At 38.8% G+C, this 104,996-nt stretch overlaps 1 protein-coding gene across 8 annotated transcripts; it reads right to left on the reverse strand.

The window, feature by feature from the left end:
• Positions 1–37,161: 37,161 nt before the first annotated feature.
• LOC131932481 (transmembrane and coiled-coil domains protein 2) lies at positions 37,162–90,709 on the reverse strand. Of its 8 annotated transcripts, none has more exons than XM_059289397.1 (12): positions 90,566–90,709; positions 67,566–67,692; positions 54,220–54,415; positions 53,697–53,838; positions 52,522–52,741; positions 48,619–48,651; positions 45,917–46,011; positions 44,485–44,551; positions 43,754–43,964; positions 40,067–40,288; positions 39,097–39,275; positions 37,162–38,357 (listed from the first exon to the last, which is right to left on the reverse strand). In XM_059289397.1, coding segments are annotated over exons 2-12 (1,488 nt in total). In that variant the 5' UTR covers positions 67,568–67,692; positions 90,566–90,709; the 3' UTR covers positions 37,162–38,236. The 8 variants fall into 8 exon arrangements, with proteins under 8 accessions (XP_059145380.1, XP_059145375.1, XP_059145373.1 ...); XM_059289392.1 differs by lacking the exon at positions 90,566–90,709 and adding an exon at positions 74,890–74,973 and having other exon boundaries at positions 45,932–46,011; XM_059289390.1 differs by lacking the exon at positions 90,566–90,709 and adding an exon at positions 74,890–74,973.
• Positions 90,710–104,996: the final 14,287 nt, after the last annotated feature.

Here is a 104,996-nt window from a genome sequence, read left to right on the forward strand (position 1 = left end):
AGATAGTTCGTCGTGGATGCCGAAATAGATCGCTACTCTTTTATAGTTATTAATTATTAGGTACTTTTTGATAATAGCGATTAACCATTGTTCGTCCCCCACCCAAGGGATGGCGCCCTAGGCAACCGCCGGTAGCGCTAGCCCTGAAGGCGCGTATGTGCGCGCGTAATATACACACATACATACTTAAGATGCTGTCTCAGACTTATACAGAAATCTGAATGGTAGCCAATTTTAAGTAATAAAATAGTTTTATAATAACCGTCCTCTACCCCCCCCCCCGCTACTCCCCCACCCCCCCCCCCCCCTCCATCCCCAGACACCCGCCACCAACATGGGAATTTATTTAATATCTCCCCCGTAGTTGCTGGTCTATCGACGCCCGCCGCTGACCTCCGTCCTATTTATAAGCGGACGGACGAGGGGGAGACAATTCTGTGTTTCATTCCCGCCTCGCCAGCTAGTCACTGCCCTCAACCCACGGTGATAAACGACAGACAATAGTTACTTCCCCTGAATTTTCGGACGTCGGTTTCGTAGGTTGGACACTGATTCCTACTTTTTAAACAAATTCAACTAATTAGAGATAAACTTTAGCAACACAATATAGAAATAAAGACAGCTTTAACTACACAACAGAGAAAAAGAAATTCTCACACCAATTTTCGCACACAACTGGACCAGATTTGAAGTAAGTATTTTTGTTTCAATAGAAAATTTGTGTTACAAATTATCGGTTTTAAATATCTAAGTATTAAAAATTTCCTAAAATAGTATATGGAACCTAATATCTTTAAAATTTAAAAATAAAATGTATTTTTAGAAAGAAACTTTTGTCAAATTATGTAGTTCCGGGCAAAAAAAAAAAAAAAAAAAAAAAAAAAAAAAAAAAAAAAAAATTGAGGGGAAAAAAATTCTCTGCCTTCTGTCAAATTTTGAGTAATTTCCGTTGACCGGGAGTAGTACTTCACTCTATTTCCGAATTCTCAAAAAACGCAAATGAATTAATAGAGTACAAATATTCCGCACTATTATACCAACATTTTTTGCTGTGCACTTTATGCGCAGTTCTTTATTCGACCACATTCTATTCTATTTTAAAAGATTAAGTAATTAAAAATTGATTACAAATCACGTCTATATCTCGAGTTGCCAATGCTCGTAGTTTTATCTATATAATAAGTACGAGCCGACCCGCGGCATATTATACGCCGCTATTTAGTTGTTTTATTTTCTACTTTTCAGTAATTCATAATTTGTGAATTCGACAGTACCAATGCTGCCACTGAAAATATTTGCTTTAAAACACTATCAGTTGGTCGTTAAGGACGATACTACCCCCACCCTCCTTTCCCCCCACTCTACACCCCCCCCCCCCCCCCGTGAAAGCAGCCTCCTCTTAGTTACCTCCCCTAAGTTTAAAACTGTTTCAAACTAAATTATCTGCCCCTAATAGCCGTCACTTAACCCGGCTCTACGATTGTAAACATTTAGCGTGAACTAAAGCTCACCAGACCTTGTAGGGGTGGGGTGGTAGGGAGCGCGCTTACAGCTTGTTTTCTAGCGTCTCCAAGAAGAGAATTATTTATATAGATGTTTGAGAAAGTTTAGGGGAGATCACTCCCGCTTTATTGTTAAACGAGTTCTTAACATTACTTGTACACATTGTAGAGCAACTAAAATTGGTATTTTAACGGAAAAAATGAACAATATATACATCTTTTTAGTTCATTCACCGTAGACAATTGTTTATTTTATTTTTAGAGGAAGTAAATTACCTGTACACCCCTTCCCCCCAAAAAATATTAAAAAAAATTAACAAATGACTTACTGTATATTGTTATTTGTAATGCATTTAAACATTTGACCTGAAGTAGTTTTTTTTTTTGTGGTTTAGTAAACATAAAGAAGTGGTCGCTCGTGACATTTCTCTAAAACAATTTAGCGAGCAATGACCATCGATAGACTCCCCCTTGTTCTCCCCACTGCCCCTCCCCCTCGCCCCTACAAGTGGGCGCTTTTTTTATTGCAACATAAATAACTTTTTAAAATGTTTAGAATAATGTACACTTTAATTTGTAATGTTATAAAACTGTATAAACTAGATCCAGTGGCGTAGCGAGGTCGGGTGTCACCCGGTGCGGCACTTAATGGTGTCACCCCCCCCCCAGAGGCATAGCGACCCTTCCCGGGGACACATTTTCGATTTGCACCCCTCCCCCCTCGAACTTTCGATTTGCACCCCCCCCCCCCCTCAAGTTTTTTCTCTCTATATATTTTTTTGCCTTGGTGTCACCCCCTAAATGGTGTCACCCGGTGCGGTCCGCACCCCCACCCCCCCCCCCCCCCCCCCCCTCGCTACGCCCTCTGACTAGATCTACAATTGAAACCCATTTACAGAATGCACAATGTGAAGTAGGCTACTGAACAAAATCTGACGTGATTTTTGTTTTGACGTCAGCTGAATTTTGTCATGTTTTCTCTCATAAAATGCGGCTCAGTACTCCTACTGTGAGGGGGGGGTGGGGGTGGGGGGTGGTGGAAGGGGGTGGGGGAGGGTTGCTAGATAAATATGAGGTACAAATCTTAAAGTCTAAAAGCATGACATTCTTCTGACAAATACTACTTACATAACAGTCAAATCGAGTTACGTTGCTCCGATATTTGGTCGACATTTCATTCGCTCTACATCTAAAAACATCAGCATCGCATCCCTCTATCTTTGTAACTTTGTCAGTGTTAGTAGTCAAAAAATAAAGTTCCCTTTTCAAACCTGTCGATCCATGGGGCAGGTGGAGTAGAGTCCACCTATTTCTGTGACCTCGGCATATGAATGGATACTGTGGTCAGCACTATGACCAGCTGTCTTTACATTCCGTAACGTGAGTTAGGTACTCACAAGTGCTGGATGGTTGCATGTATGATCTACCGACTTAAACCCGGGTTCGAACACGACACTTTCTTGTTAGCAGTCTAGCGCTCTACCGATAGTCCACGTTATCCCACTGTTATATATATATATATATATATATATATATATATATATATATATATATATATATATATATATATATATATATATATATGACCAGTAGCGTAGCGAGGGGGGGGGGGCGGGGGGGGGGACATATGTTGGAAAAATAAATTGAAAGGTTGAGGGGGGTGCAAATCGAAAGTTTGAGGGGGGGGGGGTGTGCAAATGGAAATCTCGAGGGGGGGTGCAAATCGAAAGTTTGAGGGGGGGGGGGGGTGCAAATCAAAATCTCGAGGAGGGAGGTGCAACTCGAAAAGTTTGTCCCCGGGCGCCGGGAAGGGTCGCTACGTGGGGGGGGGGTGGGGGGAAGAAGGGAGGGGGCACTTGAAACTTTCGGGGAGGAGGGGGGACGACGACACATTTTCCGGGAGTAGGGGCGGATACTGGTAAAAGTATATATTTTCTAAATAAATTCTCTGGAGTTGTGGTTCCCTGACGTGAGTCAGGTACCCATCAGAGCTGGGTGGACTCAGTGAGTCAGGTACCCATCAGAGCTGGGTGGACTCAGTGAGTCAGGTACTCATCAGAGCTGGGTGGACTCAGTGAGTCAGGTACCCATCAGAGCTGGGTGGACTCAGTGAGTCAGGTACTCATCAGAGCTGGGTGGACTCAGGGAGGTCCTATGTACACAAGTCCGCACGTAAAAAAAAGCTTGATAAATATTGTCTCTCAGATGCCTGAAAGAAACACTGGTTGTTTCATTATGTGTGGAAATCTTATAATAGAATCTTTGCTGTTGCCATGCTTTTTGGGAGCTGTTCCTGGCTCGTGTCTAACTATAACCGTTCTGTTCTCACAATTTCTGATTTTCTGTTCACACGTCAACTCGCTACACCACTGTACGCCAGTGGCGTAGCGAGGTCGGGTGTCACCCGGTGCGGCACCTAATGGTGTCACTCCCCCTCCCCCTCCGAAAAAAAAAATATATATATGTATTCATATGTGTATACGTATTCAATTTTTTTTTTCTTCTGGATGTATTTAATTTTTTTTATCCCCCCCCCCCCTCCCACCTCATACATGGATTAACATATAGGTTATTACGATTCTCAACCAAACCGTTTTCCTAAGGCATATATATTGCAACGTTGAGTTGTATGCCAATATAGTGTTAATTTTGTCTTAATATCGGCCGCTACCCATTTCATATTACAAAAAAAATTTCCTTTTAAAAAAAAATCGATTATTTAAATGTTAATTGAAACGAAACAGCTCAGTTGTCGCTCTTTATTGGTATAGTTTTCCTGACATTTGTGGTTCCTTAATATACAGCAGAATCTGACTCCACTCAGAAAATAAAAATATCGCTGCGTATTTCAACTCGCGTCTAAGTGTGAAAGTTTACACCATTGATTTTTTACGGTTCTGTCATTTATCTTGACTGTAGCGCTTTGTGCGGAGAAAAGTCAATTTGTTTTTGGTGAAGTTGGAACATTTATTTCGGGAGTCGAAAATTTTTTAGAAAGCCATAAAATACTTCTGGAATTGTGTTCTCGCTTAGAGTTTCTTCCAGGCAGAGCCCCCCACCCCTAAGAAAGTCTACCCCCCACCCCGAACGAAACGGAATTTATATATATATATATATATATATATATATATATATATATATATATATATATATATATATATATATATATATATATATATATATATATATATATGTATATATATATATATATATATATAGAGAGAGAGAGAGAGAGAGAGAGAGAGAATATATACTTTTACCAGTGTCCGCCCCCACCCCTGTAAAATTTAGCCCCCCCCCCCCCCACCCCTAAGAAAGTCTACCCCCCCCCCCCCACCCCGAACGAAACGGAATTTATATATATATATATATATAGAAAATATAAACTTTTACCAGTGTCCGCCCCCACCCCTGTAAAATTTAGCCCCCCCCCTCCTCCCCCCCCCCCCCCGAAGAAAAAAGTCTGGAAGAAACACTGATGTCGATAGGCCTATGTGCCTAGCCAGGGAAATCGACTTTTTTTAGCTTCACTAAAAGTTGCCTTTTAGCTAGAATTGAGGGAGATATATGACCTCGGCATATGAAGGAATAGTATAGTACACTATGCCCAGAACACTTTTACTTTCCCCAACGTGAGCCAGGTACCCATCAGAGCTGGGTGGACTCAGGAAAATCCTATGGACGCAAGTCCGCACGTCAAAAATAAGCTTGATAAATAGTGTCTCTCGCTTTATTCATTTTAAAGAAAAACGTTTAGCGATTATTTATAAAATTTATTAACACTTAAAAAATAATGGAACGTCATCTTTCTTAAAAATATGTCAACAACACATTAGAAATTAGAAATGGAAGCTTAGAATTTATGCTTCTAAACTTTCAATGGGAGACAACTTATGATAAACACTTCAAACAGGCGGACATTTGCCGACAAGATAGCGAAATAAAATGTTTTTGTCGAGTCTTCAGAAAATATTTGGACTGTAGCCAGTATATTGATGTGATGTATTGTGTGTGTGTGTCTGTGTGTCTGTGCATTTGTCTGTGTGTGTGTGTGCGTTTGTCTGTGTGTGCGCGCGTGTGTACGAGGACGACGCTGCTCCCTGGCATAGATACCTGCAAGGACCATCACTGTTCTATGGGCAGCTGTCATATTTTCTGTCATGAATATTTTCATATTTTCCGTCATGATTACGTTGGTTGGTCTTTTGAATGAAATTGTTCGAATACAAATGATTATCTTTTCTAGAGAGATCGGGGTATCGAAGCTCAACAACAAGCCCGAGTACCAGTTTCGGGGTATCAATAGTCGATAGTGAGTCTCACGTCTAAGACAGGGATATCGATACCCGAACAGATGTAAATTAGACCGAATTATCCAGATACTTCAGACGTCGGTATTAAAGAGAGGTGTAGGTGTCTGTCCGTTTGTCAATCCGTCCTTCTACCGCCCCCCTCCCATGTCATTCCACCCGTCCGTCTGTCACTACATCTATCTGTTCCTCTGTCTTTCTGTCTCTCGTCCGTCCGTCTGTCTATCTGTCTGTCTGTCTGTCTGTCTGTCTGTCTGTCTGTCTGCCTGCCCTGCCTGGTCTGTCTGGTCTGTCTGGTCTGTCTGGTCTGTGTGGTCTGTGTGGTCTGTGTGGTCTGTGTGGTCTGTCTGGTCTGTCTGGTTTGTCTGTCTGGTCTGTCTGTCTGTCTGTCTGTCTGTCTGTCTGTCTGTCTGTCTGTCTGTCCCCCCCCCCTTCCCTCTTCCGTCCGTCTACCCTTCCAACAATCCCTCCAGTCTCTCCGTCCACCAATTTGTCTGTCCGTACCCGTCTGTCTACCCGTCCCTCCCTCCCCTCTCCATCCGTGAGTCTGAACATCCGCCATGAACACCGTAGATATCATTTACCCCGAGGCTTCTCATTGTCTGACTGACCATTATGTAGGTGAGTACCATCTCTTAGGCACGTGCATGTGGGGAAAAAAACTGGATTTTACATTCTGCTAGTGACTCTACAAGTTCCGGCATCAGCCGGCTGTTTTCCGGTTAGTTCCGGCCAGTTTTGTGGCGGACCTTCATTCAGGTCAACATCCTAGTCGCGGCCTTGAACTTGGTCTACGTGCAAATTTGAATTCTTGCTGGAAGAGGATTGGGCCATCTAACCACGTGACGTGTTTGAAGGAGAAAACAGCTGTTGTATCTCGCTGTATCTCGCAATATCTCGCTGTACGGAGTGTTACGTTCTGGGTTCGTTTCAAATCAACAACAACACTTCGTGTATCACTTCACTACTTTTATTCGTCTCACTGCATTCAAGCGTACCATAACAGCCCTCGTCCTAACCGCTACTAACCCGCTGACTGCCCCCATACAATCGTTCACTCGCCCTTTTATACCCGCATTCGACCTTGGGATTACAATACATAAACATACCAGGGTAACTACACAGTAAGGTGAACTCCACTCACACACGCACTCTCCCCTAGTTCTAGACTATTCTAAACTATTCTAATCTAACCTACAACTGGCCCGTAACACGGAGGGTGCAGCGAGAGTTATCTGTTTGATAACAAATACTTCCCACTGTTACTGTTAACAGATCTCACCAATATTCAAGGTAACACATCTCACCAATATTCATGGTAACACATCATATCACAAGATTCAGGGTGACACATCTCACCAACATTAATGGTGACACATCTCACAAATATTCATGGTGACACATCTCACCAACATTAATGGTGACACATCTCACAAATATTCATGGTGACATATCTCACCAATATTCATGGTGACACATCTCACCAATATTCATGGTGACACATCTCACCAATATTCATGGTGACACATCTCACCAATATTCAGGGTGACACCTCTCACAGTTTCTTCTTTTCACATACGTTTCTAATCCTTTAATCGCAAATATTCTACTTATCATTTAATCCCAAAATTTAAACTAATCCTTTAATCCCAAAAAGTTGACTAATCCTATAACCCACACTAATTCTCCCAACTACCCCCGCAAGTTAAAGCTGGCAATTTATTAACTAACCAAACCATCCACCCACAAACACAGTTCTGAAGATACATGAGAGATCTTGAAGAGACGGCCGCGACAGTGAAATCAACTAATAGCAGTCCCGTGTACATGATTCGGAGTTCATGCCCTTTGCTGTCAAGAGATATTTTTAGCCCGTTCTCTCCGCCTTTGTGCGCATGTCATAAACTTGTATCCGGAGCAAAGGAGAAATCGCAATACAAATATTTTTCTTAATTAGAACTGCTGTAATCTTAACATTATCCAATAAAAATGGGCGGTATCGATTCTCGAGAGAGATATGAATGCAAAAATGCCGTCTCTGGTTGGAGAAGAAAGTTTGAAAATAAACACTGCTGTCCGGGGTTCGAACTCAGGACTTTTCGGTTTAGCAACAATGAGCTTAATCAGACCGACAGAACTGGTGAAACGGTATCGGAAAACGGTATCGGTGAAAGGTATCGGTGAAACGGTATCGGTGAAAGGTATCGGTGAAACGTTATCGGTAAACGGTATCGATGAAAGGTATCGGTGAAACGGTATCGGTGAAACGGTATAGTTGAAACGGTATCGGTGAAACGGTATCGGTGAAACGGTATCGATAAACGGTACCGATAAACGGTATCGATGGAAGATATCGGTGAAAGGCATCGGTAAAACGGTATCGGTGAAGCGGTATTAGCCAAACGGAATTGGAGAAATGCCATTGATGAAACGGTATCGGTGAAATGATATCGATTAAATGGTATCGGAAAAACGGTATCGATTAAATGTTTTCTGTTTATTTTCGAAGTCTCCAAGACTCGTTTTTAAAATATTGTTTGTGTTGTTATTTTCTTATTTTTAGCGTATAAGTTTATCTATGTGTGTAATATTGGTACTTTATTCTACGCGTTGACTATGGTTAATATAATAAAACAACGATAATGCTAGCTTGTGGTCTTTGAAATCTAGTGACTGCCACCCAATCAAAACGAGGCTACGCGGCAACACCTGACTTTCAGCCGACGACACTTCTGACTCGTGTCGTCTGTCACATCGGTGTGTGCGGTAAAATTTCTGCTCAGACGTGTGGGTAACAGACGCCTGAATTATACATGGCGCCGCCGGAAAACCCAGGGAGAACATCCGCATTTTGGGGGAAACAGAGACAGGAACAGATAAAAACCTTTACAAGTCGTAATATAGCTGCGGTGTTAAACTTCACGACTAGAGAAGGGTTAATGGTAGGGTATGATCGAGGTTTGGCAAAATAACTGGGGTAGAGGCAGTAGCGTCGGTAGGTCGGGTGTAACCCGGTGTGGCACCTCATGGGTCACTCCCTCCCCCCTCGGGATCTTAATTAAGTACTTAAAATAATTATTAATTCTAATTAACCATTCATTGAACTGACACAAAACATTTATTCTATATGTCTTGCATTTTTTTGTCTTGGTGTCACCCCCCCCCCCTAAATAGTATCACCCGGAGCGGTCCGCCCCCCCCCCGCCGCCCCCTCCTCGTGACGCCTTTTTTGTACCTAATTCAATGGGAAAACCATGAGTTAATTATTGTATTTTTTGCTCAAAGTTTTTATATCCTAATAAGAATTTAATTAGACTTACTTTTATGAAGTCAGATCTTTTTTTAAAGATCATTGTGATCATGCGTGTACAAAAAAGATCTTTGCGTCACCACATTAAAAGGTTGTACTTGTTTAGTACATTGCTTAGAGAAGAACATATTTTAAAGCATGTACATTATATTTCACCGGCTTTATCTGAATCAGCTTCTATTTTAAAAAAATCAAATATAGTTCCATATAACAATTACAAGAACAGAATTAAATTGTTAAGCTTGATGTATATTTGTTATTCACAAGAAAAAAATTGTATGATGACATAGTGTGATTTATAATGAGCAGCTTCTGTAATTATCTAAGCATGAAATCTAAAATAAATAAACGTCACATCCGCCATTTGTTTTAGGTACGAACCCCAATACCTAACTCTGAGGAATAAGCTCTAAAAGTAAAAATAGATTTAAGAAACTCTCTGCTGTTTATAGACATATGTTTTGTTTGGCATCACTTGGTTTGTTTTAAAAGACGTGTATGGCTAGTCTGAAGGCATATTTGTAATTCTAAACATTTTTAACTGAAGTTGAAATCAAACTTTTAAAAAATGTTTAATTAAAAATTCACGAGAACTCCCAATGTTTGTGTATCGATAGCCCACCACAGTAAAACCACTCGTAACGGTCTTAACGAACGTGCACTTAGAGTCTTGCTGTTCACCGATGTCTTGGAAATAACAGACAGTTCACCCCCATGACCTCCTCACCCCCATGACCTCCTCACCCCCATGACCTCCTCACCCCCATGACCTCCTCACCCCCATGACCTCCTCACCCCCATGACCTCCTCACCCCCGGGACCTTTCTGTGACGCCGCACCCCTGAAACGCCCCTGTCACGAAATAAGGCAATCCGTAAAAACTCATATTTCCATGAAAATAACCAAATATTGTAAGCACTGACAGGGAGGTAACTAAACATTATAAGCACTAACAGGGAGGTAATCAAACATTAAGGGTACTAGCAGAAAGATAAGCAAACATTAAGTGTAAGAACGAACAAGGAGATAACAGAACATTGCAAGAACAAACAGGGAAATAATAAAACATTGTAAGAATTAACAGGGAGATAATAAAACAATTGTAAACACTAACAGGAGATAACCTAACTTTATAAGCTTTAAACTAAAATGATCACACAATATGTTTCAATGTGCAGAAAAGGATAGAACGCCTACAAAGTTTTTGTATAAGAAAAAGTAGATATTTTTTTAGAAACATCCTAATTGAGATGATGGGGAAGGGGGAGGGAGGGTTCTCAAAATAAAAAATCCGCGAGATGTATTGCTACGTCATCCGTACTGGGCCGCCACCCCCTCCTCCCCCCCCCCCCGCCGAATCACCGCCCGTTGCACCCACACAATTAGATTAATTACAAATTTTGTTTCAACTCTATTCCCAAAAAAATCAGTTCTAAGTAGATAATAACTTTAATCATTGTGCAACCAAAATGGGGATAGCCATAGTAATATTTAAGCAGGTTCATTTTCTCTACTGGAGGGGGGGGGGGGAGATAAAGTCTAGCTGTGTTTGGTAGACGTCATAAAAGGCCGAACCCGAAAGTATTTTTATTGGACAGTTAAAGTGGACACAAATCAAACCCTCAACAATAACTCCATGCCCGCTGTGACGTCAGAACTAAGGGAATTAACTCCCCTTCTGACCATCTTACCACCAGTGGTCATATTCATTTACAGGCAACTAATGACGTGAATTATCTCCCTTCTTCCGATAGTCTCCCCCTGGCCGTGTACCGGTCGTGACGTAATTATACCAATCATAATAAAAATATTGGCACCGCTGTTTCTAGAAAATTCGAAGATTTCTTTTCTTGAACTCTACCTTGATTAAAATATTGTCATGAAATTTTGGACATCACAGGAACATCATTTTAGTTTTTATCCCCCACTCCCAAAAATTTTACCAATTTTTTTTAACCACCCCCCCCCCCCCCCCCCCATGTTTTACCCAAATTTTCTTCCACTTGACGAAATAAAAAAGGTAACTTTCTACAAGTAATCCTGAATAACCGTGGTTATCTCCCTGTAGAAAATAGATCCTCGCCCGTCTGAGATTTAAGGGGAAGCCACTCCAAGTCTCTACACTTAATATTTCAAAGACGGTGACAAAATGTCAGAACTGTGTGAATAACGTTTGATTTGTTTGTGTTTTAATTATTTATTTATTTTCGCTACACGCTACTGTCTGACGGTCTAGAATTTTTTAATGGTTTTTTGACAAACTGGTTTTTGAACGCTGGTAAACATCAGACGATTTTAGTTTTTACTTCTTAGTTATTTTCGACAAGGTATGATCAATATAACAGTTTCTTTCATGCACGTCTACCGCCCCCCCCCCCCCCCCCCACCAACGAAATTTAATTTATATAGAAATGATATACTTTAACCAGTGTCCGCCCATCCGACCCCTTGTACATTTTAGTCCGCCACTTTTTAGTTTCATCAGACCTTAAAGTTACCATTTCAGACCTAATAAAGTAGAATTCACGTGCTTCTTCATCTCGGCATTTGAAGGAATGGTGTGGTCAGCACAATGTCCAGACTTCTTAATTTTCCGTAACGTGAGTCGGGTACCCATTAGAGCTGGGTGTACTCAGAGACCTCCTGCAATTATGAGTCCGGACAGAGATCCGAACTACAGACCTTCGGGCTAACAGTCGAGCGCTCTTCCACTCGACCACGCCATTCCCCATTAAACCGTAACTAAGTACTAAAACTGCAACAGAGCCTTAACCTTGACTAAACCCTTACTATAACCCTTTCTTAGCTCAGACCGTAACCCAAAATCCAAATGTATGAAACAACACAAACCCCCACCCTTCAACACAACACAAACCCCCACCCTTCAACACAACACAAACCCCCACCCTTCAACACAACACAACCCCCCACCCTACGATATAACACAACCCCCCACCCTACGATATAACACAAGCCCCCACCCTACGATACAACACAAACCCCCCACCCTACGCAACAACCCCCCCCCCCTACGACACAAAACAAACCCCCCATCCCACCCTACGATACAACTCAACCCCCCCAACCCACCCTACGATACAACTCAAACCCCCCCCCCCCCCATCCCGCCCTACGATACAACACAAACCCCAACCCTACGACATTTAACCATAACCCAAATTCAAACAACAACAACAACAACAACAAAAATTAGACAAAAAATTTCAGCAAGCCCCTCGCTCAGTCTACAGTTCCCACATTCTATCTTCTTTTTTTTTTTTTACTATTCTAAAACGTTTGAACTGAATGCAAATCTGTGCGAGACCCAGGAGAGTGATCCATTGGATGAGGCCAATAATGGATTCTTTTCCATTTGATTCATTCATAATTCACGCTGGAGTATTTAAATACACAAGCTTTAAAGTCCAGTTTCAAAGGCAGGTTTTACAAAGGCTATGTTCGCTGGAATCGATGTTATGTGATAAGCAATGCGTTTATCAGCCAGCATGTATCTGCATGTTGGTATCAGTGTATCTGAGTATGGGTATATGTTTGTATCTGAGACTGGGTATTTGCGCCTATCTGAGTGTGCGTATCTGTGTTTCTTCGAGTGCAATCCACCCATTCTAAGCGGATAAAAAAAATAGCGGAACGTTTTTTTAAAGGCGTATATACTTAACAAAAGAATAATACCAAAATACAACGGGTCATCTATTGTAGCGAGTGGGAGGGGTTGAGTTCAAATAGTAAACTATAAAACAATATAATGTGTTGTTGATGTGGCTGTAGATATATGATGATGCTGTTGGTAAATCCTACTACCCCTCTCCCCTCCTCCCACACAAACATCATACGAACATAATTTTAAATTTTGTCAACGGAAATGTTTTATTTTTATCTTATTTAAAAAAACAATTGGTTAAACTCCAGAATTCTAGCCACCCCTCCGGTTATTGATCGAACCCCCCCCCCCCCCCCCCCCACCCCACTCAAGTGCTTGAAACAAAAGACTTGTTTGGAACCTAACGGCGGATTATCCACGACTTCCCCCACAAGTAGCAGACGTCACCGTCGTCTGCTGGCCGTGCCTACCGTTGAACCAAACAATAATTTCAGTTTTTGATTGATGCCTACAAAAATTGTCCTCTCTGTGTCCTGATGTCCTCATGTCCTGAAGTGTGCGTGTCTTATATCCACCGTGTCAGGCAATCAAATTTTTTTCTTCCTGTAATATCATGTCTGGGACTGACCCCCACCCCCCCTCCCCCACCCTACCCATAGATTGCTAAAGTGTCCCTGAAACCCCCAAGCTCTATCTCAATCACTAAATTTTGCCTTTCTTATTTGAAATTAGCCCCTCCCCCATTATCCCCCCCCCCCCACCCACGTTATCCCCCCCCCCCCTCGTCCAATCCACAGCGCGTATATTAGCTTGTATAAACAGAGTCCAAAAATAGAAACGGGTGGATTAGAAACGGATTTTCGGGAGGAGAGGCAATGGTAAAGCAATTTGTTGAAATAAATATCGTCTGCTGTCCAGAGATGGCCTCTACTTCATCTGCCTTCTGCTGTCTTTGTATCAACACCACCCCCGCGAATATTCTAGAGTAAACTTGAAGGCGCTATCAAATATTCTAGATTATTCTAGAGTAAACTTGGGTGCTATCAAATATTCCAGAGTAAACTTGAAGGTGCTATCAAATATTCTAGAGTAAACTTGAAGGTGCTATCAAATATTCTAGAGTAAACTTGAGTGCTATCAAATATTCTAGAGTAAACTTGAGTGCTATCAAATATTCTAGAGTAAACTTGAGTGCTATCAAATATTCTAGAGTAAACTTGAGTGCTATCAAATATTCTAGAGTAAACTTGAGTGCTATCAAATATTCTAGAGTAAACTTGAGTGCTATCAAATATTCTAGAGTAAACTTGAGTGCTATCAAATATTCTAGAGTAAACTTGAGTGCTATCAAATATTCTAGAGTAAACTTGAGTGCTATCAAATATTCTCGGCTTAAAATAACCGGGGTCAGCTCAAGGACATTGAGATCGGGTAAGCCAGCTAATATGTTTATGATAGTAAAATAATTCCTGAGTCTCCCGTACTTGGATGTATCAAACACCAGTTTAGACCAAATTAAGTCCAGCGCACTTTTACTTGGACCGGTCATCACTGACCAATCGTTGGTACGTTCTAGAAACATTTCCATAGCAACTAATGTGGCCAGACAACAGCTTCACCTTTCAGGGAGATGTGGTTATTGTAGAAATGGTCAATGTTTCAAATTTGACTTTCTAAATCTGACTCCGTTCTTTAAAAATCTTTCCCCATCTTTCCCCATCTTTACCCATGTTTTCCCATCTATTTATTATAATTAGAAACCCATTTCCCACCATTTCTCATTGTTCCAAGAGTTGCCTCCCCCCATTAAAAAATAATTCTATTTTGTTTGTCGGCTGTTCCTTGTTTGTATTTCTGTCTACATAAATGTCTTATCTGACGTAATATAGATTTTGTGTTGTCAATTTGAGTTGATGTTTTAGTTGTTGTGTCAATATTTCATGCATTTTTCTTTTGCTTTCATGTTTCAAATAAAAGTGGCGGTTGTTTCTCTGCGTTTAAAAATGAAAGTTATTGTTTTCTCATTTAATCTATAACTTTTGTTTACAAATTGTCCTTAAACACTGCGTCAAAAGAGTGGTCAATATAACATAGAAATTACTGTCTCAAAAGTGTGGAAAATATAACGTAGAAATAACTCTCAAAACAGTAGTTAATATAACGTAGAAATAATAGAGCCTCAAAGAGTGGTAAATACTACTCAGAATTCAACTGTCAAAAAGCCAGCGCTAAGAACACTAAATTTGAACATCCGGGCACCGCATGACCCCAGCTTGAAGGGTCTCTGTAAATTGCTAACCGGGTTTAAGTCTCTGAGGGGGAATCAAGGAGAAGCTCAGCTCACCAGCAGCTCAGAGCTTGGCCAACATAGGCGGGCCACATAGATCTTGGCCATCATATTCTGTCCAAATATAGCTTGCCTAATATAGGTTGGCTAAATATAGCTTGGCCATCATATTCTGTCCAAATATAGCTTGCCTAATACAGGTTGGCTAAATATAGCTCTCCTGACCACATATAGCTTGGCCATAACGTACTGGCCATTTATAGTTTAGCCATCATGTACTGGATACATTGAGATTGGCCATCGTGTACTGGCCACATATAGTTTGGCCATCATATACTGGCCACATACAGATTAGGCAACATAGAGACTAGATAACATACTGGCAACATACAGACTAGGCAACATACAGACTAGGCAACATACAGACTAGGCAACATACAGACTAGGCAACATACAGACTAGGCAACATACTGGCAACATACAGACTAGGCAACATACAGACTAGGCAACATACAGACTAGGCAACATACAGACTAGGCAACATACAGACTAGGAAACATACAGACTAGAAAACATACAGACTAGGCAACATACAGACTAGGCAACATAGAGACTAGGCAACATACAGACTAGGTAACATACAGACTAGGCTACATACAGACTAGGTAACATACAGACTAGGCAACATAGAGACTAGGCAACATACAGACTAGGCTACATACAGACTAGGTAACATACAGACTAGGCAACATACAGACTAGGCAACATACAGACTAGGCTACATACAGACTAGGCAACATACAGACAAGGAAACATACAGACTAGGAAACATACAGACTAGGCAACATACAGACTAGGCAACATACAGACTAGGCAACATACAGACTAGGCAACATAGACTGGACACATTAAATATGGGAAACAAACACTGGCCACGTATATCGTGGCCAACACACACAGGCCCCATAATTGGCCAATGCATGCTTGCCCTACACAGACTGGCCACTTGAATCTGGCCACCATCTGTATAAATCTGGCTAACAACCCCAGATCCGAGAGTGTTAAATTATTCACAGATAGACTCGGCTTTTGTTCCTGTGTGTACCACAAGTACCAGAGTCCCCGCGTCTTTTAGATCTTACTTAAAAAGTTGGATTTAAAAACGACGCGGAAAGTTGATGAAGTGTTTTATTGGGGATGACGGCCAGTAAAATCAGTATAAATTCTACCTAGTGTTTATAGAAAATGGTATAGATATTTACCAATACAATGTAATAGAAAAGCTGAAAATTATTTTTAAAACCTGTGTTTTTTTTAAAAATGTGATAATATTACTTCAAATAATAATAATTTTCATTTTTTAAATCGCGATATAAAATTTGAGTAGATGAGTTTCATCAATCAAGACATGATTTGCGGGGAGATTTTAGGACATGCACAGGACATTAGTGACGACATTAAGGAGGACATCGAGAGAACACCCGAAGTGCTAGGAGGACATTATTTTTATAATTTTTCTTTGGTAGGACAAATGATATTGAGTGAGTCTTAGCCATTTGAAAAACAAAACATTATAGGATACATCGATACACTTGATAGTCACTTCTGGGATACATCGATAGTCACTTGTTAGATACAGTGATAGTCATTTGTTTGATACGGTCACTTTTTTGATACATTGATAATTAGTTGCTTGATATAGTCACTTGTTTGATACATTGATAGTCATTTGTTTGATACGGTCACTTTTTTGATACATTGATAATTAGTTGCTTGATATAGTCACTTGTTTGATACATTGATAGTCACTTGTTTGAGACATTGATAGTCACTTGTTTGAGACATTGATAGTCACTTGTTTGATATATTGATCGTCAGTTGTTTATTACATTGATGGTTGTTTAAAAAAGGATTCAACAAAACTACTAGCAGAGTGTCTTTCAGGCAAAGCCCCCCCCCCCCTCCCCCGAAAAAAATTCTACCGCCGCCCCCTCCCACCAGAACAGAATTGAAATTTATATAATTTATATAGAAAATATATACTTTAAACAGTGTGCGCCCCCCCCCCCCCCGAAGAAAGTCTACCGCCCCCCCCCCCCACCGAAAATTTCAAGTGCCCCCCCCCCCCCCCCCGGAAAAAAAAGTCTGGAAGAAACACTGACTACTAGATCGAGAGAGAGAGATAGAGAGATAGAAAGATAGAGGGACATAGAGATATATATTCGTGAATGAACCGCACGCAGATAACAAAGTGCTGGCTACACAATCTGCCAATCATCTCCCTTGATCTGTTGTAATCGCAGTTGATTATTTCCCTTGTGCTCTAATAATTACGCTCCGGATCAAGTCCCTTGTATAGTGTCGGGTTTAGTTTTTGAATAACATTTTTTAATAGAATAGCCTTGAGAGGTAAAATCAAATGGCGGGTGTACTAGAGAAACGGGAGGGCGGAAATTGTGAACGCACTTTAAGCTTGGGATTAAATTATTGTAAAATTCCTGAAAAGTGTAATTTAATTGTGAATGGCCTTGAAAGTGTTATCTAATTGTAAATGGCCTTGAAAAGTGTAATATACGTGTAAAGGGCCTTGAAAAGTGTAATCAAAGTGTGAATGGCCTTGGAAAATGTAATCTGATTGTAAATGACATTGAAGAGCGTTATGACCTTGGGAAGTGTAATTTAAACTTCTTGTACTAAAGTTTACACCTACGCACCCACCCCCCCCTCACACACACACTGCTCGGTGTATTATTAAGTTTGCTCCTGAGTGCAAGTTTGAAACTCCTCCCCAAAGACCCCCCCCCACTCTAACCCCCACCCCCGGGTCAGTCAGTTGTCAGAAACCTAACACCATTTGTCCCTGTTCATGTTACTCCTTGACCTTCTCTCACATTAAAAGAAAACACTTGCAGAAACATGGCGTCAAAATCTGCTTAGGTTACAAGACATCACCCACATCCGCGAAGTAAATCTAATAATTTGGTGGGAACTGTGGGCGGTGACATATTTTTTTTAAAATTAACCTTTTTTCTTTACTTTTAAATAATAATCTAGCAGGGTGAGCAAAGGCAGATTTTTTTAAATTAAAAAAATGTAGTGGGTGGTTGACAAATTGGTCCTGTATTTAGAATAATTTAGATGAACAGAAAATGTTCTTTTTGTAAAGTTATTAATGGTGTTAATACTGATTATTGATTCCTTTCTTTCGCTGCAATGATCGGGAATTAATGTCGTAGTCAATGAAGTTAATAAAAAATTAATGAATCAACGACTGTCATATGTTACTCTCGAAATCACAGTTTTGCTTGTCTCGCGAATATTTGCCTGTGGGGCGCACTACTGCTATTGTCACGAATATTTGCGTGTTGCGCGCAGTTTGTACAGTTTCGCTTGATCGCAAACTTCACATTTCCCCTAAGAGTTCACAGAATTCTAGATCTAGATGTTTTAATTCCATTTCACATAGATTTGATTATATATTATTTGCTTTAGTTCTATGTAATGTGATTAACTTCCTACTTTAATGGTGTATTTACTTTCTACCACACCAATTTTAACAGCTCACTGTCAGCGGAGTTAAGAACAGTACTCACCTACAAACACTTACACGTGTAGCCAGGGTCACGCTGACCTTGACATTCGACCCTACCGTGATCAGGTTGTGGTATGGCTGGGACAGAAAAAAAGTTAATTAATGAGCAAAAAGCTTAGAAAATGGCACTTAAAAATTAGAAGGTTGAGTAATTTTATTACATTTTTTTTTGGAAGGAAAATGGAAAACTTAGATTTTGATGGGTCGTCTATGGGTCATTTCTTTGGGTCACCCTGTTTCTTCCATGGGTCACCTATTTGGGTCATTTTGTTTCATTCATGGGTCAAATCTTTGGGTCACTTGTTCTTTCCATTGGTCAAATCTTTGGGTCACTTGTTCTTTCCATTGGTCAAATCGTTGGGTCACTTGTTCATTCCATTGGTCAAATCTTTGGGTCGTTCTGTTCTGTCCATTGGTAAAATCTTTGGGTCACTTGTTCTTTCTATTGGTCAAATATTTGTGTCCTTTTGTTTCATTCATGGGTTATATCTGTGGGTCACCTTGATTCCATTTATGGGTCACCCTGATTTCATCTCCCCGATTCCCATCCTCATTCCATCTTTGTGTCACCCTGTTCTGTCTATGGGTCACCCTGTTACTTCAAGTGACGAACTTCCCACCTTCAAGACGTGCATTATTTTTTTTTCTGCTTGTATTGACGAGTCACACGGCAAAATATGCCTAGGGGTACGTTGTTCCAAGCCTTGTTTTGAAACCGCCACAACAAAAACATCTTGTTCCAAGGCTCAAAGTTTTGAAACCACCACAACAAAAACATCTTGCCTGAATTAAGACACAGACCATCTCTTGATTGATGGCGCGTGCAAAATTTTAGATTGCCGCCCATTATTCCACGGGAAAAATGGTTTAAGGGAAATAATCAACGCGGTGATTATGTCGTGAATAAATCAACCAATCGCAGGAGATATTACACCATCACGTGACAAAGGGAAACAACCTGGGATCTTATGTGAAAGGCTGGGCTTGTGGGGTAAATAAAAATAATCAACGCAAACTTCTCTATTTTGGCTACTTGAGATGTTCAGCTCAGGGTAGCTACATCAGGCTTGCAACTCCATAGTTTGCGATTTATTTATCACCAATCATTGATAGGTACGATTTAGAGCTGAGCAGGCTCAGTCGATACTGCGGCGTGGGCCTTTCACAGATTTGTTCTAAAAAAAGTGATTTAACACAAGTACGAGCTTTTGTTAAGTTCATTATAAGCACTCACTCGGGGGTGGGGTGGCGTCCGCTCCGCCCCCAGAACGAAATGGAATTTATATAGAAAATATATACTTTTGTCCGCCACCCGGAAATTTTAGTCCTCCCCCCCCCCCCGAAAATTTCAAGTACCTCCCCCCTCCCACGGAGAAAAAATCTGGAAGAAACACTGAATGAAGCAACTGCTGGTTAACACTAAATAGAGTTTAATACTGTCTACACTATCTACACAAACACAGGCTATTCTAAATATAAACACACACGATAGTACACAAACTAAGATACAGTGGCTATCTTATAGTACAGAACTAACTTACACTAACTTGAGGGAGAACTGGACTGAACTGAGACAATCACACACGTTCTCACACACCTTATAAACTCATACATAACAGGTAGAAACCGGACTGTAACAACTCACCGCACGAGGATTGAACAGGTACAGGGTATAAAGTACACAAAACATTCACACCCATTTATCCCCCTTCCCATGTTCACAACAAACATGTACACAGACACTCAAAGTATTTAAATTTACTTCGAAATATATCTGGCAACTTTCGTTTTCAAAGGCTGAAACTAATGAAGGAAAGTTGAATATCGCTGTTTTAGTCCAGAGTAGTATTAGTTTCTTTGGGTATGTGGTGTTGTGAAGGGGTGAGGGCTGGGTGGGTAGGTAGGCTGTCTGACCCACGTCTAGTGCTGTCCTTCATTGGCGCCATGCCAGACCAAAATGACGGGCAGACGAGAGGGACACAGCGAGGATTAGAGATAACGATGACTGACACGAATTAAACGGTCCACAAATATGCCATCACACCGGAAATGATTTTCTGTTCGGCTTTTTTCACCTCCAAGGGATCTGACGTCGACGTTTAAATTCGTTAGTTGACAAGAGTTATCCCTCAGAAATTTTCGCATCAGCGTTGTTCTCTCCCCTTGGCTAAATGGTGTCGTGTAATCTTTGCTCGTTGGCAGTCTCACACCCTTCCCATGGAACCAGAGGCGTGGCTAGGGGGGGGGGGAGGCTGGGTGTGGCGGCCGCCTCGTGCGCCGACAATAAATGGGCGCGAAACGGGGTTTAAAAAATTGAAAGCTCATTCTGAGCTACACTACTGGGATTAGCTTTATGAACCGTTTTTTACTTTAATTATGTGACATCAAATAAAAACTTTAGAGGGGGGGGGGTGGGGACCTTTTTTCGCCATCTTGAATAATTATAAACAAATAGGGAGGGCGCAAGATTCATCGTTCGAACTGGGCGTCACAATTGGTCGCTACGCCTCTGCATGGAACATCCCCCCCCCCCCATGTAACATCCTTCCCATGGAACACTTATCCAATGGACCACCCCCCCCCCATTAAACATCCCTCTCAAGGAACATCCCTCCCATGTACCATCCCTCCCATGGACACCAACCCCCATGTACCATCCCTCCCATGGAACCCCCCCCCCCCCATGTACCATCCCTCCCATGGACACCAACCCCCATGGAACCCCCCATGTACCATCCCTCACATGGACACCACCCCCATGGAACCCCCCATGGACCATCCCTCCCATGGACACCAACCCCCATGGAACCTCCCATGTACCATCCCTCCCATGGACACCACCCCCCATGGAACCCCCCATGGACCATCCCTCCCATGGACCATCCCTCCTATGGACACCACCCCCCATGGAACCCCCCATGTACCATCCCTCACATGAACACCACCCCCCCCCATGGAACCCCCCATGGACCATCCCTCCCATGTACCATCCCTCCCATGTACCATCCCTCCCATGGACACCACCCCCCCATGGAACCCCCCATGGACCATCCCTCCCATGGACCATCCCCCCATGGACCATCCCTCCCATGGAACCCCCCCCCCATTGACCATCCCTCCCTTGTAACACATCGACAGTGGCGTGGCTAGGGGGGGGGAGGCTGAAATTGCTGAAACTCCCAAAAATGTATAAAATTTTGACAAAAAAGTATGAAGTCTCACCTAAAATTTATAAATTTAACGAAAAACGTCAGAAAAACAAGTTCTTTCCGTCAATCATTTTAACTTCCACATTGACCCTTACTTTACCCTCTCATGACCTTAGTAGGACCTTCATAGTGACCTTATCTATGATCCTCACACTGACAATTATAATAAAGACCTTAACAATAATGACATGACCTCACATAAACTATTTGGAACTTATTTTGACACGAGTTCTAATTTTAGACTTGACCTACATTGTTCTCGTCAAACCACGTGGTTGTGTATCTTTTTATCAGATGTGACCAGTGTTTCTTCCAGACTTTTTTTCCGGGGGGGGGGGGGGACACTTGAAATTTTCGGGGGGAGGAGGGGGGGGGTGGCGGTAGACTTTCTTCGGGGGGCAGACACTGTTAAAAGTATATATTTTCTATATAAATTATATAAATTTCATTTCGTTGGGGGGGGGGGGGGGTAAAAAAATTTCGGGGGGGGGGGGGGGGGGGGTGGGCTTCGCCCCCTCGAAGAGATGCCTGGAAGAAACTCTGGATCTGACCACAGCGTTAGATGGACAATATGAAAAGGATTTTTAAAAACATGGCAAAATTAGACCATTTACAAAAAAAAATCATTATCGTCCAACCATTTTTTTAACAAACAAAAAAAAAAAAAAAATCGTCCGAAAAAAAAAGACGAAATGGACAAGAGGAGCTAACCCATCATCGAGGTAATTTGAGGAAATCGGAAGAAACCCATTCCGATTAAGCGCAATGTTTTAGCTTTTTTTTTTTTTTTAAATGAGAACCAGAAAAAATTCGGACAGGGTTTTAAAATTATTTCACAAAAAATAAAAAATAAAAAAAAAATAGAAAATAAAAGTTTAAAAGAATAAACATATTTTCAATTTACAAAGAACGAATTATGTCTGTATAGCTTTTATTATTATGATAATAATATAAAATGATGACTGTGATCGTTATTTTTAGCAGGACAATAGCACAGTGCCATATATACTTGATTTTTGTAATTAGTGGATTGTTAATTGTTAAAATTAGATTAAGACCATGCAAGGACTAATGATTCAGACGTCTTAGATGTTGAACTGTGGGTCGGTGATTGCAAATTGTGCGACATCGATTTGAAAACGTTCTTTATCGATGTCACACGTGCGTCATCAATGTCACAATGTGCGTCATTGATGTCACAACATGCGTCATTGGTGTCACGACATGCGTCATTGATGTCACAACATGCGTCATCGATGTCACAAAATACCTCATTGATGCCATAACATGCGTCATTGATGTCACAACATGTGTCATTGATGTCAAGCTCCATGTTATTATTGTCAAATTTGTCAACAGTGACATAAATTTATGCGTTAGTCAAGTCAAACTGTGAATCAGTCATATCAAGTTCTGCGTCATTCTCAAGTTGGGCGTCAGTGATGTTAAACTGCGTCAGTGATGTTAAACTACGTCAGTGATGTTAAACTACGACAGTGATTTTAAACTACGTCAGTGATTTTTAACTGTATCAGTGATGTTAAACTGTATCAGTGATGTTAATTGCATCAGTGATGTTAAACTACGTCAGTGATGTTAAACTACGTCAGTGATGTTAAACTACGACAGTGATTTTAAACTACGTCAGTGATGTTTAACTGTATCAGTGATGTTTAACTGTATCAGTGATGTTAATTGCATCAGTGATGTTAAACTACGTCAGTGATGTTAAACTACGACAGTGATTTTTAAACTACGTCAGTGATGTTTAACTGTATCAGTGATGTTAAACTGTATCAGTGATGTGAAACTACGTCATTGATAAACTTGTTTCCACAATCTTCCCTTCCTCATCCATTTACATAAAGAACACAACAATCACGTCAGCACTCTCCAAACCTCGTAAATCGGTAAACTCGTTTTCTCTAAACAGATAAAAGATACATCATTTAGGGCCAGAAGATAATGACGTACGAATCCTAAGCGCCAGAATTTTGAGGCATGATTTTAAATTTGAGGGAAAAAACTGTATGAAAATATTTTCAGACAAAAAAGCTGTCAAACTGGGTCTAAATAAAATAAAGTTCCTTTTTCATACCTAATTAGGGAAGGTGGAGTAGAGTTTATGTGCGTATAAGTATTATCAGTATTATGCCCCGCCGACTTTACTTTTTATAACTTGAGTCAGGTACCCATCAGTGGTGAGCTGGCATAGAGAAGTCCTGCAGACTCACGTCAGCACTGAGATCGGAACTCGAGGCTTTCAGGCAAACAGTCGAGTGCTCTACCACTCGACCACTCCGGCAACCTGGACCTGATTTGCAACCAGTTCCTGACTTAGACTAGAGGCTAGTGGAACACGGTGATATTGGACATTTAAAAAAACTTTGGAGAAACAGAAGGAGACACAACGGGCTCCCCACCATCCCCTCCCCTCACAAACACTCACACAACCCACTTTCCCACACACACACACTCACACATCCCAGGCCTCACACACACCCACACAGCCCACTCTCCCACACACACACTGACACAACCCACTCTCTCTCACACACACACTCACACAACCCACACCACACACACACTCACACAACCCAGGCCTCACACACACCCACACAGCCCACTCTCCCACACACACACTGACACAACCCACTCTCCCACATACACACACTCACACAACCCACTCTCCCACACACACACTCACACAACCCACGCCTCACACACAATCACACAACCCACACCTTACACACACTCGCACAACCCATACCTTACACCTCACACACACACTCATACAACCAACACCACACACACTCACACAACCCACACCTCACACATAGTCACACAAGCACATACATACACCAATATCAAATAAAACTTACCACAACAGAAAAACGGCAAAACTGAAGTGAAAAGTTGTGGAAATCAAATCCAGACGACAATCGACCTTCTCCTTGACCGCCATTGATCACGTGATTTTTTTTTTTGGTCCGAAAAAAACACAAAAAGGGCCGTAACTGTTCACTTTCTCGTGAGAGTTTTTTAAAATCTTTACATGGTTACATGGTGTCATCACACCAGCAATAACTGGGTAAACGATTCCAGCAACTTATTTAGAATCGATACCGCCTAAATAAAACTGTCATTCATAGCATGTTATGCCGAGGTACTCAATCACACCAAGTTCTATGTAACAGTTTATGTTGGGGCATCGATACCATATATACACAGAGTAGCGGTATCGATAGTGCCCGTATACACAAAATCAGAAATATTTTTTTCTAGGCTGGTGTCAATTACGTGTCAACAAAGAAACGGAATCGACGTCCATTTATCGAATTATGTCAGTAGTCGAATCCGGCAATCACTAATTTGGTATCGTGCTTTGTTCTTGTCATGATCCAAATAAATCCGATTACAACACCAAAGTCATCGTTTCCTAATGCCAATTATTGATTAATCCAATCAACGGATCTTTTAAAAACTATTTTCTCTTACTTTGATCTTATTGCGACTTATGTTAAAAATAAACGTCAATCGACACCTTGAGCTATTTATAGCATAGCGCCTGCATCACACAAAATAAATAAACATCGACCTTCGATTAATTTTCGGTTAAATTAATGAGCTTAAATAATTTAATTAATCAATCAATTAGACGGAGTAACATGATCTTGATGGAAATAAAATTGTTCTTGCAACACCTGACTAATTAATTCAACCTTAATTGGGTGAACGTCGTCACATTTGAAGTAAAAAACAAACCATTAGAGCTTGCAGACACTATCAGATGTCTTTGATGTAAATCTCGCCCAATCATTTTCTTTGATGTAAATCTCGCCCAATCATTTTCTTTGATGTAAATCTCGCCCAATCATTTTCTTTTACTTAAATCTAACCCAAACATTTTCTTTGATGTAATTCTAACCCAATCATTGCTAATGTAAATCTAATCCAAACATTTTCTTTGATGTAAATCTAACCCAAACATTTTGTTTGATGTAAATTTAACCCAGTCATTTTCTTTGATGTAAATCTAACCCAATCATTTTTTAATTTAAATCTAACTCAATCATTTTATTTAATGTAAATCAAACCCAAACATTTTCTCTAATGTAAATTTAACCCAATCATTTTTATGTAAATCTCACCCAACCATTTCTTTGATGTAAATCTAACCAAATAAACTACAGACCCGTTTTATCTACAGCTACAAAATCGTCCGTCCGTCTCCCCATTTTTAGAAACTTGCGAAACTAATTCTGGGTCGACAATTGTTTCGTACAATCGTCTACTCCGGACAAAACTGTTTTCTCGATAAAGTAATTTCTGTTAGAGACACGATCATTGGGAGCCGTATTTGATGTTACTCTAATAGATTTGTAAAGAATTTTGTTTGAAAAAGAAAGGAGGGTGAAGTTAAAGTTTGGAGTTAGGAACAATCTTTTTGGTACCGCTCAAATAGACTTTGGAATCAAGACAGTTGCAATTAAAGTAGGATTGGGGGGAGGGGGGTTATAACAATCGCAGCCCCCCCCCCCCCCTACCTTTTGTTATGGACTCATATTCCGGGTCGAAAAATTAACTTTTTACATTTGTTAATTTCGGGAAGGTGCACTTATTATATAAAACAACAATGTGCAAGTTTTGACCAACTACTGTAACCTATATAAATAACGTTATGTAGTATTTCCATAATTAAATTTCAAGTCAATTTCTTCAATAACGGTAACAACAGTAGACACGGAGGCCTTTCCAAACCACGACATTATTTGGTTCTTCAAAAACTGTGATTTTAATTAAAAATTACTCATCTAATCTTGTTAAAAAAGAAAATGACGTTTGTAGTTTCTTAATTTAACATTTTAAGCTTCAGCTGAGTGAAGCTCACAGTACCACTGGGCTCAAAACTGACCATAGTTGAGCCAAGCTTGATTTAAAAAAAAAAAAACTTACAATAAAAATGGAAAGTAAACTGTAGTAGTACATGTCACCCCCCCCCCCCCTCATCATTACCCAATTTCACTGACATCTATACAATGTTTTCATTCTTTAAAACTTTAATTTCTTACATGATGTAATTATATTTGATTCAACCGACAGCCAACTTTTTAATTTTAAAACTCTGGTGTAGACCGTCCACCTACAAATCAAGGTGAAACAAATATTTGATACCCCCACATGGTAGATGGGGGGGGGGGGGGGGTGCTGGAGGGGGGGGCGCCATATTGCCGATGGTACAGATTGTTGCGCATTTTCTCCACTCCCAGACTTGACATTACCCATCGACACGTGATGGCACCCCCGGGGGGGGGGGGGGGGGAGGGAGTCACGAAACGAAGGGTAGAGGATGTGATCTGTTGTGTGTCATGACAGGAGAGGAGTTTGATCTTCACGCCCGGAGAGTGGACTTTATTCAGTTCCCTAAACTGTTGACGTCATTTCCTGTCACCGTAAGCCCCCCCCCCCCACACACACCTCACAACCCCGCCCTTCTTTTTTTTTTTTCCACATGCTGAACCCAATTGAAATAAAATGAAAGAACATATCCTCAAGATTCGTGGTCAACTAACTTTCAATTTCCTGGGGACATCGGGAGGGGAAAAAAAGAGCAGCTAAAAATAAACGGTCGTCACATGATTGAAACAATCGAGAGAAATGGGAAAACAGGGCGAGACAAACAGGGGCGGTGTTTGTGGGGTGGGAGGGAAGAGTATGCAGAGACTACCGCCCCACCCCGAAATGGAATTTATATAGAAAACATATACTTTTACCAGTGTCCGCCCCTCCCCCCGAAAAATGATGTACGCCCCCCCCCCCCGGAGATAAAAGTCTGGAAGAAACACTGAGAGTATGAGGGGAGGTAAGTAGGGGAAAGTATGAGGTAGGGTAGGTATGTAGCAGAGGCTAAGCGAGGGACGGGGGCTGGGGGGACATATGTTTCCGGGCGCCGACCTTAAGGGGCGCCAAAATGGGTTTGAAAAAAGTTTGAGGGGGGTGCAAATCGAAAGTTTGTCCCCGGGCGCCGGGAAGGGTCGCTACGCCTCTGATATGTAGGGGAAAGTATGGGGGTGGGTGGGTATGGAGAGGAAATACGGGGGAGGGGGGGGAAACAAGGTGGTTTTTGATAGCTGTGACTTCCCTCGTTATATAGTCTGCCGTTTCTATTTGATCGTCTATCCTGTCACTTATTAATGACAATGTCAGTTATTAATGACAATGTCAGTTATTACTGACAGGGTGGAAAATATTGCCGGATATGACCGGCAAATTGGCTTCATTTGACAGCATATGTGGGTTAATGACAGACGTGTGAAACATATCGATACCAATGACGTCTGCTTAAAGTATCGATACCTATGACAGGCGTGCTTAACATTTCGATACCGTGGGTGACATCACACTTCGGTTAATGACAAATATGTTTAACATATCGATACCATTGACAAGCCGGATTAACATATCGATACTATTGACTGCCTGTTTAACATATCGATACCAATGACATGTCTGTTTAAAGTATCAATACCAATGACAGGCTTAACATTTCGATACTATTAACTGTTTAACGTATCGATACTAAAGTCAGGCCCGATTTACATTTCGATACCGAGACTTGGTGACATGACATGCCACTTTAACATATCGATACTAATTTAAAAATAGAATTTGAGTATACTGCACTTTTTGATAGTGCCTGCTAGAGAAGTGATTACTTACCTTATAATAAAGCATTAGCATTATAATATAGCACACGCCTCAGTCCTTGATTATCAAGTGAACAAAGCTGTGGATGAGTAATGGATTTTTTAACACGTTTAGATGGAACTTAGGGCGGTAACGATCTTCTACCCCCCCCCCCCCACCTACACATGTCAGTCTGATGTTGTTGGAATATTCTAGAGCAGCTTCTTGAACAAGGGTGCAAGCCGAGTCAAGTATGTGACGTCATTGTGATAGAAACGTGACGGTAAGGTGGCGGTGTGATACAATGTGGCAATGTGTGACTGAAAAATGTGACGAGTTGGTGACGTGTTATACATCGTGACGACGTGTGACGGTGTCATACAATGTGACAATATTTGACTAAAATGTGACTAGATGGTGACGTGTTATATAGCGTGACGGTGTCATACAATGTGACAATATTTGACTAAAAGGTGACTAGATAGTGACGTGTTATATAGCGTGACGGTGTGATACAATGTGACAATGTGTGACTGAAAAATGTGACGAGTTGGTGACATGATATACAGCGTGACGATGTGTGACGGCTCTGCGTGATACGATTCAACAAATTAACAGCAGTAACGATACTATTACCCCGAAATGACAGCAATATACTACTTTTAGATGACTATGTGAAAATATTGTGATGAAAACGTAGCAAAATTATGACGAAAACGTAACAAAATTATGACGAAAATGTATCAAAATTGTGACGAAAACGTAATAAAATGACTACAAAGTGTCTTTAGATTGCCCTCACTGAAACAGGCGAAAATTTCCTATTAAAATTGCAAGGAAGTTGGGAATTCCCTGCTAGAAATTTGAGTTGAAACAGCGGAAACAGACAAGACAAAAAAGCTAGACTATTTTCAATGAAACAGCCAGAAAGGCAACTAATTCCATACCTTCTCTCTACATCTCCTAATTGAGCAAAACGAGGTATGAAAGAGACTTAGACTCCTGAATGGCACTAGACTACATCAACAACCCTTAGACGCTCTTAAGCGCTCTGTTCGTTTTCTCACGAGCTTTGGCCGATTGGTCCATTATTGATCTGGCCAGTTTTTTTATTTTACTCCGGGGAAAAATGTATTTAAATATCCAACAAGTATAAAAAATACTTTATAGTAATAAGCTTTTAAATGAACGGGAAACGAGGAAATATGAAAAAAAGAAAAACCTCTTTTTTTGTGAAAGCCTTGGTCGCTCACGAAATCTCTTACACATTTTATCGACTGGTGCTTTTAAAATTCGACTTTTACCCCCACCCACTAATATCACGTGTAACAGATAGACGAAATCTCTATCTCCCTTCCGCACACAAAAATGATGACTAAATTATATTAGACTCCTCAAACAGTAACCATGATCAAATCAAATGATACACGCTTTTTACATTCTGTTTTAAAACATAACATACTTTTATGTCATTATTTTTTATTACCACCATCCCCACCAGGGGCGGAACTACAGTGCCGCCAGACCCCGCAATGCGGGGGGGGGGGGGCCAGGCCATTTAGGGGCCCAAAGCCGACCAGAATCAACTTTTTTATAGTTAAAAAATTTTTTTTTTCCAAAAAAACAAACAAACAGATCTACTACAGTAATGATGTTCTACAGTAACTAGCATCGCTGTTTCATAAAGGAAAAACACATATAGCTACATGAGTTGTAGTGTGAAAGATAGGCAAACGTTCACATCACTTCCATGACTTATTTCCCTTCTTTAAATAGTCAAATATGTGTGCTCTTAATTAAGAAACTTTTTTTTTGCACTAAACAAATTAAAGAGCAATTACTTCTCTCAATTATTATTTTTTTTTAAAATTACACAATAAAGAATGACATAGTATAAAAAGAAATGTATTAAAAACCTAATAATAAAAATACAAAAAAACTTAAAAATAAACATAAGGCGAGAAACCATTACACATACAAAGCTTTCATGCTTCATAATATTTTGACAGCCTTGTATATAATGTAGCACCGTGTCAGACATTGAAACAGAGAATTTCAAAACAGACTAATAGCACTCTCACAAATTATGTGTTTTGCAATATGTTTTAATTAAAAATAAAAACTAAGAATTTTATTTTTTTTAAAATTTCGAACAAGCCCGTATTGAGTATTCTATGTTGATATTTTCGTATTTAGTTTATATATATATATATATATATATATATATATATATATATATATATATATATATATATATATATATATATATGGGGCCAAAAAATTTTTTTTGCGGGGTGGCCCTTTTTTTCTAGTTCCGCCACTGATCCCCACCACTTCCTCTTATCGTCACTAAAGTCCAAAGTCCACTAACCTTGACCTTGATTACCGCGTAAATATTAAAATAAATAAAAAAAACAAATAAAAAATCTCTTCCGAACTCTTCGCGAGAAGGTACCGTGGTTGTGGAAACTGGCAACGATAACGTTAATGCCCAAACGATGTAAATATCCACAGGGCGTATCGAGTTACCTGCCCATATCTGTCACCTATAAATGTATTGTAAACGTGTGTCCCCTTATTTTTTTTTCAGGTATCGTAAAAGATGTCGTTGTAATATAAACTTGTGTCCAATTATTTTTTCAGGTATCGCAAAAGATGTCGTTGAAGTACGTCCTTGTGGCAGTCGCCCTTAGTTGCGTCATGTTTGCCGTCCATGGAGGTAAGATGTTGGTTGATGACGTCAACTGGCCTGCGTGCGACGTCAGCAGATTGTTAAAATAATTATTTTTTTTTAAATGCAGCAGTGATTAGTGAATAACATGTTAAGGACCTTGTCTCAAGACCTTGAGGACCTTGTCTAAAGACCTTGAGGACCTCATCTGAAGACCTTTGGGACCTTACTTGAAGACCTTTAGAATCTAGGATGAAGACCTTTAGGACCTTGTCTGAAGACTAGGGCATTGTCTAGCTAGGACCTAGTTTAAAGTCTTTAGGACGATCTATAAGACCCTGTTTGTAGGTCTAAAGGACCTTGTCTGTAGACCTCTAGGACCTTGTCTATATATCTATAGGACCTTTTCGCTACTTGTATAGATGCGATCTCTGACACCCAAAAATAGCAAGAGCGATAACTCATAAATTCAACAACACGCAAGAGGAGATCACCACCAATATCTAATTTAATTTATTGTGTGTGGTGTTAGGGAATAATTTTTTTCAGGTTGTTGACTGAATGACATATTGTTTTCAGCGTTTCTTTCAAATGTTTTTTTATCACGTGGGCACTTAAAATTTCGGTACACTGGGTAAAGTGGGCAATTTATAAGCGGCTTAACACTATGTAACTTGACTTTCTGGATTTTTAGAGTTAAAAACATCAGTAAAAAGGTTTAAGATAGCTTTTTAGTGGTGTCCTGAGATCTGCAATTAGGGGCCTAGCGGTAGAGAGCTAGACTACAAACCCGAGAGTCTCGAGTTTGTATCCGTGCTCTGATGGGTCCTAACTTACGTTAGGGAAACAAAGACGGATGGGCGTAATGCTGACCACACTATTCCATCTTATGCCGAGGTCAATGAATCAGATGAACTCTACTTTATCTGCCCCATGTGGGGCACGAACGGGATTAAGAAGAAGAAGAAGAACTGCGGTTACAAAGTTCTTCGTCTCTTACCAGTCTTATCTCCCTTAATTCTTATCCATTTCCTCATCTTATCTCCCTTTAATATTTATCTTAGCACTTACCTCATCTTATCTACCTATATTTATCTTAGCACTTACCTCATCTTATCTCCCTTTAATATTTATCTTAGCACTTACCTCATCTTATCTCCCTTTAATATTTATCTTAGCACTTACCTCATCTTATCTCCCTTTAATATTTATCTTAACACTTACCTCATCTTATCTCCCTTTTATTTTACCACTTTCATCCTCTTATCTCCCTTTAATATTTATCTTAGCACTTACCTCAACTTATCTCCCTTTTATCTTATCCATTTCCTCATCTTATCTCCCTTTTATCCCCAGCGCCACTGGACGATGACCAGGGCAACTACAACATGTTGAGTGCTCGCCCCTGCATCCAACTGTGCCAGGCCAAATGTGGCGGGATCTGTTACCTCAACATGATGGCCTTCAAGTACGTCTGCAGCTGTCCCAATCCCAGGTTCGGGAAGTGACGTCGCTGACATGCGCAGTTCGAGCCAGTTTAGAAATCGAAACGTTTTTTTTTTTAAATTTAACAATCAGTTTTGGCCGTGGTAGAAAATGTTTGGTCTGATTGTTGACCGAATAAAGTTAATCAAAACCCCCATCAAAGCTTTTGTTTACATTTGTCTTGGTGTATTGTGGACAACATCTTGTCTTCCTTCACCGTCAAACAAGAACACATGAGGCTTATGACTTCGAACAACAATTTTTCTAACGAAAGCACACCCCCCCCCCAGTTTGACACACGCAAGCACGCACACACACGTACTGTGGACAGAGGCGTAGCGAGGGGGGGGGGGGGGTGGCGGGACATATGTCCCCGGGCGCCGACCTTAGGAGGGGGGGGGGGGGGCGCCAAATTGAAAGCTTGACGGGGGGGGGGGTGCAAATGAAAAGTTCGAGGGGGGGGGGGTGCAAATCGAAAGTTTGGGGGGGGGGGTGTGCAAATCGAAAATTTGTCCCCGGGAGGGGTCGCTACGCCTCTGACTGTGGAGAAAAACTGGGCAAGCCCTATTATTGGCAAAGAAATACAAAAAGCGTAAATGGGGATGGATTGGACATACCATGTGTAAACCAACTAGCAAACGAATTTGGAAAAGTTAAGTTGTTTGTGAAACAGAAGTCTCAGAATGTCGTGGGCCCAACATGAAGTAAGCGCCCAAAATTGAGAACGATGGAGAGGTGTGGCTGCGTCCCTATGCTCCACAGGGATGCTTATATATATATATATATATATATATATATATATATATACACACACATACAGATATGATCCATTATTTATGTTATTACATACAGACACAGTAAATACATTTACAAAATTAAAAGAAATCGAAGACATATCAAGGCAGCTATGAATTGTAAAATTAATTTCTAAAGAATTTTTTTGGCTTCTTTAGTGGCTTGGCGAGTTGCGATATTCACTTCTGCTTTCGTTGGCTTCTCTGCCTCGTATGATGCAGTATAATTAGCACAACGATGTTGTCATCAACATAATACATTTCTATAACTTTTGAATACTAGTGGGGTTAGGTGTGGTAGCAAAGGCGTGTTTAAGGTGGGTGGTGGACGCACCGTGTGAGACGTGAAAAAGAAATCACATAGGGATAGAGATATGACAGTCCTCTACATGAGAAAAGACTGATGCTGTTATTGTTGTATCCATCTGTGAGTCGAACCATAGACCAGGGTACCTGGTTTTAGTAGGGATGAGGCAGATCAGGAACACACAATTCACTCATATTGCAAAATTAAAGAAACAGTTGAGTAAAACTCTACTTCATTTGTAAACAAACATACAAAAACAAAACTACAAACATCAACAGACATGAATAGTCTGAACTACAAGCAAATCCATTCTGTAGCTGATAAACAATATGGACCTCAAGTATTACTACAGGCTGTACACACACAAAAACACCACTCGTCTTAATTTTCATAAATTTATTCAGTCAAAATGACTAGGTTTTTAGAGTCATAATGAAAAAAAACTATAGGATAAAAACAGCATCAAAGTTTACAAAGGTCAAGATCATACACAAAGGTCAGGGCCATATTTAATCCTAATCCAACATGCCATATTTTTACATATTATGACCTCTGACATAAATAAGCAAAACAACTACAGCTGTAACTTTTATTATATAGACATATCCATTTACTTCTTAATATATATATACACATGTATATATATATGTTTGTAAATATATATATATATATATATATATATATATATATATGCAATATATGTATATATATGCCATATATATACATATATATAATACATATATATATATAAAATATATATATATATATATATATATATATATATATATATATATATATATATATATATATATATATATAAAATACATATATATACAATATATATATGCATACAATATATATATATATGGTATATATATATGGTATATATATATATGGTATATATATATATGGTATATATATATATATGGTGTATATATATATATATGGTATATATATATATGGTATATATATATATGGTATATATATATATATATATGGTATATATATATATATATATGGTATATATATATATATATATGGTATATATATATATGGTATATATATATATATATATGGTATATATATATTCCATGCATAAAACTACCAAATAAAGCTGTACACATAAAACCACTAGCTAGAACTACTAGCTATAATATCAATAGAATGGACACCGGGTGTTTTCACACAAATGGAATCTTGCCTCTAAAATCATCATTTCCCTAACACCACCAGCATAGATTGCTGGCAACACTCCACCAGATCTGACCACTGTGACCACCCCACTGCCCAAACCTGAGAGAGACCAGCGTACACTTTATACATGCCTAGAGTTGTTAACGCTGATATACTCACAGACAGATGGACTTGTCTTAAAAAAAACTATCAATGAAAATGTTGGCCTAAATAAGTATACTGCTGTTACCATTATAAGACCAAGTAGACAATTATTACAGATTAGTTGAGTCAATGATAAAACAATTCATGCTGTAGCCCAAATAACAAATGCTTTAAGCAAAGGCTCCTTGAAAATTATTTTACACTACTTCAGCAAACTTGAAAAAAAAATACAAGTCTGAACCAGTCCAACTAGTTAGAACCAGTCCAACCAGTTAAACCAGTCCAACCAGTCAGAACCAGTCCAACCAGTTAGAATCAGTCCAACCAGTCTGAACCAGTTAGAACCAGTCCAAAAAGTTAGAACCAGTCCAACCAGTTAGAACCAGTCCAACAAGTCCAAACCAGTCCAACCAGTTAGAACCAGTCTAACCAGTTAGAACCAGTCCATCAGTTAGAACCAGTCCAACCAGTTAGAACCAGTCCAACCAGTTAGAACCAGTCCAACCAGTTTGAACCATTCCTAACCAGTTAGAAACAGTCCAACCAGTCAGAACCAGTCCAACCAGTTAGAACCAGTCCAACCAGTTAGAACTAGTCCAACCAGTTAGAACCAGTCCAACCAGTTAGAACCAGTCTAACACAAAAAACAAATGAACAATTACAAGTGTGTCTGTTTTGTGACCTATAACCAATGAACACAGCATCAATGTGACCAGCCCACATGAAACTTGGTCCATTCTGGTGTGTCATTTAGTTAAACAATTGCTACAGATAGAAAAATACTGACCCATTCATTTAACAACTAAAAATTCTTTTAGACATTGTACTTAGTTGACCAACAGGTTTCTGCTGCTGGTCTAAGAAAAAAAATATAAGGGAACCTGACTGAAAACAACACCAGTGTAAACATGTTATAGTCATTAACAAGTAGTTGTCCAATGCTGGATAAACTATCAACCAGTGGACATCCACTAGTCAGTAAACTATCCACCAGAGGACATCTACTGGTCAGTAAACTATCCACCAGTAGTCATCTACTGGTCAGTAAACTATCCACCAGTGGTCATCTACTGGTCAGTAAACTATCCACCAGTGGACATCTACTGGTCAGTAAACTATCCACCAGTGGTCATCTACTGGTCAGTAAACTATCCACCAGTGGTCATCTACTGGTCAGTAAACTATCCACCAGTGGTCATCTACTGGTCAGTAAACTATCCACCAGTGGTCATCTACTGGTCAGTAAATTATCCACCAGTGGACAACTACTGGTCAGTATACTATACACCAGTGGACAACTTCTGGTCAGTAAACTATCCACAAGTGGTCAACTTCTAATCAGTGAACTATCCACAAGTGGTCAACTACTAATCAGTGAACTATCCACAAGTGGACATCTACTGGTCAGTAAACTATCCACCAGTGGACATCTACTGGTCAGTAAACTATCCACCGGTCAGTAAACTATCCACCAGTGGTCATCTACTGGTCAGTAAACTATCCACCAGTGAACAAGTACATGTCAGATTCTAAACCAAGGTTATAAATACTCAACAAGGAATAGTAAGAATTAGGCTAATATTTTTTGTGTGTATACATTGCTACCCTATCATGGTAATTCTATTTAGTATACAATAACATCCTCTATATATATCGCACTACATTTTTTTTGTTTTAAAATCTAAGGTTTGAAATGTTGAGAACAGACACAACACATGAAATATGGGATGAGGGGAGATAACTCACAGGCAAATATTGCCCAATTTCAGGAAGAAAATTGTGATAACAATGTACAAATAAAATATTTGTCATGGAAAGTAACAAAACATGTTGAGGAATTATAAAACGTCATTAGACAAACATTGTAGAACAACTAAAAAGAATTTAGGCCGAAGTAGCCTAAGGTCAGAAATAAATTCCTATAGTAGCTGGAGACAGGCCAACTAAATTTTGTGACATTATCACACCCTAAAAAAATGTTTTACGGTACTTTTATATATAGGTTTATAGAACAATGTCATGTAAATTTAGGGGGGCAATTTTTTTTCCTAAAGCGTTATTTCAAAGTGGTACATTTCAAATTTTAAAAAAGCTTTTTGAATGACTAATTATGGTTGCCACTGTAACCAGCTACTAACACATAGCCAGCCAGTTGACCGGTGACCAAAGCAGAACAATGGAAGGTGGTATACAGCAGGCATGGCACAACAAAACAGTGTTTATTTCATTTTACATCCACATTGTTGAAAGTAGAAGAAAAAAAAAACTTTACAAAAATCTCAGTTAATAATACAACATGGTCTATTCATGTACATGCAGTAAACTAATGTCTGTAGAGATCATCATCTAACATCAGGGTTGTGTCCCTTGTTACAGGGTGCTGTCCCTTGATACTGTACAGAAAAAAAATATGGACACTAAAAAATCTGGATCAGTTGAAATGTTTTCCACAGTGCTAGACACAGCCGGTGTTTTAGACATGCCCGACCCTGAGCTTTAGAGTCAGTAGCAACAGGAACCAGTTTTATGTGGTTTTATTTTTTTTTTTAAAGTTCAGTGTTAACCTGCTACATTGTTCCTGGCAGTTGTCAGTACTGCCATCACAGGTTGGCAGTTGTCAGTACTGCCATCACAGGTTGGCAGTTGTCAGCAATGTCAGCTTGGCAGTATTGCCATGACGAGTTGTCAGGTCTGGTCATACCAATACTACAGTACAAATTTGTGTTCTATCAAAGCATCAAGTGTCCAGCCCTCATCTGTCAGTAGTGTTCAGCCTTCATCTGTCAGTAGTGTCGTCACAGCCCTCGTGTCATTACAGCCCTTGTCTAGTAGTTCAGTGTTGACACATCGCATCCAGCTCACATCCGCCAGTAGTGACCAGGTCTGGTTGAAATTATGGCCAGTGTCCTTGAGTTGAATAGAGCAGGCACCTCTCCTTGAACTGGACAGAACATCATGAAATGTCCTTCACCTATACAGCTCCTCATGAAATGTCCTTCAACTAGCCAGGACCTTATGTCCTGTACAAGGACACCACGCCACCCAGAGGAAGAACTGAAAACACTATGTACAAGACATTTCTCATAAATACTGTTACGGTGGGGGTTCCTGTAAGTCTGTCATCAACTCCAGGGCCAGGAGAAAAAGTTCCATATAGAGCTGGTGGTGGACTCAATGGTGGAGAAGTTGCGGTAGATCAGCCAGGCTAGCACCGTGGCTACAACAGACAGCACCAGTCTGGACCTGTAACACACAATACAAAAATAAGGTAAAGAAAATAGTGGATATGGATTATAATAGCAGTTTTCTGATACTTAGGAGTCATTCATAAACAATGTCACATTCGTAGGGGGAGGGGAGCTCAGAATTTAGTGATGATGTGTGATACCAACACACTTAAGCTTTTTAAAAAGTAATGTTATTTATTGACTCAATTTCAAAAAGCAGTTTTTGTAAATCAGAAATTTATTTATTTACCAAGCACAAAGAATATTTTACAAAGAAATAGCTGGTTTAAAAAAAACAAAAAACTACAATTTTGAAGGAAGTAAGCTGATGTGTAATGTCATTTTTTAGGGTTTGAGGTCTGACAATGTAGAGGCAAGAGGTAAAATGTTCCCCCCAAAAAAAAACACAACCTGACACCATTTATAGATTAATATAATAAAACAAGACATAGCTAAGTCAATGGTACAGCACTAAACAGTCTAGTAAATTTAGTTGTCTTCATTAAGTAAATTAGACAGCTTGTAAATCAGCTTAAAAATGATAATAAAAAAAGTACACTGGGTTGTATTTTTTCAAATAAACTGAATATCGTGTTATTTTTCTTGTTATAAATTGTGTTATCCTTGGATTGCTATTTGACAATGTAATCATCAGTAACCCTGTCTATCTTGTGCTGTATTAAAAATTAATTCTAATTTACATAGAGATAAAATCAGAACCCCAAATGTATGTACCATACTAGGTCCCTACTTACGTGGAGTGAACAAAGGGAGATAAGAATCTTGCAGCAGTGCTGACAAAGACCAAGATGACCGCTAGGATGGCCAGCACCACATTGATCAGCTTGGAGATGATGGTCCTGAAGGTTGCATTCTCCACCATCTCCATAGACAGGATCTGTTGCTGCTGCTGTTGCTGCTCCAGCCTTGAGATCTGAAACAGTGGGAGAGAAGTTAGAACACAAGAGACAGCAAAGTTAATGGTAAACAGCACTAACATCAAATGGTTAACAGCAATAACAACAAATGGTAAACAGCACTAACAACAAATGGTAAACAGCATAATAAACAATGGTAAACAACAGCACTAACAACAAATGGTAAACAGCACTAACATCAAATGGTAAACAGCACCAACAACAAATGGTAAACAGCATAATAAACAATGGTAAACAACAGCACTAACAACAAATGGTAAACAGCACTAACATCAAATGGTAAACAGCACCAACAACAAATGGTAAACAGCACCAACAACAAATGGTAAACAGCACTAACAACAAATGGTAAACAGCATTAACAACAAATGGTAAATAGCATAGTAAACAATGGTAAACAGCACCAACAACAAATGGTAACAACAAAAAAATAGAACAGCATAACCAAAAAGGTACACATATTTTTTTTAACACCACAACAAAAGATTAACAATAAAACAAAAGATAAAGAGAGCAACAAATGGTACCAGTAAAACAAAAAATAAACAACAAAACAACTAATGGTAAACAACAACAAAAAATAACAGCAAAACAAATGGTAAATGGCACGTGAACACACCCCCCCCCAAAAAAAAAATTATTAAAATAAAAAACTACAGTAAATCTTCGGTTTGTCATTCTAAGGTTTTGATTAAGGATAGGCTTAGAAAGCTGTATACAGATGCCCTAAACCTTTTTTTTAAAAATAAGGTTGACTGAACCTGAGCCCACAATACCAAGTACTCACTCTAGTTGAGGCACTGTCCACCAAATCGGACAAATCAGTCGTCCTCTCATCAAGCCTGTACTCAATCTTCTCCTCCATGGATGTCAGGTCCTGCCGCAGGTTCAACACCTCGTGCTGGTGGAGTTCTGTCAGGTCATTCAGCTGCTCTTCTAACCTTTCAACTCTGAACTTTTCATCTTCCAGTTGTGAACGTAACATGCTGACTTCATTTTGCATTTGTACCTGGGGGAGTAGGGGATAGATTGGTCACGTAGGGGTAGAGATGTTCATATAAATAACAGGAAGGGGTGTTCACATAAAGGACATATTGATTACATAGGGGTAAGGGAGTTCTAACAACAGAAGAACAGATTGAGCACATATTTATACTTGTTATGATTTATAATATTTTTTAATTTAAAAAAAATATTGTAAAAAACATCAGAGTAGCTTCCCATGGGTTTAGTATTAGCTTTTAAATAATAAATCATCTATTGCTGAGGTTAGTATTTTGTAATTACTTTATAAAATAAGAGCCAATAATAATTAATTTAAGTTTATGATAGAAATCAATAATAATCAAGAAAGAGAATCAGTAAGGTTGGTAAGGAGATAGAAATATGAAGCCCATGGAAAACCAGAAAAATTTGTTATTCAGTTATAATCATTGTTTAGTGATAATTAGATAGTTGAAGTCCTAGTTACTGTTTAGTTGTCTATCTCCAGTAGAGTCAGGTTGTGAACATAATGTTAATGTCAAGCCAAGATATCAATGTACTATTTATAAAGAAATGAAGAGATGCTGAACTGCCTTCTTTAGTTTATTGAATTAGAGGTAACTAAACATCAATCAGCTCTTCAGACTAAAACCCAATACAACAGATTGTACTTGATAAGCACAAAAGCACTCATTTTAGCTTATTGCTCAGGAATAGTTAACAAGGAAATTTTGTTTTTATGTAAAATAATAATATTCTCAGCAAAATGTAAATGCAATTATTACATAATTTTTAAAAAAGAACTAATTACTTTTGAACTTAACAGCACTAATTAACCTCTGGCATTACAGAACTGATGATCTAATCGCACTAATTATCTTCCAGCCCAGGTGTGGGCCATTTTTTGAGTAAACAAATGTCTTAATAATTAATTCTGCTTAACGCTTTAGTGAGCTATGTTGAAAGTTATAGCTCTGAAGTTTTAAACTGCAGTTACAACATAAAAACAAATGTTAGATGTCTTCACTGATTCCTTAACATAGTTTTTGCACCTAATTAAAAGAGCATCACTTGTTTTTTTAGGAGCTGCATGCAAATTGGCAAATAAAAAGACCTTTTTCTGAACTTAATTACCTTCACGTTAACAGAACTAATTAATAATTAAGCCTTAAAACAACCTGCACTACAAACATCTTACATTACTGCACCTATTACTTCCTAATTGCATCCAACGCAACTGCATCAACCTTAATTGCAACTAATCTATTGCTTTTAATCTAACCTACCTATGCTAATTAACCAATTAATCTAACAGCACTAGAGTGGTCTAGCGGTAGAGAGCTGGACTGCTAATCTGTAAGTCTAGAGTTCCAATCCGGGTTCAAGTCAGTAGACCGTCGCTGAGTCCACCCAACTCTGATGGGTACCTAACTCACATTAGGGAAAGTAAAGGCGGCTGGGCATAGCGCTGACCACACTATGTCTTCATATGCCGAGGTCACAGAAACAAGTGAATTCTACTTCACTTGCCCCATAGACCGTCAGGTTTGAAAAGGAACTTTACACTGATTACCTTATAATCCTCAAACTCCTCAGTCCCTGAGTCCACCCATCTCTGATGGGTACCTAACTCACATTAGGGAAAGTAAAGGCGGCTGGGCATAGCGCTGACCACACTATGTCTTCATATGGCGAGGTCACAGAAACATGTGAACTCTACACTAGTTACCTTATAATCCTCAAACTCCTCAGTTAACCTCAGCAAGACATAGTTCACTTTATAGTTGGTGTCCTAATCTATTGCTTTAAATCTAACAGCACTAGCTACCTTATAATCCTCAAACTCCTCAGTTAACCTCAGCAAGACATCGTTCACTTTATAGTTGGTGTCCTAATCTATTGCTTTAAATCTAACAGCACTAGTTACCTTATAATCCTCAAACTCCTCAGTTAACCTCAGCAAGACATCATTCACTTTATAGTTGGTGTCCTAATCTATTGCTTTAAATCTAACAGCACTAGCTACCTTATAATCCTCAAACTCCTCAGTTAACCTCAGCAAGACATCGTTCACTTTATAGTTGGCGTCCTAATCTATTGCTTTTAATCTAACAGCACTAGTTACCTTATAATCCTCAAACTCCTCAGTTAACCTCAGCAAGACATCGTTGACTTTATAGTTGGCGTCCTAATCTATTGCTTTTAATCTAACAGCATTAGTTACCTTATAATCCTCAAACTCCTCAGTTAACCTCAGCAAGACATCGTTCACTTTATAGTTGGCGTCCTAATCTATTGCTTTTAATCTAACAGCACCAGTTACCTTATAATCCTCAAACTCCTCAGTTAACCTCAGCAAGACATCGTTCACTTTATAGTTGGCGTCCTAATCTATTGCTTTTAATCTAACCTACCTATAATAATTAATTAATTAACTTATTAATCTAACAGAACTAGTTACCTTATAATCCTCAAACTCCTCAGTTAACCTCAGCAAGACATCGTTCACTTTATAGTTGGCGTCCTAATCTATTGCTTTTAATCTAACAGCACCAGTTACCTTATAATCCTCAAACTCCTCAGTTAACCTCAGCAAGACATCGTTCACTTTATAGTTGGCGTCCTAATCTATTGCTTTTAATCTAACCTACCTATAATAATTAATTAATTAACTTATTAATCTAACAGAACTAGTTACCTTATAATCCTCAAACTCCTCGGTTAACCTCAGCAAGACATCGTTCACTTTATAGTTGGCGTCCTAATCTATTGCTTTTAATCTAACAGCACCAGTTACCTTATAATCCTCAAACTCCTCAGTTAACCTCAGCAAGACATCGTTCACTTTATAGTTGGCGTCCTAATCTATTGCTTTTAATTTAACAGCACTAGTTACCTTATAATCCTCAAACTCCTCAGTTAACCTCAGCAAGACATCGTTCACTTTATAGTTGGCGTCCTAATCTATTGCTTTTAATCTAACAGCACTAGTTACCTTATAATCCTCAAACTCCTCAGTTAACCTCAGCAAGACATCGTTCACTTTATAGTTGGCGTCCTAATCTATTGCTTTTAATCTAACAGCACTAGTTACCTTATAATCCTCAAACTCCTCAGTTAACCTCAGCAAGACATCGTTCACTTTATAGTTGGCGTCCTAATCTATTGCTTTTAATTTAACAGCACTAGTTACCTTATAATCCTCAAACTCCTCAGTTAACCTCAGCAAGACATCGTTCACTTTATAGTTGGCGTCCTAATCTATTGCTTTTAATCTAACAGCACTAGTTACCTTATAATCCTCAAACTCCTCAGTTAACCTCAGCAAGACATCGTTGACTTTATAGTTGGCGTCCTAATCTATTGCTTTTAATCTAACAGCACTAGTTACCTTATAATCCTCAAACTCCTCAGTTAACCTCAGCAAGACATCGTTCACTTTATAGTTGGCGTCCTAATCTATTGCTTTTAATCTAACAGCACTAGTTACCTTATAATCCTCAAACTCCTCAGTTAACCTCAGCAAGACATCGTTCACTTTATAGTTGGCGTCCTTGACCTCCAGGATCTCCTTCCTCAAGGGCTCCAGTAGAGCCGTGTTGACCTGGGGCTGTGCCTGGTGGCTGGGTGAGGCGTGTGTAGCATTCAGACCTGATCCTGAAGTCACACTAGAAGTCTCGTCATCACTCGTGTACTTGAAGCTGGGGACATTCAAAACATGGACCTGTCAACATGTCAACTCTGGGGTTCTTGCTAGATCCTTGACCCACGCTTCACAACCACAAGTTGTGCCACAGAATCTTCAGGTATTGGACTAGTAAATAGATTAGGGTCACTACTGCTGTGAGTACATGTCCAAGCTTTTAAAGGCCAATCCTGTCTATATGTCTATATGCACATTAACCTCAATGACCCACCACTGATGACCCATCACTGCCATGTCTAAATGCCCCTAGCCTCAATGACCCATCACTGTCTAAATGCCACCAGCCTCAATGACCCATCACTGCCCTGTCTAAATGCCCCTTGCCTAAATGCCCCATCACTGCCCTGTCTAAATGCCCCTCGCCTAAATGCCCCATCACTGCCATGTCTAAATGCCCACCAGCCTCAATGACCCACCACTGCCCTGTCTAAATGCCCATAGCCTCAATGACCCACCACTGCCTTGTATAAATGCCCCTCAAAGACTGAACCTGGTCTACAGGCCCAGATCCTCACCTTGCAGGTAAAGTTCCCCCAGACTTCCCCTCTATGTTGGTCTCTGTTGTGTTGGTGTCATCAAGTTCTAGTAATGAAATTAATTCAACATTTGTTTTTAAAAGACTATAGACAAATTTATGGGTATGAATTCAAATGACTTCAATAATGTAACAATACAATCTTAAAGTTCAACAGCATTTTAGTGAGCAAATGTAATGCGATATTTACATAATTATCTTAATTAATAATTTTCAACAATAAACAAAATTCAATAAAAGTCTGAGCTACACAATAATGACTGAGTTATAATTTTTAATTTAAAAACCTAAATATAGAACCTAAAAATAAAGTTAATATCCACTACTGGGATTCCCAATTAGGGGGGGAGGGGGGGAGAGATTCCAATTCTGACCAATGGTGAAATTGGTTTAAGAAAACCAGAGACTGTTAGTCATTTTTACCATACAAGTAATTAGAAACATGGTCAACAACATATAAAAAGTATAAATATGTTAGAACATCTTTTGCATATGTAAAAATAAAAGCATGTTTGTTTCTGATCATATTAATATGACAGATGGTGCATAGAAGAATGGTTAAAGCATATATTTTATAGGATTTAGAAAAAAAGTTGTTAAAATAAGCATTGAATAAATGAAACTAGAACTAGTTAAATGGTTTAATATCATCCTATAATGTGCAAATTCTTATAATTTGAAAATACAAACACCTCAGAACAAGGGATACCAAATAATAAATAAGTTATAACATCCCTAACAGGATGTATGTTTGCTTTTTAAAATTATAATTATGTTATGATTATTGAAAATGTTAATTAAAGCTGTTAATAATTAAATCCCAATTTAATTGGGAAAGAAAATTGTTAAATTTTTCAACAAGTTAATTCCCTTTATCCTTTTCTCAAACTGGCTTTAAGTTTAACATTAAAAATGCAACTTAAAGTGTGAAAAAGGTGTGCACATATCACAGTGATTTAGAATAGGGTGGTGCTAATTCAGTTTAATAGAGATATTTAAACTGTTTTTTAAAAATATTGATTCATTTAACAAATCTGGTCCCTAACTATTTTATTTTAACACAACTTCTACCTAAGCTATGGCTATCTTTATCTTCAAATGACTGGGTGGGTGGGGGGGGGGGAAATGTTTTTGACAGTTTTTTGTGCAGGGGATAATGTACATCAATAGAAAAGGGGCAATAACTCAGGCGTAATCTTTTGTTTGCTTCAACTACTGATACATTTTAAATTTGTTGTTATTTTTTTAATGTTTAAAACAAAGCGGCCAAGTTAGAAACTAAATACATTTTGTATACAACATCTACAATAAAACTAAATGAAGAATAAAAGGAAACTGAATTTTGGGCAAGTGTGCAAATACATTTGAAGCAAACAGGCAACCAAAATCTCTGACCAAGTGACAATACATACCTACATAAAACTTACTTAGCTGTGCTATATTGTCTGCACTGCCAAATTTGTTCTTGATTAAATGTGCAAACTCTTTGGGCTTGGAAACAATAGTGCTGTTGATGAAAGAGATTGACAGTTTATCTGATGGAAACAATAGTGCTGTTGATGAAAGAGATTGACAGTTTATCTGGCTGTGTCATTTAACATCATAAAACAACAGGGCTAGGTAGCTGGACCCAGGCTCTCTCAAGCTCTTAAGACATTTTCCTATTCATATTGATACAACAATTGGAGTTTATTTTACAAAATAGATATGTTGGATGTTAAGTAACAGCTTCTTCATGTGATCTGCAATATGGTGACTGGATGTTTTTATTTAGTGAGTTGAGTAACATGTTTTATGTGTCCTCAACTTAAAAACTAGAGAAACCATGTCGGACCATGTACTAAGCTAAGGACTAGGGATAGAGGCTTTTATGCAAGATAAAATTTGCCAGAGCTTACAAGTGTAGAAAAAAAATATCCAAATAATAAATAATAGGTTGTAGTGTAATAATAATCATCATACAAAAATTCAGGAAATGAACTACATTATAACTTAAAGGTATGGGGTAAGATAAAGCATAGTTCATCGCTTGACCAAGAGTTTGACCAATGGTCATGTATTGGTTAAGTCAACAGTTTGACAACAACTACATACTATTATTATTATGACTATAGGTAAGTCTAATATGGCAGGTGTGCATCTTGACATATACAATTAAAACACATGTACATTGAATAAGATAGAAATAAGAGAATAATTAAGAAGATTACTTCATCCCCCCTCCCCCTCCCTTGACATACTTTGAGACAGGGAGCTTATGGGTAGCTATGGCAACAGACAAGGGCTGAAACTTAAGTCAATAACACAAATCAATGATTACAATGAGACTGATAGAAACTGTTGCTATGGGAATAACACAATAACACAAATCAATGATTACAATGAGACTGATAGAAACTGTTGCTATGGGAATTCTTAGACCTGGAATGGAGCCAGTTTTGGCATGGAGAAAATGGTCTAAAACAACATTTTTTTTCTCTACTGTTCTTTTCAGTGTTTATCAGGCAGTGTGATTAAAAGAAACCATTAAGATTAATGTAGTTTGACGAAAGTGTAAGGTGAGTTATAAACATTGCCAACTTTGAATGACTGCTTGTTCAAGTCAGGGATGAGTGAATATACAATTTTACAAACATCTTAGGAAAAAACCTATTTGGTTCTAAAATCTTTTCAGCAAGCTTTTAAAATAGATAAAAGCTTTTTTTTTTTAAAAAAAAAAAAAGCCAAAATGATGGCAATTATTTCAAGAATCCAAGAAAATATAGATATGTCAATAACAGAAACTAAACAAAGGCTAACAAAGCCATTTAATAATGAGGCGGAATTATATGAGAAACATTAATAGCAATATTAACAGAAAGTGATATTTCAACGCCAAAGGTAGACAAAGGTACAGAAAATAGTCCAAGTAAAGACAAGCAGTCAGACAACCAAACCCGTTTGGTGTCTGACTGCTTGTCTTTACTTGGACTATTTTCTGTACCTTTGTCTACCTTTGGCGTTGAAATATCACTTTCTGTTAATATTGCTATTTCAGTTACAACGCCTGCTTCCACCCCCCCTACACATATGAGAAACATTTAATCAACATATTTAAGAAACAATGCTAATTGTAAACATTGAGAATATTTTAAGACTTACAAAAACATGGGGAGTGAAAAATAAATGTACATAGTAAAGAGCATATTATAGTAAAACCTTCATAACCCTTTAATTTTGTTTAGTTATTTCATGAAGTTCTGCCTCAATATTAGTCTAGCATTTTAAATTAATTAGCAGTACTATTAATCAGTACAAAGTTTGGTATGGGTCAACCATTAAATTTAAATGTTCCTTAGGTCTGTGATCTACTTGATACAGTTACACACAAATATTTTAACTGTAAGCTACAAAAACCTTCTCAGTATTACAGTCAGGGTTGTCAACTAACAAACATGCAACAAGTTCATCAACCTCAACCTGCAACATCCAGACAGCTACATGTGAGCACACATGCAAGTTCATGCAACTTTACAACCAACAAGTTCATGCAACTTTACAACCAACAAGTTCATGCAACTTATGCATCTAGTTCACATACCCTAATATTTCAAACCTTCTACACAGGCATATTTTAATGCATGTATTGTTTGAATAATATGCTATCTATTAAACATACATTTTGCATAAATAGCTCTTGCTATAAACATATATATTATATAAATGTCTCTTGCTATATATTGGTTAAATAACTGCCTTTCAAGCATTGAAAACATGTACACAAAACTGAAGCTAATTAATTGTATATAAATGACTACTAAAGCACAGAATACTTAATGACCATGGAAAATGCTATACTTTATCATCCACCCTCTAAATAAAACAAACATGCTTCTAATCTCAGAACAAACCACAACAATCTCACCATGTCCCTATAGTAATACAAGTTTAGCTAAGCGAATGCCACTATGGAAAAACCAAACTGGCATCCCAGCCTGCAGAGCAGCACTGTTATGTAATTCCAGAAAGGAGGACAGGTAGACAATAGCGTGTAACTGTGGCATGCAAGCTGAGTACCCCAGCACTGCTTACACTACACACTGGGTAAAGCCAACATCAAACAAACTACACTCACTCTTTGGCTCCAATAACACCTTCAACTACATCTCTGTTAGTAAAGAGGAATGGAGAATTACAGCAGACTCAACGCATGGATAAAGTAGGATAATAGTTTTTAAATATGTGGAAATATGTTCTCTAAGTACCCAGCCATGATTAAATAGGTTAAAAATGTTAGGTGTAATATGTTAAAAACAAGTTTGTTGCATAACAGTATCAATGTTTTGACTGGTTTCATAACTTCTTTACAAAGCAAAGATCTGCAGTAAGTGTGATGCTGATTGTAAATAGCTTATAACACAATTTCATTGATATATAGAATCTAGTAGATGATAAGTTATGAGGTAATGTGTTGAGAAGATTCACCATTACTCAACAAGTAACCTTGAACTGTGCACCCTTTGACCCTTGGGTTAATGGTACAGCCAGCTCATGAGCTGTTTTTACCAGGTAAAATATAGGTGAGAAAAAAACAAAGTTAAAAAAAAATGGCGTGTGTGGGTGTTGTGTTCTGTATCTTACCTGTATGTTTCTGATAGCTCGTACACAGAAATTAAACATATCAGTTTTTTTTAGTTGTTTGATAAATGATTTATTCAAGCAGGGGTTCTAAAACTAATATAAAGGCACCATAAAAAACCACATTAAACATATTGAGTTTTTTTCGCTGTCTGATAAATAATAGATAAAAGTGGGGCTTCTAAAACTAATATAAATGTATTTTTAATTTTAATACTTTTAAAAGTTAAATACAAATCTTTATTTACTGGAAGATAAATATCATGGAGTGTAGATGAAGAATTACTATTTTATTGTATAACAACATTCATATTCAAATGTATATTGTCATAGCAATTAGCTATAAAATGCAATGAAAAAAGTTTTTCTAGGTTAAATGTATTAATACAATGCTATGTGACCTAGCCTACACTTTGGGTTCTAATGCTGGATATATCATAACCATGGCAATCTGTTGGCAAAATATAACAATCATAGGCAATCATTTGTGATATATCAGAACCATGAGCAATCAGTTGTGGAGATTGAACGCTATACAGATGTTACATTATTCAAGTCCCACAATGTTTTAAAGAGACAATGAAGATAAAACACCTGAACAAACTACAGAGTGAGATGATAACACCATAAACAAAAATATTACAACTTAGGTAAAAATATTGTAGTTTCACCAACTGTTTCCAAATGGGGAGTCATGGGCTTATGCTAGGGGAGTCATGGGCCTATGCTAGGGGAGTCACGGGCCTATGCTAGGGGAGTCGTGGGCCTATGCTAGGGGAGGCGTGGGCCTATGCTAGGGGAGGCGTGGGCCTATGCTAGGGGAGGCGTGGGCCTATGCTAGGGGAGGCGTGGGCCTATGCTAGGGGAGGCGTGGGCCTATGCTAGGGGAGGCGTGGGCCTATGCTAGGGGAGGCGTGGGCCTATGCTAGGGGAGGCGTGGGCCTATGCTAGGGGAGGCGTGGGCCTATGCTAGGGGAGGCGTGGGCCTATGCTAGGGGAGGCGTGGGCCTATGCTAGGGGAGGCGTGGGACTATGCTAGGAGAGTCATGGGCCTATGGTAGGGGAGGTGTAAAAACAGAAAGGTGGATTCTACAAATATTTATCTTTATTAAAAAATTATTTTAAAATTTTCTTTCTTAGATTCAAAATTGTTTTACCACAGAAGATTCATTCCTTTGTTGTATAGCCCACAACGGTTACAGTTAAACTAACAACTGTAAAGATTTGTGATGAAAAATAAATTTTATGTGATGGAAACTACTGAACAAAAACAAAAAAATCAATGGGAGGCTCTATCATAAAACCAGCATGCCCACAAATTTTACAGCAAAACAATATTTTTGTTTTAGATAGATAGCTTGTCTGCATAATTTTTCATTGGCAAGGCAGCGACATTAAAAGGCTTTGAAATGATAATACTGCTGTGGTTTTGTAATGTAAGGATCAGAGTTGGCAGGATACACTTTTTTTTATTTCAGATGTTAAATTGTTTAATATTATTTTGTTATTTTTCAAAAACTGTCAATATTGAACTAGACAGGCTGAAATAATATTGTATACATCATTACTTTTTTCCACTAGGCGGACATAGTATAGTATCTATTCTTTGTGCTATAATAAAAACAAACTGCCATTTCATTCACTGTGTGAATAGGTGAGAAACTGGGCTTATACACCACTGTGAAGTACAACCTAACAAAATGAAACTACACACAGATATTGATTCAGTGATTTAAAAAAAAAAGACAAGTGTTGTTTTTAATTAGTTAGGTGTACACCTAATCAATTATTCATAACACACTTGTTTCATGTTTTGTAAAGTACAAACAATGTGAACTCTTATTGTGGTGGATAAGGTAATGGAGTAAAACATAATTTTATTAAGCTCGTCCTGCTTAGTTATAGGAAGGTCTAGAATTGGTAGTCCATCAAAAGAAAAAAAAATCGGCTCTCTTTAACAGAACTTAAACAACTTGGCTTTGTCCAATATAAAGCTAAAACATACAAAACTATAACAGGGGTGTGTCTAATACACAATTAAATTGGGGTTTGTGCATCCCATACAAAAAAACTAGTGTGGGTGCATCCCATACAAAATTAAAATGGGGTGGGTGCATCCCATACATAAAAAATGGGTAGCTGAATTCTTAATAAAACTAAAAGAACCTATGTGCACTACCCTTTAAAAATTTGGGATTTGCACATTTTTTTTAGATTGTAGAACGTGTCACACGTGTCGGATGTTATCAATATGGGGTGGGTAAATATTATACAAAACCTAAATAATGTATCCCTTTCAGGAAAAATAAGATGGGTGCATTCCCGTTCCCATAGAAAATTAAAAACAGGATGGGTGCATCTGTTTTGTAACTAAATTTAGGATGGTGCATCTGATTCAAAAGACAATTCAGGTGATCCCATACAAAAACAAAACTGGTTAGAAGTTTATCATACAGGACAAAAAGGTAGTCTGTCTCATCTGGAATTAAAACAGAGACAGTCTGTCTACACAGCTAAGATAAGTTCTGTGAATCGGAACTAAAAACATAATAATGGAAACATATCCCAGAACATGGCAACTAAACTAGTCCAATCAAGAACTTCAACAGGGAACTGTCAACCCAAACAAAGGAAAATAACTCTAAACATGAACATAATCAAGGAACAGCAACTCACTTTCTAGCTCCAAGGACACCAAATTTTCTGAAAGAATGAACATCAAACAGTGAAATACTCAGGGAGTCACTGAGTACTAACCTTTCATATGTTCATACTTTATTTTAGTTTTTTTTACTTTCAATTGTAAAAATTAGATGATATTAGTTTTCAGCCATGGCTCAAAGATATTGGGGTATAGAAAAAAAAATGAGATTAGGCTTATGCGACCAAACCAATTCACAGAAAAGCATTAGATAAAAAATATTTTTATCACTGATTTTATAGTTACTGCATTTGATTCAAAATGAAGTAATTTAAAAAATAATTAAAAATTCATGTAGCGTTGCTTTTTAAAAAATTTCCCATGAAACATCATTTGACAGTTTACTTTTAAAATTCCTGTTTACTCTCATGTGTAGTTTAAGTCAACTCCAATTCTGTCAATATTTATAAACCAAATGAATCCCGTATTAAAATATTTACAAATATAATGAATCTCGTAAACAAGTATACACATAATTTTGCAAAACCACACAAAAAAAAAAAAAAAATTGATGGGAAAAAGTACCTTCATTAAAAACAAACAAACATTTCAAAGACAAAACATTGAGGGGTGGGGGGTAAACCACACAAATGTCATTACAAGTGTGAAAACTTTCTGGCCTAGCTACAGAACAACAGACTGTGAGAAGAGACCAAGTACCTAAACAAAATCTCATGCAGGTGTGCAGGACCAACTTACTTCAACCCTTGACCCACGTCACGTAACACCTCCTTGGCCTGCTTGTGACCCGTGTATCCGTGGGTCTCAACATCCACCAAGCGGTGATGGTAGTTTTCTAGCTTCCGCTGGAGTTGGATGATGTTCATGGCGGACTTCTGGTTTTTCTTCTCAAACAAAGCCTTGATACGTGCAGATGGCTGCTTGTCTGAGGCCATTTGTAGGTACTCATTGACAATAGCTAGTTGAGTACAAAATTATTCAGTTTGTAAATACACAATGTTTAATATATATGATGATAGTAAAGTAAAGCAAGTAAAGTTCCCTTTCAACCTGACGGTCTATGGGGCAAGTGAAGTAGAGTTCACTTGTTTCTGTGACCTCGGCATATGAAGGGATAGTGCGGTCAGCACTATGCCCAGCCGCCTTTAGCTTCCCTAGCGTGAGTTAGATACCCATCAGAGCTGGGTGAACTCAGGGACGGTCTACTGACTTGAACCCGGATTCGAACTCTAGACTTACGGCTTAACAGTCCAGCTCTCTACCGCTAGGCCACTCTGTCCCATATATATGATGATGGGTGACAGAAAATTAATGCCATTTGTAAATATGCAATGTTGGCTGCCATAGTGAATATACATAACAGTATTAATAGCTAACAGAAAAAAGCCATGAGTAAATACCCCTCAATAATAAATTATTGTAAATTTATAAAATTAAGTCTAGCAAAAGTGAGTAATGCTTTTGGTAGCAAAAAAAAAATCCATTAAATAAATACACATTAATGAACTCTGGCAAAAGAAAGACATGCTAAATTGCTTTACTATCTGAAACAGGTACAAGGTTGTAGGCTCAAGAGTAGCCATAAATAAACTAAACCCTGTATTTGAACTTAAAATAAAAAATTCTTTCTGATGTTTCTACATGCATTTCCTTAAACTAAAGAATTAAAATAAAAAAAAGAATAAATTGCTGTTTAAACCTTCAACAAACTGACTGAATGCGGTTGCCAATTTTTTTTATAGCCAGCCTTAACTAAACAATAAAAGTTAACTAACCCAGGTTATTTTTCATTCTTTGGAAACTTCCTACTATTTCAAAAGGTAATTTAAAATTTAAGTACAGCTAAATAAGACATTTTATGTTTCCTTGGCGTCATTCAGCAGATAGTAAGACAAGAAAAAACTCTACCCCACCTTCTTTTGTGTTCTGTTCCTTCCGGATGGCATCTTTGGTTTTCTGTATTTTGGCCTGCAAAGATTCCAGAGCCTGTTTAGTTCTGGTGCTGCCCTCTCCGCTGTCCACCTCGTCAGTACCAGTATCACTGCCATTGTCAATCTGTGCACAGACATGCAACTTTTACAACTCTGGTACAACTGAGTTACAACACATTTCTGATGGTTGATTTATTGTTTTAAAACATATTGTTAAAATAAATATGAACCACATGGGGAGAAGTATAATCAATGGCGAATCAAGTAGAAAAATATCATTTTCAGCAACGTTCATATATATAGATGTGAAGTGGTCAGCCATCTTTTCTGAGTATGGTATTAATCTAAGCTGGTCTACTCAAAGATGTGCTACTAAACAAGGTGGGAACTATACTTGAGACCTTCTTGTTAGTGACTGTGTGCTCTGCCACTCAACCATGCCATCCCACAAATAAAACAAGAGAAAACTAAAATGTCCAGACTGCTCTATTAGCCTATGACTGACCACAAGATCCTCAGAGCTGGCTCCTGTAACTGTACCATCGTCATGCTGAGCATCAACGCCAGATTTGACCGATGTCCCTCCAGTAGAGGACTCTTGAGGTAGAGGAATTGATTTCTTGCCCATAAGTGGACTTGCTCGAGATGGAAGCTTGGATGTGTTTTTGTCTTTTGTCCCTGTCTTCGGTTCAGACTTTTTCCTGAAATACAACAACAAAACATTTCAACCACACAGCTGGTGGAAGGATTCCCCTAAGGTACATCATCAAGTTACCTGTCAGACTGAACAAAACATTACCTGGTCAGCACCTGATGTAAGAGTGGAAACGAATTAGAATTTCTCATCATTTCCAGGGTACGGAGAGGAGATGTAGATCTTAAAGAATTAACCGGCACACTTTTATCACTCCCCGGCATTTTAGATGGATGGTCTCAAGTATTGTTAGAAATAGCTACAGTCAAACAAGTCACCACTAATAGAATCCTTCAATGAATCAAATCACCACGCATAACATGTTACAGATTCTTACAGTAAGTCGAGACACTTACTGATGTTTATAACAAATCAGTCTATTCTAGACACCAGCAGAGCAAAAGTACAAAACAAAGCCATTGTTGACATACTACTGGACTTCACACACCCCTGGCCACCGAAACACATTCTGTATCAGCTGAAGAAAAATGATTTCCTGTAGCTATAATTCAAACACATGGTCAAGATCTCTTCCAAAGCAGCAATCTATAAACATAACTAAAATTTTTGACCACATTAAGTTTGTCATTTAACCAACCAAATAGAGAATTCAGAAAAGCGTCATCTCAAGATAATGGGCATTCTATTTAGCTAATACCAGAATACTACTTTGATGTTTAATTAAGCGCTAGACCATTAAACGAACTGGTAAAGTATGAGCTAAAATCCATAAGTTCTCTGTATAACTTCCCAAACCCAGGGAATGTTGGCTAATAAGGCTCATGTTCCATTAAAAGACTGGAGAAGCTAACGCCCAATTGTATTGGCTAACAAGGCTTTTGGTTTGTAGTCAGTCTCTCCAGCAGAGATAATGCTTGACCTGAGATACCAAGATGACCCAATCAATGGACCCGTGGGGACTAATTGCTTTTAACTATCTTTCTAGCCTTCTAGCAAAGAGAGGAGATATAGGAGCTGGAACGTATATAGGAGCTGGTTTTAACAATCTGTTTTGTATTCCATTGAAGAAAAGAGATCAGCTGGAACATATATAGGAGCTGGTGTTAACAACCTGTTTTAGGTTTCATAAAAATGAAGACATATATAGGAGCTGGAACATATGCATACATAGAAGCTAGCTTATGAGGAGAATAGAGGCAGAGAAGATACTTATTGAGTGTATGAAAATATGTCTCTATGTCTAGCAGAAACATTTAATAGCGTGTAGAGCAGATAATAGAAGAAGTAGTATGAATAGGAGGTGTAGATTCTAGTTGTTTAGATGAGAGGGCAGTGCTAGTTCTTAAGTTAGATATAGGTCCTCAACGTTTACACAGCGTAGTTCCTAGTACCTAGGACTGGATTAACATTTGATAGGGTCCTAAGCTATTTGAGCTATGCAGCCACACTATAAGCCCAGATATTCTATAGGTTACCAAAGCTATTGAGACAGATATTGGAGCAGTGTAATTAAGTATACATGACTACTGCTCATTTTAAACAAGCTTTGGGGGTGTGGGTGGGACACACTATTAAAGTGGGGGCACTTAGCTGTATCTTGTTTAGCATTAAATGTAAATACAGCACTGCTGCTAGTACCTAAAGGATATACAGGTGCTAATATTGACAGGAGCTAGAACTCCTAGTGCCTAGAGCACTAGGTCATAAAGGAGATCATAGAGGAGATAGGTCTCAACAATTCTGGTGCCTATTGAAGAGGCAGTACAAAAAAGAGCAAACATACAAGGATACAAATGTCAAAGCTTGAACCATGAAGCCCAACTAAATCAGAGAGCTGGAGACACTGAACCTGTCAATGTCACAAGCCAAGCCAACAAAGTGACTCTATACAACTGGCTATAAAAAGTTATTTTTAAATCATGTGAGTTATGTAAGAGGTGTCAATACAAGAACCAGTTTCCATACAAATTGTCAAATGTTTGGCACATGATACTGAGCTAGACTGTATAGGCCCTACACAAGAAAACAGATTAGATGGTCCAACTTATGAAAGACATAAGCCCTGGTGCAGGAGCCAAAAAAAACTTAATGCTTATTTTAAGACACTGGTAATGCTTTAAAATACCTGGTGTTTAGATGATGAAACAAACAGAATTAGTACAACACTTATGTAGTACACATTTGTAAGTAACTTAATATGAAGAGTACACAGGTGTATTAGTGACATATGGAGTGTAGAACAGATGTCTGTATAAATGCTTTAGGTTAAGTCTGCAATATGTCTACATGATAAGTTTGACATTTTTATGTTTAGTTAATCTACATTGGTTTGTTAAGAGTGAAAGGTTAACAAAGTAGGGTGTTTCTAATTTAGTATAATTGTAAAGACATCAGAAAAAAAGTTACTCTACACTATAGAATAGACTAGATCACTGTTACAGTAAAATGGGTCTGTTAGCCAAACAGAAAGTTAACTTGACAATAACTCACACTTAACAGATCTCCACTTAAACTGGTTCTTTCACAAAAGAAGAAAAAAACAATCCAGGTAAATGTAAATAAATGTGCAGTGCCAGACAGAATCAAGACAATAAACTTCAATTTAACCTTGGCCTCCAGGACACACAGGTAAACTAAAACAAAGGTTCAACAACTACAGGTGAATACATCAATCAAGCCCTAGTTATCACTTTAACACCTTGTTGATCAGACACCTGTATTGTTTACCATGTGAGCTTATACTGCCGATCTTATCAATCATGTCTTCATCAACATGTCTATAAATAGCCTAATAGCCATTGTGTCTTTGCATCTAATAAGTTGACAAGACTTTCAGTGTTGTTAGAAAATGTAGGTCAGTGACAGGATCTGTAATGTCAAGTGGGGGTGATTCTGTTTTCTCTGATTACATGTCTTGTCTTAATTCAAGAAGTAATTGCAGCAAACAAACAAAAAATATAAACAAAGACAGGATTAACAGAATGTTAAGATAGGAGATTGTTCTATATGTGGACTGTCATTCTAAGCAGGTGACTTAATGTTTTACATAAGGCTTGATTGTCTAGTTTTGCTATCAATAGGTTGCTTGTCTATAGGGTGTTATATGAGAACTGTTGTCCCATAAATGGGTCGCCTGTTATAACGGGGTTGCATGTGTACAAGTGTTACAAAACGGGTTGCTTATATCTATTCTATCAGGGTTAAGTAAAAAACCCTTATTTTAAAAAAAATTACACCAATGAAAAATGACATCTTATAATGCCATGTCTCTAACTTTATTAGTTCATACTTAACATCTACTCACATGTATTCTTAATATTAACAGGCAATCAATTCTGGATTAAAACTACTAAAAATTATCTCATCTGGTGGTGAAGTATCATTCTAAAACTGAAAAGATCTGTCTACATTTGAGATGGCCAAAGGCCCCCACCCACCCACTCTACCAGCAAGATTTAATGATGTACTTTCTCCCCTTAGGTCCCAGTATCACCCATCATCGCCCATGGCCCTTCTATATTTCTCCCTAATGGCCTGTTACATCGTTTTGTCGTCTCTCCCCCCCCCCCCCCTTACAAGTGACTACACAGAGGACTTCACTGTGTGGGCGATCATATGACAGTCCTGTATTTCGCAACATGGTTACATACTGGCTACATTACAGCATAAAGAATATACACGTTCCTAATATCCGTACCCCCAACCCAAACAAACTATAAACATTACGTTACAGTATAAATACTATACACGTTCTATACCACTACGCACCCTCTATTAAAGAAAAAAATACACCAAAGAATTAGAACCGCGTGTTCACACCCAACGCATAAATCAGCACAAGGCTGACTTTAAAAAGAATATTTAATGCGGTTGTGTGTGACTAACTTTGGTATATTCGTTCTAGCTTACGTTCAATTTATTTATACTTACTGGCCTACACATACAATTAACGTAGAAAGAATAAACAAAAAAAAACAGCTAACCTGCAAATTGTATATCTCCGTTTCTAGTCCGGCTTATAACTACCAAGACACGTCTATTTTTTTTAAAAAGATAACTACGGTTAAGCATGAAGTATAAAGAAGTAGATCTAGTCTAGATTGGCCAGCAGTGTAGAAAAAAAAAACACCTGAGGAAGCAGCATCGGTAGGTAGGTAGCTATAAATAAATTCAGGCTTTCTAACTAGCATTGTTAAACAGCCTGCTGGAGGTAAGTTGAACGTGTCCAACAGGACGTACAGAGATAATTACGATGCTAATGTGCCCACAACATGAAGGTATTTGCCTGCTCATGTTTTAATTACAGCATGTAACAGAGTCACAGATTCCTATAGTGGATACCTACTAGTGTTTACAAAGCTCCCGTCAATACAACCCACTCCCCCCTGCTCAAACTTCCCAGGCCTGGATCTATGACATTTATTACCTGTGAGGGTATGAGTAACCCGTCAAAAATTGCCGGTGACGATCTATGAGTCACACGTATCAATAGCTACAGCGAAATATGATCGTCGTATGACTGGTACCGCTTTTCAGGGACGGGAAGAAAATGGGTTTTTGTAGCAGGGACATACCTAGATCTATAGAATAGATGTCAGTCCTAGGAACACTCATAGTCAGTTAAAGGGAAAGTAGTTTTAAAAATACTTAAGAGAACATCGCAGCCAGCTCACGAAAGGGACACAATGCAATGAGATAGTCAAAGGGACACAACTCTCTTGCTCAGCAAGAAAGATACAACCTGGTGAGCTGGATAAAAGGTTAAGCTTACTTAACCATTTTAAAGCTAGATCAGGGGAGAGCAATATCCTTCACTCAGTAAAAGGGACATAAATCGCCGGGCTAGTGTAATATAAAACAGTGTTGTCTGAACTTTGACATGACGCCTATCACCGAGGTAATCACCAGCTGACAAGCAAATAAGTCAACATGCAGTACACGGGGACCGCACGCTATGCTGCACTAAAAAATCAATTTGCGTTGACACCTACATCCACGACCATCCATCGTCAGCTGTAATAACCGCGAGTTGTATCACAATCGTGAAGGATCACTACCATTAGTCACGTCTTCACATCACACTAGAGTGAATGGTTTTTTTTTTTAATGACAGCAGATAATTGCTAGATTACAATATAGATGCCAAGTGTAAGATACGGACAGTAAGCGACTAATACGAACATTATAAAATAAAACCAAATTGAACTCCTTTCAGTGTACATGATATTGCTGCTATTGACATGTACTTTAGCCCTACATTTTTTGGACACAAAGAACGTGAATAGAAAAAAAATGATAACCAGTGGGGCTATACATAGGTTCCTACACTTGGTCGCTTCTGTATTCCACTGATATGATTAGACGAGATAAAAACCTAACACCCACGATGACACGTCTGGGGGGATGAGCACCCAGATGGCCGAGGCCTAGCACGTTTACACATCAAACACAGCACGGGGGAGCCCGTGTTTGTCCGCGTCTCATGGAGATTGTAGCGCATTTGTCACCTCACACGGTCAATCCTTTATTGGTCAGAGGAGGGAGGGAGGGGGAGAGGCCACATGGCCTTACAGCAATTAAAGGCCACTTAAGATCGTGTGACTACGCATTTAGCAGTATTGATTGGGGTAGAAATCGATGAAGGACAGTCGAACAGATAACACAATTGTTAATAATCAAATTTAAAAAAAAGGCATAGTGGTACCCGTACTATGTCACTTGCCCACAGAGTTTCTTCCAGGCATCTCTTCGGGGGGGGGGGGGGAGAGAAAGCCGCCCCCCCCCCCCCCCCCCGGAATTTTTTTTTACCGAAATGAAATTTATATAATTTATATAGAAATTATATACTTTTAACAGGTTCCGCCCCCCCCCCCCCCCCCCGGAGAAAAAAAAGTCTGGAAGAAACACTGCTTGCCCAGTATGACCAATACAACAATTCGTATTGTTTCCGTTATCAAACAATGTAAAACTACTATAAAAATAGAGATCAATGGTTCAAGTTTTTTAAAGCTGAATATTATTAGTAAACAGAACAAGGCTAACTTTATCTGATGCAATAAAAAATCCTCGGTATGTAAACGTAAGTCACGCAACAACTGATGCATATCATAAATCGGTGTACACCTGACTCTACAGGCAGTAGAGACCAACGCTAGAAGCACCAGCTGATGGTCCTACTTTTTTCCTCTGAACTAAATGACCCAGTGACACCTGACAACAAACAGCACACCTGTAACACAAGCACTGATTACATCACCGATATCCAGGTATAGAATTGTTAAAACATTAACCTATCGGGTTCCTCTTATTTTAACTATTATTACTAAAACATTCCCACGATTTATTAACCAGACACGACCTACATAAAAAAAAATATTCACGCCTTATTCAATTCAACAGCCACTGGCAGCAACAAGATCAATGCATAAGCGACCTCTCTAAAAATAACTTAAACTACTTTCTTATAACTGAATTCTGCTACGCATGACTGGTAAAACAAAACGCCGCATTGTTCATATAACACACCTATACCATCCTGATTTTGAAAAAGTAAAAAAAAAAAATCCCTCTCATAGCAAATCCTTAAAGCCGGTGAAGAAAGTATGTTCACCAAATGTAAACACAACACACGTGTCAGACGGGACACAAACATCCATGACTAGTGCAGGGACGGTCGTCGCTGGGTGTGTGACACGCTCAGCGCAGGGTTCACCATCACACACACAGCCCGCTGGCTGGGCGGGCGTGGGTCTGCTCCCTGCGTGAGTAGTCGAGGTGTACAGCGGTGCTCACTGCACGGGTGTTGTTTATGGTGACAGCGCTAACACAGTCGGTATCTCAGGGACACTGTCATTTATAGCAGGTGTGGGGAAGAGTACTAGTGCTTGTCTGAGATCTATGATAATGGTAGGAGGTTACTTTGTGTACAAAAGTTACAAGTAGATGATGTAAGAAAATATAACAACATGGTATCTAGCCACTGCGACCGATAAATGTGGATACCTTGTACATAAAAATGGTATGTGACAAACATTTCAGCACCCAGACAACAGCTATGCTCAACTCAACCTCATATGTAACAAAAAATATTGCAGACCGTCTAAATGTAACGCAATAGTACTAGTACATTTTACAAGAAGGCATACATTATTTTTACTTGGATTGGGCATATACTACTGAGATGAAACGCAATTACATTTTTAAAAAATGTTAATACTAGATCTAGATCTCTAGCTACTGTAAGCTTGTATCAAAGTAGCTTGACAGATAGTTTATTTCAGTTGATCTCCCCTGTTAGTGCTGTTTGTAACACATTTTCTAGGCCATAGTGCGGAGGAGGTTTGTGGATTAAATACCATCGTTCCCACAATCGTACGAGAGAACTGGAATTTACGGTAAAACACCATCTGTCTGGTAACCGAGGTCCCACAATCGTACGAGAGAATTGGAATTTACGGTAAAACACCGTCTGTCTGGTAACTGTGGTCTCACAATCGTACGAGAGAACTGGAATTTACGGTAAAACACCGTCTGGTAACCGAGGTCCCACAATCGTACGAGAGAACTAGAATTTACGGTAAAACACCGTATGTCTGGTAACCGAGGTCCCACAATCGTACAAGAGAACTGGAATTTACGGTAAAACACCGTCTGTCAGGTAACCGAGGTCCCAAAATCGTACGAGAGAACTGGAATTTACGGTTAAACCCCTTCTGCCTCGTGACCTTACCACCAAAACGAAAACTACTCTCGGAAATATAAAGCCATTACCAGCATCGTGAAACCAGACCGGAGCTGAACAAATGGGAAATTAACCATGCGAGAAACTGTGTACATCGCACAGACAGAACTATTTAGGGCAAGTTTTCCCTTCATTTTAAGATACCACCAGTGCTGAAATACAAACATTCCAAGAGAAATAAAACTGCTGTATAATATCAATAGTGCTATAGAAAGCTGAAATACCGCTGTCCCTATAGAAATAAAAAATACTGACAAAATAATTATGGTAAACAGATTTACAAGTGCCAAGATAGCCATAGTAAGCTGAAATTCAGTTGTCCCCATAGAAATAAAACTATCTGAACAAGTTTACAAGTATCAACACCGCTATAGTAAGCTGAAATACAGCTGTTCCTATAGAAATAAAACTGCCTACAAAATATGGCGAACAGGTTTAAAAGTATCAACACTGCCATAGTAAGCGAAGATACAGCTGTTCCTATAGAAATAAAACTGCCTACAAAATATGGCGAACAGGTTAACAAGTATCATCCCCACTACAACAAATCCGAATGTCCGTGGAGTCACGGCGTGTCATTACACCAAGACACAACGAGACATTGTTTTCGCGTGAATCTGGTCTAGACGTCTCCAAATGGTTTCAACATTACGATCAAATTCCGCAGCTAGGCCCATCGTTTGTGAGAGCTCATGAGATAAAAATTGGGGATGGCTGAAGGGGGACTAACTCGATCTATAGCAATTAACAAGTGGGTGAAAAAACGTGGTCCATTAGAGTTATCTCACATAGAATCTCTAACATATTCAGGAAAATATATCCCAAATGACTAATGTATCGTGTATCGTCTTTGTGCTCTGGCTAAGGAAGTGAAGCGAAACCAAAACACTTTTTTTTTCCTCAAAACATTTAGTATTCAGGTTAAGTTTAGATGGTCGTTACTTAACCTACATTCAATATTCAGGCTAAGTTTAGATTGTTATAACGTTTAGATGGTCTGACTTACTAACGTTCAGGCTAAATCTAGATGGTCGTTGCTACATTCAATATTCAGGTTAAGCAGAGGCGTAGCGACCCTCAAACTTTCAATTTGGCGCCCTCGGGAGCAAACTTGTAATTTTTAATTTGCACACCCCCCACCCCGCTCTCAAACTTTCGATTTGAACCCCCCCTCCCCCATCAAACTTTCAATTTGCACCTAAAATTAGATTTTAATTTGTTTTTCTAACCCATTTTGGCGCCCCCAAAAGTCGGCGCCCGGGGACATATGTACCCCCCGCACCCCCTCGCTACGCCTCTGAGGTTAAGTTTAGTGGTCGGCCTTACTAACATTCAGACTAAGCTTGGATGAGAGCGAGTTACTAGTACTAGCATATGTGTTTACAACTAGGAAGATTGCCCCCCCCCCCCCCCTAAGTGGCCAGCAAATCCCGACACTCATCTCTCTAGTATAGTAGATACACACGGGATTTAGATAACAATAGGTGTGTAGGCCATATCAGTGTATGGTATTGTTAAACCACTGTGGTCAGTAAGTCTAGTTAGTTTAAGTTGATGAGTAAATTAATGTAGATCTAAATATCCGTGACAATAATTGGCATTTTTACAACAGTTTAACAAAACCGGAATCACCCAATACTCTGGTATGACTATGTTGTGTTATGTCCCTTACCATACGTCTGCACATAATAAACATCACTGCTCATTATAGTCAAATTTGGATTAAAAAAATAAAACTGAGAATATTATCTTCGAATCTTTCTTTGACTTGATATTTCTCAATTGAAGTACACGACAAACAGAGAAATTGCAAAACCTATGTACAATATTAGAACACATTAATGTATAGTAACCTTACAACGTTTTAACTGCAAACTGCAAGTAGATAAAATCATTGGGTGAGTTATAAATAATCACCACATAGTGAAGGTGTAATCAGTGTGTGATCAATTGTATAACGTGGAAAAAACTGTGAATACGAGTACATGAGCACGCATGCTTAGACAAGAGTACAATAAATAAATAAATAACAGTACAGGTGTATGAATTATGCAAGTGAAAAAATGTAAACATTTCAAAGACAAAGACCAATAAAACGAATAATGTATTTCTTTTATATCAACGTATCCCAGTTTCATAAAAAAAAAAATACAAAAAAAAAAAAAAAAAAAAAAAATTACCCAAGGTACACAAAGAATGCCGGCCAAAATATAAAAAAAAATGTGTGATGAACAAACGATGTGCGTGTTACAAAACGTGAGTGTACTGTCTATCAACAGCGGCGGCAGATCTTATCGCATCATGCACGCCCTGCTCACTGTTGAGACTTGTGAAAACACACAGCCGGTCGATAGCCAAATGGAACAAAAACAACCTCGCACATTTTCGACTGGAAAATCTCATCAATATAAAAACCACAAAACAACTGATATGAGACAACGCCATTAAAAGCACTGAAATAAATTAACACCTACGATTGATAGAGAGACAACAAGATATTATTAAGTAGCGTTGTAATCGTAGTTAAATAGTAAAACAAACATGTGTCCGTATTTCTTGAGTTTTAATCAATTGGACGATCCTTCTCGAATTGTATTCAAATATGGAATAAAATATGTAGCTATCTGCTTGGAATACTAATTTCCATGTTGTTTACGCTAACGGTGATAAAGAAACAATATATTAGCATCTGTGAAGAAACAACATTGGAAAGCATGCACGTTTTTACTCCAACGCAATACCCTTGAAATGGATTAAAAAAAAAACTCGTGCGAAGAAAGATAACTCAAGAATATTTGCTGAACGAGAAAAAAAGAAGAGTTCCTTCTCAGTTACCCACCTTGGCGGAACAGTGTGACGTCTTTCCATATTTCTTCCGAAGCGAATTTAAAAAATGATTAAAAATATAAAATGTAGATTGCGATGTTTTTTTTAACAACCAAAAATCTTTAAAATGTTTAATAAATAATTTTTTCACTCTAAATAAATAAATCTAGATCTAATTTGAACGATATATAAAAAAAAAAAAAAGATTAAATATTTGCGTTTCGTTCACATGAACAATTAAGCTAGTGAAGGGGAGAGAATCTTATTAAATCATAATTGTTCTTCCGCATCCTGACAAGTTAAAGAAAGGGACGTCGAAATGTTTCATAAGGCGTCTGACATTAAGGGAAGCCACCTTAGCAATGCAAATGAGGGTCTGTAATTGTTTTGCAGTTCCTGTCACGTTTTCGCCAAATTATTGGGGGGGGGGGGGGGGGGGGAAGGAGGAGGGAGGGGTGGAGCAATCAAGGTTGTTTGCAGTAGAGGTTAACAACTTCCTTTTCCTTACTCAGCCTTACTGTCAATGCCATGCCGGGATTTTAAAAGCTTTGTTCTACACGCAACACAATCAAAGGAAGATAATTGCAACAAGAGAGTAACATTCTTTTTTTTTTTTTAAAAAGAAAAGAAAATGACATGGGTTAATTTAAATTGGGATAAAAACCTAAAAGAACTAAATCTCGTAGCACACCACGATCAAGTAAACGCATTTTTAAATTCTATAATTATTATTTGTGAGCGTTAATCCGATGATAATTAGAGGTCGAAACTACAATTATTCATTTTGTTTAATTTAGATTTAAACAAAGATATAAAAATCGTTGGGTAATACAGATAACAATGGTGAAGAAATGTTTAACTATTTCAGACAGTTATTTCCGGTAACTTTGTTTTACTCGGTGTCCGGTCAAAAACCCCCTGGACATAAACCCCCTGGACAACCCCCCCCCCCCCGCGACATAAACCCCCTGGACAAAAACCCCCCGCGATATAAACCCCCTGGACAAAAACCCCCTGCGACATAAACCCCCCCCCCCCCGGACTGAAGTTTATATAAAGAAATAATAACGATGATGTGAACCAAAAAATAAAAAAAAATTACATTAAATTAATTTAAATTTTTACGACTAAGAAAATAGATTCTACCTAAAAAAAAAATTGCTATTCGAAATCAAGGAGTGACCTTAGTTGTATTTGATCAAAGATGGGGGACCGACAACACCTTAGATATAGGGCATCCACATGTGGGAGCCGTGCGGATCAAAACAACACATTTTTAACAATACAAAAGATGTGAGAGATTCACCGGTGGAAGTTTGGTTCATATCCACCTTGGCACACAGAAGAATGGTATAAATACGACATCAAATTTATTTCTCCACAAATCGTATAATTTCTGGAATGGAGTTCGTTCAATCCAATAAAGGCAATTTAAAGGTGATTTTTGAAGGCTATGTTTATGTCAAGCAAAAAGATCTGGCGAACGGCGTTGTGTCATTTGAGTGTTCCAAAAGACGCAACAAGGCAGAATGCAAAGCAAAAATAAAGATTCATGGTGAACAGCTTGTTGGACGATGTAATGAACATTGGTATGAGCCAGACCCATCTCAACTTGAAGTGTGTAAAGTAGTGCAGCAGATGAAACAACTGGCAGAAGAAACGGAAGCAACACCCCAGCAGATCATCACTCAGTCGATTACTACGATTACTGAAGATGCCAAGGACAAGCTGCCCTTGGTTCCACACAATAGATAGCAGCTCTCGAATTTTAACTGTTGTTAAAATTTTTAATGAGTCCACCATTATTGAGTATTTGCGAGGCATCGCTCACAATCTGTCTTTTTAAAGTTATAATAAAACAGTTTTTTCTAATGTTTGTTTTGTATTTATATATTAATTTTGGTTCTCATCATCTTTGGTTTTTCCTTATATAAACCTCAATTGGGGGGTTTTTGTCCAGGGGGTTTATATCGCGGGGGGTTTTCGTCCAGGGGGGTTAAATCGCGGGGGGTTTTTGTCCAGGGGGTTTATGTCGGGGGGTTTATGTCCAGGGGGTTTATGTCCAGGGGGTTTTTGACCGGGAGCCGTTTCTCACACAAACTAGAAGAATTATTTTTGATTTGTTTACACAGATAATTCATACGCAGCATTTAAAATTAGCCACCAGCTCTTTGAATGTTGTCAGTGGGTGTATACAATTTATTTTCTGAGTATATGTGGTGCAAGTGTGTGTGTGTGTGTATTAAATTTTTTTTGTAAATACCATATGGCAATTTGAGATATATAAGCAGTACAATATTGATTACAGTGAGAACTATTATTCCACTATTATGTAACAGCTGTGTAAAATACTTGTATATATAACATGTTTTATTTTATTGGAGGAGGAGTCTGGATCAATGGAACCAACCTCATCAATGAGCTCTCGACTTCCTGATGCGCGAGTTTGGGTGCGCCATCGCAGTATTTAGCGGAAAAAATTCCAATAAGTTTAAACGCGTAAGCCAACATTTTTAACCCAACTATTTTTGTTCGTTTAATTTTTTTTTAAATCTATTAACGAGGCCTGGACATTCGTGTGTGCTCATACTTGTTGGGATTATTGATTGTCTAAAACATCAATACTCACATGGCCGGCAGAGTAATCCTGTTGATGAGCGTTCCAATGACCGAAGGACGACGGTCAGCCGCTACATCAAACGACTTTCTTCTAGGTGATTTCTCCACATTGTGACCAGCTTTCAGGAGGGACCCATCTGAAACACGGAGGAAATCTTGTTAACTTGAGGAATAGTTAAGCTCAATGGTTCTTATAAAGATACCCACCGATGGGGCGGGGATTAGGGTTAGAGCAACAGTACTAGCAAAATGACAAAATAATAATTTCGATTGGAACTTAAGAATTTGAATAGAACGTGTGAGAACTGGTGATGTGTGTGGTCGAGTTTGATACCTAACTGTGATTACGGTCATGCGATATAGATTGTACATCTTAAAAATGGACTACCTTAAATATTTTTTTTTGTTGTATCGTGAAGTTAGTTCCTCAACACATACAATGCATACATAAATGTATCATGAAATTAGTCCGTCAACAGTCCTGTAACATACTATGCCATAATCTACACATACAATACACACTTAAATACTTGTATCGTGAAGTTAAACCTTCAAAAAGTCATGTGACATACTATGCCATAACCTACACATACAATACATACATACTTGTATCGTGAAATTAGTCCCTTAACAGTTATGTGACATACTATTCCAAAACCTACACATACAATACATACATACATACTTGTATCGTGAAGTTAAGCCCTCAACAGTCAGTCATGTGACATACTACGCTATAGCCCCCACTGACACACCTCTTTCTTTTTTTGGTAAAGGTCTACTCAGCCGGCGGCCACAATAAGAAGTATGTTTTGTTCGTTATAAACAACTAGCCGTCCCGGCCAGGCCCTGCTCTGGCTTCTGTGAAAAACCTTTCCGTTAAAGACCATTACCTGTGTGTTTAGTAATCATCATAAACCCGGCATTGCCCACCCAAACCACAACCAACCAAAACAACAAAACGCAAACATAACGCTAACACAATTAGAAATACAAACGAAAACAAAAACCTAACAACAAACCCAACCACAACCACAAACACCAATACAAACACAAAGAAAAAACAAACGAAAACAAAAACCTAACAACAAACCCAACCACAAACACCAATACCAAAAAAAAAACAACGAAAAAGCAAACGAAAACAAACCAAATCCAAACGCAAAACCAACCAAAAACACAAATACAAACCCAAACAAAAAAAAACACAAACAAAAACGAAAAAAGAAAGAACAAAAACGAACCAAATCAAAACGCAACCACTAACGCAAACCCACCTAAACACAAAGAAAACACTAACGCGAACATAAACGCCCGGGGCAGAATCGCCTGTTTTAGCTTAATAAACGACTATAGTACCCCAACTTATTCATAGTTTTTGCACTCACTTAAACGAACGCGCCTGTTTCAATTTAATGAACAATTATAATACTCCAAGCTTATCCGTAAAATACCTAAAACATTTGCACTTGATCAATCCCCGCTAATTATGTAAGTATTTTTTTCCCAACACCAAAACAAAGTAATTAAAAAGTAAATGCTTTTCAACTAATGCAATGATTTCATAAAGGGAAGTAATTGTGTTTTGCCTAATTTATCAAAGGGAAGTAAGCGCTATAGGACTAAATAAAAACATAATTAGAATTTTTGTAAAAGATGATATTTTTTTAAAACTTGTGTTTAATGAACATGCCGACAATTATTACTATAATTTGAAAAATGAAAATGATTTCCCAACACTTTTAATAGTAACTTTTTAACTCATAAATTTAGACAAACGCGCACGATAATTGATCTAACACTTAAATCCGTAGAAATGCCAACGACAAACATATGCGTTACAGAATTGAGCTTTATATATTAGACTAGCCGTCCCGGCCAGGCCCTGCTCTGGCTTCTGTGAAAAACCCTTCTGTTAAAGACCATCACCTGTGTGTTTAGTAATCATCATAAACCCGGCATTGCCCACCCAAACCACAACCAACCAAAACCAAAACAACAAAACGCAAACATAACGCTAACACAATTACAAATACAAACGAAAACAAAAACTTACAACAAACCAACCACAACCACAAACACCAATACGAACACAAAGAAAAAAGCAAACGAAAACAAACCAAATCCAAACACAAAACCAACCACAAACACAAACCCAAAGAAAAAAACAAACGAAAAAGCAAAGCAAACGAAAACAAACCAAATACAAACGCAAAACCAACCACAAACCCAAAGAAAAAAAACACAAAAGAAAAAACAAACGAAAACAAACCAAATCCAAACGCAAAACCAACCTCAAACACAAATACAAACACAAACCCAATGAAAATAAAACACAAACGAAAACGAAAAAAGAAAGAACAAAAACGAACCAAATCAAAACGCAACCACTAACGCAAACCCAACCTAAACACAAAGAAAACACTAACGCGAATATAAACGCAAAGTGCTCACGGGGCTGAATCGCCTACTTCAACTTAATAAACGACTATAGTACCCCAACTTATTCATAGTCTTTTGCACTCACTTTAATGAACGTAGGCGCGAAACCGAACACGGGAGGCCCGGGACCCCAAAAAGCACCCTATCTGGGCGCCAGAGGACGCACCATGACGTCACCGCCTGATTGAACTTAGTAAACGCCTATAGTGCATAACTTATTTATAGTCTTTTGAACTCACGCGAACGTAGATACCATAGCGTACACCGGAAGGCCCGGGGCGCCAAATAGCACCCTGTCGGGGTGCCGGAGGACGCCCGGATTTGATTCACTTAAAGACTATAGTAACCTTTCTTATCCATAGTCTATCGCACTGTTTAAAACAAAATTATGCAGCATAGCGCTCACATGATAGCCCAGGGTGCCAAATCAAACCGTGCAGGGGCGCCGGCGGACGCGCCTGTTTCAATTTAGTGAACAAAAATGATAATACTCCAAGCTTATCCGTAAATGGAAAGAAATAAACGTATATGATTTGTAGGACCTGGCTTATTAAATGTTATTGATTTAAAAAAAAAATAATAATTATTGAACAGTATGTTCAGTGTATAGAATAAATAAAAGGCAGTGTTAAAAATACCTAACGACATTGCACTTAATCAATCCCCGCTAATTGTGTAATTATTTTTTTTTCTTAACACCAAAAACAAAGTAATAAAATGTTAATTCTCTCTTCTTAAGGATTTATTTTTCATTAAAGGGAAGTAACTTTGCAGTCAATACATTTCCGACACAATTTTAGAAATTTTATAAACGTCGATACACTTTTTAAAAATTTTATGTCGCGTTCATAATTGAAAATTATTCTTCTAAGTAAATAGAATGAAAATTGTTTTTAAAGACTTTCAATGGTAATTTTTTGACTCGTAAATTTAGACTTTGAGCACGATAAAAAATCTAACACTTAAATCCGTAGAAGTGTCAACGACAAACTTTTTTGTTTTTTGCCACACGTTACAGAACTGAGCTTTTTATATATTAGATTAGTCATGTCAGTTTTCGACTACAGGCGACACATTATCGTAAACCACTGCCTTACCCTCTCACGGTTGATGTGTGACACCATTAAAATACGGAAAGGTCTGTTGTCGCTATACTCATCTAACAGACACCATTAGGGGAAGATATGTTGTAGCTATACTCATCTAACAGACACCATTAGGTAAAGATATGTTGTCGCTATACTCATCTAACATAGGCACCATTAGGTAAAGGTCTGTTCTAGGTATACTCGTGTAGACAATCTATCTTCGGATCATTCCCAATATCAGACGATATAAAGTGGTCGGCGGGGTCGGGCCGTTAAAGCTCATGGCTGCTAAATCGAAAAGACTTGAGTTCGAACTACCGGCAGATGAGGCTAGTAAGCTGGGGACAGCAGCCCATCTAGGAGAGACAACTCCAAAATAAATAAAAGCTACGATAGAGCAGTTAGTTCTTGGATGGACATAGGCAGTGAAAGCAAATCCAGAAAGAAAAGCAGGCTAAAATAGTGGTGACGGCTCATAACAAGTAGAACACACATATTACTTTTGTGTTGGAGTAAATCCCGTCCAACCCCCAATTAAGCTGAAGGTAAAACACCTAACAACAGATTGTCACCACCTTTTGTGTTGGATGAAATCCCGTCCAACCCTCAATTAAGCTGAAGGTAAAACACCTAACAACAGATTGTCACCACAGACAGTCAGTCAATAGCCACTGATTGCAATGGCTTGCACTGGGGCGTATAGATTCAATTCAAAACATGGCCACAGATGACATGGCGGTAGTTAGTCAAGCGTTACTTTTGTCACTGTCTATTTTACTATTCAGTTCGTGAAAGTAAATTAACTCCAGGGGAAGTGTGTGGGGCAACAAGGCAGGGTACGTATGGTGTGTATAGGGGTGGAAACTAAACAGAATAAGTAATGTGTGTATGGGGGGGGGGGGGACTAGACAGAATAAGTAATAGGTGTGTATGGGGGGGGGGGGGAGGGGGGAAGGAGTGTGGCGGGAACGGTTCAGAATAAGAATTGTTTTGGGGAATTAGACACATTCGTGGGGGAGAGGGGGGGGGGGCTATATAAAATAGGTATGTTGTGTTGTGCAAAAAGTCAGAATAAGTAAGATGTGGGTTAGGGGGGGGGGGAGAGAGAGAAATTAGACAAAATAAGTAGGCTGTGTTGTGGAAGGTTCATAAAAAGTAGGGTGTGTTGGGGAACGGAACAAGAAAAAGTAGGCTGTGTTGGGGAACGAGTCCGATAAAAAAACACGAAACAAACATGTTTGGTCAAAAAAAAAAAACCCAAAGGCCTATAAAAATTGGATACACTCGCCAAGAGTAAACTAGGTCATGTCGATGGTACTTCTCGATAAACAGCTTTCTAACGCCGGCTACACGGAGGGTTCTCAAATGGTAATCTGCGAACCTGCACAACACGGCCCTTATTACTAACATTAACACGTGCGAAAATTACTAAAAGAGTGCGAAGTCCCCATACATGCTAGACCTGACATTCAGTAAACGAAACGGTCAGCTGTGGATTTGTTTGTGTTTACGTCTGGGGACAGGTGGGGAGGGGGTCACGTCCAGGTAACCTGTTGAGAAACCGTGGTCTGGTCTACCGAGGTAGACTTAGTCACAAAGTAGTCCAAGTCTACCGATATTCAATGACACCGACTGATCCATTGGTACGTCACGCAAAACCGTGCAGGCACCAACCGGTACAACTGGCTTAGCCGCACTAACGTAGGCGGCGCACACCAGATAACCGCCTACGACACGACTACCGTGTAGAGAGAACAACAACCACACACGGTGTTGCTGCGGTTCGACGATCGTAATAAAACATTGACGTATCGGAGAGATCCATGTACGGCAACAATCGGTGTTTTGCAATAATCGATTCGCCAATATTTCCTCAAAGCAAACAGCTCATCAATAGTCATGCCCCGCCCCCGGGCTCCTCAAACAGAAGTATTCAAATGCCGTGTTGAATTGGCCACCCACCCCATCGCTGTTGACGCTGGGGACCTGAGATAAGAGGCGACAACCCCCCAGTCCGGCACTTGTATAGGTGATGGAGAGCAACTTCAAGACTGGGAGTAACTGGGACTACCCAATTAATAAAAGCGCTACTTCAATACGGACAGATGAGATGTAATGATAAAAGATCATCATCTTTTCCCGTTCGTGAACATGACACATGGGGTGGGGGTGGGAAGGGGAGGTGAAGTAGAGGCTGTTTCAATGATCTCGTCATACTAGGGGATAGTGTGATCAGAACAATGCCCATCAGGTACCCATAAGAGCTGGGTGGACCCTGGGACGTCCCGCAGACTCGGGATCCGAACTCGAGACTTTCCAGTTAGCAGTCTAGCGCTCTACCGCTAGGCCACGCCAAACTATTTTTGAAGATAGTTAACACATTTTTATAGTTCATGAAAAGACAAACAGTTTAGCTCAATTTTAGATCTTAAAAAAAAAACCTTCATGCAAATAACCGCATTTAATCAAACCGAATGGTCAAATATCGAACACACATCTTTAAGAGCAGTAAGACACAGTACCAAACACGTCAACTCCAAAATCAGCCATCAGTAGAAATAGAGTGTTATCCACTCTAATCTAAACCTCCCGTACAGAAAACGGGAGTACCCGAGAGATATAGCACAGATTCCAGACAAATGAAAGGTAAACAACGCTATGCATGCCGTGCTCACACAAAGACAGCGGTTAATTTAACATGCCTTTATGCTCATGACTAATCCCAGCCCGACAAAGGCTATACTACACATTTCAAAGACGGCATTGGCCGAATATATTACACTCTCATGGACCAGCAAAAAAAAAACAACACCCAAGTCATAAGATAGTTGTGCCTGTCTGCGTTCGGTACCAGACACCAACAGATGATAACAGTAATTTAGATAGTTTGAGGTTCCAGCCATTTAAGTGCATCACGCCCACGTTACCAATGACAACCTTCTGTGGCCTCTACGAATAGTGTGGTCTACCCCAAACATTCCTACCCCATTCATCACCACACACAGGCCTACTATGCTCACCACTAGCAAGCGCGTCTTAGGGCGGTCAGCGCCAAAACAGGAAATGGAAAAATCGATAGTAAAAAAAAAAGGATGAAACGATCTCTCGTGTGCTTAAGTACTGATGGAACAAATTTAGAGAGATGGATTAGTGTCGTCTATAGTTTCATCACATTACATTGGATTAGGCTGTAGTAAGGGACAACACAGTTTAACAGGTAGAGCAGGCAGTTAAGTGATACAACCATTGTAAAGTAGGTGGATAGATCTATGTGATACAACAATGGTAGAGTAGGTGGATAGAGCAAAGCGATACAACCATTGTAAAGTAGGTGGATAGATCTATGTGATACAACAATGGTAGAGTAGGTGGATAGAGCAAAGCGATACAACCATTGTAACGTAGGTGGATAGATCTATGTGATACAACAATGGTAGAGTAGGTGGATAGAGCAAAGCGATACAACCATTGTAACGTAGGTGGATAGATCTATGTGATACAACCATTGTAACGTAGTTGGATAGATCTAAGCTATATCAACAGTAACGTATGTGGGTAGATCTATGTGACACAACAATGGTAGAGTAGGTAGGTAGATCTATGTGATACTACAATTGTAACGTAGGTGGATTGATCTAAATAATATAACAATTGTAGGTTAACATATCTAAATGGCATAAAAATAGTTACGTAGATCTAAGCTGTGTTGCAATAGCAAGATAGGTAGACAGACCTAAGTGAAACAACAACTGTAAATAACAGTAGGTAAATATATCTAAAGAGTGACATAAATGGACAACTTACGCGATTCTAAATCGGTAAAATCTGAACATGTTCTACTTCTCGTCATTCAACTGGATGTAAACACAACACGAATCTTAGCACAGTATATGTACGCTAATCCTAATCCACTGAATGTACACAGATCTTATATCTTAAGATGCAGACCAACACAAGTCCTAGCTTACTGGATCTTCAAAAATCTAATACAATAATGAGTACATATACATATCGTATGTCACACCATGTATATGAATCCTAGTTGTCTTTTCGGGACATATACAAATCTTACACGACTGCTGTAAGATAAGAAAATCCTGTAACATTTGGTGTACACAAACTCTATACTATAAAATGTACACAAAGCCTAACTCCTGTATCAGAGTTTGTGTTGTAGCTACTACCGAGAGGGTCTATCATCAGACTTTGATATTCTAAATCAAGAACCCCAGTATATCAACACGTTGTGACCCCCCTCCCCCCTGCACGCATGACATCAGTCTACATGACACAATTTCTTAAAATATCCTGTCACGCCACACTCTAATTTAGCTCAAAAAAAGTTCCGATTCGTCCAAAGCCTATAGATCTATGCAGACTTTAAAGCAAGGCTTATGTAAATAAAAAAAAAGCAATGAAGTGGCGTGTTTGGGTGTGTGTGGCTTTGCTTAGGGCAAAACCTGAACGGTACGCTCTGAAGAGGAAGGTAAAAAAAAAAGGCAGCTACGTTAAACAAAAGTAATATTGCCAATCACATTACACATATTGATCTGTGGAAGAATTCTTCGGGGCTGTTTTTGTTTGTCTAAATAAAAGATTAGGGCGTGTAGCTTGGTGTACATGCGAACAGAAAAGAGGAGGGGGGGGGGTGCCTCTCGTTACGACTACTGACTTATAGAGCAAGAACATTTAAGTACATGCGCAGAACAGCAGAACCGAGGGATGAATGGGTCAAACAAATATAACGGCAACAACTGTACAAGATCTACACAGATGTTTATTTTTAAAAAAAAAACGAACTTCATCGGTTGGTGTTACTAGCATACGCTTAAAGGCACAATGTTTTGACCTTTCAAAAAAAAAAAAAAAGAAAAAAAAAAACAAAAAACATTTTCTCTCTACAGACTTTAGTAGACAAAAGGTCTTCGTGACGACACACACATGCTATTCGTACTTGAACAAGAAAAATAAAAGAAATGTTGTTAGCGTAAGGCAAGACCCAGAGACATGATTATTTAAAAGCCAAGAACTAAAACAGAATCAGAGAGGAGGGGAATGTGGCACAATGTCACGTGACCACACTGAGGTCAAGCCATTTACTCACGTGACACGAGAGAAAAGAAAGACGGTAAATGTGAACATCACGCCATTCGTTTCTCGTCCAAATTTTTTACCAGTATGCGACTACGGTCGCGCTGCTCATGCCCCCCCCCCCCCCCCCCTCCGCCCTTCCATATCCCCCACGCACTTAGACCTGTCCAATTCACTTTTACGGGTGTTATCTCGACTGCCGTGCGATCTAACGCACATTTTGCCCGATTGTTTAGACAACAACTTTACGCCTGTAACTATTTGTTTATCAGCAACTGTCTGCCGGCAGTCTTTTGCTGATAGCACGTTTCTAAACGCCGAGAGAACTTTCAAGGTGGACTTCAACTGGGTTTTTTATTATAGCTTTGATTGTACTTGAGTCTTGACATAGCTCATTGGCCGCAATAAACACAACCGTGATTTTTCCCACTAACACCCAATCCCTGGACACTAAAGTGGGAAATAAAGTATGGAATCCTAACTCTAACAATACAGAGTCGAGATGCAGAAAACAATGGTTTATAAACTAGAAAAGTTTTATCAAAAGTCAGTCTAATGTATACTACCAATGCTTAGTAAGTCACTTTCCAATAACACACTGGGAGGGAAAGGGGGGGGGGGTGGAGAAATTATTTGAACGAATAATCTCCTACAACAGTATGTACTTTTATCAAATAAAATGTAAAGAGGCGAGAGAAACCAGCCAGTGGAAGAAGACACCGTGTCTCATATTTCGGCTCACAACGGTATAATACAGCGCACTAGATGGGAAACGTGCCCAAAAAAAATAATTTCCCCTCAAGCTACAGACGGGTCCATTCTGGTACTTGGTTAAAGGTCTGCGTGTACATGTACTCAACACAAGACCTATTGTAGGCTATAATATACAGGCCTACGGGTGAGTAGTGTTTCAGAGGTTACTCCAAGTGCCCATTGCTGACATTGTAAGTTTCAGAAGTGAGGACAGTACTGATAGAGAAGTGTATGCTAATGAGGTGACGTAAGTGGACATTACTCATATAGAAGTGTATGCTAATGAGGTGATATGAGTGGACATTACTCATATAGATGAGTTTAGACAAGAGGTAACACGGTATACGAAAGGCTATTTTTAGACCAAAATAAATGAATACAACAGGTTCTTGTCATAAAGCTACATCATCATCATTTTCCCTTCGTGCCCAAAACACGCGGGGCAGACGAAGTATAGTTCATCTGCTTCAGAGACCTCGGCATATTGAAAGGGATAGCGTGATCAGCACTATGCCCCAACCGCCTTTGTTAGGTACCCATCAGGGTGGACTCAGGGACGTTCCAGTGATTTCACCCCGGATTCGAACTCAAGTTAACAGTCTAGCTCTCTACCGCAAGGCCACGCCGTCCCCCATAATGTAACATAAGTGACGGCAAACAATATTAACAGTACACAGTAAAACCTGAAATGTTAAAACATTTTAAAAAAAGAGAAAAGATGAAACAATTTTAGGTTGCATGTTTCCCGATTGTCTAGAACAGGGGTCTCCAAACTTTTCAGTTCGAGGGCCGCATTAACTATCAAATTTCAGTTCGGGGCCAGTTTCTTCCGGGCATGTCTTTGATTTGTGTGTGCAAAGTTCCTCAGCCATCACCAACAAACGGTTTTTCCGTGGACAAAAAGATCTCCGCGGGCCGGATGAGAAGACATCGCGGGCCGCATACGGCCCGCGGGCCGTAGTTTGGAGACCCCTGGTCTAGAACTAGAAAGGTTGGATAAAAAAAATAAAACTGGCAGGACAAAAAAATGTTAACAAGGTTTCCTGTCCAACATCGAATGTTTACATGCTAATGAAGTTTGACATTTACATTTTGTTTACGTGCTCGCCCCCTCCCTCCCATCCGCCGGCCCCCACACTGGACACTAACAAAGTTTAATGAATCAATAAAACGTGGATTTGTTTATCAAATAAGTTTACAACTGGGGTAATTAAAAAGAAAAGAACGAATAAAAAGTTACATTTAAACATCTAAAATCAATCTACTGCTGCACAAAAGTGTAGCCCTCTTGTATACAATGAAAGCTGCAGAGGCCTCGAAGAATCTCACTATAGGGGTCCTTTCGTTTTATTCAAGCCCTTCAAAAAGTCGGCTTCTGACGTCAGAACAGTTAATTTGTTTGAACTTTTTATACATCCAGAACACACGTCTTTTCTTTTTTAGGAGACAAAAGAAAAGCCTGGGTTATAAAACCTATAGACTGGTAGGTGTTGAAACAGTGGCGACGGAATACTAGTGTGGATTCGAAATGTATATTTAGGTCTACCTACGTCGTGAACTGCGATTTCTAGAAAATGGTCGTTTGATTATAGAATTTCGAATAAATATTAATTTACAAACCAAAATATGTACTCTTTTTTTTTTCAAATTGTACGCATACTTACTGTGTTATTTTTAAAATTATATTTTTAAAAATTGAACACATTAAAACTTTTTTTGTATCTACCATTTTTCCCAAACAGTTTGATTACTTCTAGTACAGCACGTCAAGCACAACGAGTTTTCAGAGGAAGCCCATGACAAATACACCTAACTAAACAGTAAGCTTATATGTAAATCGGGCCTAGGTTTTTTTTTTTACAACTGCGGGTATGCAGACAGAGGCGTAGCGACCCGTTCAGGTGAATTATCAATCCCCTGACCCCAATAGTTATTCAAGTTGGCCAAAAAACCAATTGGAAAGATTGAGGGCGCTTTTTACCAGTCATAACCCCATAACAATCTTTACTTTAGTGTCACTTGATGTAGAAAACTGTTACATTTGTCTGTAAAACCAAGCAGCAGTATATTTTCTTGAATCTGACCCCGTTTGGCACCCCCGCCCCCCATGCTACGCCTCTGAATGCAGATATTAATATCAACGTCCAGCTTAGGCTATAGATATTAATTAAGTTAATGCCGGCTAAAATAAAACTGGATGCCGTGTGACAGGTTTTGCGTCATTGTAATCATAAAACATACACATGCTGATTAGATGAATACAAAAGTGTGCACATATAAAGGACATAAAGAGACGTGTGTGCGATGTTTAGGGGCTAAGCATGTATTCAATCATATGTTCAACCAAGCATAACAACCAAGAATTAATAGTTCTATTCACCCGGGAACACTTAACGAATCAGCAATATAAATCTCAAACATGGAGCATGATTTGTTCTATAGAAAACTAGACGATAAAAACATTTCAAGTAATTAAAAAGAAGTGATTATATTACTCACACAGTGTGTCAGATGGTAACGCTGAGATGATAATCAGGTTTATACATGAGATAATTTAGTGCTAATTAATAAACCCGTTTTAAGGTTATTGGAGTATGATAAGTCACAAAGTGGCATCAATGTGAAGCTATGTACGGTCTTGTGACAAGAAAAATGTATTTCCTAGACGCAATCTATCTGTGATTTAAGTGTACGTGTATCAGTACCTAAACACAAACATACCAAGTGAAGTCCCACATACAAACCCCTAGATACGCATATGACTATAATAATAAGATTATGGTTAAGCTTAAATAGGACTAGAGCAGTGGTTCTTAACCTGAGTTCGATCGAACCCTAATGTTATAGTGAGTCAGTCTAAGGGGTTCGGCGGAGGTCAAGACACACATCCATCTAATACGATTCACGATTGGATTTCGTCAGTGCGGACACTAGAAGGATTGGGCCAATGAGCATATGAAACTAGTGGGGTTCGGTAATCTAAACAAGTTAAGAACCACTGAACTAGAGTAATAAGAGAATATATTGGCAACAGTAAAATAACCATTTTTATACAATTTGACATCGTATTAATTTAATTACAAACCAAACATATAGTCATATCCTAATTCTCACCGTATCACATCGACCCGTGTATTAATAAAACATCCATCAACAAAAATGTGTTTGCCACTGCTGTAGTAGGGGGTAATCCATACCTTATGAATTATAGAGATGCTTATGGCGATTACTGCTGAGGCAACCTCAGGGCTACTTTAAACACACCCGTACAACAAAATACCATGCTGACAAATATTCCCAGTCAAAATCGATCTGACCAAATACGTAAATATCACATTGGCTTGCGCATTAACGAGACCACCGAATGTTGCATCGATCTAATTGGACAAGCATCTCCACAGATGTCAAGGAGGGTAATCACCAAGTCTGCGTCACTTCCGCTAACGTCCACGGCATTTCAATGAGACACTAATTCACAATGACGCTCTTTATATTTACTACCGTATGTTGGAATGTTGTTCCTTATACACATTACAACTATTTAAAAAAACCAACAACAACTCGCCAAAGGATTATGCGACCTAATCAGAAAATATTAACATCGGTCATTAGCCTGTAGTGTAACACTCCATGTTACGAAATGTATACGTTCCAATACGACGTTCGTAACTAACCCCCCCCCCCCCCCCCCCCCATAAAATAGTGCGTTAAATCAATCCCCGACTCAATCGAAGGTTTTCTTCTAAAAAAAATGTCCACATACGCCAGTGGAGTCGGTGCGTCATTAAAAATATATCCAAGAAAAGCAATTTATCCCTCGGATAACCCGGGGGTTACTGCCCTCACACCGACACCGTTTTAATCAAGGCACGACATAGACTCGCGGGGCAGCAACATCGCTCATTTTCAGCGCCGCCCGCTGCGTTCATCCGGTCTACAACAACACAAATATTTGCCCGAACAACGACATGTATTCTATCGGCCATTCACAAAAAAAAAAAAAAAAAAAAAAAAAAAGATATATATATATATATATATATATATATATATATATATATATATAGCAGCACAAGGCTTATATTTGTTTTAAATTTTTTTACACAGAATATGGAAATCCTACAGACTGGTTATTTGATTTAATGGTGGCATATAAAATACACACGGGTACATACACACATGCATCTACTACCTATCTTACCATCCATCTATGTATGTATGTATGTATGTATGTATGTATGTATGTATGTATGTATGTATGTATGTATGTATGTATGTATGTATGTATGTATGTATGTATGTATGTATGTATGTATGTAAGTATGTAAGTATGTATCATCGCCGCACAGCTGTTAGAATTAATGTGCTGATTAAGCATGCGGCTGGTACACAAGTACACTCCACCTATAAAACTAATTAACCTACAGCAATCGTTACAGCCAACGGCAAACACACCTGCAGGTTCAGGGCAAGTAGGATTAACCGTTTCTTTGACCATGTTGGTGTGGCCGGCACTACGTCAGGCCGGTCATTACTGAAATCACAGAACCCAATCATGTTGGATGTTGCTTTGACTTCGATAGTCCCTGATATCAATTAGAGTTTGTTGTAAAGATACTTTCAGCGATAGTGAACCAAAGAGCCATATTAAAACCCTAGATTTGGCAGAACTTGTGTACCAATGAGCGATATTAAAACCCTAGATTTGGCAGAACTTTTGTGTACCAAAGAGCCATATTAAAACCCTAGATTTGGCAGAACTTTTGTGGACCAAAGAGCCATATTAAAACCCTAGATTTGGCAGAACTTGTGTACCAAAGAGCCATTATAAAAACCTAGATTTGGCAGAACTTTGGTATCTGGCGCAATATTTGTGCTTGTAAGAATGGAGAGCTGCATTAAATTATGACTTCATGGCTTTGTGTGAATTGTTCGTGTATTGACCGATCATGCAAATTGCGTGATTCATGCCATACGTTGAACTCAAAATATTTATCGACACATTAGAGCAGATGGTGGATGCAATGATAGCATTCTATCAGGGATGACGTTTTATGAAACGTAATATCGTAGACAGACAAAGATGTATGGAATTTTAGACAGAAAAATAATATGATATTGTAGACAGAAAGTATGATAAATTAATAGCCATCGTACATGGCTGCATGACAGATGGTAAACCTATGTTTAATTAGTTTTAGTTTAGCTATATAGTATTAAAGTATTAATGTAGACTTTATATTTGCAGGTTGAGAATTTAATAGCATCATATATATTCAATGATAAAAGCAATAACAGCATGATTATTATAATTATTTTAGACAAGTCTTGTTTTTGGTCATTTTTCAGTTGATTTTACATAATTATAAAAATTAATCTGATTTACAAAAACTCTGTTTGACAAGTGGAAATTTACTATGAAAATGGAGAACTATTTTTTTTTAATCAGGAGTAAAATAACAGTAAAAAAATTCAGAATATGGCTTAAAATATTTATCACAAAATAACACCCTGGCGCGTCATATATTGTATTAAAGCGGCCTGAATACAGACGTGCCAAATTTTCACATCAATATTTTGGTCACACACCAATGATCCAGTCCCACATCAATGATGTGGTCACACATCAATGATCTGGTCACACATCGGTGCTCCCTGCAGCTTCCCAATACAAGCTGACATACAAGCTAGGTGCAGCCATAGCAACCTTTGCCAAACTCATTTGGCTAAAAATATCATTTGAAAGTCTGTGGTTCAGAGTCCAACACCTGGCTCAGGTAGGGAACCAGGTACACACAATTAACTGTCCTAACAATGCACAGAATCTATTAGGCTTCTGTCAGCCAGGGCTTGAATGTCAATACCTTTCTATTATTGGGTGCATTTTAATACAGACTCCCTTCACTATGGACAATGCAAATTTCCTTATTTCATACAAACACATTTAAATATGTATATCAAACACAAGTCATGTACTTCTACTAAATATGCTTCATTCATCTAAAAGTTAATTGCACTAAGACTAATAATGCTAAAAAACAACAATTTTAAATTTAAAAAAAAAACATGTTCAATATTGGCAAAAAAAAATTTTTTTTAAAGAAATAAAAAAAAAAAAAGCCAACACCCTATCAGAGAGAATGCCAATGAACCTTTTTTTTTTCCAAAATAAAAACCCCATAAAAAACAACCTGAATGAATAAGATGTTCAGAATTCTGCCTGAAAAAGTCTAAGATGTAAAGGAATCGGCCTAAAATGGACTACCTGATTCAGCCATAAACCAAACAAGTTAGCTCTCAAATTTACCCAGTGGAAACACTTTTAACAGATACCTCACCCCCACCCTAAAGGGTTTTATCTCATTTCTAGACAACACAGGCTTAGGGTTACAAATATCCCCCTAAAATGGCAAATATGATATAGCCATTAAATAGAAAACAGACAACTCCTCAGATTTACTAAGTGGATACACCTGCAACTGTTTCTACATTTTTTACAAAAAGCAGACAACAATATTTATTTGATTAGTAGATGACTGATGCCAGGTGTTCAGTTTTAAAAAAAAAAAGTTGTAAACATTTTACCTTTTTATTAATTTTAACCAACAACTTAAGAACATGTTATGTAATTTAAGTTTTTCTATTAAAGCATGGGTCTCCAAACTTTTCAGCCCGAGGGCCACATTAACTATAAAATTTCAGTTCAGGGGCCATTTTCTTCTAGGCATGTCTGATTTTTCTAGGCAAAGTTCCTCAGCCATCACCAACAAACGTTTTTTCCGTTGACAAAAAGATCTCCACGGGCCGGATGAGAGGACCTCGCGGGCCGCATCTGCGGGCCGTAGTTTGGAGACCCCTGTATTAAAGCATTAAGGTGCATGTGCAGCTTAATTAGTAGCACATAGAACAGGTGTGCACTGTGAGAAGCCACAGAAGTAACAGAGAACAGCTGCACACCTGATACTGTATTTACTTCTAGATCTGACCACATGTAAGTCGCAAGCCATTCATTTGATATACACTATGTGAGGTCACAGTGGTAACCTAGACCAGCTACACACCTGATACTGAATTTACGTCTAGATCTGACCACATGTAAGTCACCACCTACTCATTTGATGTACACTATATGAGGGCACACTGAGGTCACACTGGTAACCTAAACAGCTGCATATGACATGCTAATTTACTTCCCACTGCTGGGTCCAACCACACCCTAGCCACCAGCATACACTGTGAGTAGCCTAAAACAGCTGGGCAAAAGTTAGATTTGTGACCCTAGTCAACACCTGCATGTACACTATGTGAGATTACATAACCCTATGTGAGGTTGTAGTAGTACCTAGAACAGCTGAACTAAGTTATTTGTGACCACACCCAAGTCAACAGCTGTATGTACTCTATGTGAGGTTAGTTATGTCAGATTACATACACTATGTGAGGTTATGTACATACATTATGTGAGGTTGAACTATTATATGAGGTTATGGTAGTGCTATAACCAGCTGAATTAAGTTATTTGTGACCACACCAAATTCAACAGCTGTATGTACGCGAGGTTATGAACACTATATGATGTTTTGGTACTACCCTAGAACAGCTGAACAAAGATAACTTCCTACAACTGGTTCAGCCTTTACTCAAGTTTCTCCCTGACAGTGACAAAACACAGGCAGTTGACCACAAGAGGGTGTTTAATCAAATATTTCTCACATCCATGTTACTGGCTGCTTTAACAGTGGATTTCCATCAGGCTTTTACTTCCTTTATCACTGCATCATACCACCTGCTTTGGAATTGAAGGCTAGTTAAGTTAGTTCGGGCCTCAAACCAGAGTACCTAACTCATGACTTAAGGGTGAGAAAAGGTCATTCAGTTGCAAGAGCATGTCATCCCCCATCCATGAAGACAAACTACAATTTAAAATCTAGATCACAATATAAAATCTAGATCTACAGTATGCTAGAACAGGGGTCTCCAAACTACGGCCCGCGGGCCGCATCCGGCCCGCGAGGTCCACTTGTCCGGCCCGCGGAGATCTTTTAGTCCAAGAAAAAAATCGTTTGTTGAAGATGGCTGAGGAAATTTGCCCAGAAAAATCAAAGACATGCCTGGAAGAAACTGGCCCCCGAACTGAAATTTGATAGTTAATGCGGCCCTCGATCTGAAAAGTTTGGAGACCCCTGTGCTAGAACAATGGAATAATTATAATGCTAGATTTACTTCCTAATTTACTTCCCCCTTAATGTGACTGGTCTTTACTGACACACAATCATGATGTGTTTCACATCTTTAAATACTGCTATAGAAACCCCAGCTGAGTGAAGCTAGTTTTACTTTTCCCAAGTCAGCCCCTAACCAAGTTAGTTGTAAGATTTTCATTAACAGACAGGCTGCAACTGGGTAATCAAGGCACTTCTATTCTCAAACTAAGCAGTATACATGCTGTACATAGTCATGTGACACCAGTATAGAAGATAGAGAAAAGCCTAATCTCACAGCTATTTCACACCTTTCCCTGTTTAAAGTGAAGGTAAATAAGAAGAGACCTATTCAGCTGGGACTACTGGTGAAGAACATCTAACACAAATGAATGCTACCATTATTCAAGTCCTAGCCCTACTCTACCAGTGTATTAATTGCTGTGCCCTATGCATATCAATTTACAGAAGCACTAAGTGCTTAGGTGAATAGCTTCAAGTGAGGCATGTTTACATGCACTTTGTATATTAATAGTACATGTAAATAAAAACATACCCTACAAAACAAGTAAACAAATCTATTTACAAGCTGATTTTATAGCATAGACCAATACTCACATAGCACTGGTTCTATGATCCTATCACTAGACTGGGAAAAAAACTGCACAAATATTTCTCTGGGAGTAGAGACTTCTTGTGTCACACATGAGAGCACTAACTGTGGCCAGAGCTCTACACCGGCACACAAAAATCAATGCTGCTCTAGTACTCACCACATTCCTCTGATAACTGGGTTATACAGAATGGCACAAATGACATGTGCTGTCACTTGCTAGGTGGGACACACTCTGATCAATGGGGACACCCGTCTCCCAGCGCAAGAGGCTGGCCAGTTACTCTCTTCTTTCATGGTGCACCTAGAGTATTTGTTATGCAAATAACAGCCCCCACCCTACCCGCTCCACTACATGTTCATGGTTGAGTGGCTTCAGCTATTGATTGCATCAATATTAGATGTAAAGAAACACCAAAGGAATTATTGACCACCATGGGTAATCAACATAGTTTCAATGGCACAGTAACACAGGTGTTTCATATACATCACAAGGAAATGGTCTTAACTTTTGGTTTACTGCAGTAATTATAAAATACTAAAGAAAGACGGTATCAACGGCTTAGGTTTAAAGCTACAGTCATCGTGAAAAACTAAAGAAAAGGATTAAAACTATTTAGGTTTAACACTTACATAATTATGAAAACCAAAGAAAGCAGTCTAAACTATTTAACGTTTAATTCTTCAGTAATTTGCGAAAAACTGAAGAAAGGCTCAACTTTCTGTTAAACATTATGCTATTGTGAAAACCATAACCATCTTATTTATTATTACAAAAATGACTATATTTGCTTTGTTAAATGCATGAGCTTGAAAGAACTCATCATACCTTGAAAATAATTAAAGTAAACTGTTATTTAGTAAGAATAGGTTGGGAGTGGAGAGAGATGACAAATTACAATACTATATTGAATATTCTTTGAGTAAGATAAGAGATTTATAGACCATGATTACCTTCAGTCAGCTATAAGAAAGTTTTCTTTTCAGACCTGACATTCAATAGGGCAGATGAGGATAGTGTGGTTACCTAACATAAGTGGGGTACCCATTATTGCTGAGTGGACTCATCAAGACATCCACAAGTCTAGGATATGAATTATGATTTTAGGGTTATCAATAGAGAGCTCTTTGCCACTAGTGAGCTATGCCTTACTACAATAATATTGCAGCTAAGCTTGTATAGACAGTAACTAAACTCTGACAGATCCCACCATTACAACAGAGTTTTATTTACTATGCCAAACATTATTCCTTATAAATCCATGAACATTAGGAAACAAGTTTACCCTAGCATTGCACACAAGAGACTAGCAAACTAACAATGCACAAAATGTTCCAATATAATACAAATCACTGGGATTTTACAAACCTAGTGTTAATCATTATGTCATGCATACACCATTGTCTATTAAACCATTTCTTATCAGTGAACAGTTGATACTAGACAATATAATCAAGACATTCATGGGTCATGTAACCAACTCTTAGATCAATGAGTCAGCAGATAACTGTAGTATATCAAACTAGCTGACACAGTATATCAGCCCACACAATGTTTTCAACGTAGGCAACACAAAGTACTTTAATACAGAACATTATTTACGCAAAATAATCAGCCACACTTTATTTCTAAACTTGATCCTTAAGATCAAAATAGGCTTTACCAGCTATTCAAAAATATATTCTTTGAGGGATAAAGAAGAAGTATGGTTTAACAAAAAAATGACATATGATCATTTCATTGTGATTATTTTTTATTAGAATTTAACATTAGAGTTTATTCTTGTTAAAGTACCAGTATGTGTTTATTAAAATTAAACTAAGCAGATGTAGAACTGGTTTATCTAAAAATGTCAGTATAGTCTTATTACAAGCTATCAAGGATCTTTTATTCCAGTTTAAATGGCAGGGACAGGGTTAGGAGAAGTAGACTATAAAAAAAGCTTTGATAGACCCTATTCACTGTAAGTCAGCATAAAAAGAAAAGTAAAGAATCCTCTGTAGACCTAGTAATCCATTGGGCAGATGAAGTAGATTTCATATGTCTCTTGACCTCGGCATATGAAGAGAAGGTGTGTAAGTTAGCATAAGTACTTTAAAAAAATGTCAAGTCAGTAAAAATGAGCCACACTGATAGGCTAAGAGTTCTACAAAAACTTTTAGACACCTTTATTGTTTAGTACTACAAATATAATTTTTGATGGTGTCAAACAATTACCAAGCTAAACAGATTAAATAGACTAAACACCAGCATAGCGGCCTCTCTTTACACACTGATTTGCCTAAGCATTTCTATACACTTCAGTGTGAAAAACTATCAGTGGGTGTCACACAAGGAGGGGAGGTGGGAGTAGGAAACAAGAAGTGTAAAGGATAAAAAAATTTTACTGACACAGTCACGCTCCAGTTGGCTTCATGCTTGCCTACAAATTTAGGGCAGTTTTTAGTTCAGTTCACAGTTAAAAGTAAAAACTTTCCTACTCAAATTATAAAATTGTGCGTGTTGTTTCCCCAGCTACCTTCATGTATGGCCTAGAAATGTATGTCAATTTTTAATTCAGCTTGCAGTTAAAGTAAAAACTTTCCTGTTCAAATTATAAAATTGGGCCTGTTGTTTTGAGGTCTAAACAATGTATCATTAAAAGTATAGTTCACAAGATAACAGGAAAGCATAAAATAGTATTAAATTTTAGTATGCATATAACTATGTAAAAAGTATCAACAGTGTTAATTAATACTGGAAAATGTAAATTAATCCTTGTACTTTGCCAGTCTTTGTGTAGCTGACTGTAAAAATTAGGTTCAATATTATCGGATATTGTAAACACCACTCTAACTTGTAAAAAACATATTTATGTTTTGCTAATCATAAGTCAGAAAAAGAAAACTTAAATAAAAGATAATTAAATAGTAGATCTATTCCAGGGGTTCCCAACCCCGTGCGCGCCATGGCGCCCGCCGAACGATTCGTATGTGCCCGCCTCTCACTATTCGACAGAGACAGAATTTTTTTCATAAACATTATTGAAAGGTTGAAGGGGATGGAAATCGAAAGTATGAGGGGGAGGGGGGGTGCAAATCGAAAATTTGAGGGGGGGTGCAAATCGAAAGTTTTGTCCCCGGGTGACGGGAAGGGTCGCTACGCCTCTGGAAGGAGTTTGTCGATTTAAAATATGTGGTGCCCGCCACCCTAGCGATATTTTAGAATGTGCTCTAGAGTAAAAAAAGGTTGGGAACCCCTGATCTATTCAGTAGCGTAGCGAGGGGGGGGGCTTATGTCCCCGGGCGCCGACCTTAGGGGGCGCCAAAATGGATTGGAAAAATAAATTGAAAGGTTGAGGTGGTGCAAATTGAAAGTTTGAGGGAGGGGGGGGGGTGCAAATCGAAATCTTTAGGGGGGTGGTGCGAATCAAAAAGTTTGTCCCCATGCGCCGGGAAGGGTGGCTACGCCTCTGGATCTATTTGCTAGTACAGCACAGTAGGGCCTGCTCGAAGGCTTGACCCAAATGAGTGGGCCTATGACAATTACTTTTTAATAGGGTCTATTTACCAAGTAAGTTGGTGTAGTGTATGGAAGTTGAAGGGATATGTAGTGAGCCCAATGCTCTGACATCTTTCCTGACCCTATTGTATGTCAGGTAGACTCAGTGATTGGGGCCCAGGATCCGAACTTGAGACTTTTGGACAGAGTATTTGTGCCATTAGGCCGCAATGAGGCCTAGGATTATTTCTAGAATAAATCTAGAGTAGATTCTTTCGGTTAGGGACTGGAAATAGTAGAAACTTGTAACATAATTTTGGATTTAGAACAAGAATTTCTAAGAAATTAAGTACTAGATCTAGATCCAACCCATTTTGGCGCCCCCTATGGACAGCGCCCTAGGCGACCGCCTAATTCGCCTTATAGGTAGCGCCGGCCCTGGACTAGGCAGAGGCATAGTGACGAAGGGAGTGCGGACCGCACTGGGTGACACCATTTAGAATATGTAGAATAAATATTTTTTTGCAAGTTCAATGAGGGGTTAATTAGAGTAAAAAATATTTAAGTACATAATCACGATCGCGACTAGCAGGTGGGGGAGGGGAGAAGAGGGGTCGACACCATAACGTAAACATGCAAACTTTAGAGAAAACAATATTACGACAGACTAGTTTAAGTTTTAAAACCCAAGGGTTCAAAATTTACGGAGAAAAAAAAAAGGGGGGGGGGGGGTGACACCATGACACCCGACCTAGCGACACCACTGAGACTAGATCTAGATCTAGATGCTTAGCCTAAATCTAAAGAAAAATAAGAAATAGTGATTAATTAATGAATAATTAAATGAATAGGCCTAAATAGTGTAATACGAACTTGATAGGAAAGATGTAAATTATTGTAAATCTAGGATTCTAGATCTAGTTCTAGATCTAGAGATCTAGAGTCTAGCTCTAGATTTAGATCTAGATCTAGAATCTAGATCTAGGATTCTAGAACATTTCTAGACATCTTCTAGATCTAGATCTCTATATTCTAGATCTAGATTAGATCTAGATCTAGCTAGATCTAGTTAGCTAGTCTTAGACTTCTAAATCTAGGCTGGATCTAGAATCTAGTTCTAGATCTAGAGATCTAGATCTAGATTCTAGAGATGTAGGACAAGAAATCGACATCAGGGTGTGTTGTCAGATCTGACATTTTCATGCCTGTTCTTTTTCAGTGTGATGATTTTATTTTAACAGCACAGTCCCCCAAATAAATAATAAATTAATAATAAAGTAGACTACTGCAATAATGCAAGATCTAGTTTCTACATAATGAAAAATAAGCAGCTATAATGCCTACCTCAAAGTCGAAACTAAAATAATTACGAATTGATGAAAATACGAAATCACAGAACACAAAATATGTTAACATAAAAATGTTACATCTTGTACCGAAGACTGCAAAGAGAGGACTACTACAATGCGATGCGCAGTCGGCTGCTGCTTGTCTGGATTGTCTTTCCCTGTCTCACCCCCGCACACTACACATTGAACACACGACCGCGCTCAATCTGCACATACTAGCCACACCGTGACCTGAGCAGAACGTAACCTCGTTTCTAAGGACAGATCTGGGAATCCTGTGTGTTTAGCTCCGTTGACATCATTGATCAATACCCCGTTAGAAGCTGATGGATATTAGAACATTACGTTTATGAACACCAGACGGCAGAGCCGGCGTTAGGGGGTGGCGAACGGGGCGGTGGCCATAGGCCCCGCGCTTGAAGGGGCCCCGCGCTTCAGCAATGTCATTGTTATCTGAATCAGTTTGTAAACTTAAAAAAATTGTTTCTGAATTCAATTGGGAAAAACTAAATGGTCGAATGCCGACGTTGTTGATTGTTATAACTGAGGCCACGTTTGATGTTGGTGAGTCCCACCTGAACTGGAAAGGCCGTAATTCGATACAAAAATAGTGTCACACCTCCCCTTTGTGTAGGGTACGGTCGCCTGGCATTTGACCTGAGCTGACTGGAGATGGCGGTCGAGAATTAGCCCACGACGTAAAGAGATACCCTATTGTATGCGGACCGATGAAGACGTCCTTTTAGTGAGCAGACGGGATGTCTGTAGTAGACAGTTGGTGACCTGATGAACTCTAGTCCTGACTTTCTTGTTGTAGATGTCGTATAATGTCGTATATGTACAGTGTTTCTTCCAGACTTTTTTCTCGGGGGGGGGGGGGGGGGGGGAAGCGGTAGAATTCCCCCCCCCCCCCCCCCCCGAAGAGATGCCTGGAAGAAACTCTATATGTAGGCCTACTTGTCTTGGTATAACAAAATTAACATTCAGTTGCGTGCAGAGGGGTGGGAGGAGGGCGACGAGGGGGTGGGGTGGGGGCTTAGGATTCTATATCAGGAGGGGGCATTAAACAGGGTGATTTATTATTATTTTTTGGAAGAAAGTTAAAACTGTTGTTATGTTGTGTCACCTTAAGGATTCACCCTTTCCAAGACAGAATGATTAATTTAGCGAATTCATCCAAATTGTTTTATTCAATCGTCTTCCATTGGTGCTGACATGATATAGTCAGCGAATGGTCCTCGTCGCACAACTTTGATTGAGGAAGGGGCATCGTTGAGGCAATGGAGGGTTGTGATTTAGTATTCATTGGTATTCCCCCAATAAACGCGGTCTTTCAATTTATATGTGATACTTTGGTGAACTTATTAACGGCATTTGTAGAGTGATTAAGCACATTTTTTTTTATTGTAGGGAAATCCTTTACAATAGTTAAGACAATAATGATTTTGGTTTTAAAATATTGTATGAATTCCTAACAAATTTTGAAGTCTATACTGTTTTGATACATCAGGCCGAGTTCGCTGTATTGTAAACTTTATTTTCCTAATTATTAAATTTTCTTAAGTGATTTGGTATGAATTACATAACTGTCAAAACTGATTTAATATCTTAGCAAGGAAAAAAAAACTAAGAACATTGGGTTAATACATGGGAGAGATAAAATTCTGTTATTATAGTGGAAAGTTTGGCATTAGCTTATAAACTCCAAAACATTTGTGTTATTATGTGTACATCACATTATATAGGCCTTTATACACACATACACACACATATATATATATATATATATATATATATATATATATATATATATATATATATATATATATATATATATATATATATATATATATATATATATATATATATATATTTATATATTTATATATTTATATATTTATATATTTATATATTTATATATTTATATATTTATATATTTATATATTTATATATTTATATATTTATATATTTATATATATATATATATATAATGGAAAGGCCCCGCGCGGATGGTTGGCCCTAGGCCCCGCGTTTTCCTAACGCCGGCTCTGCCAGACGGCATACTTTTATTTGTTTCGTATAGCCTAATGTTTAAAAATACTTTCTTTCAACTAGGCTTAGGTCTAGTTTTAGGCATACTAAAATTCTTTGCCCATTGAACTTATTGAGCTAATATTTCAAAGCAGAAAAGCTTCATAGAAATAATTATTTATTTATTTTAATTCTTTAAAATTATTGATTTAATAACTATTTTGTGAGCAACATTAAAATTAAAAGTAGTATGACTTTAAAAAGAAAATCAGTAGCCTACACAATAAAACAGTTTAATTTTTTTTTAGTTAAAAAAAAATTACTTAAAATATTCGCAAAATCGATTGAATTTTCCTTTCATCTTTTGCCGACCCACACCAGATCCACAGTGCATGGTTATGTAGTCCCACTATAAATGATGTCGCCGTTTTACACCACACACAACTTCATTAAAATGTGGTGTTTGTGCTTTTAAGTGGGGTGCGGGGGGGGGGGGGGGGGGGGGTGAAGGGAGGTTACCGTGCACATAGGTCAAATATGTCAAAGTTTTTTTAGGTAACAAAATATATGGCAGGCCTTGGGGTGGGTGTGGGGGGGGGGGGGTGGTGGGGGTGAAGGGTGAGAAAGGACCATTAAATATTCCAGTGTCAGTAGCAGATGGGAATATGAACATGAGTAGGGTAGGCAGGGCGGATGCTACTGTATTCAGGTTGAATAAGCATAATAAATATAAAGAGCTTAAACTCAAGACATTTAAAAAAAATAAAAATAAAATGGCGTTATAGGCTTTACCAATTGTAGGATCTACATTGATTTTTTTTATAAAGATGCGTTATCAGTCCTACAAAAAGTATTTAGTGAAATAACATGACTATTTCTATCTTAACATGTATTTCAACCAGCTATCGATTTGATTGTGAAATGCTACCCCCCCCCCTCCCCGACCAACACACACCTCTAATTTTACATTGCTGGTCATTTTAGCAAATACTGAATACTGAAAATAGATGTTAGGTAAAAGATACCCCCCCCCCCAAGCCACAAAGACGTTAAATCTATATTTGAAAAACAATTTCAGCTTTATTGCCTGCTTGAACTTAGTTTTCTTATGAAGTTTTAAAAGACATCTTTTCTTAGTTAAAAAACTAAATCGAGTCTGGAAAAAGTTATTTTTGGATGCAACGTAAATGATGAGTAGGATTTTTAATTAGCGTAACGAGTAAAAGAAAACAAAATATATTTCCATATGGCGAGGAGAATGTTGATAATGTAGGGTGGGGAGGGGGGGGGGGAAGTTGGTGGGGAGAATGTTGATAATGTAGGATGGGGAGGGGGGGAGTTGGTGGGGAGAATGTTGGTAATGTGGAGTGGGGAGGGGGAGAGTTGGTGGGGAAAATGTTGGTAATGTGGGGTGGGGAGGGGGGTGTTGGTGGGGAGAATGTTGGTAGTGTAGGGTGGGGAGGGGGGGAGTTGGTGGGGAAAATGTTGGTAATGTGGGGTGGGGAGGGGGGGTGTTGGTGGGGAGAATGTTGGTAGTGTAGGGTGGGGAGGGGGGAGAGTTGGTGGGGAAAATGTTGGTAATGTGGGGTGGGGAGGGGGGAGAGTTGGTGGGGAGAATGTTGGTAATGTGGGGGTGGGGAGGGGGAGATCTGGTGGGGAGAATGTTGGTAATGTGGGGTGAATGTTAGTATAGTTTGGGGGGGGGGGGATGTTGGTATGTCTAATGACCCGTAAAAAAACTTTTAGAGACGATTTGAGATTTAAAAAAAATGTGAATTTACATATGTTTAAAAAAAAAAAAGCAAGTGGAATATAAAAATTAAAAAAAAAAACCCAACAAAACAGACCTGTGTTTTGACACTAGCACAGCATGTAACCAAATGCTGATCTAGGGGTGGAGGTGAAGGAGAGATGATGAAATGCGTGTAAAAAATTTAAATACAAATGGTAGCTGCAGTGAGGTTAATGCAAAATTGTTTCAATACTAATGGCAAAAATTTAGGTTATCCAATGTTTAAAAAAAACGGTAGGCCCTATATATTTTTATTTTGATGATATTATAAATATCAAGATCTGCTGATCTGTTCTTATTTTAACTCAATCTCAGTCTTTATAGTTATCTCAGTCTTTATAGTTATGATCGGATCTAAGTTGGGCTAATTAACAACTACAAAGACATAAGCCACCCACCCCTCCCGAACAGTAGAAAAAAAAAAAAAAAAAAAAAAAAGAAATAAACGGGGTGTGATCTCCCCTAAACTTTCTCGAATATTCTTATATAAAACAACAGGGGATGGGAACTCGGGCTATAGACATGATTTTTAATCCATTTTGAATACTTAAAGTTTTAAAAATAGAATAAAATCTAGTAGACAAAAGAATTGCACACCAAGTTAATGCCTAATAAAAAAGTGCATAATAGTGCGCAATATTATTAGTACTTTAAAAATTTACATTAGTTTTTTGAGAAATCGGAAGTAGCGTAAATTACTACTTCCGTTAACGGAAATTACTCAAAATTTAATAGAAGGTAGAGAATTAGATCTTTTACTTACGTGTGAAATTTCATTTATCTATCTGAAATAGTACTCAAGTTATAGGCTTTTGAAAAATTCAAAGTAGAAAAAATACCACTTCCGGTTATCGGAAATCGCTCAAAAGTTGATACGGATCTACGATTTTGATATAATACTTATATATGAAATTTCATCAACCTAGCTGTAACGGTACTCAAGTTATCGTGTTTTACACACGGACACACAGACACACACACACACACACACACACAGACATACGGACAAGATTGCAAAATTATGTTTTTCCGTATCAGTGAGGTGTAAAAACGTCGAGATCTGTAAAAATCTCGATTTTTTTTTTTGCACGATTACAATACTTTCTCTATACTTCGTATATACGAGAAAGTAAAAAAACCGTATGTATATTTATTTTGATATTTTCATATATCAAGATGTGCTGATCTGTTCTTAATATTCTTATTTTAACTTAAGTCTTTACAGTTATGGTCGGATATAAGTTGGGCTATTTATGTAAAGAAATAAACCAACCCCCCCCCCCCCCCCAACAAAAAAAATAAAAAATAACAAGCATCTAAAAACTAAAAGGCTAAAAAAACTGTCAGCCCCGTTGCATCACTAGTTAATTTAGACCTTGGGTGTGGTTGCAAATGTTTGAAGCAACGCGGCACGTGTTGTCGAACACAAAGGCGGACATCCACGAGAATCATCAAAAAGTGCCATTATAAACCCACCACGCAAAACTTCACTGCATCACTATTAGCAAATACATAAAAACATGAACTCCATGATTACTAGAAGAAAAAAAAGGTACAAATAAAAACAAGTAAATATTAGCTCTAAAACTACACACTGACCCAAGCACTTACCCAACACAACACACAATCACGCGCCCTATTAACACAACTGTTGCGTAAACACATTTGTAAATATTAAAAACTCGGAGCAAAAAAATAAATCCCAATACAAAAGCAGATACACCTGCCACCGTCATTTAAATAGTTTTTTCACGTCTCAAATACCGTATACATTTTATGAAAAAGAAATTGATTATAGAATTAAAATTAATCTAACCAAATAAAAACAAAACAAAACACATTCATGTATTCCAAGGGAAGTAACCAAACTATTAAAAGACGTTCATAGTTAATTACCGGTTATGTCCCTTGAAAATATGAGTGATGGGAATGGCAGAACAGGCTAGCGCACGTACATGCACACACAAATACAGACACACGCATGCGCACGCACACACACACACGCACAAACACATACGCACGCACACAGATCCACACGATGTACATAAGTCAATGACACTTACTCTCCTGTAGACTCTTCCGAGGCTTGACCAGCGGAGAATGTGGAGATTGTGACGTGGTGGGTGCCATGATGGGGATGTCATACGGGACCTCCTCCTCGTCCCCTGGGGGAAGAGAAAATCTGATTAGTGGTCAGCTAGTGGTCATCTAGTGGTCAGTTAGTGGTCATCTAGTGGTCAGTTAGTGGTCAGCTAGTGGTCAGTTAGTGGTCATCTAGTGGTCAGTTAGTGGTTATCTAGTGGTCAGTTAGTGGTCTGTTAGTGGTCAGCTAGTGGCAACCTAGTGGTGAGCTAGTGGTGAGCTAGTGGTTAGCTAGTGGTCATTTAGTGGTCAGTTAGTGGACAGCTAGTGGTCAGTTAGGTGACAGCTAGTGGTCAGTTAGTGGTTAATTAGTGGTTATTTAGTGGCCATTTAGTGGTCAGCTAGTGGTCACTTAGTGGTCAGCTATGGTCTTTTAGTGGGTAGCTAGTGATCAGTTAGTGGTCAGCTAGTGGTCAGTTAGTGGTCAGCTAGTGGTCAGCTTGCTAGGGATATTAGGAATCGTAGATACATTTCTGGTTGTCAGTTCGCTGTGGGCCCCTTAAAAATGTGGTGGTAAAATAGGTGGTGGTGTTAGGGGTCGTCTATAAAATGTGTAGTGGTGACTTTATATTTGGTGTTTGGTGTCGTACTATCATGTGTAGTGATTACTTTATTGGTCGTGTTAGGTATCGTACATAAATGTGTAGTGGTCAGCTTATTGGTTCTGTTAGGGGTCGTCTATAAAATGTGTAGTGGTGACTTTATATTCCGTGTTTAATGTCGTATAAAATGTGTAGTGATTACTTTATTGGTGGTGTTAGGTGTCGTGCATAAATGTGTAGTGGTCAGTGCGCTGATGGTGATAGGGCCCGTACACAAAAGTCTGGCAATTTTTTGTCTTTTGAAATCAGCATGTCTAAAATATATATATTGAGCTAGGTCAACTTTAGGTATACTCGTGAACATTTTTAAAAAAAAAATTAAAATCTTCAAAAAAAAAAGTCTTAAAGAAACTAATACAATTCAGTTTTAAAAATAGCTTTTTAAAATTGCAAAAATCTGACACTTTCTCAACAACTTCCCATCGTCACTAAAGTCTATCCCCCCAACCACCACACTACCCTCCAGCCTCAAGGGTAAAAGTAGTCAAACTATTAAGGTAATTAGACGTATTGATTGATATATTGTGTATTGAATACAGTTTGTACACATCTTCGTTTTGAGTGCGACAGTAGCGTAGCGCGGGGGGGGGGGGGGGGCGGAGAGGGACATATGTCCCCGGGCGCCGACCTTAGGGGGCGCCAAAATGGGTTGGAAAAATAAATTGAAAGGTTGAGGGGGGTGCAAATCGAAAGTTTTGAGGGGGGGGGGGGGTTGCAAATGGAAATCTCGAGGGGGGGGGGTTGGAAATCGAAAGTTTCAGGGGGGGGGGGTGCAAATGGAAATCTTGAGGGGGGGGGGGGGTGCAAATCGAAAAGTTTGTCCCCGGGCGCCGGGAAGGGTCGCTACGCCTCTGGAGTGCGAAGTTTATAAACTTTGTTAGTGTGTGCATATAAATAATGTCCTATCGATAGTTAAAAAAATATTGTGAATATATTTAGTTCGAGGATTAAGGATTTAAAAAAAAATTGGCTGGACCATAGGGTGAAATTCTTAACTTACCAAAATCAAAACGGAACTTTTTTTTTTTATAAGCCCCGCTACTAATGCAACAAAAAAAAAAAAAAAAAAAAAAAAAAAAAAAAAAAAAAAATAACAAAAACATGCACGGGCAAAACTATACGCCCCGCCAGCTCGCAACCTTGACCTATTTCTGATGTCATGACGTTTGATTTAAACGCATAACATAAAAATAACTCCTTTTTTTTTTTTTAATTATTATTTTTTTTTTAATTGAAAGTTAATCAGCATTGGTGTAAAGTAAATTTTTTTATAAAATATAATTCCTTATCCGCCTTTTAACTTTAGGGTCAGTATATGTTTAAAAACAAAAAGTCTAACATTGATAGGCAGCATTTAATTAGTATGTTTTAATGACGGGGGTTGTCTTTCAGCGGAAAAGATCCATCAAAAACAAAAGTGTATGCAAAAGAAAAATATACTGTAAAAAGTTTAACGTAAATTGTTTTTTGTAAAATAACATAATCCGCAACTACCAGATTAGTTAGCAAATGAACAAACAATGGCTACCAGAATAGAAAATTCCGTAAGGGAACGGTAGCTTTAAAAATTACAAGACTAACCGTAATATCATTGGTTGCTTCCCTTTATGATAAGGGCTATAATTTCATTATATTGAAACGAAAACGAAAGGAGTAAAATTAATTACAAATTATTAAAAGGCCTAGGTATTGAGAAATATTATTTATTGCTATAGCTTTTGTGAAAGTCGAGTATTAGGCAAACAAAAACAAAGCTGAACGTAAGATAAGAACTACTAGTCTAATCTAATTTTTTGTATTTTACTTTTACTCTCAAATAACGTTTATAATTTTTTTTATATAATAATGCTCCCGCTAAATTTACTCGGTAATTGTTGCCTATATGGGTATGGTGTGGCAGAGGAATGGTCTTGTCGCAGTGGTTTAAAGCTGTGACCCCCCCCCCCCCCCCCCCACCTCATGCCCAATCTAGAACTAGGTTAGAAGTAGGTTAGTCGCGATTCGTCTCCCTGTCTTGCTAAGTCATGTGCGACTTGGTATGGTGACTGGTGACAGTCCGGTCACACAATGACCGTACAGTCTGACAGTGACATGGTCTAGTGACAGCGCCGCTGTATAACCCGTCAGTATCCCCCCCCCCCCCAACCCCACCTGGGTGACGTCGCAACATACCATGTCCCCCACCAAACGCTTCTGTAACCACCATAATTAATGACGTCACCATCCACATTGATGACGTCACCATCCACATTGATGACATCACCACCCACCTGAATGACGTCACCACCCACATTGATGGCGTCACCACCCATTTGGATGACGTCACCACCCATCCACATAAATGACGTCACCACCCTTCCACATAATTGACGTCACTCTCCACATGTATGACGTCACTACCCACCTTCGCCCCACCACACGCTCCTCTCAACCCTCCACCTGGAGTCGGGCATGCTGTTCCTCTTTCGCATGAGTTCCAAGGGTCAAGGTCACACAACAGCCCTCACGCCTCACGCCAGCCCTCCCCGGACAGAAAGGCACCAACTCACGGTCTGGCCACGACATGCCCACCTCGCCACACCTGGACAATGGTCAGTTGCCACGACTACCATTTTTTTATCCATCAAGTAACAAGAAAAAACTGTCACAAGTCCACAATCCGCGAATCACACCAAAAGTTATTTTATATCACTGTAGTCCAAATCGTGAAATACGAACTACACACCTCAAGACGGTAAAATATGATACAACATTCACTTTCACTTTTTGATTTACAACATGAAACTACAACTTACAAAGTCCACAAGTAACATCATAAAACATACGTTTATAAAAAAAAAAAAAACCAGCAACACTATGCTTAAAACTTGGTTCGGGAATCCCCCATAATAAAATCCAATAAATCATTGAACAGAAATTCGCCTTGATCTATAAATAAATCTAATACTAACAACACAGAGTAGAATACGTGAACACGTTCTTGATGTGTTGATATAAAACATAGAGTTCAAGGGCCCAAAGGGAGATAATCATGTCACTGATTAGAGACTACTTACGTAATCTTCAGACTGCGCGGCAGACATGCGCGCTAACGATGTTTTAACCAAAAGGAACACAAAGAGTATTTATAACGGTGTGTGGTTAGTGTATTCACTGCGCATGTGTTAGATATCGTGAAGTGTTGTTGCTAATGCTAACTAGCAGTGTTTCTTCCAGACTTTTTTCTCCGGGGGGGGGGGGGGGGGAGGGGGGGCACTTGAAATGTTCGGGGGGGGGGGGCGGTAGACTTTCTTCGGGGGGGGGGGGGGGGGCGGACACTGTTAAAAGTATATATTTTCTATATAAATTATATAAATTTCATTTCGTTCGGGGGGGGGGGGGGGGGGGGCGAAGAGATGCATGGAAGAAACTCTGCTAATTAGGCATACGATTGTGGGCGGCGGTCTCAATGTTTTTTTTAATAAAGCTACTTGTAGCTTTAAAAAACAATGGGGCATAAATCTACGTGTGACTGTGTGTAGTGCAAGTACAATAACACATTAGATGGAGATGATGTCTGTAGTGAAGTATTATGAAAATAATTGATAAAAGGAGTCGTGTGCTGACGAAGACCTTGGGTCGAAACATATACTGTACATTGTCTTTAATTAATTTGCGAGGATAATAACATTTAACTAATTTTATTAAAGATACACTCTGTGGGGATAAGAGAAGGGGGAGACGAGACATTATATATATATATATATATATATATATATATATATATATATATATATATATATATATATATATATATATATATATATATATATATATATATATATATATATATATATATATATATATATATATATATATATATATATATATATGTAGGTCTATAATGTATTTTAATATCATTATATTATAATACTGTCATTAAAATTGGACATTTTAAGAACACATTTTTAAACAAGTTAAAATTTAGAGTCACTATTATCAGGAGTCAAGAGCTCAAGTACGAGGAGTCACAGTAAGAAAGACAGAAGTAAGTGTCAAGAATACTAAAATTTAATTCAGTCAATACTTTTTTATGGCTCAACAAAAAAAAAAAAAACCACCAAAAAAAAAACAACAAAACAACAACAGTGCAGTAGAATACAAGTTTTATGCATGGACGAAAAACCAATCATTTCATTAATTAGAGATCTAATCACATGACGTAATTAATAGCACGCACTCGAGCATCAGTTAATGATTTTTGTCACGATTCGCTCACACCAACACGGCTACATGGGGTTAGACAGCGAGTGGGGGAGAGAATTGAGATCAATCATTTGTGTGGGGTGCAGGTCTAGGGGAGCTGGGGGGTGCAGGTCTAGGGGAGGTGGGGTGGGGAGGAGGGGGTGGGACATTGTAAACTGTGAGTCGATGTGAGAGAGAATTCAAATCAATCACTTTTGTGAGTACTAAGGGAATCTTTAGATGATGAAAAGAGGAGTGGGGTTGGGTGGGGTGGGGGTGGTGGGCTGTAAAGGGTGAGTCTCTTGGTGATAAAAAGAGGAGTGGGGGTGGGGCACTGTAAACTGTGACTCAAGTGACAAAGAAAATTCAGATCAATCATTTGTGTGGGGTGTAGGTCTAGGGCAGTCTTTAGGTGATGAAAAGAGGGGTGGGGGTGGAGAGGAGTGGTGAGACATTGTAAACGGTGAGTCGAATGTGAGAGAGAACTTAGATCAATCACTTTTGTGGGTGACAGTACTAGGGGAGTCTTTAGATGATGAAAAGAGAAGGGAGGGGGGGGGTGCGGCTGTAAAGTGTGAGTCTCTTGGTGATAAAAAGAGCAGTGGGGTGGGGGGGGGTGGGACACTGTAAACTGTGACTCAAGTGACAAAGAGAATTTAGATCAATCATTTGTGTGGGGTGCAAGTCTAGGGGAGTCTTTAGGTAATGAAAAAAGGAGTGGGGGTGGGTGGGGAGGGGGCTGTAAAGTGTGAGTCTCTTGGTGATAAAAAGAGCAGTGGGGGGGGGGGGACACTGTAAACTGTGAGTCGAGTGGCAAAGAGAATTTAGATCATGTGTGGGATACAGGTCATGGTGTCTTTTGGTGGTAAAATGGGAAGTGTGTGTGTGTGGGGCGGGGGGGGGGGTGCACTGTAAAGTGTGAGTCGAGGGAGAGAGATAATTCATCTGTGTGAGGTACATGTCTATGAGCAAGCCAAAAGGGAAGGGGGGGGGGGCTGTAAAGTGTGAGTCGAGGAGGAGAGAGAAATTTAGATGTGGGGCAGTCTGAAAGCGGGGGGGGGGGGGGGGGCTGTAAAGTGTGAGTCTGTGGGTAATAAAAGGAGAAGCAACGGTGAGGGCAAACACACATTATGGTGGCAGCTTTTAGCATGGTTTTGAAAAAATGGTTGCGGTCAACCTCACATAGCATTGCTGTAAACACCGAATTTATTTTTTTTTTTTTTTACTTTAGAATCAAATTTAGTCCAAAATAGAACATTAATAATTACATCTTTTATAATTTAGTCCAAAATAATAAAATTTAATGCTTTTTAAAAAAATATGTAAAAACATTATTTTGAAAAATAAAATAAAAATATTACACTGAAAGTAAAGCAAAAATAAAACACAATAAACATTTATATGACCTCAAATGTTGCAATTATGGCGCACATTTTGTTGAAAAAATGGACAGGGCAGTTCCTTATCAACCCAACACAACAAACTGTATTTACGTAACAGGCAACATCATACACAACACAAACAGCAACAAACAGAACAACAAAGGAGCACTCACAAGGAGAAGCTTTATAAAACATAAAACAGAAAATATAAAGGGGAAGGGAAAACAAATAAAAACAGGAAGGGAATTCGTTGGTAAAAAAAAACGATAAAAATCAAAAGAAAATAATGTAACATCAGAGACTGTATTGTTGCAGTTAGGAATTACATGAACAAGCTTTGTACAAAGCTTCATCGTTTGAAGGGAACAGGGAGGGGGGGTCTATATGGAGGGAGGTGGGGTGGTTTATATCGAGGGAGGTGGGGTGGTTTATATCGAGGGAGGTGGGGGTGGGTGGTTTATATCGATAGAGGTGGGGTGGTTTATATCGAGGGAGGTGGGGTGGGTGGTTTATATCGAGGGAGGTGGGGTGGTTTATATTAAGGGAGGTGAGGTGGGACGTTTATATCGAGGGAGGTGGGGTGGGTGGTTTATATTAAGGGAGGTGGGGTGGTTTATATCGAGGGAGGTGGGGTGGGGTGGTTTATATCGAGGGAGGTGCGATGAGGTGTTTTATATCGTGGGAGGTAGGGTGGTTTATATTAAGGGAGGTGAGGTGGGACATTTATATCGAGGAAGGTGTGCGTGATTTATATCGAGGGAGATGGGGGGTAGTTTATATGGAGGGAGATGGAATGGTGTGGTTTATATCGAGGGAGGTAGGGGTAGTGTTTTTTTATATCGAGGGAGGTGGGTTAATTTATATCGAGGGGGATGGGGTGGGGTGGTTTACATCGAGCGAAGTGGGGTAGTTTATATCAATGGAGTCGGGGATGGTGCGAATTGACAGAGGTAGTGGGGGCGGTTTGTATTTTATCTAAAAAACTGCACGTTTAGATCAAAGTCTAGATGACACCATAACGAAAGCGAGCAAATGTAAAGGGAGAAAAAAATCCATCAGACACGCAATATTCACGAGAACTCCGGTCCAAGAAACAAAAAACGCCATCAAGTTCTGTAGCAAAACTGAAACTGATTAAAAAGAGAGACAAATGGACAGTAATTCCCCCTCCCCCCACTACACAAACTAAACGACAATAAAACCCTCTTCCCACAGAACACAACACGGCATAAATCCCCCCCTCCCCCACAAAACTCCTCAATTGATCCATGTTAGATATCATATATCACTTTCCCTTGTAAAAAAAAAAGTTTAGATCTCCCACCCACCCTCGACAAAACAGGAAACACTACGTTGTGTAACCACAATCAAGGGATGTAACTCTACGACGCTTTTTGTCAGCCATCACTTTGTTATCGGTCCTAAGAAAAGTACTAAGTAGCCGAGTACTTGTAAGAAACCATAGAGGGAGTTAGCGAACAGCAGTGTTTGAAACTCGATACTGTAATATACTTTAGAGATTGAAGAAAACACGGTTTCTAAGAGGGTTTAACTTAAACAGTATCACGGTGTTAGGGGGGGGGGAGGGGGGGGGGGTTAATATGGTGTGGGCGTGGTGTTGTCTGGGGTGGAGGGGGGGGGGCTTATGTCCAGGTTATTTTATGACCGGACGACAAATTATCCGACTCAACAAAAACAACACAACAAGAACTGAGAGGTAGCTGATTAAAATGTCGTAGGCAGTTGAAGCTTTCAACAAAAAAAAAAAAAAAACAAAAAAAAAACACGGGATTAAAAACTGATATTTCATGGATATTAAAATTCTATTCTGGGCATCAGTCTTGACAAGCAACGCGACATAAAGCTATTCTAGTATAGACATACAATTATTCTAGTACATATATTCAAATAGACATACAACTGGTCTAATACAGACATACAATTAGTCTAGTAAATACATACAACTAGTCTAGTATATACATACAATTATTTTAGTACATACATTCAAATAGACATACAACTAATCTAGCACAGACCAACAACTCTAGTCTAGCCGGAAAAAAAAATTACAGAAAATAAAATAAATATTGATTCCACCCCCCACCCCTACGCCATCAACCCCCCCCCTCCCCCACCCTGCCCCATCTATTTCACGGACACAATGGTTCTATTTTCAAACCAAAACAAGCTTTCAACACAAGAGCGACAAGAATCTACCAAGGTGTTCGATCAATAACTACGGACAGAGGGAAG

This window comes from Physella acuta, unplaced genomic scaffold (assembly GCF_028476545.2).
Source record: "Physella acuta isolate Inbredline_101_S28 unplaced genomic scaffold, ASM2847654v3 ptg002186l, whole genome shotgun sequence".
Classification (NCBI taxonomy): domain Eukaryota; kingdom Metazoa; phylum Mollusca; class Gastropoda; family Physidae; genus Physella; species Physella acuta.

What these genes read in the sequence shown, in the direction of transcription:
- LOC131932481 (XM_059289390.1), bottom strand. Translation starts at nt 74,935, where the DNA reads ATGACGAGAAGTAGAACATGTTCAGATTTTACCGATTTAGAATCGC. An exon ending in GCTAAGTAAGTTTTATGTAG is followed by an intron (nt 44,552 to 45,916) that starts GTATGTATTGTC and finishes TTTCATTACTAG; the next exon opens with AACTTGATGACACCAACACA. An exon ending in AGGAGTTTGAGGATTATAAG is followed by an intron (nt 40,289 to 43,753) that starts GTAACTAGTGCT and finishes CTACTCCCCCAG; the next exon opens with GTACAAATGCAAAATGAAGT.